This window comes from Spermophilus citellus, assembly GCF_964194105.1.
Source record: "Spermophilus citellus genome assembly, chromosome: 17".
NCBI lineage: Eukaryota > Metazoa > Chordata > Mammalia > Rodentia > Sciuridae > Spermophilus > Spermophilus citellus.
Window position 1 is genome coordinate 31019195 of NC_138199.1, and position 116795 is coordinate 31135989.

Consider the following 116795-nt stretch of genomic DNA (forward strand, 5'->3'; position numbering starts at 1 on the left):
CTAGAATTGGCAATTGAGAGATCACTGTTTTTTTTTTTGTTTGTTTTTTTTGTTTTTTTTTGTTTTTTTTTTTACCACGAATGGTTTATTACTGAGCTACATCCCCAACCATCTTTTTTTGGTTTTATTTATTTATTTATTTTTGGTATGGAGGATTGAACCCAGGGGTGCTGAATCCCTGAGCAACATCACCATCACTTTTTATATTTTATTGAGAGACAGGGTCTCACTGAGATACTTAGGGCCTTGCTAAGTTGCTAAGACTGACTTTGAACTCAAAATCTTCCTACCTCAGTTGCCCTAGCCACTGGGATTATAGGCATGCACCACCATTCCCAGCTTCCCCAACCGTTTTTATTTTTCACTTTAATAGAGGGTCTCACTAAGTTGCTTAGAGCTTCACTAAGTTGCTGAGGCTGGCCTCGAACTTGGGATCATCCTGCCTCAGCCTATCAAATCACTGGATTATAGACCTACTGCCACACCCAGCAGGTGTTCACTGTTTGAAATACTAACTAACACCTGGGACTTTCCCAGTTTTAGCACTGAAAATCCCATGTCCTCACTCTCAGGCAAACCAGAACTGTTAGTCACTGAATTATTAGCCTTACTAAGAGTGATATCACAGGAAAATTTAGCTTGCAAAGTAGATGACAATTTTCCAATGAGTTTATAACCTAAATCCTAGGTTGATCCCCTTTGAAGCATTCCAAGCATAATAGTGAAAAGCTCTCTCTTTGTACAGTACTTGGCCATTATATGACCTAATTCAGTCTTTATAAAAACTCTGCGAGGTAAGAGTTTGTAGTCCAATTTCATAGGAGTGGCAACTGAGTCATTTGATGAAGCTCTCATGGAAAGCAAGTGACAAAGTTAGGACCCAGCTCCACCCTTTGGATTCCAGAAACACTTGCCCTGGCGACCTCCACAGTCCACCTGGTAGATGTCTGTGGTCTGGGATGCTGGGTTTATGGCTGGAGGGACTATGGATTGCTGTAGAGTCAGGCAGATGTCAGGAAGTTCTTGGAAGATAGAAGGAGTCCCATAGTTATGTGTAGGTAAGTACAGGAGTAAGGCTGCAGATTCAGAGAAAGGCCAGCACATAAATGGAGGCCTTCATGGGTTGTAAAAGGGGCCATATTTTATGCAATGACTAGGCTCTTAAAAAATGTGTGTATGTGTTAAGGGGCTGGGGATGTAGTTCAGTTGGTAGAGTGCTTGCCTAACATGCACAAGGCCCTGGGTTCAATCCCCAGCACCATAAAAAAAAAGTATATGTGTGTTAAAATATTAATAACATAAATCTTACCATTTTAACCTTTCTCTTTTCAGTGCTGGGGATTGAACCCAGGGCCTCACACATGCTAGTCCAGTGCTTTCATCCCTGGTTCCTTTTTAACCATTATTAGATGAACAAGTCAGTAGAATTCACCATGACTCACATGGAGTACATTCACAATGTCATATAACCAACACTGCTATTTCCAGAACTTTTTCGTCATCCCTAACAGAAACACTGTACCCATTAAATAATGACTCCCCATTGCTCCCTCCCACCAGCCCCCAATGACCTCTATTCTTTTTTTTCTCTGTATGAATTTGCATAGTCTAGGTATCTCAGATAAGTAGAATCACACCATATTTGTCCTCAATGTCTGGCACCCTTCACTTAGCATGTTGTTTTCAAGGTTCATCCATGTTGTAGCATCTATCAGAATTTTATTCCTTTTTATGGCCAAATCATATCCATTGTGTTATATGCCACACTTGTTTACCCATTCATCTGTTGATGGAAGAGGTCTTTTTATATTCTTACGTTTCAACTAAAGACAAGCATAAATTTCTGATGTCTTAAAACATAATTTCAGAGACAACCAGACACCACGTGCTTCCCAATGAAGATGGTCTCTCACTTCTGAAGTGTTCTTGTCCCAAATATCAAATTCAGATCTGATGAGGCCTCTAGATCTATCTACCAGTTTATAGGATATTAAATAACAATATACTTGACCATTATATGGGGAGGCAATCAGCAATGTTCAGACTGTGAAAAAATATATAGCATAAATGGATTATTTTTTTTCCACAAATAAATTGCAGGAGGAAAAAGAAAGACTAGAAGGGAAACCTATAGATTAGAATATACTTAAAAGTCATATGAATTAATTCCAATGTGTGCATCTTTTTTTAAAAAATTATTTAGCTGTAGATGGACACAATACCTTTATTTTATTTATTTATTTTTATGTGGTACTGAGGTTCGAATTCAGTGCTTCACATGTGCTAGGGAAGCACTCTGCCACTGAGCTACAACCTCAGCCCCCAACATGTGGATCTTGATTCAAACAAATTATTTCAGAAACATGTTTATGTTCAAATTATTAGAATCTGAACTTTGAAGCCGGGTGTGGTGGCACATGCCTGTAATCCCAGTGGCTCAGGAGGCTGAGATAGGAAGATCTCAAGTTCAAAGCTAGCCTCAGCAACAGCGAGGTGCTAAGCAACTCAGTGAGACCCTGTCTCTAAATAAAATACAAAATAGGGCTGGGTATGTGGCTCAGTGGCTGAGTGCCCCTGAGTTCAATACCCTGTACCACCCCCCAAAAAGAATTTGAACATTTAAGTATTTTACATAATTAATAAATTATTGTTAATTTTTTTTGAGGAGTGACAGTGGTATTGTGGTTTTATATGAAAATACTTTTTATGTTTTAGAGATACACAGTGAAATATTTTCAGATGAAAGAGCATGATCTCTGGGATTTACTTCACAGTTATACTGGGAGAGAGAAGTGGAGAGTTAGCTGAGAGAAGATTTCATGAGCTGATAACTATTGAACTGGTGTTATGCACACTCAAGGACTTATTATATTTTGTTGTTTATTTTTATATGTGTTTTAACTTCCCCAAATAAAAAAATTTAAATGTCATTTCAGGGATTTGCAACTTATTTTTGAATTAATCTTCGCTTAATACTCTAAGAATTTAGCTTTCAGTTTTCTAGAAAGCATTCTTCACCCACACTCCATGCTTCTATGAAAAGGAGTAAAAGATGATAAATTAATACATGCATTTTGAGGAACAATATTCAAAGATATGCTTTTGTCATCTGAAGAACATCAGATATGAGGGAGTTTTGTATTCTGTGGATCTTTAAAAAAACAGTCTTACTTCTTTTTTTTTTTTTTTTTTTTTTGATGCTGGGGATAAAACCCAGGACCTTGTGCATACTTCCAGCCCAGCCTTATTTTTGACAATCTTTTATTATTGTTGTTGTTCCCCAGGCTGGCCTGGAACTCCTAGACTCAAGTGATTCTTCTGCCTCAGCCTCCCAAGTAGCTGAGACTACAGCCCTTGCCTCCATTTTTTTTTTTTTTGAGGGTCATGGTATGGTAATTTACCATGCAAGAGGTATCATTTTGTGTGATTTATACTTGCTGTTCTTTATTAGTCTAATAGTAACTCTTTCCCATACATAGTATCAGCCCTCATTTCACAGATGAAGAAATGGAGGGTCAGAGAGATTAGTAATAGCTAACATTTATTTGTTAACCACTTACCGTGTTTCAAGTTCTAGGATAATTGCTTTAAGTGAATTTGCTTATTTAATCCTCTCTCAACCTTCTTAGGTAAGCACTATTATTATTCCCATTTTATAGATGAGGAAATTGAGGTTTAGAGAGGCTAAGGAACTTGCTAGCAGCTGCTAGGGCTAAGCATCCTCTCTGTGTGGTCCCAAATCCCAGGCACTCTCCATTCATCACTACCAAGATGCAGCCTAGCAAATGATTCTGAGCAAGGATTGGAGCTCTGCTATTTATTAGCCACACTGCCTTGGGCAAATTACTTGGCTTTCCTAAACCTGATTTCTAATCTGTGAAATGGGGATAATAATAGCAGCTCCCTAATAGGGTAATTGCAGAGATTAAATGAGACAGTGTGTTAAAGAGGTTAGCATAGTGTTTGACCCATACTCTAGGGTCAGTTGATGTAATTTTTTGTGGTGTTTAGAAATTGAACCTAGGGCCTAGCCCAGGCTAGATATCACCTTACCACTGCACTGCATCACTGGTCCTTTTCCTTTTCTAATGTTGAGACAAGGTCTCCCTAAATTGCCCGGGTTGACATTGAATTTGTGATCCTCTTGCCTCAGCCTCCCACCTCCCACCGAGCTGGGACTACAGATCTGTGCCACAGTGCTCAGTGATGTTTCTGGGGAGATTACACCTTTAGGAATCTTCTGGAAGAACTGGCCTTTCCATGGCCATCTGGACTATTTCATGTGGACACTACTCTGGATTTTTTCTGTGAGGGGGAGAGAGGTTCTTTCTCTCTCTCTCTCTCTCTCTCTCTCTCTCTCTCTCTCCTTCTCTCTCTCTCTCTCTTTCCCTTTCTCTCTTCTTTCCCCCCCCTCCCTCCCTCCCTCCCTCCTTTCTTTCTTTCTTTCTTTCTTTCTTTCTTTCTTTCTTTCTTTCTTTCTTTCTTTCTTTCTTTCTTTCTTTCTTTCTTTCTTTCTTTCTTTCTTTCTCCTCAGGATTGAACCCAGGACATTGAGAATGGTGGGCACTGTACCACTGAGCTACATCACAAGCTCTTACTTTTACTTTAATTTAGATCCAGGACTGGTATTATTCTGACCTTCCAGAAATAAAAGACTAAAACCAAGTGACCAAGAACCAGAACCACTGTGCCAGTATGGGTATTGCTCTGGTGTTTCAGTCTTGTCTGGTGTCTGGTTCTCAATTCCAGCAATAGGAGCCCTTAGGGACACTGTGTGCTACCCCCAAGAGTCCTATGTGTGGACACATACAAATAAAAGAGTTGTTCACATGCCTGTTCACTTCACTGCTATGGTATAGGGAAAAGAACATGGGCTTTGGAGGTTTGAGAGGACCTAGGTTTAAATCCCAACTCTGCCACTTGCAGGCTGTGTGAAAGTCACAAACTTCTCTGTGCTTCATTTTTACAGCTGTGAGTTGGCAAAGATAATAAATCCAATAGCCATAGACTGCTATCTGCCAGATACTGTTCATTTATGTATTAACTAATTTTTTTAATGAATGTAAGAATGTATAAAATTTTTTTTAAAGAGAAAGTGAGAGAGGAGAGAGAGAGAATTTTCCAACATTTATTTTCTAGTTCTCGGCGGACACAACATCTTTGTTGGTATGTGGTGCTGAGGATCGAACCCGGGCTGCACGCACGCCAGGCGAGCGTGCTACGGCTTGAGCCACATCCCCAGCCCATGTATAAAATTTTTATACTTTTATTTTATTTATTTATTTTTATGTGGTGCTGAGGATTAAACCCAGGGCCTCACACATGCGAGGCGAGCCCTCTGCCACTGAGCCACAACCCCAGCCCCTGTGCTAATTAATTTAATTTAAAAAATTAATAAACTTTATTTATTTTATTTATTTTTTAGTTGTAATTGGACACAATACCTTTATTTCCCTTATTTATTTTTTAATATGGTGCTGAGGATAGAACCCAGGGTCTCCCATGTGCAAGGCCAGCACTCTACCACTGAGCCACAACCCCAGCCCTAAACTTTATTTTAAAAGCAATATTAGGTTCACAGCAAAATTGAGGGGCAAGCACAGGGTTCTTCTGCACTCCTTGCCCCCAACCTCTCCCACTGTTATCATCTTATACCAGCAACTCACGGAACATTTATTACAATCAATGAATCTACACTGATACATCATAATCACCCAAAGTCCAGAGTATATATGAGGGTTCACTCTTAGTGTACATTATGGGTTTTGGCAGATATATAATGACATGTATTCACTGTTGTAGTATCATACAGAATAGTTTCACTATCCTAAAAAAATCTGTGCTCTGCCTGTAATCATCCCTTCCTCAACTCTAAACCCTGTTATCATTGATCTTTGTACTATTTCCATAGTAATCTCATCAATTTTGTCTTTTCCAGAAGGCCATATAATTGAAATCACGTAGTTTATAGTCTTTTCAAACAGGTTTCTTTTACTCAGTAATTTTAAAGTTTCTTCTGTGTCTTTTCATGGCTTGGTAGCTCATTTCTTTTTAGTGCTGAGTAATATTCTGTTATCTGGATATACCAGAGCTTATTTATCTATTCACCTAATGAAGATCAACTTTGTTGGGCTGGGGTTGTGGCTCAGAGGAAGAGTGCTCGCCTAGCATGTGTGAGGTATTGGATTCAATCTTCAGCACCACATAAAAATAAAATAAAAGTATTATGTCCACATAAAAATATTAAAAAAGAAAGAAAGCTTTGTTGCTTCCAAGTTTTGGCAATCATGAATAAAGTTGTTATAAACATCGTGCACAGGTTTTTGTGTGGACATAAATTTTTCAATTAATTTGAGTAAGTACCAAGGAGTGATATTGCTGGATTGTACAGTATTAAAATCTTAGGTTTTGTGAGGAACTCTATTTCAAAGTAACTGTACTATTTTGCTTGCCCACTAGCAATGAATGAGAAATCCTGCTGCTCTGCAACCTCACCAGCATTTGGAATTGTAGGTGTTGAAGATTTTGACTTTTTTTTTCTTTTCTCCTCCGTGCTTGGATGGAATCCAGGACCTTGTTAAAGCCACAGGGGTATTTCAGACTAAGCCATTGCGATCCTGTTCCCACCTTGCCCTGTGAATTCCTGCAGTGCCACCTTGGAATTGGAAGACACTACCTGATCTAGACTGAGTCATTTGGGACCACCCAGCGGGGACCTGTGTATGCCTCTGCAGAGCCACTCTGGGAAGAAGTGGCCAGAAAGACTCAGTTGCTTCTGGAAAGCACTTACCCTGAACACAGGGAAGTCCAGAGCCTGCCTTGGACAGAACTTCTATACTTTCTGTAGGACCCTGGTGTTTGCTCTGGGCAGGGCCACTCCATATTTCGGACGTGTCCAGCAGCTTCCCTTGGCCAGTAGTGACAGGATCTACAGGCAGAGTCTCTCGGATACGGCGACAAGGACCTCAGAGCCCACTGCGGATAGTCTCCCTGGGCAGCCCCGGGTGCCCGCATGGCCAGCATCTGGCGGCGCGCCTGAGCGCTGACGGGCAGGCCGGGTGTTTATCCCCGGAGTCGCCAGCAGGGAGCTCCCTTTCGGTTCTGCTCGCGCGGTCGCGGGGGGCGGCGCTGCGCTGCGCCGCGCTGCGCTCCAGCCCCGACCGGGCCGGGGCCGTGGATGCCTGGTCTCCGCTCCTGCTGCCTGCCGGGCGGGCTCCGGCGGCCGGTGAGTGTGGGGCTGCGGGGGGCGGCCCCTCGGTGGCGAGCTGGGCCCAGTGGGGAGGTGGGGCGGGCTCTGGCCGACCGACTGGCAGTGCGGCGGGCCCCGCCGCCTCCTCCTCTCCTGTCCCCTGGAAGCGGCGGGCCCGGACTCCCGGCTCCTGTCCCCTGTCCCTGGCGGCGCTGCGGGGCTCCACAGCCGGGGGTGGGGGCCGACCCGGAGGGGCGGGGAGGGAGAGCACCGGCCCCTTTTGGCCAGTCTCGGGGGCGCTGGAGGCAGGACAGAGTGGCCTTACGTTTGGGAGGATTGGGGGCTTTGGAGGAGTCCAGGTGGCCCAGAGCTGCGGGATGGGGGCTGCAGCCTCGGGGCTGGGGGGCTTCTCGGGGACAGGCCCAGGCCCCCAGATGGAGCAATCGAGGGAGGCGCTGAGGAAGACAGCGGGGAAGGGGAGCACCTCCACCGAGCCCTTTATCCCTCCCAGAGGCCTTCACCCTTTCACTGCCAGGCCGACAGCGGGCTCTTCTCAAAGGAGCAGCTGCTAGACAGCTGGCAAAACAATGGAGACCCCGCTTCCCGGCCCCCTCTTCTTGGGACAGAAGATGGGGGCGGGAGGGTGGTAGGCTTGGGGGATTAGATGGTGCAGGCGGTCCCCTGTGACTGGCTGCTCACCTCACCTTTCCCTGCAAGGGGTGGGGTGTGTGTGTGGGAAGGTCGGACAGCCTGCCCCAGGCCTCCGGGAGAGACCGCCCCGACGCCCCGCCCTGCTAACCTGTCATGCCAGTTGTTTCTCGCCAATGGAAAGGGAGGTGGTAGAGTCAGCTGCTCCCCCCACCTCGTGATAGGGGGCACAGGCAACTTGGTAGCAAGCCTAGTGAGGAGTGGGTCATGCTCCTGGCTGAGATAAGGCCTGCAGGGACACACAACACATTGGGGCTTTGTTGTGGGGGTGGAGGTAGGGTGTCACTTGGTTGCAAGGCACATGTATCCTGCTGATTAGTTGGTAAAAGTGCTGCCAGAATGAGCCAGAGATGGGGAGGAAGATAGTCTGTTTTTTAAGTGGTACTTATTTTGCCTGATCACTTGGCCAACTGCAAATGTATTTGGTGGAGGCCTCATAGTTGGTGTGTATGTGGAGAGGGTTGAAGGCTGCTTCCTGGAGGGACTCTTTTGACAAGGGCCTTCCAGTCCTCAGATAGTTCCCCAAAATGAGAATTGGGATTCTTCCCTCTTCACCTTGCCAATGACTTGGGCTCCTTTGCATGTTTTCTCATGGTGTCCCTGGCATGTCTGTGGCAAAGGAGATCATGTAAATGCCCTTATGGGAGAGGGAACTGTGGCAAGCATATATGTATGTACTATGACTGTATTGAAAGGTAAGGTAAGGTCATCCAGGCGAATAAGAACAAGATCACCTTAGCAGGATACTGAATCGAGAGGATATTGAATCAGGCTGGCTTTCCTTGTGCTTACGGGATGTGAAGCCCTTTCTTGAGCAGGTTGGTGTCCTGTTGCCATAACAACAGGCATGGTCTAACATTCTCCACCCTTTCTGGTTCAGGGGCTACTTTCTATTTGGGGATTCTGAAAGTTACTCTCCTGAGGTCTCTGGCTTCCTGACAAGCCTTGCTGGCTCTTTGTCAAAGGCCTGCCACCTCCTTAGCTTCCCTTCTGTCCTTTTGTGATGAGGCTTTCCAGGAAACATCCTCCTGGTTGCTGGACATGACTTGGCTGGTTATATATAGCCTTGGGTGGAGGTATGCTTGTCCATTTGGGATTGAGGATATTTAAGTGGGGGACTCAATTCCAGGGAGACAATGGCTTTGGGGTAAGCTGTTATGTTAAGGAGATTAGGGAATGAGAAGGATTGTGGCTAGGGGTAAATGGTGGGAGTGGGAAGGTCATAGGCTAGAGGTCACTTCCTTTAGGATCTTTGAACTTTGGACAGTTGATGACCAGGTGTCCAGCATTTCTGAGTGTCTAGTTTGTTTACTCTCTCCAGACCTGGCTCAGGTGCCAGGGTGTATGCCTGAGGGCTTCCTCCCCTGCTCCAGACTCTTGTTAGAAATCATTACGTGTATTATGACCTTCCTGACTCCTACCTGCTCTCGGAGCATTCATGAGTAGTCTGGGCAACTAAGCTGGTTCCCAGAACCCCTTTCACTGGCCTTGCTTGAGGCTGCTCATTGAGGTGGGCATGCCTTTAGAAGTTGGGCTTGAAAACTCTGGGGTCCCTCAGAGGCAGGTACCTGAAGGTGGACTGGGAGGGGCAGAACTTGGGCTTAGGAACAGGGAGTTGTTGGGATTCTGGAAGCCTTGATCCTGACTTGGTGTGTCACATGTCTCCAATGCAGCTGTGGGGTGTTCTTCCTCCTTCAAACCAGAGAAGTCTGCTCCCAGTCAGTCGCCCTAGCCTTGAGTGAATGCCACAGACAGAAATCAAAGCATCCATGTAAGCCGGGTCCTGTTGGTGGCCCTGGGCTGCAGACCTTGTCTCAGGCCTACCTTGTGGTGGGTGAAGCCAAGGGGCTGAGGCCAGGTTTAAAGATTTGAGGGGACTCACTGTGGGCTATGATTGACAGATTCCCATAGGACTCAGGATAGGGGTTTTTCAGGTCTGCTTTGGGCCAGGCCCTGCGTGCTCTAAGATCTCTATGTAGTACCCCACTTTGATCACCATCCCCTCCACCCCAGCTTTACTGAGGTACCATTATCATTTTTTGAGGTAGTCTGAATTTGAGGGTAGGGTGGTGCCCAGGTAGGACTTAGTTGGTGGAGTGGGACTTAGACCTGGTTAGTTTTCACTTCTCCCATTCACCTTTAATTTCCCTGCCCTTTGAGGAGGTAGGAATTGTGTGGTTTGTAAATTATTCACATTTCCTTGACATTTCAAACTTGAGAGTCAGGCAGCAGTTCAAGTCTGATGATTTTAATAGGGCCAAGTCCCATTTTCTCTGCCAGATACTTCATCATCATTTGCAAGGGATTATTTTTATTTTTCTCTGGTATTCAAAAATGTTGGATGATGGGTTCAAGGTCACACAGCACATGGAAGGCAGAGCAGGATGAGAACCTGCAGTTTGTAGTAGAGTGCAATACCTATGCAGCAAAGGCTTGGGGCCATGCCTGCTCTCGCAGGCATGCCTACCCTTGGGAGAATCTGTATGGTTGGAATAGCGGAGTCTAGAGAGGAGATGCCACTTGCTCAAGGTCACACAGAAGGGGGCGTGTGGCAAGGGGAGCATAGCGGAACTGATCTGCGGGCCGGCCCCGTTTTGGACCCGGGTTAGTACTTTCTCTCCCCGCACAGGTTCTGTCGGGGCTGGCACGTTGCTGCGTCCCAAGTGAGACCCTATCGCGGCAAAAGGCGCCACGGGGCTGCGGCTGTGGCTGCGCCGGCCAGGCCGAGGGAAAATGCTAAGGGCTGCCGGGCTCCCGGGCTCCCGGCGCTGGGGCGGGCGGGCCAGCTGATGTCATGCGAGAAGCGTGCATTCGGAGCAAGGTGCACACCTGGAACCAGATAAGCTCCGTGTGACCTGGAGGTGAGTCACGCGGCGCTGCGGAGCTCAGCAGAACCGGCGGGATCAGCGCGGCGGCGGCGACTGGCCGCTCTCGCTGGGGCCGCGCGGCGGGCCGGGCCAGGTGTTGCTCGACACCTCTGAGCCGGAGCTGCGATCTCCGGTGCGGGCTTGGGACAAGATAGGGGCCTTGGGCTGTAGGGAGCCGCCGCTCTAGGAGGTCAGAAGCCAAGGGAGAGAGGTCGGCTCTCCTGGGAAAGTATTTCCTTTGTATGTATTTATGAGTGTAGTCTGCCGGTGGGAGGTGCGGAACTGACCTAAGTATTCACCCATAGCAGCCAAGTCTGGGTGCCCCTGTCTGCCCCTGTCCTGGGAAGCTAATGTTATAGTTTCCATTTCCTGGGGTTTCTGCTTTGCCAGCTGCAGGGTGACCCATTTAAATCTGTCCCTACTTAAAGCCATAAGATACCAGTAAAGTCTGTTTTAACCAGGTCCCCAAAGTCACTGAATTCAACTTTTAAGACAGGAAGGCAACTTTAAATTGATCCTTGCAAACCCTGTTTACAACTTTAATGCGAATGGATTGCTTGCCACTCTATCAAAACTTCACTGTTTGTTTTGTTTTTTAAATCTTTAAAGTTAGGAAAGTAACATGGGGGGTGGGTAGTTGAATCATTAGGAAATGTATTCAGTGGAAAACTTAAGTGTGACTTTTCCCATTGCCACCTACTCCCCAGGGACAACCAGATACATTTTTTCCTGGGTGGAGGGGGATGAGGGTGGATACTGGGGATTGAATCTACCACTGAGATACATCTCCAGTCATTATTATTATCATCATCATCATCATCATCATCATCATTATTATTTTAAGACAAGGTCTCATTAAGTTGCTTAGGACCTTACTAAGTTGCTGAGGCTGGCCTTGAACTTGCCATCCTCCTGCCTCAGCCTCCTGAGCCACTGAGACTATTAGTGTGCATTACACTTGGCCCCAGACTAATTTTTAAAAGCTCGTTTTTGTGTGTGTGTGTATGTATGTGTGTGTAATATTTACCTATTTATTACTAAATACATTATTTTAAAATATTTAATGTAAGTATTCAACATCTTTTTTTGTAAGAAATAAAAATAAAAAGCATACAGAAAGAAGAAAAATCACACATAATCCCACACTCAGAGCCTCTAGGTTTAAATTTACACACACACACACCCCTACCAGCTTAATATTCTCGTTTTAAAAGCTTAAAACCATATAGATGAAACACAAATCTGCTTTGACTATTCTAAAATCCCAATCTTTTTCCCAGAGCATATATTTTTCTATGACTATGTAAATATTGTATGTAATATACCTGTTTATTATTCATACACACATATATAGTTTAAAAAATTTTTTCTATCTTGCTTTCTGTCTATCTTGCTTTCCTCATTTAACAAGATAGTATAGAATTTTTCTAGGTCAGTATATACAAATCTACCTCACTCTTTTTAATAACTGCCTAGTTGTTTTTATAATTTAGTTATTTCCATAGTGACTCATATTTATATGTATAGATTTGTAATTATAAACAATTCTGCAAAGATTAGCCTAGTTTATTGTGTGACTATATCTAAAGATGACCTATAGAGTTATGGAATTGTCCAAAGGTTATGAATGAACATAAATGTTTCCATAGGCATCACCAACTTACCCTCCTAAAAATTTATTCAAATGCCTGCTTTGGCAGCATGTACACTAACATTGGAAGAATATAGGTAAGATTAGGCTGGCCCCTGTGCAAGGATTACACACAAATTCTTGAAGTATCCCATATTTTATAGTATAGACCAACTGGCCTTTCTGCTGCAGTGATGTATATATCACACCAGTTTGTACTCCTACCAACACATATGAGCGTTCCTGCTTCCCATCCCATAATGTTTTCCATCTTGATAGTTTTTATTGAACTGCTAGATGAAAAGCAGTATATAACTATGGTTGTTACTGAGGCTGAATACCTGTTCATATGTGTTGGCTATTTGTATTTCTGCATCTATGAATTGGCTCTCTGTATCCTCCACAGTAGCTATAGGGAGCTGTGGACTCAAACATATGATCGAGTTTGTCCGAGTGCTCACTAGGTTGCCTTTACTTCTTTGGGCTTTATTTTCCACATAAAAGGAGCTGAACTTATTTTAGTCATATTTGTGCTGATAGTCACTTGTACACTCTCTTATCTTCTTCATCATCTCATTTAGGTTGGAAGAATGTACCACTCTTGAAAGCTTACCATGGGCATTGTACATGTCATGCTTAAATATGCCATACATATGTGTGTGTTTAAAATTTAATTCCTGCTCCTTATGTGATAGATGCTATTATCTCTGTTTTATTTTATAGATAGTGAAACCAGGCATACAGTGGCCTGAAGTGACTTGCCCAGGGCTTCATAGGTATTAACTCAGATTTGTTCTCAGTTTTGTGAACTGACATCCAAAGCCTCTGAGCTCTTTCACTAGGCTTACTTACCTTTACATCCCTTGTATTTAGTAGCTTCTTGATAGATAAATTTTTTAAAATGTCTTACATACATGACAATAGTGGAATGCATTACATTCATAATTATCCATTCACAGTACATTTTTTTCATAACTCTGTATATAAAAAAGAGATAGGGCTGGGGATGTGGCTCAAGCGGTAGCGCGCTCGCCTGATGTGCGTGCGGCCCGGGTTCGATCCTCAGCACCACATACCAACAAAGATGTTGTGTCCGCCGAGAACTAAAAAATAAATATTAAAAATTCTCTCTCTCTCTCTCCTCTCTCACTCTCTTAAAAAAATTCTCTCTCTCCTCTCTCTCTCCTCTCTCACTCTCTCTTTAAAAAAAAAAAAGAGAGATAGATACATTTTAAAAAATATTTATTTTTTAGGTGTAGTTGGACACAATGCCTTTATTTATCTAACTCAGGGCCTTGCATGTGCTAGGCGAGTGCTCTACCACTGAGCTACAATCTCAGTCCCTAGACACATATTTTTTCTAATATTTTATCACAAAGATCTGCAAACATTTAGAAAAGTTAAAAGAATTTTACAGTCAACACCTCCCTACCTCATAAATTCAACAATTGGCATTTTCCCATCCTTGCTTACCATATTTTTATCCCTTGATTGATCTACCAAGCTATCTTAAATTTTTGACATATCTCAAAGTTAATTGCAGCCATTGGTATACTTTACTCCACATCTTTTAGCCTATGTATCATTAACTGGAGTTCAATATTTGTTTACATTTTTTTTCTTTTGAGTAAATACTTGTGTTCAATAAAATGTACAAATCTAACATACACTATTTGATGACAGTTGACAAATATATAGATCTGTCATCTCAAGTCCCTATGAACATTCAGGACATGAACATCACTCTAGGAGTTCCCTCATGCCCTTTTTCATACATTTTCCCATTCCCCCAACCCCAGGATAATCATTACTTTGATTTTTTTAAACTATAGGTTAATTTTGCCTGTATTAGAGCTTTATATAAATAGAATCATACCAATATGCATTGTCAATAGCTTCTTCCCCACTTGCTTCAGATAATGTTTTTGAGATTTGTCCCTGTTATTGTACTTATCAGCAGTTGTTTCCTTTTTGTTGCTAAGTAGCATTCCATTTTGCGTCAACATGTAAACTATTTATCCATTTTTGTGGATAGACAGGTAGATGCACGTTTGAATTGAACAGTCCTTGCCTTCAAGATGCTCACAGTTTCAAAGTGATAAAGCAGCTGAGTTGACAGATTGTATTTTGTTTTGGAAATAGAAGGGTCAAGATAATTTAGGCAGATACCTGAATTTACATACGTACCTTTCCTCCACTTAAAGTCAGGAAAGGCTGGGGCTGGGGTAGTGGCTCAGTGGAGAGTGCTTGCCTAGCATGCATGAGGCACTGGGTTCCATCCTCAACACCGCATAAATAAATAAAATAAAGGTATTGTGCCCATCTACAACTTAAAGAAAAAGTTAGGAAAAGCTTCCTGGAGTGAACTATTAAGTTTCCTTCACCTGTGTGAAGTGAGAAGGTAGGAGAGGAAGAAGAGGTGGATAGAAAATGTACCTGGAATGGGGATTGGGTAGATGTTGGTTTCAGAGCTGCTGAAGACCTTGGGCCCAAGAACAGGTGATGTTGACAAATTCAAGATCTATAAGAAGATGGTGGAGCCCAGCTCTCTAGTGAAATGAGGGCTGATGAACATGGGAACAGCAAATCTGATCATGGAAGGGAAACCTGCAGGCAGTCAGGTAGTTCCAGATATGTGGCTCAGGAAAAAACAGTCCACATCCAGGCCTGGCAAAAAGGGGAATGGCAGTGGGGAAGAGGTGCCTTTGTGAGCTGTGCAGGTAACAATGGCTGGATAGGGATGGTGGGTAAGGTCTGACATGTTTCAATCTCTGAAGCCCTGAGGGTTAGGATGACAGGGGTGACTTTGACAGAAAGTTAATAACTAACCTATGTCCACAAGGGACTTGGATAGTTGGAATTTTAGAGCTGGAAGAGGCCTAGATCATCTAGTTCAACCTTGAGCAAAGTGACAGGCCCAAAGTCCCCCCAACTGTGATTTCTTGGCAGATTCGGGCCTAGATATCAGATCTCCTCAAATTTCCAGCCAGCACCATTCCCTGTCCTGCTGCTATGACTGACGCTCTGTTTTTCCTGCCTGCTGCAATGACATGAGGGGCAAGTTTTTGCTGCGACAGGAATTTACATGAACTTTCTTCTAAGGGACTTTTCTAGCTCAAAGACTCTAGAATTCTGGGGGCTGTTTTCCGTTGAGAGTGCCCAGCTACTAACCTCCAGCCAAGAGCCAGAATTAGGTAAGGTTTGTAGAGTTATCAGGGGGCTTGTTGTGATAGAGTACTATAGGCAGATAGGTTCTTTGTGATTGGGCTAAGGCTGAAATACTCTTGTTAGTCCACAAGGATTTTTTTTTTCTTCCTTCATATCCCCCACAGGTACCCCTGGAGCCATCTTCTAGACCAGTCAAGATGGTGTGGGTAGTGACCTGCCAAAGATCCCTTGTCTTGGTATATGATAGGTCTATGCTACATTTCTATCAACATTCAGAAGAGACTCCTCGGTCAAAAGTAGAGCCCTGAAGGGGTTAGGGCTGGAGCTCAGCGGTAGCACTTGCCTGGCGTGTATGAGACACTGGGTTTGATTCTCAGCACTGTATATAAATAAATAAAATAAAGGTCTATCAACAATTAAAAAAAAAAAAGTAAATCCCTGAAGAAAGGATTCTGGCTGTCAGGTACTCCCTGGCTCCCACCAAGTCCAGACCCAGCTGGCCAATACTGCTCCTGGCTATATGCCTTTTGGACTTTAGATTTCCTGTCTTCCAAATCCCAGTGTTCACTGAGCATTTAGAACTAACAAGTCCAGAGGGAACTTTGTTTTACTAAGTTGAAACTGAGGTCAGAGAGAGAGAGAGAGAGAAGAGGCTCTTGCTATGCCCACAAGGAGCTAGTGACCTGGTCAGATTTCCTACCTCTTTGGACATGCTCTACAACTAAAGATTTCTCCAGAATTGTACTGTCCAATCTAAGAGCTGCTAGCCCAAGGAAGCTGTTGAATACTTGAAATGTGGTTCGTCTGAATTGAAATATGCTTTAAGTGTAAAATACACAGTGAGTTTCAAAGACTTAATATGGAAAATAGAATTTAAAAAGCTGTCAATATTTTATATAACTTACATGTTGAGATGTCACTATTTTGGATATATTGTATTAAACAGAATGTATTATTAAAGTTAATTTAACTTTTTTTTAGTATACATAACTGGCCTTGCTATGTTACCCAGACTGGCCTTGAACTCACAATCTTCCTGCTTCAGCCTCCCAAGTAGCTAGAATTATAGTCATGTACCACCATGTCTGGATTTACCTGTTTATTTTTATCTTTTTAATGTGGCTACTAGGAGATTTTAAAACTATATATATATTACTTGAATTGTCTTATGGACAGCATTGCTCTAGACTGAAGATGTATTGGTCTGCTAGGAACCACAGGGGTCAGGGTGTTGTGCAGAGTAACAATTAGCCAGTCCTAACTGGCAGCCTTAGGAGTTTCTGGAGGGAAGACCCTGTTAGTGGAATGGGTATCCTGGAGGCCCAGTTTGGTTGTGGGGATGGCTACGCAGAGAGAAAATACCTGTCCAGGGCCCGGCAAGAGGCCATTGCTGGAAGGGTAAGTTCTTAGATCCTCTGTCTGGAACTCAGAGGGGGAAGCTTTCATGGAGAGAGAAAAAATTACAGTTAATTTCTACTTAGATGACATGGCCTATTTCCACTCCTTGTTCCTTGCTGAACAAGAAAGGCTCTCTCAATTCTACCCCCACCAGGTTTTTCTCAGTTCTGCCCCCAAAGAGGTGCATGTGAGAGTGAGGGTAGGTTGATGCCTTCAGTATACACATCCTGGAGCTGGGGTTTTCTCTCAGGCGGCCACAACTTTCTTCCTGAAGCTATATTTAGGTGTTGGTCCAGGGAAAAGGATGTGAGTTTTTCAGGATCCTGTTTATCCAGCAGACCCCACACCACCCCCACCCCGCAGCTGTCTGTCCTCTGTTTGGTCTGGAACTTCCCCTTCCTTCCCTCCCTGCTTCACTTCGGGCATCCAGGTCATAGAAAGGATGTATTGGCCCCTGAAACTCAGCATTGCCACTTATTAACTGGGTGGCATCTAACATATCCTTAACTTTCTAAGCTCCATTTTTCTCATTCGTAAAGTGGAGATAATGGCACATAACTTGCAGAAATGTTATGAGGGTTAGGAGAAAGTCATTACATAAAGGTTGGATCCCAAGATCTTCTGGGTGTCAGTGGCTAAGTCTGCTGCTGTACGGGACATAGGAAGGAGCCTGGTAGCATGTGATGTCCGTTGCTCTGGTAGACATGGCTGAAGGAGGTGATGGCAAAGAGCCCCTTTCCTTTGCCTTTTTTGCTTGAATCTTCAATCAGATTAAAGATGGCCTGACGTTTACTCTTGCTCGCAGGTCAGGTCTTTCCAGGTATACCTAAGCCTTGGTCTAAATAATTAAATCAACTGTTAAAATATTGTATAAAGCGGAGTACCTGTTACATCATTAGCACTCAGTGAGGGGTAGTTGGTCATATCTGGACTGGAGATGCAGGAAAAGACTGCTGGAATAATCTTTTTTCCCTGTGTTTCTGTTTACAGCAGCAAGGTGGGGGTCCAAAGGTCCTGTGCTAAGCACCCATAATCCTCTGGGGGTGCCACCCCCCCAAAAAAAACCCACCATGTTTAACTTAATGAAAAAAGATAAGGACAAAGATGGCGGGCGGAAGGAGAAGAAGGAGAAAAAGGAGAAGAAAGAGCGGATGTCAGCAGCAGAGCTACGGAGCCTAGAGGAGATGAGTCTCCGCCGTGGTTTCTTCAACCTGAACCGCTCCTCCAAGCGTGAATCCAAGACACGCCTGGAAATCTCCAACCCCATCCCCATCAAGGTGGCCAGTGGGTCTGACCTGCACCTGACTGACATTGACTCTGACAGCAACCGGGGCAGCATCATCCTAGACTCCGGCCACTTAAGCACAGCCAGCTCCAGCGATGACCTCAAGGGTGAGGAAGGCAGCTTCAGGGGCTCCGTGCTGCAGCGGGCAGCCAAGTTCGGCTCTCTGGCCAAGCAGAACTCACAGATGATTGTCAAGCGCTTCTCTTTCTCCCAGCGAAGTCGGGATGAGAGTGCCTCAGAAACCTCAACCCCCTCAGAGCACTCTGCAGCCCCATCACCACAGGTGGAGATAAGGACACTAGAGGGACAACTGTTGCAGCATTCTGGCCCAGGCATCCCTCGAGCAGGACACCGTTCTCGAGTCCCTGAGCTGGTGACTAAAAGGTTCCCAGCTGACCTGAGACTTCCCCCAGTGGTGCCTCCACCACCCCCTGCCCCCAGGGAACTGGAACTACAACGAAGGCCCACTGGAGACTTTGGTTTCTCCCTGAGGCGCACCACCATGCTGGATCGTGGCCCTGAGGGCCAGGCCTATCGCCGGGTGGTTCACTTTGCTGAACCTGGTGCTGGTACCAAGGACCTGGCTCTTGGGTTGGTGCCAGGAGACCGACTGGTGGAGATTAATGGGCACAATGTGGAGAACAAGTCCAGAGATGAGATTGTGGAGATGATCCGACAGTCTGGGGACAGTGTGCGGCTTAAGGTTCAGTCCATCCCAGAGCTCAGCGAGTTGAGCCGGAGCTGGTTGCGGAGTGGCGACGGACACCGCAGGGAGCCAGCCGATGTGAGTTCTTCCCTGAGTACCAGGGGTGAGCAGGGATCTGGGATGTGGGCATTTCATGCAGTTGTACTTAGGCGGATGACTTAGAGTGCCCAAGAGCTGTGGTCAGACCCTAGACAGCATAGAAATTGGAGGATTGTATCATTCCCTGGGCCTGTAGGGAGAAGTAACATCAGGAGAGGGTGTCCCATGCCAGATGCTTACTATAGGATTCATACCTTTGTCTTCGCCAAGTAGCTAAGTACAACTCCTCAAAGGTCCATTATGATGGAGTTTTCAATAGTTTCTCCAGGCCTCATGGTTTGATGTTTTTCTCTAGCGTTCTGTTGGATTGACTTGATTGAATTCAGCATAATGCCTTTCTCAAGGGACTCAGACTAGAACAGGTTCTGCCTAAACTTTAGCTGTATCCCTGGAGTCCTCAGGAGAGGTTTTTATTGGTTGGTAAAATTGCCATGTCAGTGTTCAGTTTCGTGATATGAAGACGGGTTACAGTTTTGGTCACCTTATGTCCTGAGCCCTAAATTGGGACATGTAGGCTAACATGTGCTACTTTCAGATAGGAGGGACAATATGGACACTAAAAGATAGGAATTCCATGTTTATTTAGATTTTGGAGATAACAGAAAAATGACAAATGATTTCAAATTAGGGCTGAACATTTGGGGTGAAGAGCTGTGTGTACAGAGGAAGTCAGCTGGGAACCTTTTAGTCACCAGCTCTGGGGAAGATGACCTTCTCTAGGGCCTCTTCGTGCTCCTGAGTAGGCAAGGCATTAAATACCAAGTGAGATCTCAGAGTAGCAGGACAAGATCATGGAATCCCTTGTAAACCATGGTTGGAGTTAGATTTTATCCCACTGAAGTGGGACCATCGAAGAATTTGAAATAGAGGAGTGATTGGGTGTGATTTATAAAGGCTGCAAGAATTTTTATTACTCTCCCGGAAGAATAAAAAGGATGACTCTGGGAAATCAACAGAAATCAAACCTCCAGAGATAATGTATCCTGACTATCCCTGAGATCCCTAACTGTGATCCTGCCCACGCAAAACTACAGAGGAAGGCATGAGAGCAGAGATTTAGATCAGATGAATGGGCAGGTCTCGATGGGGAACTAAGACCTCTAACCCCAGTGGTCTTTTGATGGGCCTGGGGGAGGGGTGACATAGTTTGGAATATCTTGCCTGGAAATAGCATATTCTTCTCTCCCTGTTGTGGGTTTTAGGACTGTCCAGATCTGGGCCTTGTAGCCTGACCAGTGCACAGCTGGCTGGGACCTTTCAGCACTAAGTGGCCAGCCAGATGTGTCAAAGTCAAAAAGAAGAGGAAGTGCTAAGGAAGCAGGCAGAGACCAGCTCCAAGCTTTCTCCCAGGGAGAGGAAATGGACATTCAGAATGGCTGTTCAACCTGACAGTATATTGGGCCCAGAGTGGCAGGGTCATACTCTGGCAGGACACACTGAACTTGGGTTCTAGGTCTTCCTTTACCCTGGGGCTAGTTGGGTTTGGGTAGCTTTGTGGTCAGGGTGAGTAGTGAGTGAGAAGGAGCTTGTGTAGAATCCAGAGGAAGGCCTGACTCATTCATTCTGAAAGCATACATTGAGCACATGCTGTATGTTAGCTGGCAAGTTAGACTGAACTCAGGGAACTAAGACTTCGAGGGGTCTTCCCCCCTCGAAGTCTTAGTTCCCTGAGTTCTTTATTTTTAAAACCAAAGGTTGTAATGCATTGCTATGTCTGTCTACTTTCTCCCAGGCCAAGATTGCTTTTAACAGATGGAATTTTCTTCTTAAAGCATAAATCCCCCTGGGTGTTGTCTCTAGCTCCCTGCTGAACCACAGCAAGGCCTCTGTGGGGCTCCAGGCTTGACATTCCAGATGCCATTTAGTTCTCTCTCTGTAGCCCAGGGATCATCCTGGCATCTCACATTTCCTAGCCACTTTTCCTTTCCGACTAGCTGCTGCTGTCCCATCCCTGGGGAGGTGGATGGTTTAGCTTTGGAGGCGCCGGTGGAATCCATGTTACAGCTGGTATCCCTGAAACACTGGCTTGCTCTCGCCCCAAGGGGCAAGCCCAGCTTTTACCCAGGGGACTTCTTCCCTAGGTCTCAGCTTGGCAGATCTGGCAGCAGACACAGTAGAAAACTCCATCCCATGTGTCTTCCTGGAGCTATCTGGCAGTACAAGACACACAGGACTGAAAAAAGCCCTTTCCCCACCTGGGTGTTGGTGAACACTTGAGCCACAAGCAGACAGAAGCAGAGCCTCAGCATTTCTAGCTTTCTGCGACAGACTTCATGAGCTGGAACGGAATAGGGGTAGGGATGGCAGCTCTCCTATGGCCCTCAGCCTCTATCTTTTTCTCTTCCTCCCACTCTGATTCCTGCTACTTTTCTTGGCATCAGTTCTATTCTCAGTTCTGCACCAAGAAAATAATTTTCTCAGGGCTGGGGCTGTAGCTCAGTGGTAGAATGCTTGCCTAGCATGTGTGAGGCGCTGGGTTTGATCCTCAGCACCACATAAAAATAAATTAATTAAATAAATAAAAGTGTTGTGTCCATCTAAAATCTAAAAAAAAAAAAATAAAAACTAAAAAAAGAAAGAAAGAAAGAAAGAAAGAAAAGAGCCTTCTCCCTTCCAGGCTCCTGGTCAGGGTACCCTGATGATGGGAGCCCCACAGGGATAACTACTGGTGGCCACCCTGCCCATCAGGCAGTTCATCAACTGTGTCCACATGTTGTCTATCCCCAGAGAGCTCCGAGGGAGCTGACCAACTATCTGTTCTCTCTGACACATAGAGGGTGGCCAGGGCCCCATGGCTCCTCTCCGTAGCCTGTTCCAAAGGCCCCAGGGAGACACACCCCTTCAGGTTTCCCTCTCACCCTGGAGTGTGCAGAATGCTTGGTTCACACTTTCTTCATGTGTTCCTGTAGCCACTCGATGAGGTTCCATGGGGAGTAGGGGTAAGCCACAGTGATAGGATAGATTTAGGGCCTGACAAATTCTGAGAGAAGCAGTTCTTTCTTCTGCCATCTCTCCTTCCATCTACCTACCCACAAGAGGCTTCACGTACAGTGTTGGGAATGGTCAGCAAAAGCTGCCATCTGCATAGGAGTTGAGTGATAGGAGTCAGGAGGAAGTGGAAGACTGTGATAGACCCATGCCAAGGCCTCAAAGTTGGAGAAAGAAGGACATGTTTGGGGAGCAAGGTATATTTTGGGAAGGACAGTGAATGCTGACAGAAGCAGCAGGAAAGAGAAGCAGAGGCTACCTAGGTCCCTGTGAGTTTTGCTGAGGAGTGTGAACTTTAACCCAGGGGCCTCAAAGCCATTCCAATCAGTAAGGAGTGACAGGAAAAGAGTTTAGAAAATCTCTCTGCCAGCTTCTGGAGAATGCTTGAGGACATAACAGGGGTCACCATGGGGAGGGCTAGTTGGGAGGCCTTTGAAGTAATCCTTGGAGAGCAGATGGAGGCCTCGACATGGGAAGAAGTGGCAGGAATGAACAGAAGTATTTGACTCTGTGAACCAAGGCAGGCACTTAGTCTTGGTGACTGACTGAGTGATAAGGGGTCAAGTCCACTGCTAGCTTGGTGCAGACATGCTCCTTCTTTCCTTAATTCCTCAGAGAAAGTTTTTGTGGGGGCATCTATGTTTGCTAATTGCCAAGTGTTCCCTGAGTCTGGTGAGGTCAGGGGAGGTGTTGGTAAAGATAAGGATCATAAAACCTAATCAGATCAAAAGTACTTCCTCCAGTTAGTTCCATGAATCTGGATGGGAAAGTTAAGTCCCACAGTCTGGGCTGGGGACTAGGGACTGGGAGAGAAGGAGGCTGGCCCCTTTGGTTTGTAAAGTGGGCCTTTACAAAGTCCTATGCTTATCCTCAGTGGGCCCATCCTAGGGGACAAGCAAATTGTCACGGAGTGTAGGATGTTTTTTTCTGGAAATATCAGAAAAGACTGTCCACGTAAACCCTGGTCCATGTGGTTGTCCCTTCCATAAAGAGCCAGAGGGGCCAGCCTGCATGGGCATCCTCCCCAGAAAGCAATGTCTTCTTGTTTTTGAGAATAGGAGGAGTCAGGGGGTTTTAAAGAAGACCACGACTTCCTCCCAGTCAAGCCAAGTTTCTGAAATCTGTGATGTGATTGCTTCTTCTCATGGAGCATAGGGTTTGTAGTCAAGGACTCAGGTTCTTTAAAGCTCCTTGTCCACCTAAACCACCTCTACCCTTAGGAGAGGTTGGGAGTAAGCAGACTTCAGTGGAAAGAACATGGGCTTTGGGGCCCAGAAGACCTGGTTTGTGTTTTACCCAAGTTAACTTTTCTGAGCCTCCACATACTCATTTCCTCAATAAACAGTTAATGAGGTCTGCTTATGGACCAGGCACTGTGCTGGGCACTGGGGGACTAAATGAACAAAATGTGATCTTTCCTTGAGGAAGCACAGGACTAAGTAAGACCTGCAACCAGGCACATAGATGCTATTAGAGAAATCTGTGCAAGTGCACAGTGGGGCAGGAAGGAGGAAGTAGCAGTACTACCCTAGGGGAAAGGGTGGCAATTAGGGGAGGCCTCCTAGAGGAGGTGACCCGTGATCCTTATAAAATGGACATATTTTTTTTTTCCTCCCAGAGTTTGAGAAGGTTAAATTGGAGAAGGATGCACACTCATGTCCTATTTCTGAGGATAGAATTGAGGCTAACAGGAAAGACTTCTGTGTATCATATTTTGTGTGCTTTACTTAAGATAAGTATGTTTATGTAGTAGGTGAGATCACTGTGTGAGACTTTGGCAGGTGGAATCTTAGAAAGAGCAGGACTCTTTCCCCTGCCCAGCCATCCAAGGAAGTTAATTTTGGGCTTCCTGATACTCTCCTGTCATTGTCCAAAGAGGACCTGTTGCTTTTGTCTTAACTTTCTCTTTTAGCTCTATCCTTTAAGATAGTCAACTGAAGGAAGAGAGGGAATGCTGGGGTTCCCTTTCCTTTTCTAGCTTTCTGGAGCCCAGCAGGCTTGGTCATGGGTGGCCCTGTAGGAAGGAGATTGGCCCTGTAGGGTTGCCTGAATCTGAGAGAAGTTTAGGAGAGCCTCCCTGCTGGCTGTTGTGGAAGCCTGTGCCCCTGGGTGAAAATGGTATGAACCACATCTGCCTTGTCCCCAGGGTTCCTGGGTGCTGTCAGTGGGAATTGCAGGATTCAAAGGACAGGCTGAAAAATGTACTGCTTCCAGTTCTGCCAAGCTGACTTCTGCACACCAAGCTTTCCTAGAGGCTTCTGGTGGTGGCAGAGCTGCTGGGTACTGCCCAGGCTCAGTGTTCTAGAATGCTTCTGTTCCTAATTTTACTTCAAATGATCCTTAGAGGGCTTTTTTTTGTTTTGTTTTGTTTTTGTTTTAAACAGGAAATTTTTATTTCATTTTGTGCCAAAGCTTCAGGCACCTCTGGCATCAGAGAGTCTTGCAATGTGAGAGTTCTGGCTTGGGGGCTCAGTGTGGAACCCAAACTAAGTCCTCATGGTAATATGGGTCCGGTGGGAAGGTGTCAAGGGGGCAAGAAGTGGTGGGTGGAAGGTCTCTGGGACCATTTTGGGGGTTATCTATCCAGGATTAGTGGAATACATGGGACCAGCAGGGTAAAGCAGTGGGCTAGGTCATTTCTGTTCTGCCAGGTCCCCTATTTCTGTCCTTGAAGGCACAATTCTGCCTTCTTTCCATTGAGATGGTAGACAAATAGCAGTCCCAGAGTGTCCTGGCCACATAGCCTGTGGGTGGTGGGCACAGTGCCCAGGCCACATTGAACTGGGTGTGGGTACATGTCCTGGTCAGTGGATATTTTTGCAGGCTCAGCTAGGAGCCCTGGCAAGGGGTCAGGGTCTTAAAGGTAGCTTTCTTTGGCCCCCTCCAGCCCTGGCCAGAACCCCCTCCAGCCTGCCCGATATCTCCCAGCTACCCTGCCCTCTGCCCTCTGCTTCCTTCTAATCTCTCTTATTTACATTGAAATGGTTCTGGAAAATACCAGATAGGCAAACACCCTGACTGGGGGTGGCTGAGGAGTGGGGTGAAGGGGAGTGTGTGGCGGGTGGGAACACAAGTATTTTAAAAATGCTGCAAATCTCTACAGTGTTTCCCAGAAACCACAAGCACGCGTTCTGCCTGCCAGCAGGGTTCCCGCCACCCCACTGCACTGAGCTGCTAGACTGTCCTCACTTTGGCCCAGGGTGGAAGGCAGCATCTGGGGTGGCCATGGGGTCCCCATAACCCAGATGGGGTGGGGGCTCCCCTGCTGCCCAGGCAGGCTGCTTGGTGCCTGCATTGTCAGTCTGGGCAGCGGTATGGATGTGCCCCAGGCATCCGGCTGCACTGTAGGCACTGAGTATGCCAGTCAGGCACTGTGAAGGAATGGTGTTTTAACAGCCCCCTGCCCCCTGCTGTGCAGATTTGGGGGGGCAGCCAACTCTAGAGTCCTGCATGGTGTTTGGCAACAGCTTCTGTTCTGTTAAATACAGGGGACTGTGTCAGCAAAGCTTATTTTTTCAGTCGTTGGCTCTGGTTTGGTTGGGAAACTATTTCCTTAGACCTAGGTCACCACTCTGGCTCCCTTAATCTCCTGCCATATGTCCCTCAGAATCAGGGCATGGTGTTCTGCCCTGGCGCAGCTCAGCCCCTGCACTTTCCATAGACTCTGGCCAGGGAAGATTGTAGAGGGTTCTCCATGTGGTGCCCAGAACAGCGGGTGCTCCTGGGTGGCATTTAATGGCCTGGTTAAGATTCTACTGAGAAGTACCTTGAGGGAAGAAGGCATGGAAAGTAATGGAAGGGGAGATTCATGGCATGCATTCACTGGGTGTCAGGCACTGTTCTAGATGTTTCACATGTTAACTCATTTAATTTTCCCAATAATCCTTTGCATTAGATATTATAATAATCTGTTTCACAGATGAGAAAACTGGACTACCACCAATGATTGTATAATGGGTTAAGGTTAAGCAAGTTGTATAAGGTTGCATAGCTATTAAGTGACTTATTAGGATTTGAACTCAGGCCATTGACTCTTAATTAGTGTGCTAGAGCATACAGGAAAGCATTATGTGGCTAGCCTTACAAATCTCCTGTCCAGCACAGACCTGGGCCCTTCTGATACCTGCTGCCTGTGATACTAGAAGCCTCTTCATCTAGTCTTCCTTCTAGAAGGAAGGGGAAGCCAGGGATGACTGGCCTCTCTTGCTCTGTGGACAGTGTCCAGAAGACTGTGACTGGTGCTTTCAGTGTCTCCCGAGGGTCAGTCAAAGGAAGTGAACCCAAGTGGCAGCAGGCAGAGTTTAATCTGGTGGGGGCTGAGAAATGAAGGAAAGGATGGCTGAGGGAAACCTCAAGAAGGGATGAGACCAGCTGCTTCGACAGGTTTGCTGTTGTCCCCCAGGGGTGGAGAAGTAACGCACAGTTGGTTCTTATGCAGCTTCTTTGTAAGATCCTAGATCCAGCAGGCAGGGGGACACTGGCTCCCTCACCTTTTGTTGCCCATACTGGCATGCTAGTACTGATCTCCATAGCATTTGGGGTGGCTGGATCCCCATAGTGTCACTTCTGAACAGGAGCACTGCCTAAGACTGTGCACTGTTGTTCTGTGTGCAGTGTGGGAAAAAGGTGGAGGAGCAAGGTTGGCCGAGGGTCTAACAGGTGGTGGGTGTGTAACCCAGAGTTCTCATCAGCTTCCATGGTGGAGACCTGACACTCCTCTTGTTGATAGTGCCTTTCCCTGCCTACATGCTTACGCATGCACATTGGCCCCAATTTGAATGTCACTTCCTCAAGGAAGCCTTCCCGGATCCTCTCAGACCTTATGAGTTCCTCATCCTGGCAGCACCCATCCTTCTCCTTCATAGCACCTATCAAGTTCTGATTGATTAGTTATCTAATATTAGAACACTTCATGAGAGCAGCAGATATTTGTTGAAGGAAAGATGATTCTCAAACTGTGAACTGGTTGCCCATTCTCTCTGTCTAGTCTTCCTTGTTTACTTCAGTTTTGGTTATTAGAACCCTCTCCTCTGACGGGCCCTGGTGATGGTCTGCAGTACATTACCATGTCCTGCCTCCACCCACTAGCTCTGTCTCTTCTGTGCTTGGGGACTTGGCACACAGGAGTGTAAGAGAGTGGGTTCCATAAGCATCCAGGAGCAGAGGCCTGGGGAAGGCACCAGCTTGGGTGAGAAGGAGCTTCAGGGTTACGTGGGGGCCATACAGTGTCCCATCCAGGGGACCTGAAGGAATGTGCCTGTCTGGCCACAGGTCTCTGAGGGTTGGAATGTGGCCCTGTAGGGCTCAAGGCTTCCTCTTCCCTCCTGCTGCTTTCCCTGGACTGCCTTCCTGCCGGAATGTCAGCAGACTGGGAATTTTCACAAAGATCTTTCCCAGTCAGAGCAACAAATTCCAGCTGGAGCCTGGGGACAGCTCCCACATGGGTAGGGGCCACCAGAGAGGGTAGGACTGGTGCTAGGGCAGCTGGAACTGCTCTGCTCTGGGGGCCCAGCATAGATTCCATTTCCTACTGGGAGACACAAACATCTCTCTCACTCTTGGGCTTCTGGCACTAAAGGGCTCAAGAGAAGAAGTGGGAGGACTTGGAGATGAGAGACTTCACCTCTCGAGCAGAGAAGTGGCTGGCCATTTCCCATAAGGCCTCACTTCCTCCAATCCATTGGTGATTCAGGAAGGGGAGTTGCCTCAGATTCCATCCTCAGGTGGGGCCTGCCTGCCAGACCCAGGTTCTCTGGCCTACAGCATCTACCCAGCCCCTGTAGGAGATGGTACTACTGAATTTGTCACACATATCTGTCCTCTACTCTGTGGGCCCCACAGCATCTCCAGGACCTGGTGCCTCTGTTAGGGACCTTTCTGGCCCCTGTACCCTTTGCCCTCTGATCTCATTTTTGCTGGCTCCTCCCTCTCATTCCCATTTCTTCAAGGAGCTGACTCACTTCCTCCTTCACTCCCTGTGGCAAGCAGGGCAGGGCACTTCTAGTATGACTAGGAGGTTGCCTCTGGCTTTGGAGCAGGAGGAGGCTGAAGGTGAGGTGGGGAGCCTTGGCTCTGGGCCATAGGGAGATCAATGACCCTGGAGTCTTTGTGCAGTCAGGGCATGTCAGGAAGTCTTGAGGAGCACCTGTTCCATATCACACCGTGGGCTTGGTCTGTGGAGGAGAAAGGTCTAAGGTGGTCCCTGTGATTAGAGAGTCTGTACTTTTCTCCAGAACTAGACAGCTGTGAAAAGCTAGATCTTGGTGCCGGGTGGTATAGGCTAGAGTCCAAACAGTGACAGCACTATCAGGCAGCATGAGACCATCATGATTCTCTGTGCCACCCAGTTTCATGCCCAGCCCCCTCACATGGAGGGGAGAATATCTGGAGATCTCAGTGGAACCTTTCAGGGCACAATGAAGTAGGATCTGATCTATCTCCTTAATGAGTTCTTCCTGCTGGGGCCCTGTCTCCTGCTCCTCTTCACACTGCCTCCCTCACTGGTGGATTGGTTTGATTATGGAGCTGATTACAGAAGCCCTGGCTTCAGAGTGGCAAAAGGCCTCCTCCATCACTGGGCTGGCATCTTCCACCTCGCCCTCCCCGGACCTCCCTGGAGCTGTCCAGGCTGCAGCAGCTTGTGTGCCTGGCACCAGGCGCTAGGGAATCCAGCCTATGCTGAGCCTGGCACAGCCTTGCCTCCTTCTCAGTAGGCGCCTAGGTTACCTAAAGGACACAGATATGGGGTAAGGTCCCATTCCCACTCATTTGGACATGCACTGAGATCAGTAGAGGCAAGAGGGAAACTGGGCCCATGGCCTGAGAAGCCTTCGGGGAAACGGCTGTGGTTTGACTTCCTGGAATTCAGTGACTAGCAAACATCCCTGTTCTCCTTAGTACTTGGCTTTGCCTGGCAGAACGGTATTGCACAGCAGATTGAGATTCTGGCCTCAGGATTTCTGGACAGTGACAGGAGTTTCTTGTTTAGCTGGGTGGATAGGAACAGGCAAGAATGAGGCCTAGACTTGGAGAAGGTGAAGGGTGTCAACCTGACCACCTCACCCAAAATGCCCTCACCTTCCCTTGTGGGAGGCGAACCACCCTGTACTGGCACATAGATGCCTGCCTGCATTCCTCTTTATTATTTCTTTATGGTTCCTCGCCTCCACCCATCATTTCTTGGCTTTGACCTGAAGAAGAGAATCATAGAACTGGGATCTGTGACAGGACATCCAGCTTAGGAATGGCCTGGGTGCCATGCACATACCCCCTACAGAATCTAGACCTGATTTTTTCTTCTCTCTTTCCCCTCCTTCTGCCACCAGTCTTTAGTCCTTCTAAGCTGTCCTCACCTTCTCTGTCCAGGGGAAGGCTGGCTTCAAACCTGAGGAAATTATGGCCTTGGCTTCCCCATCCATCCCCTTTGTCTTTCAACTAGTTTTCAGGTCTCTTTTCTGTGCCTCTAAAAGAGCGACCCATCCTATAAAGGCCCCTGTACCCTCATTCCCACCCATTCTCTTCAAAATGCCCAGTCTGCAGCTCTTATTGTTGCTGTAGGAACAGATGCTTGGTAAACAGGAATTGAACGAAAGGGTTTGGTTTTGCTTATAGGAACTGCTTTCAGCTCTTTTAGGAAGGAGAAGGAGATAGAAGGCAGCACAGACAGAAAGGCCCAGAAATCAGAAGTTATGTTTAACTATGTGTATTGTCAATATATTGTTATGAGTTGGGTGGTGCATGTACTCCAGCTGGACTGCCTGGTCCAAATTCTAACTCTGCTGTTTACTAGGTCAGTGACCTTGGGCAAGTTATTTAATTTCTTTGGGCCTCATTTTCCTCATCTATAAAATGAGAACTATGGTAATTCTTTCCTTCTAGGATTTTTCTAAGGATTAAAGGACTCAATACATATAAAATCACTTATAACAGCCTCATAATAGTGCCTCCTGAGTATGTTAGTACCCCTATCCACAGGGGATACATCCCGAGACCCTCGATGGCTGCCTAAAACTGGATAGTACTGAACTGTGTGAGTACCATGTTTTACCCATACATGCATATATATGAAAAAATTTAACTTATGTTAGATAAAGTAAGAGATTAACAGTAATACTGAGTCATTACAACAGTATACTGTAGTAAAAGTTATTTAAAACTGATGAATTATTTATTTTTGGAAACTTCCATTAAATATTTTTGGATTGAAACTGTAGCAAGTGAAACCATAAATAAATGGGGGGGGGGGCTATCATGGTCATCATTAATCTATCTCTGATACCTTGGGAAGCATTTGGTGCCTGGTAGCATAGACCATCTGCCCATAGGAATGCCACAGGCCCTGTTCCTATTAATGACTCAGCTGTGAGTCCTTTACTCTTGTCCTCAGGCTGGTGCTTTTGCTCAATGTGTCCTTAGGGTAGAGATAGGGAAACAGGCCCAGGTTTAACTCAGGGTGGCAAATCATCCCAGAATGGCTTTGCCCTGAGTTTCCAATCTGGTGTCTCGTTTGATGCCAGTTTTTCAAATTGTGCTGCTTTTTCTGTGACTTCCCTCAGTCAAATTCTTGGCTGATGCCAATACCTTTAGAGTGCCAGGCTTCTTCCTACCTATTTGTTTTCCAGTTGGACCACCCCTCCCTCCCTCCCCCCCCATATATTTTTTTGTCATTTCATAGTTTATTCTGTTTCTTCACACCCATCTTGCTCCTGGAAACCTACCAAGGGTTAGGGTTAAGCAAGAATTGAGGTACAGAACAGAAAGACAACCTTGACCTGCCAGTTCCTGGGTCTGTCCTCTGCTCCTTCCATCATATATATGAATTCACCTGGACTCTCCTGTTGGATTTTCTAGCCACTGTGGCAGAATCTCTCAGACTGTGTCCCTGGGATAGAATGTGAGAGTGGTTAGGTCCATTTCTCTTGACTTCTTCTCCCATGCATCCATGCCTAGTGGAGCTTGCCTGAGCCTCTCTAGCTTGTCACAGGGTTTGGTTTATCCAGCTGGCCAAACAGGGAGGTGTCCAGTTATGGCCTTCATTGCCCCATGAAGGAACTCCTGGCATCTTGATCTTGACAAGGTTTCAGAAGTCTTATTTACCCTTGAAAGTTCAGGGTTCTGTTGGGACTTCTCTCTTTGGAGCACTAATAGCTGATGAGTCCTGCAGTGGGTGCCAGGGAAACCCTCAGGCCACTACATTCCAGATGTCTTAGCCATGCAAGGTCCAGAGACTGGAAACAAGGAACGATTGTGCAGCACTGAGGGGCTTTCTCCTGAGCCTGGGACACCAGTGGGGTGGGGGCAGGCTTCCATTCAGCCTTGCCTTTTCAGGCCTGTGGCATCTGGCTTCTGCTTTCCAGCTGGGTGTTAATTGTGACTTCAGTCCCCTCCCCCACTTTTTTTTTTTTTTTTTTTTTTTTTTGAGGCCTAAGAAATAAGATATGTGGGACAAGGGTCTAAGCAAATTCTGGGCAGAGATAGTGGAGAACAGTAGGTAGTCAGGGCCACCACCTAAAGGAGGCTTTGTCAAGAATGACCAGGACAAACTACAAGGGGAACCTCCAGACCAGACTTGTCCTACTGAACATACCGCAAAGATGGAAATGTTCTGAGGTCTGTGCTGTCCAACTCAGTAGCCATGAGTCACAAGTGGCTATTATGCACTTGAAATATGGCTAATGGGAACAATCTTTTAAATTTGTTTTTTATTTACTGAGAAGTACCTCATTGTTTTGATTTAACTTCAATTAAACAACCACCCCTGGCTAGTGGCTACCATATTGAACAGTGTGGCTACAAACAGGAAGGTTCATCTCTTTCAGTGTTCCCCTGGAGATGCTGGGCTGGTGGCATTTCCCCTTTCTTTCAGGAAGGAAGGTTTGTCCTCTGGCTATTTCTCCACTTCACCAGCTTTGGAATCCTAATGCCCCAGGGCCAACAGGTCCCTGGCGGTGTGCCACCACAACTGGGGCTTCCTTACCTTGCCAAGCACATCTTCTGTCCAGCCCGGTAACACACAGGTGCTCACATGCCCATGGGTTTGGCAGGCTATTCATGTGGGGGAGGAGGGCTGGTAGGCAAGGCAGGGGCTTTTGTTTCTTCCCACTTCCTTGGGACTGAGTGGGTACTTTTACTTCAAAGATTTCTAGAAATAGGCCCAAAAAGGGGTTCCAGAAGTGAATGCCCAGATCCTCAAATACTTACTGAATGTTTGGGGGAACTGAGGGACCTCTAAAGGAGCCTGACTTTGAGAATAAGCAGCATAGGTCGCCAGCTCTCACACCCTGGAAGGCCTTTGGGTACCTAATTTAAATCAGTATTGCTGACCCTTGAACTGGTTTTCCTCTATTCTTCTGTGGAAATTGAGAAGAGTTGTCATTTATACAAAAAAGAGAACAATGCTTCATTATGCTCATTCACAAATGTCTGCCAGAGGGGGTGGGATGGAAATATAGTGTATGTGGAGCATTTAGTAGAATAACAAGTGACCCAAGTCTTGATGAGATTTTGGGCAGAGGTGTAAAGGGTTTTGGGAAACCATCCTCAAAGGCTGGCCCTTGGCTTTGGGCCTTTAGGGCGCTTGGCAAGACAAAGACAGTTTGGAAATCCCCATTGGCCATGAGGAAATTCCTAGCAGTTGAGTCCCCAGAGAGCAGCCTGCCTACTGGAGCTGCCATTCAGGTGGTCCCTACAGAAGCTGGGACCTGACTGCCTGGTCTTGGCAGAGAACAAGCTTAGGGGTCTTTGCATGGGTTCCTTGCCCAAGAGCAAACCTCGGGTGTGCCAAGTCAGGGGCCTGTGGAATGCAGGGTCTGGAGGAGTGCCTGAGGCCTAAGTCTATGACCACCTTTGGGGCAGCGATCTGCCTATGCCCACTGACCCTCCTGATTCTTTGTCCCGGATCCCTGCCCACAACAGAGATTCAAGGCGTCCCCAGAGTCTTCTTACCTGGATTCAGTTATTCATTCATTCATTTTATCCCATAAATAAGCACTTATTGAATGTAGACTACATTTAAGGATTGTTTTTGGCACTGTGGATAGGGTGATGATGAAAATGAAGTTGGCGTCGAGCTCATCTCTGCCTTTTCTTGCCGCATCCCTCCGGGGTAAGAGGAGAGGCCATCTTGTCGCAGCATCCCCCACCCCCACCCTGTTTTGAGCTCCCCGGGGACGCCTCCTGTGGGCGGGGCCCGGAGGCCCGCCCGGCGGAGGTGAATTCCCGCGGCCTCGGCGGTGCCAGCAGGGGAACAAGAAGGGAGCTGCCGCCCTCTGCCGGGTTCCAGCAGCGCTGCAGGGCGGTGCATCCTAGACTCTCGGCGCATGCGCTGGGCTTGGCTCCGCCTATGCGCCGACGGATGGGCGCGGGGCGGGGGAAAGCGCGGGCTAGGGCTGGGGCTTAGGTCTTGGGTTGACTAGGAGAGTCCCGTCCCCCGTCCCCCCTCACCCCCCCACCCCCGGCCCCGCTGCTCCGTTGAAGGAGCTGAATGGGCCATTAGGCACTCCAGGTTTCTTCTCAACACCTCCCCTTTACCCCCTTTAAGTCTTCCTTAGTCGTCTTCAAGGGGATTTGCTTTCTTCCACTTCGTGATTAACTGGTCATGTTGCCCAGCTGATTTTCTTTTTCTTTTTTTAATTTCGGCCCTTCAGTGGGATGCCAATCTCTGTCTACATCCTCATCCCCATCCCACCCCCACAGAGGAATTAGGATAATTTCTCCCGAGAAAGGGAAGGCTCTCCTGAACTGGCATTTAAGGAACTGCCCTCTAGTACTGTGCTGAGGAACTTCTGAAGTGGCCATCTGAGGGGATGCACCTGTCACCATGGCAGCTGGTCCCCTCCTACCCAGGAAGCATAAGTGCTGTAGGCGACCCTTCTCAGGCCTGAGGGCTGAGTGCTTGAAAAGACTGCCTGCAGCTTCTGTAAATAAAGAGTTCCATTAGTGACTTTTTTTTTTTAATGTTTTGTTAGTTGTTGATGGACTTTGTTTTACTTTTTATATAAGGTGCTGAGAATTGAACCCAGTGTCTCACACATGCTAGGCAAGTGCTCTATTACTGAGCCACAACCCCAGCCCCCCATTAGTGACATTTTATACATTACACATTAGTAATACAAGTATTTGCAATTGGTTTCCATCGTGGAGACAGTATTGGTATAATTTTTGTTTTTAAGGAGTTTTGATTTACAGGGGAATTAGAGAATAAATGGAGAATTTTTTGTTGTTGTTAAGATATTAAATAGAACTTTGGTCTCAGTGTTTTCCAAACTCTTTCCTGCTAAGCCAGCCTCCATCTAACATCCTTATTTTGCATAGTGGTGCCACATTGTCCTATCAGACTCCCAACTTTGAAATCTTGGTGTCTTTGATTCCTTTTCTATACACACACACACACACACACACACACACACACACACTTGTAGGGGAACACAATACCTTTATTTTATTTATTTATTTTTTATGGTGCTGAGGATCAAACCCAGTGCCTCATATGTTTTAGGCAAGTGCTCTATTGCTGAGCTACAACTCCAGCCCACTCTTCCCATCCTCTTGTGCCCATTTCCCCTCCTCTCCCAATGGCCACCTCATCTAGAAGATCGTTTCTCTTGCATGAACCCCTCTTTGCCATTGCCTGCTAGAACCCTAGGCAGACCCTCTTATCCTTCATCTGGCTATTACCTTGCTTTTCTCATGATCCTTCAGCTTCTAGCCTCCTTTCTTTCCCTCCACCCTTCTGTTAGATCAGCATTCCTAAAGCACAGGTTCAGTCATGCCCCCTCAGTCTCCAGAAACCTACCATGACTCCATTGTTTACAGGCAGGGCATAGCATGGAAGGGGCAGGTTTTCAGTGTCTGAATGACTTGAATCCAAATCCTGGCCCTACCAATCACTATCTGTGTTATCATAAGCAATATGTAACCTCTGTAAACTGCAATTTCTTTGCCCACAATTTTCCTTTTAATAATTATCTCTCTAGCTGTTGTCAGGAAAAGTAAGCAACACTGTGCCTATCTTCTGGCCAGTGTGCTCAGCATGTGCCTTTTTAAATTTCCTCCCTTAGACTGCTTACCTTGCTTTTGTCTTGGATACACCTGTTTCAGTTGCACGTTTGACAGCCCAGCTCAACTGGCTTAAAAAGAAGGAGTATATGGTCTCAAGTGTCTGAAAAGTCCAGAGGTAGAACTGGCTATAGGCTCAGCCTTATCTGGAAACTTAAACATCATGACCAGGCCCCAGGTCTGTTCTCTCTCTTTCAGCTCATCTAGGTTGAATTAGTCTTCAGACAAGTAATGGCAAGATAACTCAGCCCTAGGTTCAAGTCTTGTAGGAAAAGAAGTGTGATTCAGTAGTCCAAAGGTTTTGTTATATGTCACTGATAACTGATCGGTTCACTCATGAACCAACCCTGTAGTCTGGGAATATGATTCTCTTACTGGCCAGGCCCAAATCATATGTTGGGGTAGGTCCTCAGAGGAAAACTGGGGTGCTGTTATCAGAGGATGGACAAATGTATAGCAGGCTGCAGAAAGAACTGCAGGAACAACAGCACTTGGCTCCTTGATGGGCCCTGCCTACCTTCCCAGCTTTGTCTCTTGTGTTTCCTTTATGTGTCCTACACATTATCCAGGCCCCCATTGGAGCATTAAGCATGTTCTCCGGATTCTAACTATTGAAGTACATTTGCTATCTCCTCTGGAACCAAGTCTGTTTCATCTCATTTTACTCACTTTTGTATCCAGAGTCATCTCTGAGCAGGGCCCAGAACTAGGTGGGTGCAGGGGTTATAATGACAATACAACCTCTGTCTCAGGAAGCTCACAGTGTAGTTGTGGGAAGACTAAAGAGCAAGCATTGTGCTTCCCCACAGTGTTCACCTCAGGGTATTACAGCCATTGCTAGTTGAGTTAGTGAATGCTTCCTCTACCCTCACAGTCTCCTGTCTGGCTTGCTCTCGTTCTGCTTAGCCTTTCTGCATGCCAATGACTTTTCGCTCAACCATACTGCAAGTGGGGGAGAGCAGAGTAATTGAAGTTGTCACCCTATAAGGGTATCCCCTTCTCCCCATTCTGTTCCACCTGCCTCATTATGTGTGCACCTTTCAGATCAGCTGGGTGAATCCAGAGGATTTTTGTTAAATACCTACTGTGTGCTTAGTGCTGGGGAATGGGATAGGATAGAAAGAAAATAGAAAATGGTTCTTGTAGGGAGGAATTGATTACAACTTAGAGCACTGGTTTATGCTCTGTAGTCCTGGCATATGCATAATAAACTTCAACAGATTCAACTATATATTTGCTTAAGAAGCTATATTATTGTAGCCAAAAATTGTAAAAATAGTTATTTTGTATATTTTCATTATAAATGTTATACATGACTATACATTATGCTTTCATGCAGATACGTATTATATAAAAAGCATAGAGGGCTGGCACTGTGGCTCAGTGGTAGAGCGCTTGCCTAGCAAGTATGAGGCACTGGGTACAATTCTCAGCACCACATTTAAATAAATGAATAAAATAAAGGTCTATCAACATCTTAAAAAAAAAAAAAGCATAGGAGTCCTCCCCACTTATCCACAGGGGATACATTCTAGTGCCCACAATGGATGCCTGAAAGAACGGCTGGTACAAAATCCTAGATGTACTGTTTTTTTTTTTTTCCCTGTATACATGCCTATAGTAAACTTTAATTTATAAATTAGGCACAGTAAGAAATTAGCAATAATAGATAATAAAACATAACAATTACAACAATATATTGTAGTAAAGTTTATATAAATGTCTTCTCTCTTAAAATTTCACTGTTTTTCTTTTTCTTTCTTTCTTTCTTTTTTTTTTTTTTTTTTTTTTTTTTGTGGTGCTAGGGATTGAATCCAGGGCTTTGTGCATGTGAGGCAAGCACTCCACCAACTGAGCTATATCCCCAGCCCTCACTATTTTTTCTTAAAGGAAGCACTGTGTAGTTTCTCTATGGCATACCTGAGTTGCTACCATCCCTACTGCTGTTCCTTGGGACCATTAATAAGTAGAATAAGGGTTCCTTGAACATAAGCACTGTGATACTGTAATAGTCATCTGATAACCAAGACAGCTACAAAACAACTAATGGTGTGTAGCATATGCAGCGTGGATATGCGGACAAAAGGATGATTCACATCCTAGGTGGGACAGAGTAGGATGATGCAGATTTCATCATGTTGCTCAGAACTGTGTGCAATTTAAAACTTATGAATTGTTTATTTCCAGAATTTTCTATTGAATATTCCTAGAGTATTACTGACCCCAGGTAACTGAAACCACAAAAAGTGAAACTGCGGATAAAGGGAGACCATGCATGTACAAAGCCATGTGTACTATACTCTCTGAGCAATTTAGTGGATTTTCAGGAGTTTTTGACTATACTCTATTTTTGCCTTACATGCTGACCTAAGAATCTATCCTGTATAGCAATACTCCACTGTATATAATAGTACCACACTTTATGTAATTAAGAACTACCATGGGTGTGATGTGTTTAAGTATAAACAGTGAGTGTTGTGGTTTTTAATGACAATTTAATGGTGTTAATCATTTAGTCACTCTCCACAATTTGCCAAGCCTAAGATTACATAATATTCTTTCTCTTTTTACAACAACCCCATAAAGCAGCAATATTATTATGTTGTTGTTGTTGTTATGTTTTTTAGTTCTGGGGACTGAACACAAAGATGCTTTGCCACTGGGCTATACTCCTTATCCTTTTTACTCTTCATTTAGAGACAAGGTCCCTTTAAGTTGCCAAGGCTGTCCTCAAACTCCTGCCTTAGCCTCTTGAGTTGCTGGGATTACAGGTGCACATCACTGTGCCTGGCTATAGTATTGTATTATTTTAAAGTTTTTTTTTTTTTTTTTTTTTTAATGGAGACTCTTAAGAAGTAGAGAAACCTTTCCTTAGGTCAAACAGCAAGAAAGAAGCCAGGCTGGGATTCAGTCCCTGTTGAACACAACTGCCAGTTCCCTCTCTTTGTACTACACTTCTTGGTGGGTCTTGAGTTTCAGGTGGGCTTCATAAGAAGATGGACCTTTAGGAATGGGGAAGGTTGGGCATGGTGGAGGCAATGGTAGAGGACAGGCTCTGGGGAAGGTGCAGGCAGGGAATGCATGGAGATCTGCCTGAGAGAGGGCAAAAGAGTGAGAGCCAGGAGAGTAAAGAAGGTGAAGTGCTGAGGGGGAGTCAGATTACAAATGATGTCTGTCCTTGGAGACAGGTGAAGAGGCCTGAGAGCCTGAATGTCCCCAGAGCCATTCTTAGGTTTATTGTAGACATGGACCACACTGAGACAGTGCCCTCTTGGGGCAGCAGAGGGACTGGTGGTGGCTGGGTGGGAAGGAGAGTGGGCTGCCAGGACTTACGCCTTCTGACAAAAGACCCTGCCTTTTTCACTAGGGGAAATGAAGCTGATTTAAGATGATCCCCTACACACGCACTAACCAAACGTTTCAGAAACCGAATTGACAGGAGTTAGTCATCCAAATAGAAAAAGAGGCATGATAGTAACTCAGAGACTGCAGATCGAGTGTCACCTCAGTCATTTGGAGAGCACTGCTGAATGGCAGTGGGCGTAGAAGGCCCTCAAGCAATCACAGTGGAGGGTACTAAGTCCTTGTGTGAAAGGCCCTTCACTTGCAGGAGAACCTCTGGCATCCATTTTTTTTCTGTTTTGGACACTCTTTTATCAGGCCTGGTTATTTGCCTTTTTAGCCTTTGGCAGAAATAGCACATTAGAAGGAACTGAGACTGCTGGACACAGGCACACTTTCAGGTAAGTGACAGAGGATGGCTTGATGTCATAGAGTGTAAGGAAGAAAAGATCTAAAAAACAAATATACAGCTACAAAGGGTGCCTGGATTTCCACATATAAGCATATCAGAGGCTTCAGTTTGGCCACCAGGCCTGGGAAGCAGCTGGTGCCCTCCGGGAGAGCCTTGCAGCATTGGAGGGGCACAAACCATGGGCTGTAGTCAGGCTGGGAAGTCAGGAGTCGTCACAGTGAGGGCAGAATTTGAGACCTTTGAGTTAAGTTCAGTTTTTTTTTAAGGTGGACACAATATCTTTATTTTATTTTTATGTGGTGCATGAGGAGTGCCTCATGCATGCTAGGCCAGCACTCTACCTCTGATCTACAACCCCAGCCCAAGTTCAGTGTGTTTTAATGAAGAAAGTAAGGAGTATTAATGAGTGTTTCCTAAACTGGGCATGGTGGTGCATGCCTGTAATGCCAGCTCCTTGGAAGGCTGAGACAAGAGGATTTCAAGTCTGAGTCCAATCTTGGTAATTTAGTGAGACCCTGTCTCAAGATAAAATAAAAAGGCTGCAAGTGTAGCTAAGAGACAGAGTGCTTACATAGCCTGTGTGTATCTGTGAGGCCCTGGATTCAATTCCCAGTACCAAACTCAAGCACACACCAAAGTTTATTATTTGTATGATTGTAAATAGTGATAGATTTAGAAAGACACTTAAAATAGAAAATATTTGGTCCTTTAAAAGGAGTAGGCTTCAGTTACCTGGAAATTTTTCTTTGATGCCTTTTTTACTCCCCTTAATGATCTAGACAGAAAATAATAGTTAAAATTTAATGAAAGCTAACGTGCTGGGCAATGTTTTTAGAACGTTGTATGCACTAATTCTTTTACCCCCTAAAATAGCCCTATGTGGTAGATACTATTATTTTCCCCATTTTACAGGCAAAGAAATTGATCCACAGAGAAGTTAAGTTGTATAGTTTACTACATGGAAAAGCCAAGATTGTACCAGGAAGTCTGGCTTTGAAGGTTTTACCTTCAAAATAACTTCTGTCAAATCAGTGATTTTCAGAATTTAATGTGCATTAGAATCAACTGGAAGCTTGGTTAAGGATGCTGGGTCCTATATTGAGTTCTTGATTCAGTAGGTCTGGGGTGAGGCCCCAGAATTTGCATTTTTCTTTTATCTATCTATCTACCTACCTACTTACCTATCTATCTATCTATTTATTTATTGGTACTGGGGATTGAGTCCATGGGTACTCTGCCACTGAGCTACAACCTCAGCCATTTTTTTCATTTTGAGACAAGGTCCCGCTTAAGTTGACAAGTGGAGCCTTGAACTTGCATCCTCCTGCCTCATTCTCCCTAGTTGCTGAGATTACAGGCACACACCACTGCCATCACAGGGGCAGAATTTGTATTTCTAACAAGTCCCCAAGTAGTGCTCATGTTGTTGTTATGGGGACCACACTTTGAGAAGCAAAGCTCTTTTACATCCATTCCATACCTGTCTCATATTAACTGGATAAGTGTCAATATAGGCATAGTCCTTATTTTATAGATGAGGGAAATTTAAATTATCTGCCTATGGTCAAATGGCTAACTCATTCATTCATTCATTTAACAAAGGGGAACATCTGTGTTAGGAAACAGTTTTCAGCCTTGGCTGCAAATAAGAGTCACCCGGGAAGTTTTAAAAAATCATAGTGCCAGTGGGCACGGTGGTACACACCTGTAATCCCAGCGGCTCAGGAGGCTGAGACAGGAGGATCACAAGTTCAAAGCCAACCTCAGCAACTTAGTGAGGCCCTAAGCAACTCAATGAGACCCTGTCTCTAAATAAAATACAAAGTAGGGCTAGGGATGTGGCACAGTGGTTGAGTGCCCCTGAGTTCAATCCCTGGTACAAAAAAAAAAAAAATTACAGTGTCTAGGCCTTCCTCCCAGATCAATTAAATCAGAAAATGGGAGGGTAAGGATGGGATCCAGGTATCAGTATTTCAGGCTCCTCAGGGTCTTTCAGTGAGCAGTTGTGATTTGCAATATTGTGCTATGTGGGCTATGGGGGTGCAGAAACCTATGACACGATACATGCCCTCAAAGGACCAGAGAACCTCCCTGGAAAGCAGAGGCACAAGCAGGTGTGCACGATAGTGTGACTAGGAAACTTGTACAGTGTCTGGTAGGTAGGTAGGAGGAGAGCTGAGTTTTGGTCCTGCAGAGTAGTGCTTACCAATAAGTTTTCCTGAAGAAAGTAATACTAGTTACAGGACCCACTGGCTCTTTGGATTGGCCAGAGGTGACAAGCCTGAGTTCCTGCCAGTCTGGTTAGGCGACAGCTCTGTCCCAGTGCTTCCTAGCACCACCTGCCCCTCTCCCTCTCCCCCCTCTTTCCCTCTTTCTCTTTCTTCTGGAGAGGAAGAGGGAGGTAATCACTTTTACTTTTTTTCTGCAAAGCTGACAGCTTCTGAGACACACAGGCCCTGTCTTTTGGCTCCTTCCCATCCTGCTCCCAACAACCATTTCAGCCTCTTGGGGATCCCCATCCCTGATCTGGGCATCCTGTGGTGCTAACTAGAGCACAGGCCAGGATTTCTCCTGGGGAACACTTGCTCTTCACTGGCAGCCGCTGCTCATTGGCCAGATAACCACAATTTCCTCTGTCTGCAAGGCTTAGGCCCACCCACTCGCCCCACCCACACCACCTTCCGCACAGCCGCTGGCTGTGCGTGCAGAGGTATATAGACAGAGGGAGAGTGATTGATTCCTTGCATGTCCCTGCATGTTTATTACAGTGAGACAGTGACAGTGGGCTTCAGACTGGTCTTGTGGATCCTGCTGGACTTCACAGGACTGCTGTTGGCTGCTGTTTGGGCACAGTATATACTGGGCCCTCTGTGTTGTGGTGGATGGGATGTTAGTGGCTGTCTTGGCCTCTGCCGCAGTAATTAGATAGCAGGGGTAGGCCTATGATTTGTGCATTCCCAAAAACACTGCACCGGGAGTGTGTGTTCATGCATGCTGGGGTGTGTGTGCGTATGTGAATGCGCATGTGCTTATCTTAATCTCAGCCTGTGGGGCCGGGGGCTGCAGGTCTCAAATTCCTCTGCTATTTTTAGGGATCATATCAGCTCAGCTGTCCGAGTGTGTTTCGGAAGGAAAGTGCCACCTTCCATGTCTCTTGCCCCTCCAACACTGCCTGCCCTCCACCACTTAACCTTACTTTAAGAGCCTCCTCCTCCACCTAGGCTGCATCGTCCTCTCGCTCTGATACCCGCATACCTGGTACCCGCAGTCCTCTGTGCTCTGCTTTCTCCACTGGCTGGGCCTGGGTTGGGCAGCTGCGGCGGGAGGGGCCTGGGAGAGGGAGGAGAACAGGGGCGGGGCTGCAGCCCGTGCTATTTTGAGCCACTAACTGAGCAGCAGCGAGAGGAGACTCCTTGCTCTGGGCTGCTCCAGGCTAGGCCATGCGGGTGAGTGTCCCTCTGACCCCCCCACCCAGAAGTGTCCCAGGCTCCTCATGCTGTTTTCTCAGTTAGGAAAGGAGGGGCCTTTTCTTATTTCTCCAGATGTGGCTGAAGTAGGTGGGGAGGAAGGGGTGGGGCTGCTTTGGGGCTCTTCTCTTAACCTCTTGGTAGGAAGGGCATTACCCATTTCTGGCAGTATCAAAACCTCTCATAGTTTAGGGATATACTGGGCCAGAATCATGACTTTGGGAGCTTTGGGGGGGGGTACTGTCTTCTAAACCTCAGTTTCCTGGGACTGCATCTGCTATCCCATAAGCTATGACACGCCTTCCCCACAAACCATTACAGCTTTGCATGCCTCATTCCTGGGGACCCCAGCAACCCCAGGCCTTTGGAGGTCTTGTCCCTGCTTTGGGTTGTCCATGTGGCCCACTGACCCCTCTTTGTCCTGGCTAGACAGAGGAGAGGGGATTGAGGCGGGATTGAAGTTGTCAGGGATCCTCCTTCTTACTGTCTCAAAAGGGGACCCAGCATGGCCTCCTCCATTCCCCATGCCTAGGACACTTAGAAGGGGCACAGATGGCATATTGGGGATGCCCTGACTGTTTGTAAGTCTCCTTTTTAGCACAGATTACTTCAGAGAAGTAAGTTCCTTAAAAAAGCGAGTGAGAAGAGACATAGATGCCTCCCAGTCCGTCTTGTCCCCCTCCCAGCCACGGAGGGTAAGGTTTCCAGTTGAGTCAGCAGTGGGCAGTGTGTGGGCTGGCCCAAGGCGGAGGAGCCTGAGATGTGCCCATGAGCATTTGTATCTTTTTATGCCCAGGTACTGCTCCACTCTAGCCCCCAAATTGGCACTAGTGTTGAGGTGTGTATGGGCAGGGTAGGAGTGAGGCCTGGGAGAGCTCTTTGCCCTGAAAGATTGATGCTTCCTGGTCTAGCTTACTACCCATCCCACCCTGCACCCCAGGTCCATCACAGATTCAGGGCCACACACAATGATGGCCAGACAGATGGCAAAGTGCCCTACGGAGGGGCAGTGAACATCCCCAAGGAAGGAGGCATCTAGCAGGCCCAGCCAGCCGTTGGAGGAGGAAACCCCGGCCCTTCTGCAACTGCAGTGGCAGCAGGAAGCCATTCCAGTGCACCTGCTTCCTCCAAGCTGGGCTGGCCGGTAGTGACCGAGGGCACTGGGTTGCTTTCTGTTCTGCCGTGGGGAAGGGGAGGGCTCTGACTACAGGCTGGACCAAAAGGGCCAGGGTGTCCCTGCCAAGCTCTTTTTCTCCTTCTCCTGTAGCTAGAAGCATGATCTTTAATTCACTCTCTGCAGAGCTTCCTCTCCTTTCAAGCAACTCTGTGTAAAGCATGTTCAGGTTATGGGTGGAGGGAGGAGCAGGCCATATATGGAAACTCTTGCTTTCTATCCAAGCTGCTGCTCTGGCAACTGATGTGTGGAAGGAGCACAGTGCAGATGAACAAGGGAGGTGGGAACAGGGCTGGCCTTCTTCCTTTAGAGTGAGCCTTAGAGACTCCTGCCAGAGGACAGACCTGGGCTTGAGTCCTGGATCTGCCACTTGCTGCCATGAGGCCTTAGGCAAGTCACTTGACTTTCTGAGCCAGCCTTCTTTTGCTCAATTGTAAAGTGGAACTTCTACTGGTATGCTAAAATTGGAGTAGCTCAATATTTCAGAGGGATGTCATGAGCATCAAATGGGATAATGCATGTAGAGAGCTTGGTACATCATAAAATCCTCAAAAAAGGGAAATTGTCAGGGCTCGGGGTGTAGCTTAGTGGTAGAGCACTTGCCTACCATGCCTTGGGCCCCAAGGGCAGGACTGGGGTTGTGGCTCAGTAGTAAAGTACATGCCTAGCGTGTGTGAGGCACTGGATTCGATCCTTAGCACCACATAAAAACAAATAAATAAAATAAAGGTATTGTGTCAATCTGCAACTAAAAAATGTTTTTAAAAGATGAACTGAGCTGTTATTGCCAATTATTGCTATTATTTCTTCACTTCTCTTTCATTTGTCCCCACCTGCCCACCTCCCATTCCTTAGATAAGTCAGGGCTAAGTCAAGACTGGCAGGGAGAGACCTCCTGAGAGCTGCCCTCTGTGTCTTAGAATGGGAGTGGAGAGAGGGAACAGGAGAATGCTGTGTTTCTTTCTCTTCAGGGTGAGAGGTCCAAAGTGTTGCCAGTTGGCAGAGGGGGAGAGGCTAGCTAGTGACCCTGGCAATAGGCTCTTTCTTGGCTCCCCCTAGATTATCTCTCAGGGTTACCTGACACTCTCTCTCTCTCTCTCTCTCTTTTTTTTTTTTTTTTTTTAGTTGTTGATGGACCTTTATTTCATCTATTTATATGTGTTGCTGAGAATCGAACCCAGTGCCTCACATGTGTGAGGCAAGCGCTCTACCACTGAGCCATGACCCCAGCCCCTGACACTCCTTTTTTCGCCCCCAAGTACTGGGGATTGAACCAGGGTCTGGTGCCTGCTAGGCAAGCATTCTACCACTGAGCTACATCCCCAGCCCTTTTTATTTTTTATTTTGATACAGGATCTGCTAAATTGCCCAGGCTGGCCTTGAATTTATGATCCCCCTGCCTCAGTCTCCTGAGTTGCTGGGATTATAGTTGGGTGCCACTGTGCCTGGCTTTTCCCGCCACTCTTGAGGGTTCACAGTATGAGGATGTTGGACTTGGACACTTAGGCCTTGATGCATCTGTCCCGCTGTGTATTCCAGACCTATGGGGCTTCCCAGTGGGTGGAATTATTCTCTGGGGTCATTTGTGCCCCCATTTCCTCCCGGGGAGGCTCAGAGTATGGCAAGTTAAGGGAAGGTTTCTGTGGTGGAGTGGAAGAGGGTAAAACAGCGTGGCTCTGCTTCCTGAGTGACAGACCCCTTCTGGGGCTAAGAGTAGATGGTCTCTCAGCACATTTCTTGGAGTTCTCCTCTTTGAGAACAAATGCATCTAGCTATTATCTCCTTTGCTTCTTCTTTCTTTCTTTTTTTTTCTTTTTGCTGACTATTTAGCCATTTTTATAGTAAAAAAATGAACAGTAAGTAATATATGACAAAATAAATACCAAGTCACTATTGTGTCCAGTTCACACAATTTACAAGCTTATTATGATCACCATTTGCATACTATTTAGGTTCTAGTTTTTTTCAAAATTTTTTAGTTGTAGATGGACACAATATCTTTCTTTCTTTATTTTTATGTGGTGCTGAGGATTGAACCCAGTGCCTCACACACGCGAGGAAAGTGTTCTACCACTGAGCTACAGCCCCAGTCCTAGTTTTTTTGATTGATGTTATTCTATATGGAGTTTTCCATATGGTACATTGTCCACATATCTGTCCATTTAAATGGCAGTATAGCAATATGTTGGACTGAAGCTCTATAGTTTACCTAACCATTCCCTGATTTTAGGCACTTGGGTTGTTTCCAATTTGGAGTTGTCATATAGAGAATGCATCTACAAAAATATTTGTGTGGGTTTGTGGGTTTTCTAGTTCTCTTTAGGTCAGCTCCTTGGACATACATTCCTGAAGATGGGATGACTAGGCCAGAGGATGACAAATTTTGTTGCTATTGTTGTTTCACAAAGAGCTGTTACCTCCCCCTAATCCCATGGCATTGAGTTTACTATCTATTTGTTGTTGCTAAATTTAGAGATTACAACTCCCTTGTTTATACCACATCACTGAAATATTCTCTGAGGGAAGAGACTAGGTGGGAATAAGAAGTTTGGGCAGAGTGCCGGTTCCAGCACTAACGTGCTGCAAACATTTGACAAGTGCTTGCAGAGTCCTATCTATGAGGAAATCAGTTCAGGAATGACGTCACCCAAACAGCTCATCAAGACCCATCTGTGTTGTGAATTGATACTTATTAGTTGTGGGGCTCTTGGCAACTTACCCTGTTTCCTTATCTAAAAAGTAGGTGGTTGTGAGGATTTAATGAGAGGAAAGTATAAAGTGCCTACCCCTGGGCCTGGCTCATAATAAGTATTCAGAGATGTTGGTTTCTCTTCCCTTGTCTCAACAGAAGAGACGAGAATTGCCACAGAGGGAGGAGGTGGCCAGAGCCTCTTACAGTGACAGGGTCATGGGTCATGATGGGATTTCTCTTTGCAAATCCAGAAACAATATTTGAAAAAGTTGAGCATCAGTGAGCATTGCTCTATCGACCTATGCTTTGGTTTGACCTGGATCTCCAGGACCTCAGCACTGATGGAGTCTATCCACCAGATTTGGCTACTAACAGTGATTTAGTCCCTCTGGTGCCTGCCTAATATACCAGAAAAAGTGGGCCACCAAGGAAGCAGCACAGGTTCTTGGAATCAGGTCAATTTGGGTTCAAATCCAAGTTCTACCACTTGCTTCGCCACAGATTCTCTTCTGGAATCCTTTTCCTCATCAGTAAAATGGGAATAATAATAATTCCCATGTCATGAGATTGTTGTAAGATTCTTACTAGAAAATCTATGTTAACTATCTTTTGCAGGGCCCACATCATTGTAGGTGTTCCATATTCAGAAAATAATGTTGTTGTAGGAAGTGGCTGAAATCTCTAGAGAGGGAACAGGTCAGGGAAGGGAGACTTTGGCTGTGGGCACACATGCTCCAAGGAGCCATTAGTTCCCAGCTCTGAGGGCCACTATAACAGAGACATTGCCACCACCTTTGGGGCCTGAGTTCTTTACCTGTTCCTTAGTGTATGAAGAGATTCTAAGCAAGGCTTAGTTAAAAGCCAGTGATAAGGAAGAGAGGGAAAATGTCCAGACAGTTCTGCATAAGAGCCAGAGAGAATTTCCTTTGGGGAGATCCCCACACTTGGATTCAGAGTGATGCTTATGAGGAACAGCTGATTGTAGATAGAGGAACAGACCAGATGTCAATGGTCTGTGTCTTTCTGAGCTGGATGGGACCTTCTGGACAAATAGGAAGACTTGAACAAGAGATCAAGGAACAAATGAGCCAATTAAATTAGCTTAAAGTCTCTAGCATATTAACTGAATAGTAAAATAGTAGTCGGTGAAGCCAATTCAAAATAATTCAGGTTTGGGGGTATAGCTCACTGCTAGAGCACTTGCCTAGCATGTGTGAGGTCCTGGGTTCAATTCCAGCATGAAAAAAATTCTCCAATTTTTAACGACTTGTTCATTATAAATAGTTGTAAAGATGAAACGAGTTAAACTCCATTGAAATGAACCGATTCAGACTCTGACTACTGATTTTCTAAGGGCTAGATGTGGTTCTTAAGCCTTAGATGAGGCAGGTTTACCGTTCCCCAGGCCTCTTGGCCTTGGCAGGCAATTGTGGGGTGTAGGTGGAAGGCAGAGTTGCTGGGGTTTTGGATAGCTTCTTTACTCCCCTCCCCACAACACACACACAAGTATAAGGGCTTGAGTGACTCTCTGCATCCATACTGCTAGGGTGCCAGACCTGGAAAAGACTTTAGCCATTATTTAGACTAGTCAGCCCCTAATTCTCCAGAGAGGCCCAGAGAAGTGAAGTGGCTTTACTCGAGGGCACACAGCTTCCAACAGTGGGAGGTTCTTTGTTCTGAACCCACCTTGCCCTCACTTTCCTCTAACAGTTTATTCCTTACTCCTTCTATGATCTTTTGAATTTTGTAATTCCTCCTCCACTCCATCCTTCCTTACCTCTTGTTGCCCACAGTGCTTGTCCCAGCAGGTCCTGGCCTTTAGGAAGACTCCAAGTCCCTGAGAGACCCTGCCCCCATTTCTTCTCTGACCATGGCCTTTTCATCAAGGTTCGCCTTCTGGGAGCAAAAGGAAAGTCTGGTTTCAAAATCTTTGTTTGCGCCTATGTGTTCAGCATGGTGTGTCTGCAGGCAGGAGACTGGCTTGTGGGAGAGGGAGCTTTGGAAGCTAGGGATGGATTGTGCATTTGGGGGTGTGGGGAGTAAGGCTGGGGCTGGGGGCTCCTGTGCTGAGTCATGCTCCTCCCCTGGGTAAGCTGAGCTGCCTTTTGTCCCACTGGTACCCCTCCAAATTAACCCTTCCATGTCCCTCCACCAGCTTGCTGCTCTCATCGCCCCCACGCCTTAAGCTGCTGTGGAAAGGCTTGGCACCAAGGCCTCTGGAACTGGGTCTCTCTGAGTCTGGGGCTGAGGTGGGTAGGAGAAGAAAGGGGCTGAGAGGGAGGCAGGCTCGTTGGCGCCTGGTCCAGAGAGTGATTCAGGCTGCCGCTGCTGCAGACCTGGGCGTGCCTTTGTGTGTGTGCACAGTCCCCAGCTGGGCAATGACCTACAGTAGCAGCCAGAGCCTTTTGGGAGGGGGAGGGGGCAGTGAGTCAGCCAGAGGCTAAATACAGAACTGAGCTCAGATCTGGGCCCAGTGTCCCAGACACTTTGGGGGGCAACCAGTGTTCTCTCCAGTGCCTCACCTTGGGAAGGATGTTTGGGGTCCTAAACTCAACCCGCAAGAGGGAGGACATATTTGGAGCTGGTGAAGGACGTGGAGTGAACTTGGAATCTGGGCCATGCCTAAGCCTGAGCTAACAGCACTGTGTGCAGTAACGAGTGTGTCTGTGTTTTGAGAACACTTGCTGTCCTCTAACCTGGTTGTGTGTGTGTGTGTGTGTGTGTGTGTGTGTGTGTGTGTATGGGGGGGGTGTTAATGCACGGTGTGATCCCTGGGTTTGGATGGGGTGGGGGGCAATGGCCCTTGGTGCGGAGCAGGAGGTGCAGACCTAGCTACTCTTCTTTATTCCCTCTCCACCCTTCCTTCCCTTTAAATGCATCAACCCCAGTTTCTAAAGCAATGTGCTCTCTGATGAATATTTGCCTTTTCCCTCTGTCCATGGTAATGTGAACTAACTTTGAAGCTTGAGCCCATTGAACATAGCTCTGTGGACAAGATGCAGCTTTGAAGCTGAAGCAGCCATTAGGCTTGCTAGTGCCCCAGGCACTGCTAATTGGAGCTCAAAATTTACCATGGACCCTAGTTAAAAACAGAATCCCCCCCCCCCCAGTATATAATTGATTCTGGATGTTTCTAAGTATCTTTTCCATTAGGAATCAAGGACATCTTCCCAGGCTCCTACCCCCAAGAAAGGCATGCTGAAGGTGGGGTGGGGCTGGTAACAGGTCTAGGTGACCTGAGAAGGGAGGGAGAGATGTTGTGAGGTAGGAGAGGAGAAGACGCTCCCAAACTTAGGGCCTGTCCCCTTGGAGTCCATTTTGAGTCAGTGAATTGAAAGAATTTTCAGAGCTTCCACATTGCCTGTCCCTTTTTCCCAGAGTTATGGTGTCTGCTGTTGCCCCTGACGCTGTGTCTCCCATCTGACTGGAGCCAGCCAGCTCTCTGGCTCTAGCACAGATTGATGGCCAGAGAGTCCAGAGCTCAGGCATCTTCCTTCCTCTATACCCTGCCCCTAACCTTAGGGTTCCTTCCCTTAGTTGCGTGGCTGGCAGTTTTGTGACCATGAGGTTGGAAAATATCTGTCCTTCTGAAAAATATCTGCCCTACTTCCTGCTATGGTCTCGGGGGCTGGGGATATAGCTCAGTTGGTAGAGTGCTTGCCTTGTATGCACAAGGCCCTGTGTTTGATTCCCCAGCACCACACACAAAAATGAAAGCCTGCTTACAGTCTGATTTCAGCGGTCCGGCTGGGAGGGAACTAGGTTATGAACAAGGGGAAAATAACACAAGACCTAGAAGCAAGCCAGAGCCACCCTGGTGGGGACCACCCATTCACTTACACTGAATTCTGTGAGCCAACAGGCACCCCACACTAGGGTTATTTCCTCCTCCTCAGTCACTAGATCAGGGGCCTTTTGTTCAAACCACTTCTTGTCTGAACTGGGAATGACCTGTACTTTAGCATGAGTTGAATTAGCTGGATCTTTCTATCTACCATGTGTAGCTAAGGCCATGATGTCACATGTAGATGGACCTCTTTAGACAGCCCCTTTAGGCACAGTGGCTTAGTCACTAAGCATCAGGATACTGGACTTTTGCCTCCACAAAGACTCTTCATTCTTGAAGTTGTCCCTGAGCAATTTTTTTTAAAAAAACTTTATTTTATTCATTTATTTTTATGTGGTGCTGAGGATTGAACCCAGGGTCTCGCACGTGCGAGGCAAGCACTCTACCACTGAGCCACAACCCCAGCCCCCTGGGCAATCTTGATTAGAGGAAAGGAAATCTTTTGCCTGGTCCCTGGCCCCAGTACTGCTGTAAACTCAGGAGCTCTGCCTCTTAGGAAGAGAGAGGCCTGGCCATTTAGTACTGAATCTTTTGGTCCTGACCTGCCAATGACTTCTTTGTCTAATCCCTCAGGTTAAAGAGGAGGACAAAACTCTGCCCAAACCTGGCCCTCCTGGCAAGGAGGAAGGGGCTGTAAGTGTTTCTTTGAGGTCCCCGAAAAATGTGTGTGTGTGTGCTTTCGTTCAGGTGGGTTGGCCTTACCTCTGTCCCCATCAGTCTTAGATTAGCCTGTGAAGCAATTTCCAAGGAGTAAGGAGATACACAGGGTCCTCTTCCATGTGGCATGACTAGAGGGAATGCTGGTAAAGAGAAAGAAAAGGCAGTGTGTGCCATGCTAGCCTGGCATGTGAGAAAGGTGGGAAAGCCAAGATACTTTGGGGGCTATCCTCTAACTTCCCCCAGACCTCTTTAGTTGACTGCCGTTAGTTCTGGTTTCCTGAACCCTTTGGGAATGGAGGGGCTTAGGTGGGCACACTCTCAGGTTGGGGAACACTGAGTTCAAGCTCAGCTGTTCAGACTCCTCAGCCTGCTCTGGGCAGCACAACACAAGGGCACAGAGGGATTTCACTGCAGCTGCTGCTGTCCCTTCCAGGACCCTGTCAGCTGCCTGGTGCAGGCAACCTGGAGGCTGGTTATAGCTGCCCCCTGCCCCCACCACCCTGGGATAGAGACCCTAAATAAAACATTCCTCTTCTTAGAAGGAGAAAGGCCAGGCCCAAGGATGTGTAGTTAGGAGAGAGCTGTAGGTAGTTGGGACAGAGGTGTTCAGGGCTCTGGGGCAGGCTAGATCACAGATCAGATCCATGGTTCATTACCCCAGATGGTGGCTGTCCCAGCCGTCTCTACTTCCTTGGATGATTTGATTAGCCAGGCATTGTGGCTTCCTCCGGATCTGTAAACAGTCGTGCAAGGCCAGCCTTTGATTTCAAAGGGGTGTGTTTGAGATACATAAAGGAGGAGGTTCATAGTAGCTCAGATTTCTTTTTTTTTTTTTTTTTTTTTTGCAAAAATTACATATAAAGTGCTTAGAAGAGTGCCTGGCATACAGAAGGACTGTGTGTTAGCAATTCTATCATGTTATTGTCATCATCTTTGGTTAGGGGGTTTGGAAGGAAAACCAGAAGAGGGAGGGAGAGGGAATAGGACTCAGCAGTTAGGGCCACTGCCAGCTCCGCAGAGCCCTGGCATGCCATTGAACATTCTTGGACTGAGAGGTTGAAGAAGAGCCACCTTTAAACACTCCTCCAGTCCTGCAGCAGAGCCTCCCTATAACTAAGGCCTGGACTAAGTCCCTTGCCTCAGCTCTGCTCAGGAGCTGGGGCAACCTCTCCAGGTGGCAGGCAGAGGCAGCACCTCCCAGGTCTGTCTTCTGTGAGCATCTTCCTACATGCAAACAGGCATGACAGCTAGACCTTCCTAAAGCCCAGTGCTAAGGTCCTGGTGTGCGGGGAATGCAGACTTGATCACAGCTTAGTTACTGGCAAGGCACTGCCTGACCAGAGAGGAGACCCATGGTTGACCTTGCTTCCCCCAGGCAATGTGTCTGGCTTTGCAGGAAACCCTGCCCTACCATTAGCCAGCGTGGCCCTCCCAGTGGCAGTCTCTTGTAATTTCAGACAGTTCCCAGAAGAGTGTGGGGGAAGGGTGGGTGCCCCACGTGGAGCTCTTGGGTTCCCAGAGGCAGGGAGGCTGGCTGAGCCAGGGCCCACTCCAGGGTAGAGTGGAGCTGTGACCACTTAAGTGCTTAACTGTTTGTGGGCTTCAGCTGCTACCTCTTCCTCCCATCATTCCATACATGTTCTCTGGGAACTACAAGGTTTCCAAACCCTTGAGAGATGTGCAAGAGAGAAACTGAAAAGAGACTGGCAGAAAGCAGGATGAAGCAGAAGCTTCCAGGACCAGCACTGGAACTCTGCAGCCCTTGAGAATGTAGGTGAAGGGTAGACAGTGGCTGCAGGCCTGAGGAGCCTCTAGTCCCAAGAAGGCTTGGCATGCCTTGGAGCCAGGAAGAACACCTGTCTCTTGCTTTCTTCAGAATGGGCAGGCTCTGGGTTTGACTGCCTAGAAAACTGGGTGACAAAAGGAGTAGGGACTATAAATGTAGGAATCCCTGGAGTTAGATGGAGAATTAGTGGTTGGACATGACTATTTGACCTCTCCACACCCCATCTCTACTGTGCATGAACTGTGAGGGAGTAGGATTTAGTTGGCTTGGGGCTTGATTGCCATCCTAACATAAAGCCAGTAACTCTGGGGTATCCATGGGTCTCTAGGCCCTCTATACTGGCATCTTCCAGTTCCTTGCTCAGTCTGGGTATAGATACCAAGTGATCACAATATCTGCTTGAGCTTTGTGAGAAAGAGAAGCCAAACTCTTAGATGCAGTTGTCCTATCTGGAAGATACAGAGAGGACTCCCCAGATAGCCTCTTGGAGCTTTGTGTTGTCTGGTGGGTGAGATGACACCCTTCCTTTTCATGGGGTGGGCAGGAGTGCAGGGTTGATGCTGATGTGTACCTATATTTATGTGACTATAGCTAGAGGGCAGTTCCAAGGACAGTGGTGGTCCATCTAGGAGTCCTCAGCCTGCTACCAGCCCAGTACCTTCAGAGACTTCCCACAGAACCAAGAGCCCTGCACCCCCACTCGCCATGAATGGTCTGGGGGCTGCCTCAACAGAGGGCCCTAACGAGGAGACTCAGGGCCTGTCCCGGAAACGAGTGGCGAATGCAGTGAGGAAGGTGGTGAGCAAGGTGCTGCCTGGTGAAGAGCCTGTGAGTTCCAAGGAACCTCCAGGCCAAGGGACCAAGTCCCCTGAGCACCCAGCTAGAGGCAAGAAGGGAGAAAAGGCAGCCTCTAGTCCCAAGCCACCACCGCCTCCTCCACCTCCTCCTCCCCCTACTCCACCAAAGCCTGAAGCAAAGAAGGAGGCAGCTAAGGATGAGCTCTCAGCGGGCCTGCGGGGCCTGATGTCTCGAGGCCGAGGCAAGGACCACAAGCCCCGTAGCAAGCAGTCTCCCGGGAAGGGGGAGAAGTCCCCCAGCCAGGAGCCAGGCTCCTTGGGGAAACCAGGCTCCCCATACCTCATGGACTCCCCAGAGAAGGCAGCCAAGCCTGAAACCCCAGAGGAGCAGTGTTCCCCGGCCCCGCCAAGAGAGGTGGCGGACCCAGGCTCTCTTGGCCCGAAGTCAAACCTCACAGGAGAGCAGCAGTCCAAGTCACCAGGCTCTGGTGTGCAGCAGGAGGTACTTGAGTGTGACACTAACCTCCCATGCCCCTTGCCACTCTCGCCTGAGGGTCAGCTACCCTCATAGCCAGCTTCCGCAAGCCTCACGACGTCCCACATGACAGATGCTGGCCCAGGGTCATGCGTCCATGGCAGGGGCTGCATGGCTGTGTGGCTTTCCTTAACTGAATGCCAGAACCCTGGGTTGGGTCTGGGCTCTGACCCTGTGGCTGGAATGGGATCTGCTAACCAGCATGCATGCTGAGGCCTTGCCATGGGAGTTGGGCCTGGTCCCCAGCTACATGGTGCCAGCTTGAGGCCCCAGATCTCAAACTGAGGGTCAGATTCTTAGCAGATCAGTGCCTCATAAAAACTCAGTATTTTCTCAAGTCAGCTTACACTCCCAGCCATTTGTCCTCATTGGACCATCTCTTAGCCTCTGTCTGTCAAGTGGGGTAATTCAGGTCCACAATCCCTTCTCCAAAGCCCTGGGAGCCAGAAGTATTTGGGCTATTAGTTAATTTTATATTTTACAGTGTCATACAATAAGTAGCAAACATTTAGCTGTTCCCAGAGCAAATCCATGAATATCGGTACTGAGGGAGAATAGAAGATCAACAGGTTTTGCCACCAAAATAGTTGAGAAAAAAATCTTATGTTTTGTGGATTTGAGAATTACAAATAAAGGATAATGCTTTGAAGGACTGCTGTGAAGATTAGAAATGATGCAGGTAATTTGCCAAGCCAGGTCCATAGCATGGAGGATCCATAAATGGTAGTGTAGACAATGAGGCTAATGATAATTATTATTAATGTCATCTCTGCCTTCTTCAGACCTTGCCCCACAACCCCACTGGCATCAGGACCCTGAAGGAGCCCTGTGCCTGGATGGCAAATGGCAGAGTGAGCTCTTTGGGTCTGGGGCTACTCCATCTGCCCAGAAAGTGTCCTCTGGATAGGAGACTGAGAGGCAGGGGGAAAACTAAGGATGACCACTCCAGCCCTTCCCTGAGGAAGGTGGTAGCTGCTTGGCTAGTCCTTGAGTTGGGGACCATTCTTTTTAAGGTTCTTCATTTTCTAGACCCTGCTGAGGTTTCTGGGGTATGTAAGGAGTGGGGAGACATCAGGTTTTTCCTTCACTTCCTGTGCTTTCATAGGCTCTATGTAGCTAGAAAGAGAGGGGCCAGGAGGATGCTAGGGACAGAGCCTGAGGGTCCTGGAGGCCCTTGCTCTCTGTTTCCTTCTGGGAGCCAGGGTTCAGGAAGGTGCCTTGCTCTCCATTCTCCCTGGGCACTGCAGTACTTAGAAAAAAGGCCAGCTACAGCTCTCCCCACCCTCCTGGCCTGCTCTATGGTGATTCCTGGCATACAGGGAGGGTTGGCAGGAGCATTCTGGCTTAATGGGCAGGGCAGGAGCTCAACTTCAGTCCTTTGGGAGCACCTATAAGTAGCCAGGAATATCACGTGCCTGTCCTGAGCTACTGCCCTCCCCTCTTACTAGGGTGGAGTTGGGGCTTAAGACATGTCCTGACCAGGACAGTGGACACCTGTTGCCTTGTTCTGGGGCATAGGCCAGAAGGACAAATGGCATGATAGGGCCATTTGATGCTTGTGATGGTTAGGATGGTAGGAAACAATCCCCAGCTCTCCCAGGCACTTGTTCTTTTATTCTCATCTGCTAGTTTAAAAACTCAAATTGGCACCTAGCTTGTCTCCCTGGCCCTACTCTACTTTCCCATCGGGTCCCAGTGGCTTTCTGGGCTGGGAGTTTGGCATGTGTTGACCCCACTGTTCCCTGGGCCAGGACTAATAGTGGTTTAACCTTTAGACAGGAATCGCCCCTGAGGTCCAGCTGAGCCCTGCGGAGGAAGCCCACCAGCGGCTTGAGAGGATCTTCACTGCTTCTGTAATGCCACCTCTCTTGTGTGTGGGCCCCCAGTCCCTGGCCCTCCTCTTTCTGAGGCTGGCAGCCAGACTGTTTGTGTGTAGGAGTGCCTGACTATGGAAAGGAGACTCCATGGTGGTCCATAGACCCTCACACTGGCTCTCTGCTTAAAGAAATGAGACAAGGGCTCTGTGGAGAATTGTCCCTCTAGGGACAATTTTACATATGGGAGGGGGCCCTTTTTGGCTGAGAATCCAGTTCCCTTTTCTGGCCCTGTTCTCCTGTCTTGGCGAAATGCCTTGGTACCAGGGCCAGGTGGGTAGCAAGGTGGAGAGTCTGGCATGTTCTCCATTTTTGATTCCCTAGTTCGCCATACCCGGGGGGGGGGTCTCTTTAACTCTTACCCATTTCTAACAGGCCACATCCCAGGCTGGCTGTCTTCCTTTCATGTCAGAAAGGCCTTTGAGGGCTTTAAGTAACAAGACAGAGACAGAAAGGACAAGGCTGTCCCCAGAGTCTGCCCACAGTGTTCTGGCTCTTAGGCAGGTGGCTGATGGCCTCTAGATTAGACCAGTATAGAGTGATCCTCCACTTGTCCCATGGGGTCAGTTTGCCTGCCTGGGAGTAGCAGGAGTGGTACAGAGGGCTTGAGGAAGGGGCCCTAGACTTGAGCTAGTGGTGGCCTGGTTCTGGATATAGTAGTGACAGCCCTCACATGGGGAGTAGCACCCCCTTAGGTGTGTGTTTCCAGGTGAGGGGACAACTCTGTGCTGATTGGTGGCCATAGAGGAGCTGGGCTGAGGAATGCCCTAAAGATAAGGTGGGAGGCTTCCAAGGGGCCCAGAATCTGGGTTGGGTGAGGTGGCCTGACCTGGCAGATACACAGAAAAGGGAGCCTAATTCAGGCTGGAATGGATGGCCAACCCAGGAGAAACTGGCCAGAGGCAGAGTGGCAGACTCCTGCCCAGCCATAGGGACTGTCTCACTTGAATCTCTCCTCTGAGGGGTCTAATGATAACAACTGTCTCTTTACTTTCCTGGTCTGGCCTCTCCTGGACTGTGCAATTCTTCTGCCCAGGCCACCTCCTGAGTCCTGGTGACATGCTCCCCTGACAGCCACTGTATCTTGGCAGCTGGAGACTGCTAGTCCATTGGCCCACAGGTCTTGCTAAGGGGACATGCCAGTGGTCTGCTTGTCTTCACCCTTCTTTTCTCTCTCTTTTTTGCTTGCTCCCACTAGCTGGACCCTGAAGCTGCCTCTCCTGCCCACAGCCAGGTAGGGTGCTCCTATCCCCCTCAGAAGTTCTCCGCGTCCTCCAGTGATCACCCACCACCTCTGGCCTGTGCCTGGGCTGGCGTCTGTGCTCGGGCCTCATGCTGGAGCGTAAGGCCTCTTTCCCCTCCAGGCTCCCACCCTGTGTTGGGGTCGGGGGTTGCCCCTGGGGAGGCAGTGCCAGAAGCAGAGATGGCTAGGCCCTCAGGGAGCATCACTGAATGTTTGGCCTCTGTGGCACACAGTTCTTAACCATTGGAGCCCAAGGCCAGTTGAATTCTAAGTGTTTTAACCCACTCTCTGGTTAGAGTCAAAAAATCTGATTTTCTCTCTCCCTGGCTGGCACCTGAAGATGAGACAGCCTTTGTCTCCACCTCCTGGCCAATGTGAGATCAGCTCTGAAAGAGTGAGTGACAGGTGGTGGCCTTTGGATGTCTTTCCCTACACCTGGCCTATAGAACATGCCTGTTCAAGACAAAGGTTTCACCTGTCTCACGTGATATGGAAAAAACAAACAAACATTGTAGTGATTTTTAAAATGAATTTGTTTATCTTAAAATATTAAAAATAGCCTTTTAAAATGCCCTCACTTTAACAAATCAGAACACTGGCAACCTCATAGCCATTATCCTATTAAAGGATAATTCCCCTGGTCCAGTCCTCTTCATAGCTGGGGAAAGGGCCATCTGCACCAGAGGGGTTTATCAGTAGGATCCAGATCTCCTTTTCTTTCAACTCTAAGAAATGTGACAAAGAACATAAATCCCTCTTGTTATGTGCTCTTATCTTTTCCTGATCCCTCACCCAGGAAATCATTATCACAAAGTACTGTCTATGCCTCAGTATTGGGTCTCATAAGAAATATGAGACATCTAGAGTGAGAGTCTTTTTGGTGACTAATTGTTCTTCCTAGCCAGTGCTCCCCAAAGGGCTGGCCCTAAGGGTGGCTAGCCCTGTTGTAGGGGCCACTTAGTGACTTGGCTGCCATTTTGTCTACACATGACAAAAGAACCTGACAGGCTGTGGCCCTTGCACTCCTTTCCATTATCCCTGCTCCCCCAGGCACCATTGCTTCCAAACTCAAATGTACTTCTTAGGAGACACCAGGTTTGATTGCCTACACCTTAACAGTGCCTATGAATGCCTATTTCTTGTTGGTGACCATTTTGGGCCACCTTGGACACCCAGCCCCTTCACACCCATTCCTGTGTCCACCTGTGTGGCATGGGAGTACCTTCCTGAGTTAGATGAATAAGTGCCATGCCCCCTACCCCCAAATCTGGTCAAGCTGCCTTATGCCCTTGTGGCGCATTAATGTGTTGACCAGATCTGTCAACTGCTGCCTTCCAAGCTGGGGACTTTGCTGACCATAACAAGGAGGAGGAACAGAGAGTCTGGCATATACCCCCGGGCACTGTCCCCTTGCCCAGATAGTAGTATCCTCAGATCCGAGGCCAGAGCTCAGGACCCACCTATCATTCTGTACTATAAAGTCCTAGGAGGACACTTTTTTTTTTCAGGCCTGGAGAAATGGCCTTTCTTAGCATGGTGAAAGAGGCCTCTCACTTGGCTTGACTTGGCTGTAGCCCAAAGTTTAGGTCTTGGACTCAGGATACTGATTTCACAGGCTTGGCAGGGAGGAGGGGCAGAGGGCAGCTGCTTTCCTGGGCATTCCCTTTGTGCCCTGTACTTCCACATCCTCAGTGCTGGTATGGTCCCTAGCTTTGACGTCCTTATTCTTAAGGTTCCTCAGATCCACCACAAACTGGCTTCCCCATCCTCCTTCTCTGACACCTTTGATGTCCCTTTATTCTACATCTGCCACCTAACTTTTCTCCTTGCCCAGTGGCTCATCTCGAAGCCCTTTCCCTCACTTGCCTCTCCTCTCCTGTTGTCCTTGCCTGTCTTCCAGAGCAGGATCTGACTATTTGCTCTTCCCCTCCCTCTGATAGGCCAAAACAGAAGAGCAGATTGCAGCTGAGGAAGCCTGGTATGAGACAGAGAAGGTGTGGCTGGTCCATAAGGATGGCTTCTCTCTGGGTGAGTCTCAAGAGGTTGGGTACATATCTTGGACTCTTTGGGCTTAGGGCTGGCAGCGGGTGTACCTCTGGGTCTGGTAAGGACTGGGGGGCAGGGGTGAGCAAGGAGAGGCTAATGACCCAAGGAGAGGAGAGGAGGACCTAGAAGAAGCCAAATGGGGTAGCAGAAGCTTCCCAGGCCCATGATCAACTGTCTGTGCCTTTTCTGCAGCCAGTCAGCTCAAGTCGGAGGAGCTCAGTTTACCTGAGGGGAAGGTGCGTGTGAAGCTAGACCATGATGGAGCCATCCTGGATGTGGATGAGGATGACGTAGAGAAGGTTTGAAGGAGGGAACGGGAGGGAGGGCAGTGGGCAGGACAGGACAGGCCTGTCCTTTATGGTGGAGCCAGGATCTGCTTCTTCATTGCCCACCTGCCTATCCTGTTCCATGCAGGCTAATGCTCCCTCCTGTGACCGTCTGGAAGATATGGCCTCGCTGGTGTACCTCAACGAGTCTAGCGTCCTACACACACTGCGCCAGCGCTATGGCGCTAGCCTGCTGCACACCTATGCTGGCCCCAGCCTGCTGGTTCTCAGCCCCCGTGGGGCTCCTGCCGTATACTCAGAGAAGGTGCCACTCCTTCTAGGCTACTGTGCTGACTTGTGGACCTACTCACCCATCATCCACCCCACTTCCCCTTGCTCTCTGCCCTATCCCTTAGTATCCAGTGGGCTCCTGTCCACTCATGGTTGACCTTGGGAAGAGGAGTTATTTCAAAGGGTGGGGCAGAAGGATCTCCTGCAGACTTTAATGCAGTCTAGGACTTGACTAGTATCTACATTTCCATGCATACCCTTGGCCTCACAGTCCCTGGGTACCCCTGGAGTGAAAATTCAGAAAAAAATGTAGACCTGGGGGTGAGGGGTGTCCAGGTGGAACCAGCTAAGAGCCTACCTCTTCCCTCCATATTTCTCCTAATCAAGGTGATGCACATGTTCAAGGGGTGCCGGCGGGAGGACATGGCACCCCACATCTATGCTGTGGCCCAGACAGCATACAGGGCAATGCTGATGAGCCGTCAGGACCAGTCTATCATCCTCCTGGGCAGCAGTGGCAGTGGCAAGACCACCAGCTGCCAGCACCTGGTGCAGTACCTAGCCACCATCACAGGCACCAGCGGGAACAAGGTGTTTTCCGGTGAGGCAGGGACAGCTGGGAAAGCAGAATAGATGAGGAGGGGGGTCAGGAGGGAGGATCCTCCTAAGTTGCAGCTCTTTTTCTCCCTGGCGTCTCTATCCCCTTGAAACCCTTCTGTCCCTGGGCAGTTCTGGTCTGATTAGCCCCAAGCCTTCATGCCTCTGGAGCCCATAGCTGGGGGAAGGCTGCCCTGGCTTTCCTGATGTCCCCTGGGCCTGTGTTCTGCAGTTGAGAAGTGGCAGGCTCTGTACACCCTCCTGGAAGCCTTTGGGAACAGCCCCACCATCATGAATGGAAATGCAACCCGCTTCTCCCAGATCCTCTCCCTGGACTTTGACCAAGCTGGCCAGGTGGCCTCAGCCTCCATTCAGGTGAGGGGGTGCTGCCCAGGCCTTAGGGTAGTGGGAAATGGGCTGCTAGTTTCATGTCCTAGAAATCATTCTCTATCCAGTGCCTCATTTTCCTGGGATTTTGTCCCAATTAAATGGACCTGGCACAAGAAGGGCTGGTCTTTGCTGCCCTCTAGGCCTCCTGCCCAATTTCCTTATCCCTCTTGATCCTGGGGCTGTGCCCACTATGTGAGATCCATGCTCAGGGCCTTCTCTCAGGCTGATGTCACCAGGCCCAGAAGAGTTTGTCAGTCAAGTAAAGCTCAACCAAGGTTGACCTCCTCCCATGCTTATTGAACTTTCTCCCTACAAACATCCATTTCTCCAGAAAGGCTGGCCCCTAGGCTCTGGGCAGGGTGACAGACCTACAGGAACTGGGCCCATATTCTTCTACCTCCCCCTGGTTTCTGCCTCCTGTTTGACCCTGGCGTGACCTGGCCGCTGGTTGAGCACCTTGGGAATAAGCTGCAGCTACTTATTCCTAGGGCCAGAGGATCAGAGTCCTGGTTCCTTATGCTCTGGGGTAGGAGGAGGTTGATCCACCACCACCCTCCTTCCTCATCTTGTGCTATGCTACAGACGATGCTTCTGGAGAAGCTCCGTGTGGCTCGACGCCCTGCCAGTGAGGCCACATTCAATGTCTTCTACTACCTGCTGGCCTGTGGAGATGGCACTCTCAGGTGAGGTTGGACGAGGGTGCAGGAGGGGCTTGGGACTTCAGCCCATGACTGGGTTCTTGGACCTCACTGACTGGTTACCCACAGTGCTGTATGTTCCTTCTCTACTGAGTGCCAGCCAGGCTCTCAGCTGGGCCTGGGGATGATGAGATGAGGGAGACACAGGCCCTGCCCATCAGAGTTCCCTGGCCTGGGTACTGAGTCCTTGCTGTATGGGAGGGCTACAATAGACCCATCAGTGTTCCCAGGGCCTTCCTGAAATCTGTTACCCAGTAAGACAGGTCTGGAGCGGAAAGCTCACCAGGATGCAAGTGGTGGGCGACTTGCTCTCAGTCACATACTAGTTTAGGGCTAAGCTGATATGAGTCCACCTTGGTTCCAAAAGCCTAACTCTTCTCCAGTGCCCCCAGGTGGCCCCCTCTGCCCTGCTGGCTGCCCCTGCCATGAATTTCCCTTTAGACCTTCAAACTTGCTGTCTGTTCACTAGACAAGGATAAACGATGGGGCCAAGCGTTGGCCCCAGACATTATCTTCTTTAGCTCTTCTCATAACTGAGGCACAGTCTGTCCTGGTGGGACTTGTCCTTCAGGCATGTTCCCTGCTCCTTTCCATGGGTCTGGCTGGACCCTCTCTCCAGGGTCTCTCGAGTTACCTGTCCTAGAGAGGCTGGTGCTCTTCCCAGGCATCTAAGCCAAATAGGAAAGGTAGAGCTGGAGTCTGGAAACTGAATCTGTTTGTCTCCATCCTGGGAGGGAGATGGTTGTGGCCCAGGGACCAAGCCCCTTGCTGATGCCTCATTTGTACCCCTAGGACAGAGCTCCACTTGAACCACTTGGCAGAGAATAATGTGTTTGGGATCATGCCATTGGCCAAGGTGAGGGGGCAGTAGGGACTGGATGGCAGCCCTGGACCTTGGGTATAGGAGGAGTCTCAATAGTACCCCATGGGTGGCTGTACTCAAGGTCTGCCCTCCCTGAGGGTCCAGCAGCATGGGGACATGCTGGGAGCCTCTCTGAAGTCTGACACCAGTATGCCCATCTATCCCTGCAGCCTGAGGAGAAGCAGAAGGCAGCTCAGCAATTCAGTAAGCTGCAGACAGCCATGAAGGTGTTGGGCATTTCCCCCGATGAGCAGAAGGCCTGCTGGCTCATCCTGGCTGCTATCTACCACCTGGGGGCTGCAGGAGCCACCAAAGGTAACCTGCAGTGGAGTCCCAACAACCTGCCTCATTTCCTGGAGGATGTTGTGGAGGCCCTGGCCACTCCCAATTTGTTCTTGCCCTGCATAGATTCAAGTGTTACGGGACTCCCCTCTGTTGTTTGTGCCCCTTCTTGGTCCCTGAAATTATGGCAGAAGACCAGAGAAGCATTTCTGCCAATAATGGCCTGAGGCGTGGTCATAGTGGCAGGCTGGGTACACTGTGAGGAATGGGTGGTTGGGCTGGGGCTGAGAAAAAGAGAAGATGCTCTCTTGGAGCAGTCCCTGGAATAACTTTCCTTCTTATTCCCTTCCTAACAGAGGCTCCCGAGGAGCAAGCGGGTAACTGAACTTGGCCCGCCTTGGGGCATAAGGGCTGCCTTGCCCATTCTTGGTGCTACCCCGGGCTCTTTTGGGGGGCTGGGCTCATTCTCTCATAGCATAGGGGACTGGTCTTGAGAAAAGCCCCAGGGTTGAGGGTAGAAGGGGAGCCTGCTGGATATGGGACTTCTTGGAGTCCCTGGAATAGCTGCTTCTCCAACATGTTTTGAATCTGGATCCTAGAATATCTCAGGATGCTAATGCCCCCGATGGGGCTTAGATGGGGTAGGACAGGCTTGCTTCCTGGGGCTTCCTGAGGCCAGTTCTCTACAGTCTTCTTCCCTTTGGATTTGGTAGCCCTGGCTCTTGGTCTTGCATGTCAGGGTGGAGGCCACTAGGGGGCAGCAGGCACCATAGTGACGATGGTTTCTGCCAGCTTGTGAATGGCTATGGCTGGGTCTTGCTTGGGAGAGCTGTTGCCTTTCTGGGAGATAGCATCGGAGGGCCTCTTTACTTGCTTTCTCCTGCTGTTTAGGGAAAGGAGATGCTGGCTCTGAACAGCACCTTGCGCTTTGGCTTTGTCTTTTCTCTGGGTACAGAGGGCCCCAGTGTGCACAGCAAGAGTGGGAAAGTGGTGGTGGTGTATGCATGAAGGAACAGGTGTATGGGTGTCCAACCCCTTATGATCCCAGCAGGTGGCACACATGCCAAGAGGAAGCAGGCTCTTGGTTAAGGAAGTTGTCTTCAGACATTATGGGCAGGAGGGTGGACAGGCATATGACTGTGTTCTTAAGAGTTCTTTACTGTTAAGGGGTTCAAGCCTAATTTCCTCTGATCCTCCTCTGTGGTGACTGTACGTGGAGTGCTTTGAGTGCTGAGCCCTGTTGTTATCAACTCAGAGCTTACAGTACTTTCCAGAGTTGTGTGTGTGTGTGTGTATGCGCGTGCGCGCAACACACACACACACACACACACAGAACATCATTGCAGGTCTCTTTCTGCAAAAAGAGTCAGTGTGAAGACATCCACAAGCATACTCCTTTGAGACTGTGAATGTGTGTGTGTTTGTCTCCAAAGCTAGATGTGGTTGTGTTTTCTTGCCTGCTCATCCTTATAAACCCCTACCCCCCACAGTCCCTTCCTGTGGGCCTGGCGGCTCAGTTGATGACTGTTTGCTAACACACTGTTTTTCTTTGCATGCTGCATGCTGGTCCTTTGCCTTACAGAAGCTGCTGAAGGTAAAACCTTGTTTCTTGTTAGCTTTCCCTAATTGCTGTGATTAGACACATGTTGGCTGAGGCACATATATCTGTGTGGGCTGTTCCCTTTCCCCTGTGGCTGTGTTGCCTCCCCACTGTTTAGCCTTTGAGATGTCTGTGGTCTCCCCTGGGGCAAGATAAGGAAGAGGGGGGGATGCTAATGCATCCAGGAAGGTGCAGGAGCTAGTACTCTCTCATGCTATATTTACCACAGGCACAAGTGTTCTTCTGACTTTGTCCTTCTCCAACCCAAGTTGGGCATCCTTGGAAATAAAGGGATTTTTGCAGCCGACTGGGTACCCTCTGGTGGCAGCCTGTGGAGTTGCCTCCTTTTTTAGGGCCTTCCTATTATTTCCACCCCCAAGGGACACATGAAGTACTGGCAGTGGCTGGCACTCCATATTCCCATGAAGCCCATTGGGTGTCATTAGGGCTAGCTTTTGCCTCCAGAAGATGCCTGCTCCCCAGTCCTATGGGAGCAAGGGAGTCAAAACGCACAGTGGTCATCAGTCAGCCTAAGGAGAAAGACCCAAGATGCCAGATCCTTATTTCTACCCCACAGCTGGGCGCAAGCAATTTGCCCGCCATGAATGGGCCCAGAAGGCTGCATACCTGCTGGGCTGCAGCCTGGAGGAGCTGTCCTCGGCCATCTTCAAGCACCAGCACAAGGGTGGCACCCTGCAGCGCTCCACTTCCTTTCGTCAGGGCCCTGAAGAGAGCAGCCTGGGGGATGGCACAGGTACCCTAGCCCCTTGCCTGGTAGATGTGATTGGGAAGCCTTACCTGGGGCTTGTTGCCATTCTGGAGGTGGGAGGGACTGCTGGAATGAATAGATGTTCCCATCACGGGGAGAGGCCCAGCCCCAGGACCTCGTGCTGGGCAGATGGAGTAGCCCAGGAGACAAGAGATAGAACCGATCCTATTGCCTCATAGGTCCCAAAATGAGTGCATTGGAGTGTTTAGAGGGCATGGCATCTGGCCTCTACAGCGAGCTCTTTACCCTTCTCATCTCCCTAGTAAACAGGTGAGTACCAGGCAGACCCCATGGGGTTCCCCCGCTTCCTGCTCTGGCCAAGGTGGTTTGATGGCTTTGTGCCTGTATTGGCTGAGGTAGGGCCATCATCCACCAGCAGAGGGCTCACTGTCCCTCTGGGCCCTGAGGTGAGGCAAGTCCTCTCTGCTAGGGCCCAGGGTATCTGGGCAGGGATGGGGATTTGCTGCATGCCAGGGGCAGATCACTGGGATCTGCTCTGTGGCGTGGCATTGGCTAGCTCTGATTCAGGCTTTCCCGGTGAAGGGCTCTCAAGTCCAGCCAGCACTCGCTCTGCTCCATGATGATTGTGGATACTCCAGGCTTCCAGAACCCTGAGCAGGGTGGCTCGGCCCGTGGAGCCTCATTTGAGGAGCTGTGCCACAACTATGCCCAGGACCGGCTACAGAGGCTCTTCCATGAGCGCACCTTTGTTCAGGAGTTGGAAAGATACAAGGAGGTAGTTCTCTACCCCACCCTGGCTGGCCCCACCTCAGCCTCACCTTCTCCCCAGGACACCCCCAGAGAGGTCCTCTGTGAATACAGGAAGTCACCACCTTCCCTGCTGCCTGCTTCTTCCCAGCTCTCTACTCCCTCTTTATTTCTGCCTCCTTCTGTGCTATGGAGTGGGAATCTATTCCTGCCCAGTGGCCCCAGCCCTTGACCTTGGCTGAAGCCTTACTTCATGGAAAGTGTGCTTTCCACAAAGCTGAAGGCACACTCTGGGTCCCTGAGAGCCACTCCATGTCCTTCTTTAAGGCACCCTCCTGGGCCCTGTGAACTGCTACAGGGCAGTACCTGCCTCCAGATGTGTCTGGCCCAGTCACCACCCCCACCCCGGCTTTCCCCTAATCTGATAGGATGGTGGTTGATGACTTAGGGTCTCTCCCTAAAAGGGTGTCCTAGATGGGATCTGGAAATCCTTCCTCATGTGCAGGTGAATTGAACAAGCTGAGGAGGATATTTATCTTGGATGAGAGAAGACTTATGAAAATCACAACAGACAGTTATATTCATATGTCAAGGGTGATTATGAAATGGAGAGTAGGCATATACTGCATTGTCTAATCAACTGATTCAAATAACAGGAGAATGTAACTTTGGCCTAGTATAAAAAGAGGTTATAAGAATTTTAGCTATCCAGAAATAGCATGTTACCTTGGGAGGTAGTGAGCAGTTTGTCATTTGGGATGCTGGAGGGAGCCCCTGCAAGAAATGGGAGGTTGGACTTGCTGTTCCCAGAGGCCCCACCCAACCTACTCATATGTTGTGCCCTGACACGGGATCCCCATGACTGTGCTCTGCCTTCTTTTCTTAGGAGAACATTGAGCTGGCGTTTGATGATATAGAGCCAGCCGCAGATGACTCGGTGGCTGCAGTGGACCAGGCCTCCCACCAGTCTCTGGTAAGAATGCTGGTGAGACCTCAGTAGCCTCACCTCTCATCTCCCACTCCTCTGCCTGGAGTAGAGCCCTTTCTGGCTGCGCTGCCACTGAGGCTGCCATTGTGGGCCAAGGGAGGACCCAGTCAGGCCCAGACACCAAGCACTGTACAATTATAGGGCTCTGCTCCTCAGCACTCACAGCCTGGCCTGGAAGATGGCACTTTCTTCTGCCTGGTGCAATGGGAGCTGGAGTGCCAGCCAGGCAGGAAGATGTAGCTCCTCTCTTACCAGCTGAGGCTCTGGCCTGCTTGGGAGTGAGGACCGAAACCCAGAGGATGTAGTCATTGCTTTCCATTGTCCTCAAGAAGAGGACTGATGCTGCCTAGCAGACTGGAGCAAGGAGATGGTGCCTGCTCAGTCAGGGAAACACCAAGCTATAAATGCCCTCTGGGGGGCTGCCATGGATGTGAGCCCTCACTCCTTAAGTGAGCCCTTGCTCCTCAACCTCAGAGGCAGGCTCTGTCACCCTTTGCACTAGCATCTCTGGTACCTTAGGTGCCTGGGGCACTGGCTGGCCTGATGAGCACTTGGCATTTGGTGATTGCCTTCAATTAGGGGAAGTGCATAAGGTGCTTTATTGGAGAATGACATTTTTGCTAGGCTGCTGAACTCCCTCTTCTGCTTTGATTCCTGCTCTGCTCTCCCCTTCCCGTAAGGCCCTGCTGGGCTAGCAAAGGGGGTGAGACTTGGGGACAATGAATCTCCCTCAGGGACAAGTGCTTAAAGTGCTCAAGTGCTGTATCTCCCCAGGGAAGTGGATTTCCTTTTTCTGACACCTGTGTTCCCATGTGGCCTTCTGAGAGAGCCTTTGCCATTCCCTGAACACAAGAAGTATTTGTACATGTGACTCATGAACAGCAAGGAGTCAGATGTGTATAGGCCAATCTTTCCCTTCCTTGGTGTCCCTATCTGATGGGCCTAGGGAAGGGAAGGGGCCCACAGTGCCACTCACTATCCGATGGCTTCATTGCTTCTTCCTGCCATTCACCTCTAGCTACTGGAGTCCTGTTGTCACCCACAAGTCCTTGGCTACATTATGCTTCCTTCTGGTTATCATACTGACTCCCTTAGGCAAGCTGCAGTGAGGACATGTGGGTACCTGGGGTCGAAGAGAGGGAAAATATCACTTTCCCCATTTTTCTTGTCCTCAGTCCCTAAAGGCCAGGCGAGAATGTGGTGTGGGTCTGATTCAGTTCTTTCTAAGGAAGGCAGGGGAATTCCATAGAAAAGGCACCTTCAGGCCATATGTAGCTATAGGCCTAGTTTGCATGATCTTCAGGGGGTATTAGAAATCAGAATGCAGTATTTTTACCTTCTCTTGAAAACCAGATGATTTATTAACACTAGGTTAGTGCTACTCTAGGACAGCAGCTGAGTGGCAGTTGTTAAATGAGGACACTTTCTTTCTAGCTTGTTCCAGTCTCCACTTGTTTTGGCTACCACATCCACGAAGTCACCTGTCACACACTTTTGGCCCTTCAGTTTATACCCTGCGGGGATACTGCAGCAATTTTCTCCTTTTAGGCACCAGTGTTAACCCCACAGTTGTCATTTATGGAGAGTTTCCTTTGGGTCATGCACTGTCAGAAGCTTACTGACTTTATCCCACTTAATGTGCCAGGGAGTGAGGGCAACATGGGCCTCACAAAGCCCCTGTACCCTCGGACAGGAGGAGAATGGAAGGGAGCCTCTGCGTAGGAGCTCAAGTAATAAGTCTTTGGGGCCTTTGGACCAGGAATCATCTCTCTCTCTCTCTCTCTCTCTCTCCTGGCCCTTCTTTCCTCTCATTACTGGCCTCCTCCACAAGGTGTCAGCATTGAGTGGCCAGAGCTACATTGTGCGGGCGGGCTGTGTGCAGTTGTTTCTGGTGTGTGCTTGGGGCCAAGACTTTGGCTCCTCTCCCACAGCTCCATGTGGCAAGCTAGAATTTCTTCCCTTCTCCACAGGTCCGTTCGCTGGCCCGCACAGATGAGGCAAGGGGCCTACTATGGCTGCTGGAAGAGGAGGCGCTGGTGCCAGGGGCCACTGAGGATACACTCCTGGAGCGCCTTTTCTCCTATTATGGCCCCCAGGAAGGTGATAAAAAAGGTAGGTGGCATTCCTAGAGGATAGCTCCTCTGCTTCCTCTCTAGAAGACCTACCTATGTGGGTCCAGATGGTACACCCTGGGGTAGCTCACCAAGTCCCTGGGCTGTATGCCTGTCCCCTGACAATATGAACCTTGCTTTTGCTCACTCTTAGGCCAAAGTCCCCTTCTGCGCAGCAGCAAACCACATCATTTTCTCCTGGGTCACAGCCATGGCACCAACTGGGTAGAGTACAACGTGACTGGCTGGCTGAGCTACACCAAGCAGAACCCAGCCACCCAGAATGCCCCCCGGCTCCTACAGGACTCCCAGAAGTAAGGACACTATTCTGTCTATCCATGTTCTGTCCCCACAACTATTTCTGGGCCCCCTTCCCATGGAGGTGTCCCAGAGGCCTCTCACCAGCAAGGTAGATAGTCTTCAGTTCCTGAGAGGCAACAACCAAGACCAGTTGGCCTTGAGAGCATGGGCATGGCCTTCCGGAATAGAGGCAGGAGGCAGACATGGTTGGAAATACCCATAGTTTTCAATTTGAATAACACCCTCACATTCTTCAGACAAGGCAGAAGGAGCCTTAGAAACCACTCAGTTGTACAACCCGTGTCATCCATTCATATGGGACATCTTCTCTGTGACAGGGACTTCAAGGTACTTGGCAGAAAGCAGTGAAGACTATATAAATCCTTGCCCTTGTGGAGTTTGCATTCTAGTAGTGGGGGAGAGAGATAATGAACAGGAAATGTAATAAGTGAATTATACAGTGTGCTAGCAGATGTCAAACTCTGACCTCTCCTGCTGAGCTGGAAACCCACTGCCCAGTCCTCCCTGGCTGGGAGAAGAGTGTATCACTCCCTCTGCCCCATCCTTGCCCGTTCCTTGACTTCTGCCCACCTCAGATTTTCCCTTCTTGGTGTTTGAATATATCTCTCTTGTTTCTCTGTAGGGTGTAGGACATGTGACTCCAGTCCAAATAACTCAGGCCCCTGGCCATAGCTGTCTGGGGGTAGTTTGGTATCCTGGCAGGAGGAATGGCCACTGCTACCCCATGAATGTGACTCCTTTTTCTCCCTTACCCTCCTGCCTCTGGCAGAAAGATCATCAGCAACCTGTTTCTGGGCCGGGCAGGCAGCGCCACGGTGCTCTCGGGCTCCATCGCCGGCCTGGAGGGTGGCTCACAGCTTGCGCTGCGCCGGGCCACCAGCATGCGGAAGACCTTTACAACAGGCATGGCAGCTGTCAAGAAGAAGTCGCTGTGCATCCAGATTAAGCTGCAGGTGGTGAGTATTCAGCCAGACCCTGGGTCCCTTCCTTACCACTGGCAGGTAGGCTTGGGCACTCTGGACACACCCAGGCCGTCAGGTGCCCACCCAGCATCCCACCTTACCTAATCACTGCTGGTGGGGTTTACCTTTCAGCCCTGCTGCCTCTGAGTGGTCAGCCAGACCTGGGGAGGACAGAGTTGTCCAGGCTTGGCATGTCCCAGCTGGTAGTGGGACACCTGCTATCCTGTGAGCAGTGCAGGAGCTGGCATCAGTCCCTGCTCTCCTGAGCATGGGCCATCAGAGCCCACTGAAGGTGGTTCCTTCCATTTTGGCAGGATGCCCTCATTGACACCATCAAGAGATCCAAGATGCATTTTGTTCACTGCTTCCTGCCTGTAGCCGAGGGTTGGGCTGGGGAACCCCGATCCGCCTCCTCCCGCCGCGTCAGCAGCAGCAGCGAGCTGGACCTGCCTCCAGGAGACCCCTGTGAAGCTGGGCTCCTGCAGCTTGATGTGCCTCTACTCCGTGCCCAGCTTCGGGGCTCCCGACTGCTTGATGCCATGCGCATGTACCGCCAAGGTAAGGCATCTTCTCGTTCCATCCTGGGCTCCCTTTCCTGGAGATTGCTGTATCCTGCCCTGCCTTCCAGATGGGACCCAGGAGCTGCTCCCCTCCCTCTCAAAATGGCTCAAGGTCTCCTTTCTTGCGCTCCTTTCTACCCTTGTGCCTTCTTCTTGAGTCTCTGTTCTCACCTCTCTCAGCCCAAAAGTGTTCCTTTCTCTATTTCTTTCCACCTGTGACTCCTCTCTTCCTCCTCTCCCTTCCAGATTTAAGTATTCATTAATCCTCTTTTTTCCCTGCCCCCCATGTTCCATTGTTTTTTCCCACATCTCCCTCCTTTGACTAGTCCCTAGTGTGGAAGAGTCAGCTCTCCCTATAGCAGTAGACCCAGTGCCCTTTCAAAGCCATCTGTCCAGGGAGACGCCAGGTGCTAAATCTCTCTGAAGTACTTAAAATTCCCAAGAAATGTCAGGCATACCCTTTTTATGGACCCAGCAAGAGAAGGGAGAAGGGGAGGGCAGTAGTAGTAGTATACCATCCTTAGCGCATTTATAGCACACCAGCTTCTATTCACAACTCTTCCACACTTTAATTCACAACAACCTCTTGAGGTAGGAACTATCATCATCTCCAAATGAAACTGCAGCTTAGAGAAGCCAAGTAGCTTGCCCGAGGTCACACAGCTCATGGATGGCTGAACCAGATTGCATCCAAGCAGGCTGACTCCACAGTCAGGCCTCTCAAGTAGGGTTTTGTTTGCTCAAGAAGTTAGGAGTAGCCAGCTTTCTGCTTTTTCCCTAGCTAGAAGAGCAGACAGGATCTTGTCCACCCACAGCCAGGTCCCCTTGAGATATCCCTATGGGCACCATCACTTTTCCTTAGCAGCCAAAGCAAAGAAACCGGCTCCCTGCCCTGCTCTAAATAAATCATTGATCTGTCCCCACGTCTTGATATGGAGTTGGTGTTTATTATTTCAAAACCAGATTGTTACCGCTCTGAACCAAAATCAATGTGCTTTACTCAAACAAGCAGATCGATGAGGCCAGCAGCGGCAAGCCCCCCCCCCCATTCCCCATTCCCCGGCCCCCAGCCACCATCGATAGCACTGATGATTAATTAAGATGCCAAGCGTCCAGACCTGCTATCCCGGCCCATCAATTTAATTGCAATTCAGATACAATCAATAGCTCACTTTGTCTTGGCCTCTCAGCGGCCCCCGCCTCCTGTTTCAATTATCAGGCACATGCATCAGCCTCATCTCCCAGTTGGAGGGTTTCCCAGAGCTAGCTGGCCCGCCTGGTGCAGCAAGCCCCAGCTGGCCGACAGGAACCCAGGTGTGAAGTCCAGCTCAGCTTCAGCTAGAGCCTCCATGACCTTGGGCAAGCTATTGCTCCATCTTTCAGGCCAGTTTCCTTGCCTGAAAGATAAGGTGAATTTGGTCTAGGATCCTTTTCTGGTTTGAAATACTATGATTCCGTAGGAGTAGCTCTCCTGATCCTCTACTATGGGCTCTGGAGAGACCGGTGACAGGGGGTCATTCCTGCTGGCCCCTGTTCTGACCTTGCTTTAAGCTAGAAGCCTCTCACCCTTCCCTTGACTCTAAGCCCAGACCTTCTTTTTTTTTTTTTTTTTTTGAGAGAGAGAATTTTTAATAATTATTTTTTAGTTTTCGGTGGACACAACATCTTTGTATGTGGTGCTGAGGATCGAACCTGGGCCACATGCATATGCCAGGCGAACGCGCTACTGCTTGAGCTGTCCCCAGCCCTAAGCCCAGACATTCTTTAGGGAAAGAATATCTACTAGTGTTTTTGGCCACCTGGCCTAGGGCTCAAGGTCAGGGTGGGGACAGGGAGCAGAGCCCTGTTTGACATCCTACTTCAGCAGAACAAAGGAAAGGAAAGGAATATTTTACTCAGCATCCCATCAAGCTGTGCTTTCTACATATTTTCTCATTTTAGTCTCCATGACTACCGTGCAGTGTAAGTGCTAGGGCCCCATTTAAAGGTAAAGAAAGTAAGACTCAGAGAGGTGGAATGATTGGCCCAAGGTCACATTTTGGTAAGAGGCAGGGCCAGGATTCCAAGCCCTTGGGTCAGTTACAATCTGGTGTCCTGTTGTTTTTCTTACTGAGTGAGTCTTCAAGGCGTTGGTCTCTGCATCATCATGGAGTTTTACACTTGAAGGGCTGCAAAGCATCCTAGAAGTTACCCAGGTCCCCTCACCCGTCCTTCCAGGTGGTTAGTGTCACCTGATCCCCCTTACTTTAACCCTTTTTTAATCTTTCTGTCCTGGTGTGGAGCAACCCTGATGGTCCTCTGGGCCTCCCCTCCTTCAGCTGTCCTTTCTGGGCCTGCCTCAGCTGCAGGTTCCCCACCCCTGCAGTTTCTCCCCCTTTAGGTGACTCCCCACCTGGCACCAGTGACTGTTGGGCCATGCTGGGAGCAGGAAAGTTGTTCAAGACCTTACTGTGGGCCATGTTCTCTCTCTCTCTCTCTCTCTCTCTCCAGGTTATCCTGACCACATGGTGTTTTCTGAGTTCCGCCGTCGCTTTGATGTCCTGGCCCCACACCTGACAAAGAAACACGGGCGTAACTACATTGTGGTGGATGAGAAGAGGGTAGGCCTAGGTTCCCAGACCACCTGCAGACCCCTCTCACTCGCTCAGATCCCTCTAAACAGCTGCCCTTCCCAGACCCATCTGCCCTTCCTCCTCTGGAGACAGTGGGTCTGCCTTTGCTCAGGCTCCTGGTTTTGGTCAGCAAGGGTTAAGACAGGGACACTGTGTAGTGGAGAAGGCAGTGTGGGGCATGTCTGTAGTAACTGGAGAGGAGTTACCCTCCCTGGAGGCTGAAGCTGGGGGTGTGTGCTCTCTGCTGAGCTAGGCAATTATCCAAGAGTGAGTAGGGCCAGGGTCTCCCAGTTGGCTGATTAGGTGCTTTGGGTGCCCTAATGATAACACGTAGGTCCCTCGGCTTTGTCGTTCATGGATCTGGTCCCTGCATCAAGAAGCTGTCTGAGACTGGGGCCAGCTCTTCCTAAGAGCAAGGTTGATATGGCAAGACCTCCTTGGTGCTTGGGTTAGTGTGAGGCTGCTGGGCCTCTTGCCAACCTAGATTGATAAATTCATAACTACAGAAGGGGGTGTCTCTGTCATTCAAGGCTGTCACCTTGACCCCCAGGGGCAGCTCCTCAGGCAGCCAGAGGGCTTCTTGAGCAGAGGAACCCTCCTTCCCTCTGTATTGGCCTCAATCACCCAGCACTATTCTGAGGGCACTCAACCTTAGGAGGCTTCCCTGCAGAATGGGAAGGATGCCCCGCAGTGATGCCCAGATGTTCCCCAAGTGCCCCCTCCCCTTGACCTCTGAGTCACAGACCCATAATCATAGAGCCCTCAAAAACCTTTGCTCCATTCTTAGGCCTGCCAGTGTCCTAAGAGACCTTGGTGTGACCTATCTCATACCCTCTTCTCATTGTCCCTTTAAAAAATTTTTTTCATTTGCTCTTTTTAGATATACATAACAGTAAAGTGCATTTTGACATATTGTACATACATGGAGTATAAGTTATTCTAATTAGGATCCCATCTTGTGGTTGTACATGATGTGGAGTTTCACTGGCCGTGTATTCATATATGAACGTAGGGAAGTTATGTTTGATTCATTCTATTGTCTTTCCTATGCCCATCCCCCTCTCTTCCCTTCATTTCCCCCTCAGCCCTTGACCCCCATTCCAGTCTCCTACTCATAGCTACACCCTGCACCTTGCCATCCCTGGAAATGCTCCACTTCCAAAATCTTAAACTCTAGCATGGCCTTCTCTGAATATAACCTCCTACCTGTGGTTCTCATTCTTCTCTTCCTCTTAGGACAACTGCTCTTTGATGCCATCAAGACCTCTAATTTCTGGACCCCACTCTATTCTCTCTATTCTCTCAATTCTTTTCTGATTTTTCTTCCTTTCCCTTTCAGCCTTGAAGCCATGGTCCAACTTGCCAGTCACTCAGCCTTTATCATCCCCAGCTCTCCTGAGCCTTCCATGGTACCTGCTCTGCCAAACCCCCACCCCCAAAGGCCAGCCTTTGTGCAGCTACACTCTTCATTTTAAACTCCCAAAGGTTGTGGGAGAAAATGACACAACCATGTAGACTTGAATTCCTACAAATTGATGGTCTTCAGCCTTAGGTGGGCCTTCAGGGTGGCCCAGCAAGTCTTCCATCTGTCCCATCTTTATCTGGCCCTAACCCCAAAATCCCTACCTGCTTGCTATTCTATTCTTCATCTTTCTCCTCAAAATTCCCTCCCTAACCCTCCTATAATCTTGCTTTCAAACTCCAATAGAATCAAGCTTCTCCTCCTATCATCTTCAAACTTCTCTTCTGCCTCCTTCCCCCCACCCACCCTTCCTGTGTTGGTGGGAGAGTACCCCTTCTCTTTTGTAGTTCCTTCCTCTGTGCTTTGGAATCCATCTCTCTCCCCCAGGGACCATTCCATCAATGTTAACTCCTCTCATGCTTCAGTCTCTCTCAGTTCTTCTCGCCCTATGAAGAAACATTCTGTAGACTTGTTCTCTGAAAGGAATCTCTATCAAGCCTCTCAGGCTGGCCTACATTCTGTCTCTCCCTTGTCCTGTACCACCAATACTTTCTTCTGCCAGGAGTGTAAGCGCATGTCTGTAATCCCAGAGATGGGGCTCGCTCAGGCAGGAGGATCACAAGTTCGAAGCCAGCCTTACCAACTTAGCAAGGTCCTAAACAACTTAGTGAGACCCTGTCTCAAAATTTAAAAAAATAAAACAAAAAGGGCTGGGGATGTGGTTCAATGGTTAAGTACCCCTGAGTTCAATCCCCAGTACCAGAAAAATAAAAACAACAACAATAAACTCCTTTCCTGAGCCCTCATTCCAGCCACCATCCATTTCTTTACCACAGCTGCCTGGTCTCCACTCCTTGGTACCCTGGGACTGATTTTCTCATCTTCTCATTCCCTCCATGTTGCCAGAGTCAATCCTTCAGTCACTTGAATTCTTGGCAACAAGTGACTTTGCTAATGGCTCTCTTCTTTTTGAAACCATCTCTGCTTGCTTCTTTGTGGCCACTCCTAGTTTCCCCATCTCTGTTCTCATCCCCACGGAGCTGCTCCACTTCTACCCACCCCCTCAGTGAGGTCTCTCTCTCTCCAATACTCTCTTCTTGGCGGTATCTGTTTTCAATTCTACTCTCTCTTCTTGGACAGCCTCATTCACACCCATCACTTCAATTACCGCATATATATTGATGACTCGCAGATCGATACCTCAGCCCAGGCTTCTCTCCTGAGCTCCAGACAAGCCATTCATAGCCGCCTTTTGAACCTCTCTACCTGTGTTCCTCTTACACCTCAAACCCAGCATGTTCAAACCAAACATTCTCTCTCCTCCCAAACCCACTTCTTCCCTGTGTTCCCTGCCTTGGGAGTGACCCCATTATCTGTTTCATTACATAAGTCAGAAACCCCAGTGGTAGCCCTAGATTCCTCCTCCTTCTGTGCCTTCCTCCCCTGTCTTCTTATGTTAGGGAGCTCCCTCTCCTTAGCATCTCCTGCATTTCCCTCCTCTCTTGCCTTTGAGGCAAACTCTAGCCTCCTTTCCCATGGATTACACACTTTGGTCACCCCTTCACTCCAGGTGTTGTGAGGTGTGTGGAGCTTCCCCAGAGCATTCTGCCACCTTTGCTCCAGGCCTTTGCTCCTGCTAGTAGCACTACCTAAATTGCCCCCTCCCCTCTTTTCTCTAGCTAATTCTACATGTATCTAAATTCTCAGCCCAAACAATGCCTCTTCCATGGTGCTTTTCAGGACTTCGATGCTTCCTTCTCTCTATATTTCCCTGGTCTCACTCCCCAGAAAGACAATTTGTTCCTCTTGTAGTCACCTCTGCATCCCCAGGGTCAAACTCAGTATCCGACACTGCAGAAGCCCACCAGAAGGGCTTGTAGGAATAAATAATGGACTGCCGGGAGGAGGAAAGGGAGGACTGAATCTGGAGCTGGGGAGGCACCGACTGGCCTCCTGACCCAGGCCTCTCTTCTCAGGCGGTGGAGGAGCTGCTGGAGTCCTTGGACCTGGAGAAGAGTAGCTGCTGCATGGGCCTGAGCCGGGTGAGTTGCTCTACAGGAAGGTAGTCAGGTCCTCCCTCCTTGATGGCCTTTGTCAGGTGGCTGCTCCTCTCCTCCTGTTCTCCCTCCTCCTCAGTCAGGCTTCAGAAATCTTCCCGGCACCCTTCTGAGTCCTGCCTCACAAACTACACAGAGACTCAGAGGCTGCTGCTTCTTGCAGGGTGCCCACTTCAGGGCCAGGAGCCAGGGGTGAGGTATTCTAGGGGCAGCAACCTTGACTTTCTGCCCTCTGGACAACTGGCTCGCTCTGGTGTCAGGAGGGAGTGGGTTGGAAGGTGGCCTGAGTCCTGTGTGGGGAGTGGAGGGACAGAAGGACTGGACTCAGAGGAACTGAGCCAGGAGAGACTGGAAGGCTGTAGGGAGAGTGCCCCAGAGGGCAGAGCCTCCATTAGAGAGTCTTCTAGGGGTGCCAGGGTTGAGAAGAGCAAGCAGGACATGGAGAAGCAGTGCTGCTACCACCTGCCCACAGGCCAGATTCCTCATCTGAATGGAATGTGATGATAAAAGGCAGGCACACCCAGCCCTGGGTGCTGTGTGCTATCATTCCACACCACAGGGTCAGCCGAGTGCTCCTTCCACAGGCAGAGAGCCCTGCACGCCCCTCTCCCCAGACAGAGACACTTGGACAGGCAGCATTGGTGTATGTGCTCTGAGGGTTGAGGTGGAAGGGAGGGTAGTGGGGAGCCAGTTCCGGACCCATCCTTCTGTCAGCATAGAGGGAAGGAACTCTGGGCCCCAGTGCCTCTTGGGGAGTGGAAGGTGGAAGGAGGTACTGTGTGTTATTTGTCCCCTCTGTTCTCGGTCCGTCCTTTCTGCATTTTGAGTCAGGGTCTTGGTTTTCCTACCCTTCCTCACTGGGAATCCCTTTCCCCTCCATCCTTGTGTCTTTGTGGCTTCCTGTCTTCCATCTTTGGCTTTCTGTCTTCCTTTGGGCCTCAGCAATCCTTGATGCTCTCTGTTTCTTACTTTCTGATCCTGTTTGTTCTTGTTTCTCTCTTTGTCCCGTGTCTGTTGGTGGTCCCACCCTCTTTTGCTGTCGTTTCTGGTTTTGGTCTCTGTTCTGTCACCTCCTTCTCTCTGGTCATCCCCCCCCCCCTTCCCAGGCTTTTCTTAGGCCCAGGAACTTTCAGCTGGGCTTCCTCTCTGGGGCTGCCTGCAGTTGAGGACATGCCCTAGGCTGCTTGGTGTCTCAGAGGTAAGCTCTCACTCGGACTTGTCCACAGTCTACTGCCACTGCAGCCAGCTGGACAGCTGCTGGGTGACACTGGGATAGGTGGTACCCCTCCAAACAGGTTTCCAGGTTCCTAGGCATATCCCAGGCGGGAGTGGGCCTGTACAGACTGATCCTCTTCTGGTTGGTGTCTCAGACCTTCCATTCTGAGTCCTCCCTAAAGCCCAGCTAAGGCAGGGGAGCCCCAGGGCCCAGTCTTGGGGACACAGCTTGGGGGCAAGGTTGAGTGTTTGCTCACATCTGGTTGGGTGAGAAGGCTCCAGTCTTATAGGATGTGGGTTGTATCAACTGATAGGGGACAACTCCCTGTGTGGTCATCAGTCTTCAGACGAGGGGTCTTCACATGAGCCCAGAGGGTCCTAAGGTTTCAGGCAAGGACTTGGGGAGCCTGAAAGCCTCCTGACATTGTAAGATTTATGTGAATTGCCGTGAGCTTTCACCTAATACTCAGAGGGACTCTCAGCCCCAGGAATGTCCAAAAGAGATTTGAAGCTCACTGCTCTAGCTCAGGACCATTCTTTCTCTGCTCATTATGTTTCTGGGTCATTCTCTGTCCCCTGTGCTGGCATCTCCCTCTTGCCCTGGCATAGAGATGGCTGTGTGTGCTAACCAAACATGTTTGCCCACCTCCGGGGGGAACTGGATATTCCCTCCGCACCCTCTCACTGGAATTTCAGGCTCACACATTATGGGAAATTTAGGATCATGTTGAGCTCGATACCCATAGGAGACTTCACTTAGCCCTCCCTTGTGAGATTTGGGGAAGTGTCACAAAGGCCTGAGCTGGCTTTTTCCAAGACCAGGCTCTGGGATGAGGCTTCTGTGGAGCTGCCAGAGGCAAAGCTTCCTCAGCAGAAAGTTTAGGCCCTCTTTCCATTTCTTTCCCAAAGAGGGTCTTGGGATTCATCCCTGTGGTTCCGAGTACATTTTCATAACTTGGGTTTCCTGTGGAATTCCTATCTTCTCTGCCCTTACAAAAGGGAGTCTTCCGTGTTCTGAGCCAGGTGTAGGTCCACACATACCAGGTGTTTCTCTTTGCCCTCTCAAGGGCACCAGAGTCTCTCTTCACCTGACCAATCCCCCTCCCCATTTCTCTTTGTAGGGAAATTTTACCTAGCCCCAGCTCAGAGCAGCAAGGAGTGAGCAGAAAGGCTGGGTGTGGGGGCGTCCAGCCGGTTCCTTACTCTCTGTCCTCCAGCCCCCAAACCTGTATGACGAGTCCCTTGACAGAGCCAACTCCCGCCCACCTCACTGGCTTCTTCATGAGAAGATGAAACCTGGGTGTGTGGGGGGGTGGAGCCTTGGTACAGGAGAGGACACCTCTGGAATGAAACTGAGCAGCAGGGCGAGAAGGACAGGAGCTTCCCACCGCCCCATCCCCCTTCTTCCTCATACGCTGCTTCCTGGACCATCCCACACCCACACTTCACCATCCTCTTCATCTGGTCCCAGGCACCTGGAGCCAGTGGTTAAGATCAATAGTAAGGTCTGGCATAGGGGGCATTGACAGCCACCGATGTGGCTGAAAGGTGTCTCCTCCCTGTCTGACCCGTGATGGCTTCATTTCCCTCCTTGCCCCAGGTGTCTTCCCTTTGGCTTCCCTGCCTTTCATCTGTCTTTGATTTCCTACCTGGCTCCTCCTCCGGGTTCAAATCCTCCCCATCCCAGCCTGGCCCTTCCCCACTCACCCTCCCCGTGCTGCTTCCTGCTCCTTCTTGCTCCTCCCCTCCTCTCTTGGATAAAGTGGATTTTCAGGCTCTTCCCAAACCAGGGGCCACACTTCCTGACCTGCTGGCTCCCTGTGCCAGCTACTTATCCCTCCAGCTCCTCACCTTGCCTCCCTTTCCTTCCCTGGGCTGTCCTGACCAGTCTCAGGTGTTTACCTGGCTGCTTTTCCCCCCACAGGTGTTCTTCCGGGCAGGTACGTTGGCGCGACTGGAGGAGCAGCGGGATGAGCAAACCAGTAGACACCTAACCCTGTTCCAGGCAGCCTGCAGGGGCTACCTCGCCCGCCAGCACTTCAAGAAGAGAAAGGTGCTTCTCTGTGGATACCCCACCCTACATGGGCACAGCTGAGTTCTGGGGGAGGTGGGAATGCAGGAAACATGTAGGACAGGAAATCTTGGGCTTATGGGTTTTCATCTGAGGAAGAGGCACCATGGCTACGAGGGATCTCCCATGGGTCTCAAGCTCAACATGACCCCCTCTCCCAAGGGCACCATGCCCTGGGCCAGGGTGGGGAGCACACTGGTATGCCCAGCAGCAGGACCATGCATCCTGGTTGGAGGGCTCAGTAGAGGGGGGGTGGGAAGTAGGGCCCAGGCAAAGGTGGGCTCTGGATCACAGGCTGCTCCATGAAGATTAAGGAGCTGTGTCAGCGACTCCTTTTCTTATTAGCAAGTCCATAAAACAGCCAGCACTGCCGCCTCTTGTGTTTCAGCAAGATTAGGTTTTATAGCACAGCTAGGCCAGGGTGCTAGAAATAATCAGGCAGCAAATAAAGCAGATGAAATTATTCCTAATGACAGTGGAGTGGTTAGTGCCCAGTATGGTGCTCCCAGGCTGCCCACTCTCTGAGAGATGGAGGGGGCAAGGTGGGGATGGATAAGGTCTGACTCTGGGTCAGGGGGCCAGAGGAGCAGGCCCAGGGGCTGTGTTGGTGGTAGGTAAATTCCCTGACCAGGCTTGGCCAGGGGACTGAGAGCCATCCCCACCTCAACTGCAGATCCAGGACCTGGCCATTCGCTGTGTGCAAAAGAACATCAAGAAGAACAAAGGGGTGAAGGACTGGCCCTGGTGGAAGCTCTTTACCACTGTTCGACCCCTCATCGAAGTACAGCTGTCAGAGGAGCAGATTCGCAACAAAGACGTAAGCAACCACCTGGGCACGGCTGGGTCACTGCAAAGAACCCACTTGTGAAAGGGTTTGTCTTGGGCTCCAAGATGTTTCTATGTCCCGTGAGCTGGTGTCCAGTGTTCTTAAACTATGCCCATCAAGCAGGTTCCCTCTGGGATTGTGCTAGGGCCCCTGGGGAGCCATTTTTTTTAATATTTATTTTTTAGTTGGACACAATACCTTTATTTTATTGCTTTATATGTGGTGCTGAGGATCGAACCCAGGGCCCCGCGTGTGCTAGGCAAGCACTCTACTGCTGAGCCACAACCCCAGCCCCCACTGGGTAGCCTTTTGGGATGGAATCTTGGCATCCTCAGATTATAGAGAAGGGTCTAGGGACAGGAGCCACAGCTCTTCCTTTGGGAACATGCCTTCCCCATGTCCTAGTCAGGCCTGAGCTTCATCAGCTTTATTTGACACAGGTATATAGACCCAGGGCCCCAGCCCCTCAGAGTGCCCCACTTTGTCCTCCTTGCTTCACCCTAGGAGGAGATCCAACAGCTGCGGAGCAAGCTTGAGAAGGTGGAAAAGGAGCGAAACGAGCTGCGGCTCAACAGTGACCGGCTGGAGACCCGGGTGAGTGACTGCTGGCACCAGAGAAACGGCCCACCATCTAGGGCGCCCCGGTCTTCAGAAGTTCCCCTGCAGTTCTGGCTGAGTGAGGCAGGTTTTTCACCTGGGTAGTGACCCCCCTCCCCCAAACTCCAGATCTCAGAGCTGACATCGGAGCTGACAGATGAACGTAACACGGGAGAGTCCGCCTCCCAGCTGCTGGACGCAGAGACAGCGGAGAGGCTCCGAGCCGAGAAGGAAATGAAGGAGCTGCAGGTAAGGGCAGGGCCAGGGTGAGCCCTAAAGGCTAGTGACTGCAACAGTCTGCTCCCTCAAGGCCAGTTGGCATCTTCTCCACTGGCTCAGATCCCCGTCTGCCCTGGGTAAGCGTGTGGTCTGTTGGGGGTCAGGGTGTGAGTGGGTCTAGGGGAGGGTCAGGATGTACACCTCATAATCCCCTCTCCTGCAGACCCAGTATGATGCACTGAAGAAGCAAATGGAAGTGATGGAGATGGAGGTGATGGAGGCCCGGCTCATCCGGGCAGCTGAGATCAACGGGGAAGTGGATGATGATGATGCAGGTGCGTCTGACACAGAGGAGCTGAGCAGTGGTCTGAGAGATACCCACCCAGATACCCACCCCTGGGCAGTTGTGCTCCTTGTCCAGGCCTGTCTCCCCTCAGAGGGCTATTATAGGACTGAAATAAGAGATGAGAAAATAGAGGTGCTGATAAGTACAGGGATTAACAACCATGATAATGGCAGTGTCTGAGGGCCATCATCCTGGCAGTCCTTAGGAAGGGGACAGCGCATGTCACCACAGCACCCTCCTCTAGTCTTCTCCCTTTTAGTGCCCATGGCTCCTTCCTGCCCCTCCTTCCCCTCTGCCCCTTCTTGGGGATTCTTAGCACTTCTGCCCTCCCTTGTCTGTCCCCCACCCCACAGGGGGCGAGTGGCGGCTAAAGTACGAGCGAGCCGTGCGGGAAGTGGACTTCACCAAGAAGCGGCTCCAGCAGGAGTTAGAAGACAAACTGGAGGTGGAGCAGCAGAGCAAGAGGCAGCTGGAGAGGCGGGTGAGGCTGGCCAGGGAGCAGGAGTCTGTGCTTGAGAGGGCTGGGGCCTCAGCTCCACGTGTCAGCCCAGTGAGTGGCTCGAGGCAGGCAGGCCTCAGGAGGAATAGGGTCAGCATGTTGGCCTGTCCTGCAGGGACAACCAAGAGCAAGCTACTGTTGGGGCATCTTAGTTTCCCGCACCTCATCCCTCATCCTGGGATCTTCCTCTTTTCCACCTATCTCCCTCACCTCTCTCCACCAGTACTTATGGGTCTTTCAATGGCTGCTGACCTTGTACCTCATCTCGGCCTCTAGCTTGGGGACCTGCAGGCAGACAGTGATGAAAGCCAGCGGGCTCTGCAGCAACTTAAGAAGAAGTGCCAGCGACTAACAGCTGAGCTGCAGGACACCAAGCTGCACCTGGAGGGCCAGCAAGTCCGCAACCATGAGCTGGAGAAGAAGCAGAGGAGGTGGGTGGCCCCCTGCCCTGGGCTCAGAGAGCCTTCTAGAGTGACTACAGATAGGGTTCCCCCATCCTCTCAGGGAGGAAAGGACCTGAATTTGACCAGGAACCTTGCCTGCCTGGTCATTGGTCCTGGCATGTGAATGGGGACTCACTCCTGCCTCCAGTGATATCTTGGATCAGATCCCCACACTGAAGGCCTGCGTAGGCCTCTGCTCAGATATGCTCCTCCCGGTGTGCTCCTGTCACCTTGTCCCATGCCTAGTGAGGACTGGCATTAGCCAGGCTCCATGCAGAACCACCTCATCCCTGTCCCTGCCCCTTGCCCCTACCCGGCTCTGTCTGCGTTGCTCTCACTTGCCTCAGCTACACAAACACACTCTCCTGACGAATGTCGTTAAACTACCGTGCCACTTCCATCTCATTATGGTAATGACACAAGGGAGGGGGGCAGCCTTCACAGGAGAAAATCCAATCTAAATTAATTTCCCTGGCTGGGGATGGGAATGGGACGCCTTTATTAGCAGCACCGAGGAGCCCACACACCCTGGGAACAGCAGGGTGCCCTAGGGAGCGGGAACAGTGCCCATTTCCCCTCTGCTGAAGGGCTTCTGGCAGAGGCATCAGTTGCCTTTGTGAAGGGCAGACACACCCCCTGTCCCGGGAGTGAGGGGGCAGTGTGGAGCCCTCCCAGCTCCCAACTACCAGGGTCACCCTGAGCCTCCCTGACTCCCTGCTGCCTTCCCTACTGGCTGTCACTTTGAGGAGAGTGAGGGGAAGTAGGAAGATTTTCTGTCCCTCCCAGCACATGATCCATGTCCCCCATTCTTATCTTTACCCCTACTCTGCCCTTTTATCCAAAGACTGGCACCCTTGCTGGACCCCCCTCCTGAGCACCCTAATGACAGTGCCAGCTTGGCCTAGTTACCATGTCACCACACTCCCTGCTGGGCAACTTATTAGGTTTCAGCTGCCCGGAGTTTTCTTTTCTTTTTTTATTGGGGGGAGGTGTTCAATTTCCACAGGAACCTGATTAGCTATTCAGAGAAGGTGTTAAGAGGGATTTCAGCAATTTGCTCCTTATTTAGAGTCACTGGGCGGGAAATGGAAGGCTGAGAAGTGAGGAGTGGAGAAGGAGGCCCCCCGACTGTGTGCCTGTGGAAGCATGTTGCCAGCTGGGCCTGGCAGGAATGCTGGCCTCCAACCCAGTGTGGAGTGTCCTGGTGGTGACCTAGGTACTGCTGGGGCAAGTGGCCCTGGCCAAAGGCAGATGCCCAGTGTCAGGGTCAGGAGCCAGCAGCCAAGTGCACAGAGGCTGAGTTGAATTGTGAGATGTAAGCAGGATGAGGCAGGACGTCCATTCCTACCCATTCCCATGCCCACTCTGCCCTCACCCTGGCTCCACATTCTTTGATCTTTTGAAATGGCAAAGGTAGAGACTTAACTCCAAAGAAGAGAGTCTGTCTGCCTTTTTCCCAGGAGCAGACCCCACAGAAAGGGCCTCTTTAATGAAATGCCCCAGACCAAGGCATGGCTACTCAGCAGGGCTTCAGTAGCTTGACCTATTACCTCTGAATATCACTCCCACCTCACTGTTGTCCCAAAGTTAGGGCTATATGCCCCCCAACCCTGCTTATGCCTCATCCGAATCCGGGGTACCACTTCCCAGCAGTCTCTGTGTGTGGAACCCCAACTCCACCTGTACCTGAGGAGGTCACGTTGCTCCCTCACAGGTTTGACAGTGAGCTCTCACAAGCGCATGAGGAGGCCCAGCGGGAGAAGCTGCAGCGGGAGAAGCTGCAGCGAGAGAAGGACATGCTTCTTGCTGAAGCTTTTAGCCTGAAGCAGCAACTGGAGGTATGTGGTGCCACCTTCCACGTCCCATCCCCCTAAGAGGCTGGGACCTGCCCTGCACCAGCCTCATCTTCTCTTTTGCTCCAGGAAAAAGACATGGACATTGCGGGATTCACACAGAAGGTCGTCTCATTGGAGGCTGAGCTCCAAGACATTTCTTCCCAAGAGTCTAAGGACGAGGCCTCTCTGGCCAAGGTCAAGAAGCAGCTCCGGGACCTGGAGGCCAAAGTCAAGGATCAGGAAGAGGAGCTAGATGAGCAGGCGGGGACCATCCAGATGCTGGAGCAGGTGCTTGAGGCTTGGCCAAGGGAGGGAGGAGGCATGGCAGGAACCACTGTCATCCCACCACTAACCCAGGGTATGGGCCAAAGGAGTGCAAGATCCACATTCATTTATTCATTCACCTCTTCACTTATTCACTTACAAAATGTTGAGTGAGCACAGGATCTGTGCCAGCCACAGTGTGAAGACAATTAAGCTTTCCACAAAAACAAATCTTGATTGAGCTCTAGTAGTGAGGGGCTCAGGAGGCACTGCAGCCAGCAGGCCATGAGCTCACCCAGCCTGCCACTGAGCTGCCAGGTCCATTCAGGGAGCTAGAGCCTGCAGACCAAGTAGAAAAGCTGCAGGATTGTCCCCACCCCCAGCAGTCTCTCCCTGGGCCTGTGCCAGACATCTAGTCAGGGAATCCAGCTTCTCTGGAGAATCCTGCTGCCACTGGAGCAAAAGTGTGAGCAAGCAAAGGGAACCGGTGGCAGAGATGTTCCCTGCTCCTAAGGTCAAACCCAGGCCCAACTCCCAATCACCTCCAGGCCAAGCTGCGTCTAGAGATGGAGATGGAGCGGGTGAGACAGACCCATTCCAAGGAGATGGAGAGCCGGGATGAGGAGGTCGAGGAGGCCCGGCAGTCATGTCAGAAGAAGGTATGGTATCTGGGCCCTTATTTACCAGTATAAATACCCGTTCCTCCGTAACCACTTTAAAGTGAGGGGCTTTGTTTCCCTGCCTTAGCCACCCTATCTTCCACTGAGATTCTGGACCTAGAATCTCTTCTCAGAATCCCTGCATGGGCTGGGATGTATCCCTTAGAGCCTACAGACTCTGCCTACCTGTCCTGCTCTGGGGGTGTCCATCACCAGCTAGCCTGGCCCAACAGGTCCTCACTCTGCAATGAGTTTTACTATATGGCCCAGGTAGCTGTGTGATCTGCCATCCCGTCCTCTTAAGCTTCTGTGAGACTCTAGGAATTTGGAGTTTGGGTTCTGACCTCTCTGGGGTCACCCATGCTCTGCCCTGCCCTACTGTTTTCTTGCGGTGGGAGACCCATCAGGGAAGGGGACTGCCTGACTCTGGTCTCCATTCCCCATGGCACTCCAGTTAAAGCAGATGGAAGTGCAGCTTGAGGAAGAGTATGAAGACAAGCAGAAGGCGCTGCGGGAGAAGAGGGAGCTAGAGAGCAAGCTTGCCGCACTGAGTGACCAGGTACAGGGGCCCGCCATCTGCCTGTCCCACCAGCCTGGGATTGAGAGGGCAGTCTTGGGCCCAAGAAGCTGGGATGGATGAGGTTGAGGAGAGCTCTAGAGTCCCCACCTGTGCTGCTCTGGGGCATTGGCACACCCAGGCCAATGTATGTTGGTTGGTGTGATCCTAGCATATTCAGTATTCTTGCTCATTTGGGAAACCCTGAGAATGAGGGCAGGGATGAAGAGTGGACTTGGGAAAGACAGGAGGAGGCCCTGTGGTAAAGCCCAGAGTCCCAACTGTTGGTGTCTACCAGGTGAGCCAGCGGGACTTTGAGTCAGAGAAGCGGCTGCGGAAAGATCTGAAGCGCACCAAGGCCCTGCTGGCAGATGCCCAGATCATGCTGGACCACCTGAAGAACAACGCCCCCAGCAAGAGGGAGATCGCCCAGCTAAAGAACCAGGTATCTTTACTGAAAGGAAGTTATTGGTTCCAGGAACAAGGGAGCTTGTTTTTAGTTTTTTTTTTTTTTATCTCTCTCTCGCTTCTCATGGGTTCTTGAGTCCTTGGGAAGGAGAGTGACAGGAATGTGGGGAGAAGTCCTCTGTAGCAACCAAAGCCCCCAGGGTCTTTGTATGTTGTGCAGCCTGACTGCCAAACCCTGGGGTGGTATGGGCATGGCCTGGTGCCCACACCCCTGTTGTGGGAGGAATGCCTGTGTGTGTACCACAGCATGGCTGTGGCCTTGGGTCTGAAGTGAGTAGAGGAGGAAGAGAGCGTCTGGGCCCCCTCTGCCCTTTGAGCACCCTGCACATCCCTCCTGCCTCCTGGGAGTGGCTGATGTTTCTCCCTGGGGTGGGGTGGCTCTGTGTCCAGCTGGAGGAGTCAGAGTTCACTTGTGCAGCAGCTGTTAAAGCACGGAAAGCAATGGAGGTAGAGATCGAAGACCTTCACCTGCAGATTGATGACATCGTCAAGGCCAAGACAGCGGTAAGGGTCCAGGTGTCCATGGCAGAGATTGGGGGGAGGGAAAATAGAATCATGATAGTGGCTGCCTTCACCCCAGATGGGTTTCTTCATGCCAGGGCTTTCTGCAAAGACAGTGGTCTCCTATCCTCTGCCTCTCTCCACTCAGAGCACAGGCCCTGGAGAAAGGAGACATCCAAGGCCCATCTCCCTGTTTAACCACCTGCTTTCAGGAGCTTGGCCACTTGGCCACAGGCCCCAGCACCATAAATAAAGGCAGCTAATGTGGCTGAGGGATGTAAACAGGTGCCTGGAGATTAGCAGAAGCACCGATAAGAGGATGGGATGGCTCAGCTTCCCTCCCCTCCCCATGCCCAGCCCACTGACAAGCCCAAGCGGCAGCTAATTAGAGCTCTTATTTAATGCCTCTCTTTTAATTCCCCACTCTCCCACGGCCCATCCATCGGCAGAGAATTCACTACCGGGATGCGGCCACTGGTACCTCCTTGGGCTGGAAATGGGGCAAGGGAGGAGGCTGGGTTTGGCCGTTGGCTTCATGGCCCCCTAGCTAGTTGCCCTGCTGCCCAGAGATGCCAATCTCATGGGCTTGATTTATCCTCCTGACATTTGTGCTCTTCAGCAGTTTTCAGGTGAGTAATTCAAATTCCTTAATTGTGTTAAAAAAGGCTGTTATAAAATTACCATTTTATTTAAATCCGAGTTAATAAATTTCTTGGCGGAGGCTTCCCCAGCTCCCCACAGCCCAGTAACAAGATGGATGGGGCAGAGAAGGAGCCAACGCAGTCATTTTGGTTTGGAATTACAGGCTAATAGAGTCATTCATTTCCTGAAGCTGCTGTTGGCTGTCCTCTTCCCCTCCCCCAAGAGTGGACTGGCTGTGGGGGCTGGATGACCCAGGGGAAATGAGAATCCAAGCCAGGGGTCATCATCACCTTGAAGGGTCCTTCTCTGGGGCCTGAAGCAGGCAGAGTACACATAGGTCAGGGGCTAGGTTGATAGTGCCAGGATGTCGGGTCATTTGTTCTGGGAAGACTTTTTCTGTCTTCTCATTAGCCTCAAAAGAGCTGCCAGAAAGCAGCTGTCATTTAGCACAGAAGCCAAGGGCCTGCCTATCCTGCCCAGACAGCCCTTTCCTCCTCTCCCTACCCAGAGCATGTCGAACAGCTCCCTGAGTACCACTGGTCCTGGAACTCACTCCAGTCAGTGACCCAGCCCATCATCATCTCCCCACCTGACTGCCACCCCTACCTAGAGGAGGTGGCATGGGGGCAGGTTTGGACTTGCCACCTGGGGCCTTCAGGCATGCCAAGCCTGCTGCCCTCTGAGCTGTCTCTGCCTTCATCCAGCTGGAGGAGCAGCTGAGCCGCCTTCAGCGTGAGAAGAATGAGATCCAGAACCGACTAGAAGAGGATCAGGAGGACATGAATGAGCTGATGAAGAAGCACAAGGCTGCAGTGGCTCAGGTACCCCTTCCTCAGGAGTGTCCCACCATGCAACCCACCAGTCACTGCTCTTCTGGATCACCTTCTGGGTCCCCCTTTTAGCCACTTTTTTTAGGATGGCTACAGTGTGGGAGTCAGGGTGCCCAGGCCCTCAGTGGAAGCGGGGGCCCTGGACTTGTGTTTAGCGGGATCCTGTACACCATGTTCTCACCGTTTTCTCAGGCTTCCAGGGACCTGGCACAGATGAGTGATCTACAAGCTCAGCTAGAGGAAGCCAACAAGGAGAAACAGGAGCTGCAGGAGAAGGTGGGCACTGGGGACTCCCTTGATAGAGATGGTGCAGGGTCACTCTGTGAGGATGGTCCCCTAAGCTCAGAGTATGGAAAGTGTGTCCCTCTACCATCTGTGTTCCAAGTAGTAATATAAACTAGCAAGAAGAACTAGGCTTGCAGCCATATCACCAGAGCAGACATTTTGGCTTTGGCTGCCTCATTTCACATTTCTATTCCCTCTCTGGTCCTTAGCATTCTCCATTCTCTCCGAAGGGCAAGATCTGTGCCAAGCGCTGGGGCAGTGAGGGATGCCTGTGGCCCCCTCCTCCCACCTTCCCCTCAGCATGCCTCCCTGCCTCAGCCTTCGGGTCACCATGGTGATATCGCCTGCCCCAGACTCTACCCCAGATTTGCCCCCCCCCCCGCCCATTTCTGGGCTCAGTTCTTTCTTCCTTTGCTCCCCCCCCCCACTCCACTCCAGCTACAAGCCCTCCAGAGCCAAGTGGAGTTTCTAGAGCAGTCTATGGTGGACAAGTCCCTGGTGAGCAGGCAGGAAGCAAAGATCCGGGAGCTGGAGACACGTCTGGAGTTTGAAAGGACCCAAGTGAAGCGGCTGGAGGTAGGTTCAGCTACGGGTCCGCAGCAAGCAGGGGAGAACTGCCCCAGTAGTTGGAGGCACGCATGCTCCACAGGGCTGGGCAGGCCAGGGACACTCCTCAGAGGCCTCTGCCAAGCTGCCAGGCCAGCTGACGGAGCGGGGGCCCTTCTCCCACCCGCCCGGCCTGCTCTCTGGGCACCATAGAGCCTGCCTGCTTTACATTCTGTTTCCGTGCTTGCTTTCTGCCAAGGGACCAGAGCAGCTTAGCTTTTCGTCTTCATATTTTCCTCCACGGCGAGCTCCCCCCGCCTGTCCCCCTCACTTGGCTCTCTGGCAGGGTCATAAATATGCAGCGGATGGCGCCACTGCTCCAAGGGTTGAAGTCTGTTCTCATCTCACCGCTCTCTCCTCCTCTCCCCTTCCCTTTGCATTCCCTTTTTCCCTTCCTTCCACCCTTCCCACCTCTGCTTTTTCTCCGTTTCTATTCATTTTTCTGTTATTGACCTATTCTTTTTTCCCTTTAAATTTTTCCTCTCATTGATCTTGTCTCTCTTTCTTACCCTCTTCCCCTTTCTTCTTTTCTCCTCTTCTTTTCTCTCTTTTTCATTTTTTTAACCCTCCCCCCCCAACACTCTTGTTGAGGTTGACCTCTTTCCTTCTCTGTTTTTCCCTCCTTTCTCCCAGTGGAATCTCTGTTCTCCACGTCAGTCCTTTCTCTCCAATCTCCCTAAGCCAACATGTTCCAGCCCTAACAGAGAGAGAGAGAGGCAGGCAGAATTCTTTCTCTGTGTTTATGCCCCTCTTGTCTCATTTGGAAGTTCTCCTCCTTCCCAAGCTTATCAACATTTGTTTAAGCCGTCCTGCCTCAGAACTGTGTTCATGGGTATGGTCACTGAAAAGCATCCCTGCTTCCTTGTCCTTCAGCTGCTCAGTCATCAGAGCAGGCACTAGAGGAGGAATGGAAACAGGTGGACACCTGAGGGCATTGATAAACTTGATGTAAGAGGGAGTCTGGCTGAACTTCTCCAGACAGGGTCCCAGTCCTCATGAGAGCTAGCAAGAGTTATAGAAACTTAGTAGTTCATTTTCTGCCTTCCACTGCTGCAAGACAGTTGGTAATATTTCAGTCACCATTTCACATACAGGAAAGCGTTATATGGGTTGCCTGAGGTCACAAACCTGTCAGGGGGCAGAAGAGGCCATTGGACTGGTGGCAATAGGGCCGAGCTGCTAGGTTTGTCCCCTTTTCTCTTGGGCCCCAGTCCTTCCCTCAGGTTACCTTTTGCTCAGAAAGGTAATGTTGTGGTTTACAGCCATCAGTGTTGATCACAAATGACCCTCAGTCATCCTATAACCTGGGTCTGTTACTTTAGAGACATAGGGATTAAGAGGTCCCCATCAGTGATAGAGCAGGATTAGATCCAGATGCAGGGTCCTTCCCTCACACACTGTACTCCCAGCTCATTTCTTGCTCAGTGTCCTCCTTCCTGTCCAGGAAAAACATGTTCAGATTTCTGGAAGTAGAGAGACCCGTGGGTTTAGAGAGATGGCTGTCTGCTTGGAAACTGATGACTGCTTAGTTTCCTCTTAATCTTGGGAACTCTAAATAAAGCCAAGTATCTCTGAGCATAGGATCTAGCTTTTGGGGCTTCTGGGTTCAGTGTCTCCTCCGTGGTCCTACTGACCATGGAGGAGACTTTTACATGATAGGCCCTGGCTCTGCCCAGAACTTCCCTCAATCTTGGTAGTGATAATAATGACCTCAACACTTTCTCTTCTGAAGTGCCTTGACATTCACTGCCTTATTAGATCCTCAAAAGACCATCAAGACAGTTGTCATCCTCCACATTTTTCAGAAAAGCAAAGGAACCCCCCACCCCTGTTTTCACTTCCTTGCCCACATAGCCAGTGAGTGGCAGAACCAGAGCTTAGCCAAAGGCTCAGAACCCTGCTGCTCCTGCCCTGCCTGGCCAATGGGCCTACCTGCTGGTCTTTCCTTCTACCTGACCACCCAGAGCTTGGCCAGCCGGCTCAAGGAAAACATGGAGAAGCTGACTGAGGAACGGGATCAGCGCGCTGCAGCAGAGAACCGGGAGAAAGAACAGAACAAGAGGCTACAGCGGCAGCTCCGGGACACCAAGGAGGAGATGGGTGAGCTCGCCAGGAAGGAGGCTGAGGCGAGCCGCAAGAAGCATGAACTGGTAGGCCTCCTGCTCCCCAGACCCCACAGTGGAGGCCCCCTGAGTAGCACTGGCTACACACCTCATTCTGGGCTAGGAGGTGGGATTGCAAAGACACCATGGTTCAGAGAATGGGAGTGGGGAGGAGCATGTTAGGAGGACAGTCCTGAGGGCAGGCTGGAGAGCCAAGGGTAGCACCAGAGTCTCCATCAGGTAAGGCCAGGCCCTACCAGCCCAGTGGCCCTGGAGCTCATAGCCACACCCAGGTAGCTTCTGCCGGCTAAGAGAGACTTACTGTAGACATCTATATCCACTGCCCAGCTCCCACTGGGCAGAGAAAGGGAAAAGAAAAGAAGGCTGGATTTCCTAGGCTTCTAACACCTGACTGTACAATACCCAGAGTCCCCACCTGAGGTGCCCACAAAGTAAATATCTGGGGCTGCTGGAGGAGAGAATGGCCCTCTGCACACTGGACTTCCCACCTTCCCTCCTAGGAGATGGACCTGGAGAGTCTGGAAGCTGCTAACCAGAGCCTGCAGGCTGACCTGAAGCTGGCATTCAAGCGCATCGGGGACCTGCAGGCTGCCATTGAGGACGAGATGGAGAGTGATGAGAATGAGGACCTCATAAACAGGTGAGGAGTGGCCTCTGTGGCATTATGGCCAGCAAGGAGGCCTTCTTGACCACCTCTGGAATGAGGCCCCAGGTGACAGTTGCAACCTCTGTGTCCCCCACCAAGCCACCAACCCACCCTCCCCTTGCTATCAGATTCCAGCCTGGACCCCGGCCTGAGGGGCAAAGGGTAGGCTAGATGCTAGGTAAGGGGTCTCCTCTCCTTCTCTCCCCAGGCCTCGGAAGGACCTGGCTCTCTAGCTCTGCCTGTTCAAGATGAGTTATTCCCCCGTTTAGCTGTGTTTCCGATGGCGCCTGCCCCACTCTGGAGAGAGCAGAGATTTAAAGGCTGTGATGCCTTGTTACTGTGCCAGAGATTTTCTCCCATAAAACCCACCCAGGGAATGGCTTAGGAGAGAGAGATTTGTAGTCCCAGGCTGAGGAGAGAGTCACAAAGTGAGAAGACCAGCAATGCAGGGATGAGGCCAGGCCCTGAAGAAGCCCCCGAGGGACCTCAGACCTGCTCCTCCCACCTCCGGGCCAGGCCCCATCCTGCAGGCAGATCTAGGTGGCCCAGAGATCCAGCTCCTTGGGGTGGGGGATGGCTTCCAGGCGTGGTCCAAGCCAGGTTCTAAGGACAACACTTATCACTCATGCCCTGGCCTGGTCTCAGCTAACCAGAGCCCTCTCTTGATGAGGAAAGAGAGGGCCTTGGCTGGGGGGGCCTGCCTCCATTTGCCCATTGATTTTTTTCTGTCTTCCTTTGGCTTCCCTGCCCACTATTATTTTCTGTTTCCAGTTTGCAGGACATGGTGACAAAGTATCAGAAAAGAAAGAATAAACTGTGAGGACTGGAGCGCATGCGCTCTCTGCCTCTCCTGGTGGATGTCTAACCACCCCTAACACGGGGTTCCCTCCAGGGGTCCCTGCTGCATGCCGCATGTGGACACATGGGTCTCCCCACACTCTTCTCCCTAGCTGGTCTCTAATGCTAACACTGCTGACTGTCCTCAGGGGAGGCGGGAACTGTCCAGAGGCAGAAGGCGGGCAGTGGAGCGTGCTCCTTGGAAGGATGGGGCACAGGATGGAGGGAGGATACAGGCAGGATGGAGGCCCCATCAGAAAGCAATGCTTTGCTTCTTGGGGCAGCACTCCAGCCTACCTTCCTCAGTTCCAGCCCTCGCTCCCTTATAGCCAAGTGTGCCCACCTCCCTTGTCTGTCTCTCTGGAGCGATGCTTGTTCTGGCTCAGTTTGTCTACATCCTTAGGCTCCTTTGGAGCCTGAGCTGCCTGAAAAGAGCAGTATGTTTCGTGTTGAAGGTCTACCACCGTCCTCTGGCAGAGAAGGGTAGAGGTGAGGGGTATCTGAAACTGCTTGTTTGGAGAAAGCACTCAGGCAGCTAATCACTGGCCACTCTGCCATGGCAGGGGAAGGAAACAAGGCCAGTTGTATTTACTTTGCTTACTGTGGGCACCTGGGACAGAGGCCCTGGGTGTCTGTTGGTGCTGTCTATCAGACAGTAGAAGCCAGGAAATCCACCCCTCTCTTCTTTTCTCTCTTTCTGGGTGGGAGCTGGACAGCAGATGCTGATGTGTAGGCCTTCAGGCAGATCCGGCTGATCCTCTGTCAAGTTCGACAGGGTTGTTTTTGGAGGTTGTTTTTTCAGCATGGCACTGGGTTTCCTCCCCCACTCTCTTGCCTGGCAGGCCTCCTCCCCTGGCCAGGATGGGCTGGCGGCCGTGCAAAGGACTCAGTGAGAGCTAATGATAAATGTAATAGTGTGTAACAGTGATAGAGGGCCGCTGGAGCCCAGTTGTCACACACAATTAATATCCCCCACCGTTCTGTCTCCGTTTGTTTGTTCCCCCGCGATTCGGCTCCCAGTTAACTAATAGCACATGAGCCTGGACATAAATTGTATTTGACACAAGGTTTAATTCCAACCATTTAAAATTTCAACTGCCCCCTGAGCCTGCCTGCCCCTGGAGTTTGTTTACGGGCCTGATTATTTAAGGAAAAGAACCCGAACATCATTTGGATGCTTGCAACTAAAGGGGAAGTGAGGGCAAGCAGGCCAGCCTCTCAGCCCAATTGCTGTTCTGAATGTAAGGAGGAAAATTCGTATTCTGGGCCCACATCTATGTGTCCCATGTGTGTTCCAGCCTTGCCATCCTTGGGCAGTCGGAACTTCAAGGGCTGATAAAATGCGCATTTAAGGGGCTGGGGATGTGGCTCAAGTGGTAGAGCGCTTGCCTGGCATTCGTGCGGCCTGGGTTCAATCCTCAGCACCACATACAAAGATGTTGTGTCCGCTGAAAACTAGAAAAATAAATAAATATTTAAAAAAATGCGCATTTAATATCATATTCCCAACCAGTGCCAGGCACACACACATTCACGCTTGTATGCATATGTGCGCGCGCGCGCGCGCGCACACACACACACACACACACACACACACACACGCCAGCATGCTCTCAACGCAGGTGCACGGGAACGTGTGGTTCTGACTGGATCCCGCTGATGGCAGAGAGGTGGTATGGTTCCTTTCTTAGCTTCTCTGGGCCCCAGCTCCAAGTTATCGAGCGAGCATGCTAAGGCGGGCAGAAAAATAATGTTTCGATTTACTTAGAGATACAGTTGTTATTGCCATAACCTTAATGAAAGCAGTAAACAGTGCAGTATTAAGGGAGATTTATACAGAAACGCTTTTAACATGTAGACATAGATTTCGCGATGCATACAGCACCTCCTTTCTAAGGGCAATCAATACGGTTATGAACGGCGGTGATAAATTACCAGCTCTGAAGCTACAGAGGGAGGTTTTTTGCACGGGTGTATAAATCAGGTGGTATTGGCGTTCCATGGGGCCCATGCACCACAGTAAATCTGCCAGGCTCGGATGGGCACAGGGCTTGCATTAGCGGTTTTGGGGTTGTCTGCTAAACTCCTGTTTACCCGGGGCATCAGCCAGCCTCGTCTTTGTTATAATTCTGTATTTGACGGAAGCCCATAAAATATGCCTCTTTATTCCCCTCCCCATGAGTCAGGCTCTCTCACGGTCCCCAGAACCGAGTCTGGTGGTTTCCTCTGGTGGCAATGGTAGTGGTGTGTGTGTGTGTGTATGTGTGTGTGTGCGCGTATGGGCTATGTGGCTATTTATTCAAGAACATAATTCAGGAACAGGGCCGCTCCTGTTGACACAGATGAAAGGAAATTTTTATCAAGGAGAAATCCCAGCCTATCTGTAACAGGGAACTCGGTGAGCAGACATTTTGCAGAATTTGAAAAACATTCTCACTTAGAAGCTGTCTCTAAGACCCAACAGCTTCATGAGGGGGTTACCTGTGACTCCAGCTTCAGAATCTGCCTTGTTGGGGCTTTCCTGTAAGTCCTGAGGTCAGCCTGGCTAGAAGCAGTAGTGGGAAGCAAGGGCCAAAGGCTGCCTGAGGAAGGGAGGAGAGGCTTGGAGAATCAGAGCCTTTTTCTGGGACTTCCTGAGCCCAGTTGGGCTTCTTGGGGCAATCTGGATCCCGAAGCCTTTGCCTTCCCTAACCTGGAAGATGCAAATGCCTCCCTGTTCTCCTTTTTCTTTCTCTATTTATAAGGGCCAGGGAAGCCACAAGGTGGGTCTGGGATATGGCCAATACCTCCTTACCCTAGTGCCCAGGTTGGTGTTGCCAACAGCTAAGGAGACCTCCAGGTTCAAGCTAACTTGAAGTCATGTGAAACCCTTTTTTCCTACTCTGGGGCCTGCAGTTCCTCTCTGGTACGCATGCAGAGCCAGGTGTGGTGCCACATGTCTGTAATTTCAGTGACATGAGATCACAAGTTTGAGGTCAGCCTTAGCAACTTTCCAGCCCTACGCAACTTAGCAAGACCCTGTCTCAAGATAAAAAAGGGCTGGGAATATAGCTCAGTGGTAAAGCAACCCCAGGTTCGATTCCCAGTTCCAAAAATAAACAAACAAATAAATAAAAGCACACAGAACGGCTGCAGCAGTAACCACCATCTAGGGCATGGCAGACAAATAGCAGCACAGGACTCAAAAAACAGCTGAAGGGTCTTGATTTTAACCAAAAGAGCCATTTGGCTGTAATTGCTGATGGATGATCTCCTTGTCATTTTCATTGGGTTGATCAGCTGAATAACCTGTCACTGATACCAGGGATAGGGTTGTCTCCATGCTCTCAGGATCTTCTTGGTGTCTCTCATGCAGTGTGGCCTGCCAAGAGGGGACAGGCTCCTTGCGAGTGGTGTGCTGTCTAACCTTTCTGTTCTCCTCCCTAACTCACCAACGTGCATGCTTCTCTTCTCCCACCCCTGCCCAAGACATACCATCTCCCCCTTCGGCTCCCTCTTGTGGTCACCACCTGCCTAGCCTTGCCTACCTTTCTGCTCCTCACACCTACAGTGAAGGGGACTCGGATGTGGACTCAGAGCTGGAGGACCGGGTCGATGGGGTCAAGTCCTGGTTGTCAAAAAACAAGGGACCTTCCAAGGCAGCTTCTGATGATGGCAGCTTGAAGAGTTCCAGGTGAGCACGTGGCCTTGAGCTGGGAGGAAAGCCATCCTGGGGCACCAGGAGTGACTGAGCAGTACGTTGGTGCGGAGAGGGCAGGCCTCACACTATCTGTGTGGCTCTCCTGCTGTCCACATGAGAGGCTCGGTGTCTGCTGGCCCACAGAATAAGCACAAGAGGAGGCTGGCTTTTTAGCCAGGCGTGTCTCCCTTATTTTTCCCAGGCAATGTTTTCCTGCTAGACCCAGGGCTCGATAAACTTCACCCCCTCTTATTCATTCAACAAGTTTGATAGGGCTACATGATTGTTTGAGCCCTTGGAATCAAGACTGGGATGTGACACAAGGGACTCTGGACCCCACAACCTGAACAGGGGCACTCTGGATCTCTGCTATTCTGATAGGAATGGTACGAATAGGCACCAGTTCCTGAGTCCTGTCATTGCATGGGTACACTTCTATCCTCTGCCCATTCTCTCCTTCCTCTAATCTCTGGCCCCCACAGACTTCCTACTAACACCCATCCATAGGGACACTTGCACCCTATTTTCTAGCCAGTCATAGTCTTCTGATGGTATAGACAGCTACCCTAGGAAGCCAGGTCTCACCTTTCTCATTTCCTACTCACCAGCATAGCAGCAGGCAGGAAGAGCTGTCCTCCTCTGCTCCCTCCTCTTTCCCTCCCATAGCCACTTCCCTGCTTGCTTTCTCTCTTTCTCACACACACACACACACACACACCTCCCCCTCCCTATCCTTAACCTTCGGGGCACATCCTTCCCTAGCCTCCAACCCCAACTGGGTAGAAAAAGTAGTATTCCTCCCCCTTCTGCAACTCCCTGAGGCCGCGTCCCCAAGTCCAGGCCCTCACCACCAGTACCCAGTGGCCCCCTCTAATTGGTTTAATTTATTCGGCCAAACAGCATTTTGTTATTGCAGATAATGTCGCCTTCCCCCGCCCCACTGCCGTTCACCACAGTGTGGCACGAGGCTCCAGGTAGTTGACAATGAAATAAATTGAACTAAACGTTTTAGAGGGGGGAAAAGTGATGAAATAGAACAATAGTCTAATTTACATGACATTCTCCATGAAGCTATTTTCACTGACGCAAATTATTTTGCTTCATTTCCTCCAACGTTCTCACCACCACTTTGCCAGGGCTGCTGCGTTTTCTCCTCCTTTTGCCTCCCTCCCCCTGTGTCTTTATTCTCGAGGTTTAATGCCTGTTCCCCTCTCTCTCTCTCTCTCTCTCTCTCTCTCTCTCTCTCCCTCTCCCTCCCTCCCTCCTTCTCTGCATCCACTCCTGGTTATCTCCTCCCCTCCCCACTCAGAACGGCCCTCAACAGCCTCCCCAGGGATGCCAAGGGGGTGGAGGAGAGGCCAGCCTCGGTGCTGAGCTCACTCAGCTATCGAAAACGGCTGACCCTGAAGGACTCCATCGGGGGCACGGGGGACGAGGACTCACTCTTCACCACCCTGAGTGAGCGCGCCACCTCCCCGGAGAGGCCCCCCCGCAAAGCCCGCCAGGGTCCCAGGGAAGAGCCGGGCCAGGGCCGGAGGTCCAAGGAGCCTGATGAATGTGGCTCCATCTTTTCAGAGGTTGGAAGCCGTGCAGGCCGGGGGTTGGAAAAGCGGTGGGGTTCAGATTTTGACCGGGCCTCCACGGTCTCTGCGCCCGTCAGCCGGGCCTCCTCTGCCACACGGCGTGGCTCTGGGGAGGATGGGGCCCGTTCTGCCCTGAGCTTCTCGCTGTCAGGCTCACCCAGCTCCCGTCGCAGCACCTCCCGGCTTGAAGGCCTGGCCAGGACTCTCAGCCCATCTTGGAGCCGAGCCTCAGGCCTGGGCCGGGAGAGCCCCGACTCCCGAATGTCCCTGGGCCGGAGCTGTCTGGATGAATGGGATGATGGAGCCAGTGTGGCCCTGAGCGAGGCACACTCAGAGTTCAGCCATCCATCGCTGGCCCGAAGTCTGTCCGTGCCACCCCAGCCACGGGGCTTGGCCTCAGCCACTGATGAGCCGCTCAGTTCTAGCGTCCGTCCTGTCAGCCGTCGCTCCTACCTGGACCCAGACCTGGAGGCTGCCATCAATGAGGTCTTGAGCTACAAACCTGTCCCATTCCAGAGAAGCAGCCTAGAGCCTGACTCTGAGGAGGACGATCGCAAGAGTATCCAAAGTGCCCGAAGCGCCCGACTGGGTTCCCCAGAACGTGGCACCAGCATCCGCCGCTCTGCCTCAGCTGCTGATGTCTCTAGGACACGCAGTGGACACAAGAGCCGGAGCAAGCACAGGAGGAGAAGGAGCAGCTCCAGCTCCAGCTCCAGCTCCGAAGGCTCCTCAGAGCACAAGCGGAGGAGGAAGGGGCGCTCTCAGAAGAACAAAAAGAAGTCCAAATCGAGAAGAAAGAGAACCGAGACAGAGTCTGATTCCTCCTCATCCTCATCCAGTGGCTCAACTGTCTCAGGTCACAGTGGGTCAAGCGTGAAGAAGGGTCCTGCCCCAGAAAGTGAGGAGGCCGGGCAGACGCTCCGGCAGTCGAGGAAGGAGGAGAAGAAGCGCAAGAAAGAGGTGGACAGTCTGATGATGCGGTACCTGTACCGACCTGAGAGCGACTAGTGTAGTAGGTGGCATCTGGCGTGGAGTGCAGCATGGTGTGTCCCACTCAGCACAAACTAACTTGCTCCCTTCCCTACCTGCCACCAGCTCAGGTCCTATCTGCATTCTTCTTGGGCTGGCCTGGCCTTGGAGAGCCCTGTGGCTACCTCAGAGATCAGGGACCAGCTAAACCGGTTAGTCACTCCAAATCTTGAGCCAGTCTCTCAACTCACTGGTGATGTGGATTATATCTCCTACATACCAAGTCCTTACCCTGGGCCAGGGACTGTGCCATACTTTATTCTTTTTTTTTTTTTTAAGTTGTAGATGGACACACAATACCTTTATTTTATTTATTTATTTTTGTGTGGTGCTAAGGGTCAAACCCAGTGCCTCAAACATGCTAGGCAAACTCTCTACTACTGGGCTACAACCACAGCCTCCCATGCTTTATTCTTGATCCTCATGATAACCTCATGACAAAGATGTGAAAAGCCCTGTTTCAGAGAAGAGAAAGCTGAGGCTCAGAGAAGTTAAGTCCCTTACCAAGGTCACACAGGTGGGAACTAATATTGTCAGGAGCTGAATGGCATGTGTTTAACTCCAACACTCTTGGCCTTAACTACTTCTCCATTCAGTTCAGTGCAGAGCACGTGGGCAACATGTGAATGCCAGACAGCACCTGTTTGAGAGCTATTGTTCATGTCCCCATAGGGCTGGGCCCAGAAAAGGGCCCTCCCTAACTGATACCCTGGCTGTGGGTTGGTGCATCAGTGGCCACTAACTCTTGCGTGGCCTTTTGGTCTGCTCTCCCCCCACCTTCTTCCCTGGCATGAATCTCAAGTCTGGGAGGACAAGGGTCAGAGGGCTGCAGCCCACACTGCACCACACCCTACAGCAGACCCAGGAGATGCCCTACGCCCTCCCCAACCCTCCCACCTGCAGGCAGCCCACACATGGGCGTCACCTCTGTTCTGCTCATCTTGTAAAGTTCTAATGAATAGAAATTAGCAGCTGTTGAGTGACAGCCCCCTCCTGGTTCTCCTGCCTCTCCTACCTCCCCCAGCTCTTCTCCCTGTGGGGAGGGAGATCTAGCAGTTAGGCCCATTATGCCCACACCCCCACTATGGAAGAGAGGCAGAGCCTGACTCACTGGGATCCCATTGTTGCCAGTTACCCTGGTGGGCGGTGACATTTTAGATCATCCTGGTTATATGAAGCTGTTTTTGACATGGTACTCTCCCAGGGTAAGCTTACTGCTTCCCAGGAGGTATAACCCCAAAGTGTACCCCCCAGGGGCTCAGGCAGTTGTTCCCCAGATGCATGAACTAACACACACCTGTTGCATGCTTGTACTGTGAAGCAGCTGGGCAAATACTGACTTTAGCTTAGTTATACCAAAGGGTTCAAAGGAAGGTCCCTTTAAGGAATGGAACAAATGGAAGTGCAAGTTACCTTAGGCAATGGAATGGAATTGGGGGAGTGGATGGAGTGATGGAACTTGAACCCAGATCAGGCTCATGGCCAATTCATTCCTTGGGCATGAGCTGCTCTGAAACCCTTAGGCTCAGCTCTGCTCTGTCACTTTCCCCCTGTGGCAGATGGTTGCAGGGTGCTTTGTAAAGCATCTCAATTGCATTAGGGTCTCCTTGTCAGCTCCATTGTGGGAAAAAACAGGAGTCAAAATATTTGGCCTACTATTTCAGCCTTCCCCTTAGCAGCCCTGCTAAGTGCCCCAAACCCCCATGACAGGAAGTCAGTGGGTAGATGGAGGAGGAAGTCTAGAAAGCATGGAAGGCCAGGCCCTTCTGTGTATTGCACCCGTTCCCAGGGGGAGACACAGGCCATCTCACCAACTGGTGGGCAACTAGCATATTTCAGACCCTAGTGCCCTCAGCCCACCATCACCCTTGACCTGAAAATCATTAAGAACAAAGACACAGAAAGCTTCTTTCCTCCTTCACCCATCAGCTCAGTTAGTCTTGTCCAGCTAGAAGCCGGAATAGTCCTAAAACTCTCTCCCTAGGCTCTGAGGAGGATTGCATTCACTGTTGGTAGAGTGGCCCCCAGCCAGAACCTAGCCAACCAGCACGGAGCTGGAGAGAAAAAGCAGCAGAGGGAGGATCTCCCTGGCACCCAGCATTAAGTGGCTTTGGGGTGAATACTCTGCCAGGGGTGAGGGTGAGGGTGGGAGTGGGACGGGACAGAGACAGAGCCAAAGCCAAAGCTTAGCTTCCCATCTGGTGATGAGGAACGAGAATTCGGAACACGGATTCAGCATCCATAGCAAAGTCAAGGGGAGGGGAGCTGCCACCCTGGGCTCTCCCAGCGGGAATTAGCTTATGTACCAAATTGTTTGTGACATTGCTGAGCAGGAGACACTGGCTTGTGGAGAGGAAAGCTTTTTAAACAATTTGGTTAAAATGTTCCAATTGCCAGCCGTGACTCTTGCCCTGGGGAGGAAGGGAGCTGCCTACTGTTAGCCCGTTGATGGCTGTGGCCATATAAGCTACTAAGGAGACTGGCTAAAGAGAACCCAAGGAAGAACCAAACAGAGATCTAGTGCATCATCCACAGCCCAGGCAAGAGAGAGACGTGGGATTTACCACCTCTCCAGCTGCTACCGCCTCTGCCTATCACCTCGACAGAACAGCGTGGAAACCTGGCTGTCATTTACCCAGGTGTCTGAATGTGGGAGTGGTGAGGGAATGACGAGGAGCACAGGGCTGCGATTGATTCAGAGGGCTGGGCTCTCCAGCAGTGCCTCATTTGCATCTGGATCCCAGCCCTGGCATCTACCTCACCCCCTCTGCCCACAGAATAACTCCACTGTCTTTCCTCAAAGCCAGGCCTTCCTTTTCCTAACAGCAGATCTTTAGCACTGGGTGCCCAGAAATTCTGTATAAAAAATGAAAACAAAATCCGGCTCCTGATAATGTAGAATTCAAACAACCCCAAAGCTAAAATAATCCCCACCCCCGTTTTTTTTTCCCCAGTGTTGTACAGCCATCATTGAGTTTCACAATTTTGTCCTAGAGTCACCTCAGAGTCCTTTAGTACCTCTGCTCCATCAAAATAAGACTCATTTATGTTCAATGTAGTTTGTACTAAGTGTGTTTTGTGCTATTCTGATTCCTTTAAAAATGTTAATTCATTCATGAGAACTAGAATAACTATTAGCCAGACTGCCCCATTCCTGAGCCATTTTGCATAATTAAACATATATTCTCTCAGGCTCTTCGGGGAGGGGAAGAGAGCGAGATACATGTCTTTTACACCCCTTGGACACTCACCCAGGCCAGCAGGAGAATGCAGGTTTGATCTTGTTTTCTTCTCAGGTATCTAATCTAGCAGCAGAGTGGAGTTTTCTCAAGGCTTTGAAGTTCAGGTTCAGGTTTACATCCTGACTGTGTGACCTTGGGCAGGATGCTTCATCTCTTTGAACCAGCTTCTCCATACCAACCTATAGGGTTGCTGTGCAGAATAAGACAGCATATCCAGGGGGCCTAGGCCTGTGTCTCATACAGAAGAAGATCCAGTGATGGAATTCTTTCTGATCTCTCACTGACACCTTGGGGGAAGCTAACCAAGTGACTTTTTCTCACAGAAACTTGTTTCCTCCGATAGAACTTTAAAAGGACCAGTAAATCAAGGGCCTTCCTCAGATTCTTAAATCAGAATTGCAGGCAATAGAGATCATGGAATTCCTGTTTGCCCAAGTAGACTATATCTAGGATCTGTAGGCAGATCTGTGGGCCTCTGTCACTTGGAGCAGTGGGCAGGGCAGCAGTTCTAAGGACCCAGCCGAGAGCAGGGACCCAGTAGGAGTGGTGTCACACTGGGCTATATTTTCTAAAATGGTGTTGAAATTACAGTGCACTTTAATAGTCAGGAGGGAAAGGTAGCTCCTGGGCCTTGGGAAATAAACAAAAAAGAAGGTGAATGGAACTGGGTAGAACATGATATCATCTTTCCTTGTGAGAGGTCATGATCCTGCTTCATCCAGTGGATAATGCTTCTTCATATCTTCAGAGAGATAGCTGGAGGCTTCCAGAGCCAGGGACCTGATGAAGACTCAATGGGATTATGAGATTTTTCCATTGAGCCACCCTGAAACAAAGGTCTTGGCAGCCCGATTCCTGAGGCTTCGTTCCTTATTGTTAACAGAGGATGCCATGATCAACAGTAGAAGTTCCCACAGGCCTTAGGAAACCCTGATTAGGAGAAGAAATTCAGATCTGGGAATATTCAATGGGGGAAAGCTCCTCTTTCTTAGAAGCCATCTTTTTTAGAATAACTTGCTTAAGAGAGCCACTACCTTAGCCAGGCTGTAAGCATCCAGTCTCCAACACTGTGGCTCATGGATGGCCTGCATTAGAATCTTCTGGGGAATAAGCTGAAGATGGGAACCCCTGGGTTCCACCCAAGAGCTATCAAGTCAAAAATTTTAAGAGGAAGGACCCAGGACTCTGTAGGCGATTCTTACACCCACTCACGTCCTAGACCTCTGTTCTCCAGTACCCGTGTCCTATGGGTTTTTAAAGTTCTCAGAGTTGAACTGGTGTGCTCCTTCCTCTAACTATATTGAATGTCTTCTAGGTGAGTCAAGAAGTCTTCACCTAGCAATGTCTGGTGTTTGGAGTGCTCTAACAGGGATTTGGTACTCCTGGGTAGAAGTGTCCTTTGTCCTTGACCTTGTCCTTACTCCTCTCTCCCTGCAGCCCCACCAGCCACTGGAAGCCCCTTCCCCCTGACCGATCCGATGATGAGCACGACCCTGTGGACGGCACCTCCAGACCCCGATACTCCCACAACTATCTGAGTGACAGCGATACAGAGGCAAAGCTGACGGAGACCAATGCATAGCCCAAGGGAGTGGCTCTCAGCCCTCACACCCCACAGCCTCTGCCTGCCTGGGCATCTCTCCCAGGAACCAGTGGGGCACTGGTCCCCCCGATGACTGCTGATCTGCATGGGAAATACCCCGACCCTCTGCTATCAGGGGGACTTTCCAGGCTGTGGGTGTCTGACATCCTCACGTGGAAGAGGTGGGAGAAAGAGGAGTTTCTGAAAAGAGAACTTTTTGCTCCTCCCTGCCTCAAAGATGCCACACTCTTGGCTTCTACCAGGGCCACCATGGTCAGTGGCAGGTGGCCTGACACTGCATGGAGCCAGCAAATTGACCTCCATCTCAGCCCCCTGCTCAGGGATGATGGACAGATTGCCTACTGGGCCACTCAAGGTTGCTGGGTCCATGGGGAGGAGTTGGGGAGGGAACAGCAATTCCTTCCCAGTGGTTTGGGACGAGGGCTTTCTCTTCTCAGTGCCTGCTGTCTTTTTACTTCTTAATTTAAATATCCAACTTCTCCATCACAGCCACATCCCTGAGAGTGGGAGCCGGCTGCAGTGGCAGCTGGGGCCCCCAGGAACAACTTGGAAATCTCTTCATCTCCACTTTTCTGGGTGCAGTCCTTTCTCTGTGCAGCCAGGAAGACTGGTGAGCAGAGCTGGGGCCAGGTTCTTAAGAGTCAGTGTGGGGAGGGGCTGCCAGGTGCTTCTGGTTGGGCTGAGCAAGCCTCCACAGATGGGGTACATAAATGCCATCGAATTTCCAGCCCCCACCCACCCTCTCCGTCTCATCAGTGCGTTAAGTGCAATGACCTATTTAATAGTAAACCCATTCCACCTGCACCAGCTTGGGGACTTGTCCAAGCACTGCCTCCCTCTACTCTGTACCAGTTGCCTGGGTCATAAGCTCAAATTGAGAAGAAAGGCCTGGGGTTGAGGGCTTGTGGTCAGAACCACTGAAGATGGGAGTGTCCGTTGATACTAGTGTGTGTCAGACACAAGTCCTCACCCAGTGTCCTGAGCTGGTATCATCTCCCTGCCCCCACACACTTATCCCAGACCTGGAAACAAGCGGTCCCAGCCCCCTCCAAAAGTTATCCCCTCAACTCCACCAGACTTGGGGGCCAAGGGCAGTGCCTGGAGCCGCTCCCATCTGCTGTCCCCCTTCTCTCCTGCAATTGGTTTGTACTCACTGGGCTGTGCTCTCCCCATTTACCTGATGTATGGAAATAAAGCCCCTTTTCCTCCTGGCTATGCCAGTTTTCCTGCCTCTTCCTTCAGGCCCAGGGAAAGTCCCTTGTGATCACAGGGGTGAAGGCAAAAGCAGGACTATTGGGGACACCAGAGAGTCACCTTGTTCTCGCCTTCTCCCATGTCAAACTGTGCCACCCTGGCAGGTCATCTGGGGCAGGCAGGATGAGGAAATTAGGAGATTAGTCGAGGATGACACAACCCCAACTTTTGCACCGAGGGCCTGTGGATTGTAATTCAGGTTGGCAGAGTTGTCCAAGCCTCCTCTCCCCTGGCCTCCATGAGGAAATATTATCGTCCATTTGATTGTTAAATCTCACCAGCTGCAGGGGTTTTATCTTCTCTTACCTTTTTTCTTTTTTTTTTTTAATTCAAGCCCTTTTTAAAAGTTTGTTCTAATTAGTTACACGTGACAGCAGAAAGCATTTCAACTCACTGTATGCAAATAGAGCACAACTTTTCATTTCTCTGGTTGTACAGGACACACAGTCACACCATTCATGCAATCATACATGTACATAGGATAATAATGTCCATCTCATTCCACCATCTTTCCCACCCCCGTACCTCCTCCCCTCCCCTTACTCCTCTCTGCCCAATCCAAAGTGCCTCCATTCTTCCCTTGCCCCTCCCCCATTATGGATCAGTATCGACTTATCAGGGAAATGAAGCCCTTCTTAAAGCTTAATTTTAGCCATTCCAAAGGTGACTTTTTGATCAGAACTCTGGCCTTCAACCTCCCTTGGCCACAAGGCAACTTGAATAGGCTGCAAGTGCTGTCTTCTTCCCTGCCCACATGCCCTAGTCCATGCCTTGTCCCCAGACTGACAGCTAAGAGACTCCTCATGCACACGGGGAAGAAACAACACCCACTTGTTCCTCTTCTAATTTCTGTAATGTGGCCAGTTATAATCACTGCAGGAATCAAGTGCTTTGGTGGGGAGGCGGGGAGGGTATCAGCCCTCATGCTGAGGCTCCAATGATGTCAATCACCCAGAAAGTCAAAAAAGTTTGAAATGGATCCATTTTGAACAATAGAGACTTCCCCCTCTGCTGCCCCACAATAGAGAAGAAAAGGTAGTAAAAACAAAGTTGTGTTTTTTTTTTTCTTTAACTGCTGGTTCATGTTCAGTTCTGACATTCACATCTTTTACTCCTACTGTAAAATAGGTGCATTTTCTGTTTCTCCCAGGAGATAGTATGACCAACTCCTACCACCTGCCCAAAAGTTCCCCAACACCAACTCCAGCTTCTGGTTCACTGGAAAGTCCGACCTCAACCTCCAATGCCTGGTTGGGAGTAAAGGACTTTGCTAAAGTTAGAAAACTTGGATTATTCATTTATTCATTTGCTCACCAGTTGAGAAATATTTTATAACTGCCTACTGTGCTCTAGGCATGGTCCTAGATGCTCAAGATGGATAAATTCCCTCCCTTTTAGTGGAGGAGTCAGAAACACAAAATATGCACTACACTTGCTAGTATGTGCAAGTCTTGGGTGGGCAAAGGCTTGTACAAGGAAGACCAATGTGGAATAGACTATAATATAAGTTCAAATAAGTTGCTTTGGGCATGTTATGTACAGAGATATTCTCTTTGGGAAAGGGGGGACTGGAAATGATTCTAAAAGGAGCTGTTATTTTAGACTGGGACTTGGAAAGGATTCTAAAAGGAGCTGTTATTTTAGACTGGGACTTGAAGACAGGATAGCACTTACACAGGTGGATATTGCTGGGACAGGCCATGTTGGGATGAAAGAGGATTTAAGACAAAAAAAATTTTTTTTAGTTGTAGATGGACAGAATGCCTTTATTTTATTTTTATGTGGTGCTGAGTATTGAACCCAATGCCTCACACATGCTAGGCAAGCACTCTGCTGCCAAACTATAGCCCCAGCCCTGGAAGAAAGAGGATTCTTTGCAAAGGTCTTGAGTTTGAGAAAGATAGGCGGTGGTAGAGCATGCTGCAGGCTACCTGGGGAAGCCAAAGGACATCACCTCATATGACCAATCCTTCTCAAAGCTTCAGTAAAGCTCCTTGGCCAGGGTGCTAGCCTTTAGGCTGGGAAGAAAACAATTCTTGGCATCAGCAACTCCCCAGAGGAGTCCTGGGACCTACAGGGCTACTGAAGCCCATCTTCATTTGGGGTGCAACTTGAGAGCTCTATTAAATTCCTGCCCTCACCTGTACAGTCATGGTAGCTGTGGTCCCTAAGATGTGTGTGATCCCTGTGAAACAAAGCAAATCTTTCCCTGCTCCAGGCTCAAAGCCGCCCTACTAGATTCTTCTTTCTAATTGCAGACCCTCAGGATTACTCTCACTCCTAAATAGGAGGCAAGGATGGGAACCAAAGCCCTATAGGACTCCCCATAGTGTCTAGAGAATGCAGGAGCAGGCAGTGACCCCAAAATTGCCTCCTTTTGTCCTTGCATCCCCTTGGCAGATTATCCCAGTTGTCCTTCCCCAATCCCCCTCCCCTGTGCCTGGTGGCACAGACACTTAGCGATTTGCTCCTTAATTGTCCCCCAGCTAGGCTGCGCAGATGCCGCTCTTTAATCTCTCCTGATAAATGAATCGCGCTGCTCCTTTAATCATATGTTCATATCCAAGCCAATTTGAATCAATTTGGCAGGGAGCGTGTTGCAAGAGATGCCATGACTGCTGTTTCTCCCCCAGGGCTCTGGAGCCAGAATGACTGCTGTCCGCACCCGCAGTAAAGAGCCCAGGAGACCTGTCCGGAGGAAAGATCTCCCACCTGAAAGGTGGAGACTTTTTAAAGCCATTTCATTCATTTCTGTTCTAAAAGCAGGCTGTGGGGACTAGAAGATGGATTCCCAAAGGCCTCAAAAGTGGAAGGGAGGGGGATGAGTCCACAGCCTTCCTTGGTCACTGAATAAGGGGTCCCATTATCATCCCTGGGAGAAACTGCTGCCTTGAATCTAATGTTAATCCTTTCTGTTCCCCTTTCATTTCCTCTAAGCTGGTTCTCAGGGAAGATGGAGTAGTTCATCACAGCAACACATTCCAGACCAGTCTAGGATAATTTGTTCTTGCCTACAACTGGTGGCCAACCCAACTCCTTTTATCTTCCCCTAAGACATGTTCTTTCCTGACACCTCCAGGCAGATGGGCAGTTGGGGACATGCTTGGAGTGTACCAAGTGCTACTAGGTTTGGGACTGCTGCTTTTGCATGTCTCACATGGTGTTCACATGTAGTAGTGAAAACAAAGCAAAAATACAAAACCTGTTCAACTGAGGGCTTCTGTCACTAGCACTGTAACCTTGGGCTAAACCTCTCTGTGGAAAACAAGGTGGTATTGCTGACAAGAACCTTTGCCTCCTAAGTCCAGAGCTCCTTACTGCAGCCAATAGAATCTCCTTCATCGCCATTGATTACCCCAACCCTTCATCGCCTGGGTAAGAGCTAGAGGGACCCACGGTTGGCACCAGTGGAGCTCAGAGTTCTGAGATCCCAGTTCTAGGAGAGGAACACCTTCTCCCAGAACGTGGTCTGTCTGGGGTCGGTTTCATCCAGCCGCCTTTTTGTACTTTAGCCATCCTCTTGCATTTCCTAGTCTCATTCCCTGCAGTGGCGGGTGGGCCCAGCCATTATCAGTGAAACCAAGAGATCTCTAGCATCTTCATTTGCAAGTCCACCACCTTTGGAACTTTGGAATCCAGCAGCCTCAGGATCTGTGGGCTTGGAGTTTCTTCCCGCCCTTCCCAGAAGCCATGCCCCTTAAAAGGGCAACAGAACAGTAGTTTTGTCCTGAACTGATGTTAAGGCCAAACCCATAGTGTTGCCCTTTCAATTATTACAGCAGGATTGAGGTCCAGCCTACTCTCAGCAACTGGAAATATTTTTTCCCTGCCCTTGTAAGGGCTTTTGGAAGCCCTTGGTCTGAGCCAAGATTGAAGGAGGTGGCTGAAGCTAAGGGAACCCTTCACAGTCTGTCAATAGTGATGGATGGAAGATGAAGAAGGTAATAAAACCAATTCCTATTTGTGGAGCAGTTACTATGTCTCCAGCGTTTGTGCACTTTGCCTACATTGTCTCCTTTAGCATTTGTCACAATTCTGTGAAGTGTCATTGTCCCAAGGAGGACACCGAGGCTAAGAGAGTTGATGTCAGTCAGGTGCAGTGGGTACATGCCTATAATCCCAGCCTCTTGGGAGGCTGAGGCACGAGGATCATAAATTCAAGGCTAGCCTGGGCAACTTAGCAAGGCCCTGTCTTGAAAGAAAGAAAAATTAAATAAATAAATAAGTAGAAGGAGAGGGAAGTGACTGGGGATGTAGTTCAGTGGTAGAGTACCCCTGGATTCAATTCCCAGTAAGTAGTGAGGAGGGGCAGAAATAGAAGGAAAGACAGACAGACAGACACACACACACACACACACACACACACAAACACAATGTCATCTTTACAAGCAAGGTCTTCAGCTTGATTCCAGAAGAGGTGGCCTGGATTCTCAAACTGTTCTGGCCTTGTGGAAGAGTAGAGAGGCAAGAAAACAAGGAGTCACTATCGTGACCAGTGCTTGGTATTCACCAAAGCCTGGCTTCCCCCAAGGAAACACTTCTTGGCAATTTGGGGAAAAAATACCTACCTCACATTTGTGTTGCTCTTTACAATTTCAGAGCATCCCCCGTATATTATCACATTTCACTTCACTCCCACTGTGCCAACAATATGAATAACAGTTCCACATGGCCGGGAATGCATATTTTAAGCTATATTCACTTCAGTCTAATTTCATGACAGTACAACAGAACAATCCAGACCGTTCTCTGCTATTTGATCGGGGAGAAAAGATATCCAGAGCAATAGCCATTTTGGAGTTACAAGGATGCTAGATTTGTTTAGGAGGAATTTTACAGAGAAATTGAGTTTTCTGCAGTGTATGCCCCCGTGATGGGTCATATAAATATGGGAGATTCTAAAAAGGCTGTGTGCTTTGTGATTGAAGTCAGTGACATAAATCTCCCAGTGGAATATGTGCAGACAGAATTTGCTTTCCATATCAAAAGTCAGCAACGAGTTTTATAAAAAAAAAAAAATTTAAGGATATTAAGTTTTGACACCATTCAGGCAAATTATATTTGAGGTGGCTTAAGAGTCAAAGAGTTTCCACATTTTAATAAATTTTTATATGTTTTGTGTCACATTTATGATCTGACTAGATTAGGAAAAGAAGCAAATGGATTTGGGGAAGAGAGGACACTAGGGAATTTGAAAGTGGAATATATATATATATATATATATATATATATATAGAGAGAGAGAGAGAGAGAGAGAGAGAGAGAGAGAGAAAGAGAGAGAGATCCTGCTATGGGGACAATGCAGTCAATAGCTTCAGAAACATTAGATTTTAAAAGACAGGTCAACGACTGACAGTCAGGCAAATGTAAAATTGTATGTAATGAAATAGGTCTCATTCATGGCTCATCTTTTTTTTTTTGTGTGTGGTGGTGGTGGATGGTACCAGGGCTTGAACTCAGGGGCACTCAATCTCTGAGCCCCATCTCCAGCCCTATTTTGTATTTTATTTAAAGACAAGGTCTCACTGAGTTGCTTAGCATTTTACTTTTGCAGAGGCTGGCTTTGAACTCAGTATCCTCTTGCCTCAGCCTCCTGAGCCACTGAGATTACAGGCGTGTGCCACTGTGCCTGGCAGCATGGCTCATCTTAACCCTAAAGCCTACTATCAATTACAGGTTGGCACCCTTGCTAGAGGACAGCTTCTGGTCCCCAAGGGACTACGGTCTGTGAAGAACAAGGGAGAGTGACAGTGCGGAGTGACACTCCCTGGAAGGTTTTGCACTGGAGTAGAAGCCTCATGGCCTGCCTTTTGAGGGCCTTTGAGCTCTTCTGTGGGGGCTGTTCTTTCTGGCAATAGGATATAATGGTAGGAAAGGAGGTTCTACCCCCAGAAACTGGTGAAATAAGCCTAAAGAACCAACTAGAAAGTGAGGCAGTCTTATGGTTCTGCTAATGAGCTCTTAAGGTCACCTAGACACATGTCAAAAGTACATGTGCTATTAGGATACTAGGGGGCTGGGGATGTAGCTCAGTGGTAGAGCCCTTTCCTGTTGTGTGTGAGGCCCCAGGTTTGATCCTTGGCACTGAAATACGTACATAAATAAATATTAGAAGGAGTAAGGCACTGTAGCTGTGCTTACAGTCTCAGTTACTTGGGAAGTTGAGGAGGATCACTTGAACTCAAGAGTTGGGGCAACATTGCAGACTCCCTAAAAAAAAAAGGTTCTTTGGAAACTGTAGTCTTATTTTGGGATGAGGGATTATAGATACAGTATCTCTTAATATCAAATTTTCGCGCAATTTTTAGATCAGTACAAATATATCTACCAACAACAAAGAAGGTCCCCCAAATTGTGATATGAGGGTGACTGTCAGAGTAGCTTCTTTTCCATATAGAAATCTTAGCCGTGGGGGGTTAAACCATGTGGCAAAGCTGCTTAGAAACTGCTTAGCTCCCTTTCTCAGGGAAAGCGGTTCTTAAAGCAGCAGGCAGCTCCTGGCATGGCTGAGAGTGGAAGCTGGAAGAGGAACAGATTGGAGGGTGGGAACTTGAACAGTTCTTTAGGGTCTTTAGGGGAAAGGAGCAGGGATTAGGGAGAGATGACTGTCTAGACCTTGCTCTCTCTCTCAAGCAGCCTGGAGCCCTCCCTGCAGGTGACGGGTTTGAGGACATTTGTGTTGATAAAAGCGTTGGTGGTGGAGTTGAGAAGGTCATTTAGGATATTTGTGTCATGTTATGTACGAGAGAGAGAGAGAGAGAGAGAGAGAGAGAGAGAGAGAGAGAGAGAGAGAATATCTGTAAGGGAACATAGATCACTGGCCAGACTTCATACTTGGCTAATAGATTTGTGCTTCTAATATCTGGTTCCATCTGAGGTTTAGCCCCTTCAGGAAAAGTGTTGTTGCTGAGCTTAGTGACCAGGGAGCTTCTCTGAGAAAATGAGGCTTCCTTGTGCAAGGGCTCACCTGGGGCTTCCGGCATCCCCAAAGGTCTGGAAGGAGTAAGTTTCCTGGGGTGTGTGATCTCCATGTCCCTCCCCACCCCCATCCTTTGCTCCCCAGTAGAAATCAGCTACAAATCTCAGCTTGTTGGGAACAGATGGCCTTGGCTGACGAATAAGCCACCGCAGGCTGCTCCACCTGTTCTCGGGCTGGAATAATCAGCTCGAGACAAACATCGGCGCTGAAATAACTCATGGCAACGGGTGATGCGCAGGCACAGATTCCAAAAGCCTCTTAAGCAGACCCCCTCCAACTCTCCCTCCTCCCCAGCCCCTAGAGGCCATCGGGAGAAGGTAATGGAGCGGAGAAGACTGATTGAGCCCCAAACCGAGCAAGAGGCCAGAGCTGGTGGTGCCATGGGCAAGGCTCAGTGACGGGCAGGGCTGGGTGGCGGGCAAGGCTGAGTTCTGTGGCAGGTCGGAGGCATTCACCTTGAAAGGGCAAGAATTAATTTTTCTGGAGCGTGTGGAGAACATGGGAATGGTGGGTCCACGGGCAGGCCAAGGCTAGGGAGACCTATACAGTCCAGGATGGAAAAGACTTGGGAATTTGGGATTCATTTGGATTTGCTCATTTTAGGAGTGATATGCAAATAGGATCTGCTACCGGGTGATGGCTCCGCAGCTCAGACAGCTCTGGTAACAGCCACTGGGACTTTCATCCCTGAGTCTGTCTGCATGTCTGGGTGTCCATGCTTCTGTGGACTCATGTTCAGTCTCCCTTCACCTCCCTGATGAAATCAGCTGGGCTGATTTCCCTGGCAGACTCAGATGAGCCCATGCAGGGAGTGACAACCCTGGGAGCAGCGGTGAAGGGCAATGGAGGTCTGACTTCCTGAGGAGCCAGTCAGGAGAAGGCATGGAGACGGAAGAGTGAGATGGCTTGCATGAAGTGCCTCAGGAGGCTTCCCTCCATGCACACACCAGGCGCTGTTCACAGAGCACCAGTGGGGGTTCTCAGTCCCCAGAGACTGGGTGGGCACCTGAAGAAGAAACCTGCAGAGTCCAGGGTGCCAGGGAAGTTACATCTCTAACAGTTATTTTTGTTCCCAAGTGCCCCACTCTGTGCTGCCTGGGGGGAGAGGGAGGGCAAGAAATAGGAGGACCTGTTATGTAGGGTCCTGTAAATATTCTTCTCCTAGGTGCCGTGGTGGCCACGTCCTCCTAAGTGCCTGGCTCTGCTGCATGACAGAAACATGCAAGGAGTGTTGCTATTTTGGTTTGTATATAAAAAGTAAAATTCAAGCAGCTTCAACAGTTATCCACAGTGAATCTCACCCCGCCCACTTCTCCTTTCCCTTTACTGGCTTGTTTTGAGACTGACTGAAGATCTGGTGATGTTTCATCAGGGAATCCTTTAGTATTGATCCTTCAAAGAAAAGAAAATGAACAAGGAGAGAAATGAATTACAGTAGATGGGGTAGAGAGAGAAGATGGGAGGGGAGGGGAGGGGGGATAGTAGGGGATAGGAAAGGTAGCAGAATACAACAATTACTAATAGGGCATTATGTAAAATTGTGGATGTGTAACCGACGTGATTCTGCAATCTGCATTTGGGGTAAAATTGGGGGTTCATAACCCACTTCAATCTAATGTATGAAATATGATATGTCAAGAGCTTTGTAATGTTGTGAACAACCAATTAAAAAAAAAAGAAAAAAAAAAGAAAAGAAAATGACTCCTTAAGAAAACATAATCACAATACTCTTATCACACTTAAAAAATGATCAATAATTCCTTAATATCAAATATCCAACCAATGTTTTTTTTATTTTCATTTTTATTTTATTTCTTGTTTGTTTGTTTCTTTGGTACTGAGGATTGAACCCAGGGATGCTTTACCACTGAGCCACATCCCCAGCCCTTTTCTGCATTTTTTATTGAGAGACAGGGTCTTGCTGAGTTGCTTAGGGCCTCCCTAATTGTTGAGGCTAGTTTATGAACTCATGATCCTCCTGCTTCAGCCTCCTAAACCACTGGGATTGCAGGCATGCACCACAGCTCCTGCCTGGCCCCACTCCTTTTTTTGTTATGAGATGGGAGTCTGGCTAAGTTGCTGAGGCTGGCCTCAAACTTGTGATCTTCCTGTTTCAGCCTCTGGAGTTGCTGGGATTATAGGTGAACACTACTGGGCCCAGCTCCAATGAATGTGGAAATTTCCCTGATTTTATTATAAATTTTTTTTTTAAAGAGAGAGAGAGAGAGAGAGAGAGAGAGAGAGAGAAAGAGAATTTTTAATATTTATTTTTTAGTTCTCGGTGGACACAACATCTTTGTTGGTATGTGGTGCTGAGGATCGAACCCGGGCCGCACGCATGCCAGGCGAGCGCGCTACCGCTTGAGCCACATCCCCAGCCCCATAAATTTTTAATATATATTTATATGTGTGTTTTATTTACATATTTAGTATGCATATGTATGTGTGTTTATACATGTGTGTGTGTGTGTGTGTGTGTGTGTGTGTGTGTGTGTGTTCGTTTGTTTAATCCAAGATTGAGACAAGATTGAGCTGCTTTGGAGAAAAAAAATACTGTGCTCAGGGCTTTTTCTCCCAGGAATTCTGATTTAATTGGCCTTGGGTGGGACCCAAGCATCATATTTTTTAAAGCTCCCCAGGTGGCTTTAATGTGCAGCCAGGGTTGAGAAATGCTCTACCTTTCCCCCCACCAGGAGTCTCCTGCCAACTCCTCCACGTCATCGAGGCTGTTAAATACTTCTCCCTGGCTCCAGCCAGGAGGTGCGGCAACTCCCAGGGCAGTTGGCACTAAGATGCCTCTTCCGACAAGCTGAGAGCTCTGCATCTTCGGGTCCTTTTTTGAGTCCTTTCCCCTATGCATTCACATACCTTGTGCCTGTTCTTTCTCTTTCTCCCCTAATATGCCTAGTGCTTGTTCTTGCCTTGCAAGCATAGCAGATTTTTTTTTCCATGAAAATAGCAAAATTCCTGCCTCAGGAAAATGTGAGAACTTCCCCGGGGGCTCTACTCCATGGCTGCTCAAGTGGCTGTGTGAGGAGCTGGAGCTGAGCGAGGGGCCTGCCGGGGGCTTGGCAGCAGATATAAGGGAAACCGGGGATTTGTGTGGGATTTGAATCCAGCACATTTTGGGGAATCTAAGAAACCCGTCTCTCCTTAAAATGTTGGCCCCAGGAACATGTTGGGGAATGACGCCTGCACCCTTAGTGCTCCCAGCAGAGAGCCCACTTCCCACCGCAGCCATGCCTGTCCTCCATTCTTCTACCCCCCCATCCCCACTCGCCTTCTGGATATGTTCCTCCCTCCTGTGTCCCCCACTCCATGCCTCACTGAATGTTGGTGAAACAAATCTAGTCTAAAATAATGAGCAATCAACTACCCTGATGCTTGGGGCAGGCTGGGCAGGGCTGGGGGTGGGGGGGCGGTGCAGGGAGCTGAATCATTTATAAAGCTTAATAAAGATGCAGATGAGCAGTGCGGACCAGGAACCCCAGAGCTGGGCTTATTCATTATTCAAAGTTATGTAAATGCCATTGGGTCCTGTAGGTTAGAATCCTGCCCCCTGTCCCTGCTGCCTCCAGGACAGACAGATCTGGGCCACCTTGTGCTTCCCTCTCCCGACAACCTGAGCCCAAATACCCATTTCTTACCCTACCACCAGGGAAATAAGATTCCTAGACCCCCCCCCCCTCCTCTGTAGTCCACAGTCTTCCAAAGGTTTGTGGGAAGCCCTGGCCTTCGGATGAACCTCTGTAGACTCAAGCAGGTGGGCTTCTTCTCATTGTTTAGAAGGAAAGAATACCCTACGAGCACTTGCGGACCTGTTTTAATATCTCACATATCTGCCCAATGGGATGGATTTCCTGAAGTCTAACCTAAATCCCTCTTACTGCACTGAAATAACGAAATTCCCTTTTAAATTCACTTCTCCCTGAGAAGTGAAAAGCAGGCCTCCAGTTTCTTTCCAGCCTACTGGGTCCAGGCTGACACTTCCTGGTTTGCCTCCTTAAACCTTTCTAGATCATTGAACTTCTTCCAAGTAAAACTCACATCCTTTAAGCTCTGAAACCTGTTCCAGGATACCACCCTCTGGGGAGGGTTGAGCTACTATTAACCACACCAAGTATCTCCTCTCTTCCACACCATGGCTACTGATTTGTATCCCACAATCGCCTAGCTTCGGGACCCAGATTACTTTCCCCCCGACTCTCCTCCCTCTCTGCCAATCTTTCCCTTGTTCCCCATTAAGCCCTCATTTGTCAGTTTGGTGAGGCTGAGAGATGAAGAATTGGGTCAGAGTAGCGATGGCATCAATTGCCTCGGCTCTCCCTCCTTTTGGGGACTGGCTCTCCTCCCTCCCCACCCCAGTCTATTTTTAGGCTGCCTCTGTTTTCCCTGGTCTGGTTGGCAACCACACCAGCCTCTTTCTCTTCATTGCCCTTATCTCTCCCCTGCA

General features: G+C 49.4%; 1 protein-coding gene across 9 annotated transcripts; it reads left to right on the forward strand.

Moving 5' to 3' along the window:
* Positions 1-7118: 7118 nt before the first annotated feature.
* On the forward strand, positions 7119-105322 carry MYO18A (myosin XVIIIA). Of its 9 annotated transcripts, XM_081270397.1 has the most exons (46): positions 42159-42294; positions 47975-48099; positions 50611-50661; positions 53066-53773; positions 55582-55659; positions 56879-56914; positions 58864-58951; positions 59162-59268; positions 59384-59560; positions 59914-60127; positions 60356-60498; positions 61096-61196; positions 62004-62067; positions 62244-62388; positions 64533-64709; positions 64904-64994; positions 65268-65460; positions 66319-66417; positions 68391-68532; positions 68686-68845; positions 69622-69808; positions 70129-70372; positions 72865-72974; positions 76425-76490; positions 79645-79773; positions 80465-80608; positions 81122-81211; positions 81344-81463; positions 81657-81768; positions 82133-82260; positions 82555-82709; positions 84436-84559; positions 84644-84844; positions 85369-85479; positions 85934-86038; positions 86334-86480; positions 86894-87007; positions 88351-88467; positions 88669-88752; positions 89200-89337; positions 91332-91517; positions 91991-92130; positions 92908-92952; positions 96524-96646; positions 97962-99247; positions 103944-104083. In XM_081270397.1, the coding sequence occupies exons 2-45, from the start codon at positions 48052-48054 to the stop codon at positions 99241-99243; spliced, it is 7224 nt and encodes a 2407-aa protein (XP_081126523.1). In that variant the 5' UTR covers positions 42159-42294; positions 47975-48051; the 3' UTR covers positions 99244-99247; positions 103944-104083. The 9 variants fall into 9 exon arrangements, 8 of the variants coding, with proteins under 8 accessions (XP_081126525.1, XP_081126526.1, XP_081126528.1 ...); XM_081270401.1 differs by lacking the exon at positions 97962-99247 and having other exon boundaries at positions 42158-42294; positions 66319-66405; positions 103944-105322; XM_081270398.1 differs by lacking the exons at positions 42159-42294; positions 47975-48099 and adding an exon at positions 48627-48765 and having other exon boundaries at positions 50602-50661.
* Positions 105323-116795: the final 11473 nt, after the last annotated feature.

Coding starts and splice junctions, on each gene's coding strand:
- MYO18A (XM_081270402.1), top strand. CDS start 18,031: ATGTTTAACTTAATGAAAAAAGATAAGGACAAAGATGGCGGGCGGAAG. Junction 82,261..82,554: donor AGAGGCAGCTGGAGAGGCGG/GTGAGGCTGGCC, acceptor CTCGGCCTCTAG/CTTGGGGACCTGCAGGCAGA. Junction 91,518..91,990: donor GCCGCAAGAAGCATGAACTG/GTAGGCCTCCTG, acceptor CTTCCCTCCTAG/GAGATGGACCTGGAGAGTCT.